Source organism: Panulirus ornatus, chromosome 23 (assembly GCF_036320965.1).
Source record: "Panulirus ornatus isolate Po-2019 chromosome 23, ASM3632096v1, whole genome shotgun sequence".
Classification (NCBI taxonomy): domain Eukaryota; kingdom Metazoa; phylum Arthropoda; class Malacostraca; order Decapoda; family Palinuridae; genus Panulirus; species Panulirus ornatus.
In genome coordinates this window covers 22,961,127-23,086,673 of record NC_092246.1, presented here as the reverse complement: position 1 = coordinate 23,086,673, position 125,547 = coordinate 22,961,127, and the positions used below count along the sequence as shown (strand labels likewise).

At 40.4% G+C, this 125,547-nt stretch overlaps 2 protein-coding genes across 2 annotated transcripts; one reads left to right on the top strand and one right to left on the bottom strand.

Moving 5' to 3' along the window:
• Positions 1 to 32,594: 32,594 nt before the first annotated feature.
• On the bottom strand, positions 32,595 to 42,248 carry Dpm1 (Dolichyl-phosphate mannosyltransferase subunit 1). Its single transcript, XM_071676847.1, has 6 exons — positions 42,053 to 42,248; positions 40,319 to 40,418; positions 39,035 to 39,145; positions 37,934 to 38,124; positions 37,360 to 37,474; positions 32,595 to 35,808 (listed from the first exon to the last, which is right to left on the bottom strand). Exons 1-6 carry the CDS (start codon positions 42,148 to 42,150, stop codon positions 35,704 to 35,706), a joined length of 720 nt encoding a protein of 239 aa, XP_071532948.1. The 5' UTR covers positions 42,151 to 42,248; the 3' UTR covers positions 32,595 to 35,703.
• Positions 42,249 to 43,041: 793 nt separating this feature from the next.
• Wdr33 (WD repeat domain 33) lies at positions 43,042 to 118,401 on the top strand. Its single transcript, XM_071676846.1, has 14 exons — positions 43,042 to 43,144; positions 45,296 to 45,681; positions 47,672 to 47,788; positions 60,302 to 60,453; positions 62,783 to 62,880; positions 99,902 to 100,028; positions 101,992 to 102,115; positions 102,439 to 102,548; positions 103,580 to 103,791; positions 104,341 to 104,479; positions 105,238 to 105,343; positions 108,270 to 108,435; positions 110,874 to 111,012; positions 113,806 to 118,401. Exons 2-14 carry the CDS (start codon positions 45,319 to 45,321, stop codon positions 114,752 to 114,754), a joined length of 2,802 nt encoding a protein of 933 aa, XP_071532947.1. The 5' UTR covers positions 43,042 to 43,144; positions 45,296 to 45,318; the 3' UTR covers positions 114,755 to 118,401.
• The last annotated feature ends 7,146 nt before the right edge of the window (positions 118,402 to 125,547 follow it).

The window sequence follows — 125,547 nt, the reverse complement described above, 5'->3', positions numbered from 1 at the left end:
GGGTTGCAGAGGGCTTCTAGAATAGTAGAAAACATACGAAGAGAACTAGTTAGGTGTTGAGGACTAGGAGAGGCCACACTCTGCCTTCTCTCACACCTGGTCGTTGGTGTAGCCCACAACCCTGGCCTTAGGCCCCACCCACTGCCCTAATGCTGGCTGGTGATTGGTGGATGGTTCGTGCAACACGCCGACCACCCGCTTCTTGCACACATTGATCACAAGGAAGACGACATAAAAAGCGCCAAGTTTTGCCTGACGTCACAGCGGCCCCTGGTCGTGTTGAGGGACGCGAGTTGAATCCACTCTATCTTCCGTTGAGCCATGACCTCTTGTAATGTGTGGTCACCTGATGATTTCTCTCGACATGTGCCCAACGCAGGGCATCATCTAAAATGCCACCATCTAAGAGCTAAATGTGACTCCTGAGTCACCCAGGATATGTGACCTAAAGCCACTCGAAGGTCTCTTGTAACATGTGGATGACACAGACTTGTGACCTGTGTTTCCAAAGGATTTCCTGCTTGTAGCTCCCACAGGACCTACCGTGACTTGTGACCCCTTAAGGTCACCTATAACCTATGGCTTCTTTTGGAACCCTATGACCTGTGACCATCCAAAGGCCTAATGTTACATGTGGCCATTCCAGGACCTGTAAACTAACACCTCATGTCGCCTCCATTTACATGATCACATCATAAAAGATGAACTTGATTAATCATAAACTTGCCCGTGTTGCTCTTCAACTGCACTACATCACAGGAATTTGTGGTAATGGAATGTCTTGCGTTAAGAGGCAGTATTCCAGAGGAAAAAAATCTTTCAATCTCATTCTTGTAAAAATCTATGAGAGTCAAAGTTTAGGTAAATCATGTTAGAACTAACTGCGTCAGCGTTGCATAAAAGCAGATGTCGTTATGGAGGACAGAACAACGCTACCATCACCACATCAGTGAAGGTCAGTTACCCAAGACCTTGGCTGTGTTGGTCTCACTGGTCCACACCACTTCTGCAGCTGGTGACGTGGTCGCCTCACTGGTCCACACCACTTCTACATCTGGTGACGTGGTCGCCTCACTGGTCGACACCACTTCTGCAGCTGGTGACGTGGTCGCCTCACTGGTCCACACCACTTCTACAGCTGGTGACGTGGTCGCCTCACTAGTCCACACCACTTCTGCAGCTGGTGACGTGGTCGCCTCACTGGTCAGAGAAGCTGATCACAATCCCAGGACGTTTTTGGGACCTCACTGATGGTCAGTGTTGTTGGCTGTTTGCCTGAAGAGCGGGAGGCTGGGGGAAGTACAAGGCATGACCCCTTGTGAAGCAGTGGCTGTTGTGAGGCTCATGAGCAGGACGGGATCTGTTGGTGTAGTGCAGGTGTTTGGATGACATTCACATGTATGTGTATATATGACAGAGAATAAGAAGAAAATGGGATATCGGAAGGAGAGTCAGGAGTGACAGTAACCAGTAACATCATCCACCATCAGCAGTGTCCAGCATCAAGGCCAGGAGCCAGGTCTTTGGCCCCGCCCATAGCGTTCTCAGGAGCTTATCATTGGTCGAGATGAGGCTGCAAGAAGACCGTATGAGAGCGGTGATTGGTCCAACTCTTAGCAACAGGCGAAGGCTGGGCTTCCCGGTCTGGTGACGAAGCCAGTTGCAGAAATTGATCAATTCAGGACGACATAAAAACTGGCCAACTTTGTTCTGACGTCACAACCTGGACGCTGCCGGAGTGGGTCTGGCATCTTATGAGGCATCTCGTCCTGCCAGGGATCACCGATGGTACCGCTGCACGAACTGTAGTGGTGCATAAGTTGTGGTGCTGCAGGACAGTGACAACTGAAGTAGAAGCAGTAACAACATATATGTCAATAACAGTTGCATCAGTAACAACAATAGGGACACCAGAGCAGCAGGAACAGTATTGAGGGGCAGTATCAACAGACCAGTTGCTCCAACAGTAAAACGATAGAACATTAAGAGTTATTACAACAGAACTGCCAACATAGGAACGGCAACATTGAGTGTCAACGGAACAACAGTAGCATTGTACACACATTATTCCTTCAAAACACACGACAAACTGGCTACGTTTTGATTTAGTAGCGAAGTGAAGTACGAGGATAGATGTTACTGCAATGATGTTTCAGGGTAATATACTTTTGATATACTTTAAATTTCGTGTATTCCCATACATACTGGCTAAGTACGGCAGGCAGTGGAAATATAGTCTTGACCAACTGGTCTTGTCGGAAACAGATGGAAATTTTTTACAGCAAAGGTCATGCATGTCGATGATGAGGCATCACTACTAGTTGGAGGATCTACCTGAGGTGATAATGATTGGAGGTGTTCTGGGAGGCAACAAACGTACACACTGTTGTGCCCAGTACTTCAAGGATACAAATGGTTGCTGGGCTTTGATATACGAGTATACTGGACGGAATTTGGCTATCGAACACCGCAGAGTTTGGGCCAGAAGGCTGGACGACGCGACGGTGGGGTGAAGCTGCGAACTGGTCACCGTGACATAGTGTCGTCCAGGTTCCATGGGGTCGTTGAGATGGTGTGGGCTTTTCAGTCAATGGTCATCTGGTCGTCGTTTGGCCATAAGGATGGGTAGATTTTGGCGACCAGATGTGGAAGATGCATGAAACAGGGTGTGACAGGTGAGTGAGCAGGAAGATTTGGATGTTTGGGAGCGAGTGACAAACGGAGATCAGTGAGTACGTTGGATAAAGTGGTTAAGTAGAGTAACACTTTTGTTTCTATAACTGAAGGATCTTCAAATTACAGTCTAAAGACATTACTAGGATATGACCAGGACTAAGAGAAATGTTAGATCAACGTGGGTCAAATAGGGAGACCTGGATGTTGTGACTCAAAAGCTGCCACCCTCTCCTCCCTCTCTACTGGCTGCTGATGTGGTCCTCAGCCCCCGCCACCACACACCAGGCCCCACCCATCTCCCCAGTGCTGGTCGCTGGTTGGTGGGTCACTCCTGCAACACGTGGCCACCCCCTTCCCAGGCCTGTTGCACACGTTGACCGTCCACAAAACAACATAAAAACTGCCAGGTTTTGCCTGACGTCACAGCGTACGCCCCACAGTAAGACAGGCTAAAACGAAGCGCAACCAGCGGATGGTAACGCGGTTCAGAAGGCTGTCGAATTAACTAGATTACCTAGTGTGTGTGTGTGAGATGGTCATATGCCGGTAAAATCCTGTACACCATCGTCAACGATTATCCAGACAAGCGGCAGGAAACCTTCTGCAGTTTATTCTTGAGATAATTCACTGTTAAGTTATCTCCAACATGTAATGTACACATGAGATTTGCCACAGTTGGACTGGGGTCCGATTACTGGGGTATTGTGGTAAATAGTTCACAAAAATACTTTAATTTCGCGATCACATCGTTCAACAGTAATACTTTATCCTATTTTACAATGTAGAAACATCTCTACAGATGGAATAGTACTCGAGACAGCCAGTTAAGCCTCAGCCATACCTTCACTCCCAGGAGCATCACGTCACCAGTCTGTTGCCTCTGGGCCAGTCTGGGGACGGCCACCGTTCCTTTTGTGACGTCAGACAAATCTTGGCAGTTTTTGCGTCGTCTTCCGTGTGATCAACGTGTGCAACAGGGCGGCTGGAGTCCCGGGGTGGTGGGCTGCACCAACGTGTTGCAGGAGTGACCCACCAATCCCCGGCCAGCGGTGGGACGGTGGGTGGGGCCTGCTGGGGTGTAGCGGACGGGACAGAGGATCAGCTGAGCCACCAGTTGGGCGGGAGAGCTGAGTCCAGCACAACTATCTCGTTCTCTCTTAAAATTTGTAAACACACACACATACCACCACGTCCACCACCATCTCTCTCTCTCTCTCTCTCTCTCTCTCTCTCCCAACCATGCCTTACCACAGCTGTCCCCCTACTTACGACAAAACGGAACCACGAGGGCTTGAACAGGTGGCACATATGGCTCCCTAACGTCACACACCTCTCACTACCAATCATGGTTAGCCACACAGGAAGGTAAACAACTCATATAGACATATAAGGGTAAGCCACTCATGAAGGTAAGCTACATATAAGGGAGCTCTCATAAAGGATGGCCTCTCATTAAGGCGAGCCACACACTAAGGTAAGCCAGTCATTAAGGTGATCCTGCAACACACAGACGCACACGACGGCCATCATGACACCTACGTCACAACGAAGACAAATTCACCTCCCAATCAACAGTTTATCTCTCGTCCTCCTGGACGAACACAACTCTACGGTCGTCTAGCGTCACCTTCCACGTGTATGATAATAATCCAAGACATACGATCATGACCACATGTATGATGAACCAAGATACCATACTCAGTCACCATGTGACACATGTATGATGAACCAAGATACCATACTCAGTCACCATGTGACACATGTATGACGAACCAAGATACCATACTCAGTCACCATGTGACACATGTATGATGAACCAAGATACCATACTCAGTCACCATGTGACACATGTATGACGAACCAAGATACCATACTCAGTCACCATGTGACACATGTATGACGAACCAAGATACCATACTCAGTCACCATGTGACACATGTATGACGAACCAAGATACCATACTCAGTCACCATGTGACACATGTATGATGAACCAAGATACCATACTCAGTCACCATGTGACACCAACACTAAAGCTTCGGATGTGATCCTGGGTATGAGCCGTGTAAGTCAGGTCCTGGTCCAGCCAAGAAAAAAGTTCCAGTGAAAAATAATGAATAACTTTTTCCTTCCATTTCTCCTGACGAAGAAGCTGTCCTCATGCTATCCCACCTTCACATAAAACCATGATCATTACAGTGGTACCAACTGTTTTCCTGCAGCACCACAACTTATGCAGCACTACAGTTCGTGCAGCGGTGCCATCGGTGATCCCTGGCAGGACGAGATGCCTCATAAGATGCCAGACCCACTCCAGCAGCGTCCAGGTTGTGACGTCAGAGCAAAGTTGGCCAGTTTTTATGTCGTCCTGAATTGATCAATTTCTGCAACTGGCTTTGTCACCAGACCGGGAAGCCCAGCCCTCGCCTGTTGCTAAGAGTTGGACCAATCACCGCTCTCAGACGGTCTTCTTGCAGCCTCATCTCGACCAATGATAAGCTCCTGAGAACGCTATGGGCGGGGCCAAAGACCTGGCTCCTGGCCTTGATGCTGGACACTGCTGATGGTGGATGATGTTACTGGTTACTGTCACTCCTGACTCTCCTTCCGATATCCCATTTTCTTCTTATTCTCTGTCATATATACACATACATGTGAATGTCAGCCAAACACCTGCACTATACCAACAGATCCTGTCCTGCTCATGAGCCTCACAACAGCCAATGCTTCACAAGGGGTCATGCCTTGTACTTCCCCCAGCCTCCCGCTCTTCAGGCAAACAGCCAACAACACTGACCATCACTTAGGTCCCAAAAACGTCCTGGGATTGTGATCAGCTTCTCTGACCAGTGAGGCGACCACGTCACCAGCTGCAGAAGTGGTGTGGACTAGTGAGGCGACCACGTCACCAGCTGTAGAAGTGGTGTGGACCAGTGAGACCAATACAGCCAAGGTCTTGGGTAACTGACCTTCGCTGATGTGGTGATGGTAACGTTGTTTTGTCTTCCATAACGACATCTGCTTTTATGTAACCTTGACGCAAACCTGATATTAGTAACCTCTGCTGCAGATGAATGATTTTGAGCTGAACTGTTACTCAAAAATTTAAGTAAGAGTTGGAATAAGTTTTTCGTCTTTGAAAGTCCGTGCTCGCGCCTCACTCAGATGAGGTGCCAAGTATACAAGCAGCAAGAGAGATTTTCTCCATCAACTTGTAAATAACAAGACCGTCGCTTGTGTGCTCACGGGATATGAGGTCAAATAGGTGTTGTTTGGACCCAGTTGGTAGGTCCAGATATGGCCAGGTAACTGGTCCTTTGGTGGCCACGGCTCGTAGGAGAGACTATAAAGGGGCCACAAGTCACAAGGGGTGTCAAGAGGGGCCAGAGGCCTCAGAGGTTTCTGGGCTGACCGCAGGTCACAAGATGGCATAAGTCGATCACAGTAAGTGCAAGTTCGAGTAGAGATCACGAGAGATCATAGTGAGGCCACAGGTTATAAGGATAACCGGGGCAGCAACAACCAGAGTGGGCTCACCTTCCCTCCCTCAGCCGGGGCAGCTGTGACGTCAGACAAAACTTGATGCTTTTTATGCCATCTTCCGTGTGATCAATATGTGCAAGAGGCGGGTGGCCGGCGTGTTGCACAAACCATCCACCAACCACCGGCCAGCGCTGGGGCAGTGGGAGGAGCATCTGCAGAAGGAACCTCACAACCAGTCTGCAACATTTCAGCCATGCATTGGACACCTAGGCTTGCACACTGCAGCACACAGCTGCTCTTGTTGCTGTTCTATGCGATCGATATCGCTACATATACAGCTGTCATCAGTATTACAGTTGGTTTGGCTGCTATAGCAGTGCAGGTATTATCATATATGGAGGGGGGAACCAGCCGAGCCTGTTACAAGAGGCCACCAGGCCCTGACCAAGAACCTGCCCAGCAACAGCTCCTGCTACAGCCAGTCCATCATAGTCTTCATGTGTTTGCTTCATCACACGACTTTGACGGGTATTTCATTTTGAATTGCTTCTCAAAAGACTGTTCTGTAGTGGCCGAATCAAGTAATGAGACCTTGAAGTAATCAACTCCTTTTGCTGGCCTATATGATGAACCTGATTTTGGACAAGGTCCAACTTCTCTATCAGAGGAACAATGATTATTCTAATTTTGACTCTGCTTGAGACGATCCTTGGTTTTAAGCATCTGAAGAAGCGGGACTGCCAGGTGGAGGCTCTTGAGAATGTGCCAAGACGTCTCCCTGGCTGAACGTGTGGCTAGAGGCAATGTGGACTCAAACTATGGAGGGAAAACAGTGTACAAACAGGAGTATTAAGTGAAGCGACAGCGGCGAAGGGAAAGACGTATCTGAGTGTGGTTACGGGAACATAAAACGAGTAAATTAGTAAAGGAGTTTGTACATTTGTCGAGATAGTTGTGGTATCGTAGGTTAATGGAACAGAAACGACCATGTAAGAGAATTAAAATTCTGATTTCAAGATGTGTGATAAACACTGAGTACGACTTTCTTGTGGAAAACAAAGTGAAAGACCCACAGATGGCAACACGAGCACAACTCGCCTGACTAATACACAAAACCAATCTTGTTTTTCCTGTGTTTGATCAACAGACGAATAACATCTTGATGTGAGACGACTGAGCAATATGGTAACGAGGTTACAGGCCGAGCCAGGGGAAAGACAACCGAAAGTCCTGGGTTCAGCATCTGTCGGGTTAAGAGTGTTTGACTGGCAACGTTGCATGATGCAACTTGCAACGCCACGTTGCTTTAATTATAAGTGAAACCTGTTGATGTGCCTCACTGTATATCATCTGTAATGTACCTAAGATAGGAAGCGCTGAGGAGTATCTATGTGCGTGGTATATAACGGGTTTGTCTACACGAAGTCTGGTCGGCCACAACCAAACTGGCTTCACCTCGCTGTGACGTCAGACAAATCTTGGCCGTTTTTATGTCGCTTTGTGTGTGATCAACATGTGCAAGAGGCGGGTAGTCGGTGTGTTGCACAGTGACCCACCAATCATCAGCCAACATTGAGGCAGTGGGCGGGGCCTGGAGATGTGTGGCTCAGTCTTCCGTTACTGGTCCTCCTCGACCACCCCAACCTGGGATGCTGTCACTTTCAGTAGCTTCACCTGGGATTCTGGTGAACATGACGTACCCCTGTTGGTGGGTACATTTTACTATGATGTTAAGAAAACATTGACGTTAACAGCTTGACTGAATCATTCATATGCGCCAAGGATAAACTATGGAGCTAAGGGGAGAAGGTTTGAAAATAGAAATTGTTGTGGGAAACACTGAGAATGTGATTTGTAGACCAACGTGTTGAGATGTGTTGGTAAATACGTCAGGAAACTGAAGAGATATATGATGGATTCGTAGATATCATGCGAGCATATGGTTTTATAAGTAAGATGAATTTATAGAACATGATGCTCTCATGTGACACGAATGAGGGTCACTAAATGACATGACGTCAAGGCGTTACTGCAGCACCTACAGGGGAAAAAAGATGATCTACGGGTGGCAACACTGAAGTGGAAGGCTGGAGATGTTGGTGGTTTTAGATTCCCCAGGTCTCCCTCCGCCTGGCGCGAATCTTGTCTCACTAACACCATGTTTTCCGTCGCTAGAGAGGGAATACGTAACCTCAGGTGCAGACTTTGCCAGCATACACAGCCACGAACTACTTCTGTCGTCGAAGACCAAGAGACCCTTTAGCAACACGGCACGACTCGTAGGTACGATGGCTGAGGCCACTCCATCATACACCAAGGGTCGTACCGTTGTGTTGAAGGGTCGTATGATCGTGCTCAAAATGTTACAGACGATGGCAACAAGGTCGAATCACCATGGTACTGCAGGTACCAGTACTGATGGTGGTCATTGTTAACTGTCGCAGGAACGCCACTGTGCATCCGATGATTAAATATTTCCTTCTTTATCGTACTTAATGTAGTAACTCCTGCACTGAAGTAATGAAGTCTCTGTAGGTGGGTTACATAAGGTCCTGTTGGTCGCCTTGAGCGAGTCTAGCCTCGCCTCGCTCACCGCCAGCCAGACCTGCTGTGACGTCAGACAAAACTTGGCAGTTTTTATTGTGTTTTCTGAACGATCAACGTGTGCAACAGGCGGGTGATGGGGGGGGGGGGGAATAGGGAGGCTGGTGTGTTGCAGGAGTGAGCCACCAATCACCGGGCTGCTAGCAGTAGGGCGGTGGGCAGGGCTGGTGGATGAGCCGTATGGTCTCTGGTTAAAAGATGGTCGGTTCCTGAACTATGGATTGAGCACTGTCGCTTTCTTTGTCTCTGCCTGGCCGTCTCATGTGTTATTGGCCTAATTTTGTCAGTTCTATCTGGGTGATTATGGAGGAAATAAAACGTTAACTAAAATGGATTTTCAAATCGCGATTATTCAAATTGTTACGTTGTGAGGGAATGGTCGATGCAGACGAGTGGAGACTGTGTGTGTGGAGGGTGTAGATTCACGTCCTGTGAGGTAGTTGTGGGGATCAAGGTAGTGTGGAATCTCTGGACTCTATATGCGTCAACTGTGGATGGAAATGTGGACAAAAGTTTAGGTGGGTGTTTCGTAAGAGGTGTGGGTAGATGTCTTGACATGTTTAGATGGATATGTTGATGATGCGTGACTAGAATTATGAATTATGTTGTATGGTTGCGAGGCGTGGGCTATGGATAGAGTTGTGCGCAGGAGGATGGATGTGCTGGAAGTGAGATGTTTGAGGACAATGTGTGGTGTGAGGTGGTTTGATCGAGTGAGTAACGTAAGGGTAAGAGAGATGTGTGGAAATAAAAAGAGCGTGGTTGAGAGAGCAGAAGAGGGTGTTTTGAAGTGGTTTGGGCACATGGAGAGAATGAGTGAGGGAAGATTGACCAAGAGGATATATGTGTCGGAGGTGGAGGGAACGAGGAGAAGAGGGAGACCAAATTGGAGGTGGAAAGATGGAGTGAAAAAGATTTTGTGTGATCGGGGCCTGAACATGCAGGAGGGTGAAAGGAGGGCAAGGAATAGAGTGAATTGGAGCGATGTGGTATACCGGGGTTGACGTGCTGTCAGCGGATTGAATCAAGGCATGTGAAGCGTCTGGGGTAAACCATGGAAAGCTGTGTAGGTATGTATATTTGCGTGTGTGGACGTATGTATATACATGTGTATGGGGTGGGGGGGGGGGTTGGGCCATTTCTTTCGTCTGTTTCCTTGCGCTACCTCGCAAACGCGGGAGACAGCGACAAAGTATAATAAATATAAATATAAATGACTTGTGTACATATAACTGCCCATTTATTTTTGTGCAGATGTGTAGATGAATGTGTTAGACGATTCATAGCAATGGACAGATGTGTAGCGAATGTGCAGATACGTGAGGACTGATGTTTACAGTTGTAAGCATTAGTATAGCGACTCTGGGACAGTGTTGATCACTGGGGAGCAAGACTATGAAGTGAAACGCTGAAGAATGTTCTTTGTTGTTGTTAGTTTCGCCACGTCACTGCACACTACATCCCCTTGTCATACTAACATCCAATTGTAAATAATTGCAGGAGTAACACTTAGCAGCAGTATAAAATGTAGAATATATCCTTCCCTTATTGTAGATAATCTAGTAAATATTTAGGTAAATTTCAGGGTCTACACGCTGACCTCCTGGAGCTGGATTACATAAGCTCCAGCTAGCTGGCAGGAGCAAGTCTCGCCTCACCTCGCTCTCCTCCGGCCGGAGCTGCTGTGACGTCAGACAAAACTTGGCAGTTTTTATGACGTTTTCTGAACGATCAACGTGTGCAACGTGCGGGGTGGCCGCATGTTGCACGAGCGATCCACCAATCACCGACCAGCACTAGGGTAGTGGGCAGGGCTTGTGGATGTGCTGTAAGGCCTCGTGCTATAAGGTCGTGGGTGTCTGAACCGTACACTGAGTACTGTCGCTTTCTTTGTCTGGCATTCCTATTTGTTGTTTGATTGATCGGATGAAGAGAAATGAATCGTTATGTTGTACATCTTACATTTAACCCCAGTTGAGTAGATAGTGATATTATTTGGATATAAACTACGAGGAAGATGTTGCTGGACTGTGTATATCGAATAATACGAGAAGCATGAGGAATATTGCCCTCTAGCTTGTACTTTTGCCAGTCTATATTGCTTTCAGAAGTGGAATTATGAAGTTCGATCGTTGAAGACGATGTTGGATAAGATAACAATACCATAAGAGTGTGCGCTACTTCTGACCTCGCATGCAAACCACTGCAATTAAGGGCGATATAGATTTTGTCGCAGTTCATCGTTCCATTCGCTCTATGGTGAGCGCTTTGACATAGGATACAAACAAAATCATATATTGACATTTCTTACATTTGTACGTTATAACTGAGTTATGTAAGGTCTGGTGGGCCTTCGTCAGATCACAGCTCCTCCATCTCACCTCGACCACTTCGAGCTACTGCCACGTCTGGCAGGTGGTAATGGACGTGTTCATGAAGCGGTTGACCAGCGTGTTGTAGGAGTGACCCACCAACTGACGGCGAGCAGTGGCGCGGTACATGTTGTCTGACCCGTTGTCCTATAGACTATCCGTCTGTATTAATGCATTGGTGAATCTCGTTGTGTGAATGCTTCGTTGGTTGGTTGGTTAGTAGGTTAGTTGGGCTATGAGCCTATGGACGACCATGATCAACTTCAAGTTATAACTTCCAACAGAAGAACCTGGAATACTTTCATCCAGTGTTGAGAGCAGTTAGGACTGTACACGCTCTCGCTGTATTAATAGCCCTTGTACATATTGCTAAATAATCCTGCTCTTGAAAATCCAACTTTGTTCGGTTCGGTTTTTTCATTTTGTGCCAAGATCTGCTGATCACTACTGACGCAACCACTGCTCGGTACAACACCAGGTGAAAACTTGTGCAGTCAATAAATAAGGGTCATATACGTTGTATTCCTGATCCATCATCGTCTCAGTTCTTGCGTTCGATTTCGTCAAACATTTTTTAATCTTTTTTTCATCATATTTGTTGTTGTCTTCAGCGGGGAAAAGTATACCTACAATGTTTAAAGTTCGGAACAAATAAGAAAATAATAAGAAAAAAGGTAGCGTTTCTATTCGTCTTTTCAAGTTTTCCAAAAGCTTCAGTCGTAATCTTGAGTGTATAGGTTGTTTTATATATATATATATATATATATATATATATATATATATATATATATATATATATGGTATATATATGGTATAGGTCAGTACAGAGTCTATACCTCATGACGCCGCTGTGCAGAAGGTGTTGTCAGCGGGCGGCCCGTGTTGAGCGGCGGGCGGCCGAGTTTTGGCTGCGCCTCGCACCGCCACCACCTGGCCCACCTATTCACAGTCACAGAATGAAAAATAAAATAAAAAATTACCTCGTCGTGACCCGCCTTTACCGAGCGAGATAAGCAAGGGAGGAAATTTTTACCCTTGCAATTTTTTTAGTTCTTGCAAATGAATACTGAAGAAACTGGGTCGTACAAATCACTTTCCTTTCACAGCCGTTTCGGAGCGATCCGCTTCAGGTAGTGCTGAGGCAACGGGAGTGAGCGAAAGTGAGCGAGGGTCAGAGAGCCTTTCTCCCTGCCCCCTCGACACAGGTAGCTGCCATCCGTAGAAATGAAGATAAATTTATCTGCGTCGTGGAGGGTTCCGGCCCGGCCGGAGACCCCGGCCCGCTCATTTAGGCTTCTGTTGCCTTCCTGACGCTTTTATACAACTGACGAGGTTTTTTCCCCTCTCTCCTTACTCGATGTACATTCGTCATGATCACTGAGAACTAAGCCAGAGATCTCATATAGGCCTTCCGACTGCTGTAACTCCTTCAGGAAGAATCTTAAGGCTTCTTGGGCAGGCCCTTGAAACTCTTGTGAGGAGGACATTGAAAGGGACCTCACAGGCTGCCGGTAGGGTCTTCAGACTCCCCTGATACCTCTTGAGAGTTACGGTCGACATCTCTCGGGGCCCAGACTGGTCTAAGGCCGCTGTGACTTCATCATAAACCTCTTGCAGCTCCCAGGGAAAGCTCCCGCCCCTCCAGAGTGAGGACAGACGCTACCAGGGAAGTGGAGGCGGGCACAATATACCCAGCCTGGACCCACCACAGACCGCCACCAACACCTCCACCGACCACACCCTCATGACCACCGGAAGACAGAGATTAGTAGTAGTGGACAGAAGGAAGAAAAAAAAAATGACAAGACAGAAATCATTACCGAAGATTATACGACACAAGGAGAAAGGAAGTAGTAAAGGACGAAGAGATATATCAAGAAATACCAGAAATTAGTAAAAAAACAGCAGACAACACAAAACAACAGACAACACAACAACAGACAACACAAAACAACAAAAAATAGCGTAACAGATGAACAAATTGAAAATAAAAGAATGACCACAACAGTTATCCAGGGTTATAACAAGGAACAAATACCTACGTCACCACATACAGATCTACCTCATTAACCACACAAGACTCCTCGTAAGCCAAGCGTCCCACGTCATGACTGTGGGCAACTACTACCCTGGCTACAGTAACTGCAGCAACAGCTGTTAAACAGCTTCACACAGCAGGAGCAGCGCCACAGCCAGGCTAGTCGGACCGCTGGTCAGGGTCGCACGTCTCCTGTTTTTTGCTGGGTCTGTTGACGACGACTCGGCAAGGAGGCGGTGGTGCAACGTTGCCCCACACGGCTCCCTCTCCCAGGCCTCTCACCAGTACGTGCTAACCCTGCCTCATGCAAAAGCTCGTCGTAGGTACTGGTAGGTAGGTAATCTCTCTCTCTCTCTCTCTCTCTCTCTCTCTCTCTCTCTCTCTCTCTCTCTCTCTCTCTCTCTCTCTCTCTCTCTCTCTCACCTGAGCTTCTCTTCCTATCTCACGTGAGCCCCCCCTCTCCCCTCCTCACCTGACCCTCTCCCTCCACCTCTCACACAGATGGCTAGCTATGCAAATTGACTGGCCAGAAAAAAAAAGAAAAGAATAATCAAAACTAAACCACCAGAAGTTCCGCCAGGTTGGAGGTGTCTAACATTAACACTGCAATGTTAACATAGCAAAAGAGGAGAGGGGACTAGGATAGCTTTGATGGGTTGTTAGAGAAACATTTTTGTTTCGTATGATTGAAATAATCAATGAGATAAATGATATGAATAATAAATAGGATGTATATTCAACTGGTTAAAGGGAAATCATAATGATTTCTCCTAAAATGTTTATACATTACTATATAAATCTATGTGGATGATGACGATGATGTTCATCATCCAACGTTATGATGACTGGTCGCTGAGCCACGAGGGGAGAGGAGGAAGGTGGGCTGAGGCACGAGTGGGGTGATAGACGAGTGGGGTGATGAACGAGTGGGGTGATGGAACTAGTGGGTGATGGACGGGTAGGGTGACGGACGAGTGGGCTGTGTGTTACGTATGGGTCAAGATAATGTTATTCATGGGGGTCAGATATGCCAGACATAAATATAGATATAAATTTTGTATTGTGTTGGCCTTGATTAAGGCTTCCATCCCTCGATGCACAATAAGTGTACAGGCTCCAGTGGGTGTACAAACCTTGTGTACGGCTGTACAACATCCTAAGGGCGGTGCCCATGGCACGGGGCCAGCTTGTCCAAAACTAGGATGAATATGTGCAAATATATGTCGTAAATATATATGTGTGTGTGTGTGTGTGAGTGTGTGTGTGTGTGTGTGTGTGTGTGTGCCTTCATGGTGGGAGTGGAAGCTGAGGACGATGCCTGGCCATTCAGCAGTGGGGAAGTTTTTACTGGCGTCGCCATTCACTGAAACACACATTCAAGATCGTAAAATGATTGTGTTTTTATTCCTTTGATTCCATTCACATTCCGGCCAGACGGTCAATGCCAAGGTAATTTATCATCGCCTAATGGCTGGGGAGCGGAGCCAGGGGAGGGTAGGTGGGCCAGGAAGTGTTGGGGGGTGCTGGCCCACCTGAGGCCCAGCCCCGGCAGACACACCTCAGAGAGCCACTTCACCAAACCTTCATTTGTCAGGATCAGATTTATGAGAGAGAGAGTTGCGTCGTGTCATAAAGATCTCGTCCGCTTTCACGATCTGCCATGTTGATCAAGATTGTGGACGACCGCACATACCCAACAGACGCTGCCAACCTTTCTTTTTTCTTTCTGTCCGTTTACGAATCTTCATCAAGGCAGAATTCATGGCTCGCTATAATTCGTTTCATTCCTTGATTATAATAGTGAACGTTGAGAGTGGCGGATGAGGAACGTACCTCGCTCACAACATCTTTACTACGAATTTTGGGCAATAGCAAGACTGGTCGCGGCCTCCCATACACTCAACCCTCTCACCAATATTTCCGTTTTTGCAACAAAAGGCAAGAAAGGACGCCCGGGCCAGGGGGGCGTTTTTGCGAGTCGCTCAATTGCCAATCTTGAAGCCTTACTTTTGCAACGGTAGGGTTGTTTTTTTGTGGAGTGGCCAGGGAGGGCCATCGGCACGGGTGGGGGTAGGAAGGAGGCAGAGAGGAGGGAAGGGAAGGACGGGGGTGAAAAGACGCAACCAAGATTGATGGGTGGACAGAGAAGATCGTTAGTCGGTCTGGATAAAGTTGCCGAGGAAGACTGAATGACACTGCACGGAGAGGACGAAGGAAAACTGAAGACGTTTATCAAGAAGAGATGATAGTCAGGATAACGTACACAGAAACACAATGCTGACCACAAGACATCCCATGCTATATAGAACTCTGCTTCTCTTCCTTCATACTTTACTACTATGTCCACATTGCCCACCGAATATATTACTATCAACATTGTTTTTCCACCATTACTACTTCCAACAACACTACAGTTATTCCAGACACTACTGATACACGCATCAACAGCACCCACGAGAGACAGGGGTGTTGGTCCAGCTTCCAACACCCTGGGGAGTCCGGCCCTCCCTCCTGACCCACGAGGACCCAGGCTGCTGGACGCCCTCTCTCTAGGGCTCCCTGGGTCATGCTACTGCAGGTGTAGCTTCTTGTGCTTCTAATTCGACTATCGTCATCGTCTTTACTACTACTTCTACTACTACTACTTCTACTACTACTACTACTACTACTACTACTACTACTACTACTATACTACTACTACTGGTACATTAAGGAAAACTGAATACCTACGAACATACGAGCACCTACGATAGCCAGCTAGCTGGTAGTGCTCACCGCTGTGAGTGTGTGTGTGTGTGAGAGAGAGAGAGAGAGAGAGAGAGAGAGAGAGAGAGAGAGAGAGAGAGAGAGAGAGAGAGAGAGAGAGAGAGAGGTTATGGCCCCCTGCAGCAGTAAGACAGTCGTTCCCATATTGTTTCACTTTATGGTTGTGGTGAACGGTAAGTGGGGAGCTGACCACAACATTGGGTAAGTCCCAACTTTTTCAGAAATGTCATCCACCTCCCCAGACGTGTCATCCACCTCCCCTGACGTGTCATCCACCTTCCCAGATGTGTCATCCACCTCCCCAGACGTATCATCCACCGCCCCGGACGAGTCATCCACCTCCCCAGAAGAGTCATCCACCTCCCTAGGAATAAAAGAATGAATCTATAACAAGTCCAGGTGGTGACCATGTTTCCATACATCATGTTCCATTGTGATCCAGACATTTTGCTCAGATGTAGCCTATGTGTCCCGTGTTTACATGAGCCGTGTGTACAATGTGCTGGAGAGTGTTACCGTTCTCCGTGTCCTCGTGCATGTTGCATGAATGTGTCTGTGTTCCATGAGATTTATGTCTCGATGGGTCATGATTATCACATTTTCCAAATGTCTTATCCTTTATCTCCGTCTGTCTTTCACGAACAACGACTTTGTTCAAGCAAATTGTCCCATTGATTGACGTCCACCTCGTCTGTCAGACGGTCTTGGCAGGAGGGTCGCTGGCTAGAGAGCTATAACAGCGGAGTGGAGATAGAGATCGCTGGTGATAAAGAGTTATGATGAGGGCTGGCGGGTTGATGGAGGAGCAGCGAGGGGGATGACTGAGGATGATGGCCAGCAAGGCTTGTGACGACGGAGATGATGACAAGCTTAACTATGATGGAAAAGCGCGACAGAAGCCTTGGTTACCTGCTGGGGCAAACCCAGCACAAAGGTACACAAGGATTCGTTCACCTTCGTTCGAACGCAATTCATGCCCTCGACGGACGTCCGAAGAGCCACGGGACTAAAAGAAATGAGCCGCGTTTTATGGGCCCGGAGATCTGACCACGCAGTATTGCAGGACGTAAAAAATTGCAACGGTGGAAATCGGCGAAGTTCTTATGAGGTGTGTGGGAAGGGCGCCGTTTTGCACGTGCACGGAGCAACGGTCACCGTGGCCTGGTGGCGGGCACACACCGCCGCCGCCGCCCACCAACATCCTCCGCCAGCCTCGCACCCATTGAACGACCTTTTGATTTCGCGAGGGTTTTTTTGCGACCCAAGGCTTTCAATTGCTCAGTTGCTGGCACAACGGACCCTGCAACAGCTCGCTTTTTGCAGCTTGTGAAGCGGCCGGCGCAGGATATGGTTCAGCCAGGCCTGGACGTGTGCTATAGAGCAGCGTCCGGTCATTGTGGAGTCTGTTTTGATCTGGTATGCCCTCACCTCGTCAACCATTGCAAGAAAAAATATCCCGCGGATGATGCCCAGCCTCTGATATCCCGCGGATGATGCCCAGCCTCTGATATCCCGCGGATGATGCCCAGTCTCTGATATCCCGCGGATGATGCCCAGTCTCTGATATCCCGCGGATGATGCCCAGCCTCTGATATCCCGTGGATGATGACCAGCCTCTGATATCCCGTGGATGATGACCAGCCTCTGATATCCCGTGGATGATGCCCAGCCTCTGATATCCCGTGGATGATGACCAGCCTCTGATATCCCACAGACGCAAAAGAAATTCCTTGACTCGGCGATACAAGACTGATGAGCAACAGGTTTTGAACTTCGTCCTAATGGTTACTGAGAGCTAATAATTTTAAATTAGTCTTATCAAACATTTATAAACGTATAGCATATGGAATAAATAAAGTACCGTGGTTCCAAGACTGCATATCATCTTTTGATGAAACTGTTTTGTGTCTGATAACTTTCCAGTGTTAATCCATCTTTCAATAACTGTTATAACTCAATCCTGTTTACATTTGCATTTGAAAGATTACTACGACGGCTAGTTCGTACTAAAGAGACGGCCTGACCTGCCTACCTGTGAGGATTCCAGTCTACATTTCTCTCACTCCTGTTACCTTCTTCCCTGACAGTACCTGCTTCCGAAGTAGTCTCACTCCCCTAATCATCTTTCAGCTACTCCCAGTCCAACAGTCTGTTCCCAGTCACAAACCATCGCAAAACTACTCCCGCAGTTATTCCTTACTTCCCAATGACTTCCTGCTCCCCACTACCCCAACAATCCCCACCACTCGCCAGTCATTCCTACTGCCCCATCCATCACCACTATTCCCCGACCATCCCCGACCACGAGTCCTGGACAACCTGTGTCTCAGGTTGATTCATCTCTCATTAAAGATGCTAAGCCTGGCCTCGGATGGGCAATCTCTAATGGCAGAGTAATCTCCCTCCCTCGACCTTTCTCTTAGCCTCACCCTCATTCCTTCTCATTCTTCTCCTCTCCCTCTCTTCCCTCCTTCCCGTCTCCCCCTAAGGACAAAAAATGTTGAGCTCCTGCAACAAAGAACAGGTCGAGAAAAAGGGGTTTGCGAAAATCAGCCGTGGAAAGAAACAGGAGGAAAAAATTGAGTGTCGCTGAGGAGGCTAGACGGGGAGGTGGGCCAAGAGGTTAGGAGGGTGCTGGGGAGGACAGGAGGGTGCTGGGGAGGACAGGAGGGTGCTGGGGAGGACAGGAGGGTGCTGGGGAGGGCAGGAGGGTGTTGGGAGGGCAGGAGGGTGCTGGGGAGGGCATGAGGGTGCTGGGGAGGGCAGGAGGGTGTTGGGAGGGCAGGAGGGTGCTGGGGAGGACAGGAGGGTGCTGGGGAGGACAGGAGGGTGCTGGGGAGGGCAGGAGGGTGATGGGGAGGGCAGGAGGGTGCTGGGGAGGACAGGAGGGTGCTGGGGAGGACAGGAGGGTGCTGGGGAGGACAGGAGGGTGCTGGGGAGGGCAGGAGGGTGCTGGGGAGGGCAGGAGGGTGTTGGGAGGGCAGGAGGGTGCTGGGGAGGGCAGGAGGATGGGGAGAAAGATAGTGAGGAGAATAAGAAAGAGGATGAGTGGGTGAGGAAGAGGACGAAGGCAGGAGGATCATCAGGTAGACCAGGATCATCCCTGACCTCCCACGGTCTCCAGACGGGGGCGATGACAGAGGATGCGAGACACGTGAGGAAGACACGAGAAGTGTACAACACACACACACACACACACACACACACACACACACACACACACACACACACACACACACACATACACACACACACACATCCAGGATGCAAACAATGATGTAACACATAAAAACAACAACACAACCAAACAACGCACCACACAAAGAACGCAATGCCCAAGGTACACAACACACAAACAAAGGACACAACACACAAACAAAGGACACAACACACAAACAAAGAACACAACACACAAACAAAGGATACAACACACAAACAAAGGACACAACACACAAACAAAGGACACAACACACAAACAAAGAACACAATACACAGAGGACGCAGTACACAAACAAAGGACGCAACACACAAAGAAGCCTGCGCCTCCTATCATGTTCCCGGTCATCGCGTGCAGCGAGGCCCCAGCGTGTGGGGTGTGGAGGATGTAGCGTCTGGATCACGTCACTAGATGAACACTTATATTGTTATTGATCACGTTCGTTAAGACCATGATCTTACTTACGTAAAAGGAAAAATAGATCTTATCATCCCTGTATTAAAGGATATATTTATTTCCGTATATGTTTGCTGAAACACGATCATCATCATTATGACTCTTTAACTCCCCCCCCCCTCTCTCTCTGTCTTCTTAATGACGACTGTGTGGTAAACCAGCACTGCAGTAGTTGTCAAGTTTCACTCCTTTGTGCTACTGCATTTTCCTCTGTGCCTCTCCCACACGTGGGCAGGTGGCTTGCGGTGCACAAACATACAATATCTCCACCTCACACACACACAACACGTTAATACCACACACGACTCATTCTGCGCTACCCTAGATTTTCCTGCGGTGAGCGCTACTCGCTAAACCCACCTACTGGCAGTAAATGTCCCGTCGTAAATACCCGTAAGTATTCTCAGTTAATGCCTCTGTATTTCAGTCATCTGTGTCCAGCCTTCACCACCTTCAGTTTGGTCGCCATGACTGACTGTACGACGGAACGACCCCAGCACGACCCAGGGTGCTGGTGTCATGCTGGGGTCGTACGCCCTGAAACCATGCAGGAGGAGGAGTCATACATGGGTCGTCCCAGCGGCCATGCAAGGGGTCGTCCCAGCGGCCAGACCCTCTCGGGAAAAATAACAAAATATCATCGGTAAATCTAGCTTCAATGGTCGACTCAGGCAAAAACTCCGGCTGAGGACCTGGACAGGAGGGGCAAAAACCCCAGTGGGGCAAGAGAGGAGGAGGAGGAGGAAGGCGATATAAGGAGAACGAGGACGGTGATATGAGGAGGAAGACGACAGAAGGACGAAGAAGTGGAGGCCAAGAATAGGAGGAGGAGGAAGAGACGAAAAGGAGGAGAAAGATAAAGACAGACGATGAAGAGGAAGATAACAAGAGAATGAGAGGAAAAATGAGGAAATGACGAGGGGCGGGGGAGGGGTAGAGAGGCGAACGAGGAGGAGGAGGAGGAGGAGGAAAATGAGAGAAAGGGAGAAAGTGATAATAGGAGAAGGAAAAACTAAATGTAGAGCAAGAAGGATGATGACTGAGAGAGAGAGAGAGAGAGAGAGAGAGAGAGAGAGAGAGAGAGAGAGAGAGAGAGAGAGAGAGAGAGAGAGAGAGAGAGAGAGAGAGAGAGAGGCATAACCAACATTATGGTATGGATGTTGAGGGAAGGAGGGGGGAATGGGGGGAACAGATGACGTCAGCTGTTCCTTGCAACGTGATGAGGGAGGATCATGAGGGAGGAAGAGGAAGGATGGGAAGATGATGAGGAAGGATCATGAGGGAGGAAGAGGAAGGATGGGAAGATGATGAGGAAGGATCATGAGGGAGGAAGAGGAAGGATGGGAAGATGATGAGGAAGGATCATGAGGGAGGAAGAGGAAGGATGGGAAGATGATGAGGAAGGATCATGAGAGGAGCAAGAGGAAGAAGGGAAGAAGAGGAGGAAATAAAACCGATACAAGACAACAAGTGAAAGATGGACTTCTAAATAAACGAAACAAATAGATGAAAGAGAAATGAAATCAAGAAAATGGGGAGTATAGTGGAAGACCAACAGGAGATTAAGACAATATAAATAAGACAGAAAGATACAGAGATGAGGCAGAGCCGGCACCCAGCCAGGCGGGACACACAGGGTGTGTAGGGAATCAGAGAAGCTCTGTATTATTTCTTTCTCAATTTTTTTCTTTCGTCACAGGAAGTGGTGGCAGGGAGGCCCCGCGGCCGGCACCCTGCACACTCCCTCCTGCAACGGTTCCTCCTCCAGGCAGGGGAGGACCTGTATGTCCTCCAGGCAGGTGAGGACCTGTATGTCCTCCAGGCAGGGGAGGACCTGTATGAGGGGAGGTTGCTGGAGGAAGGCAAGGGTCTATACAGGGTTGCATGGGTGGGTGCAGGGGGGAGGGGGAGGCTCTTTATGAGGGAGGTAGATTGAAGGAGGGGAAGCTCTGTGTTGATAAGGGGGAGGGACTACACACGGCAAGGCAGAGGAGGGTAAGACGGGACAACTAGAGACCATAACATGAAGTTATGAAAACGTAAGAAAAGATGCAAAGAAGTACTTTACTAGCAACAGAGCAATGGAAGAATGGAATAAGCCAAGTGATGACTTTATGAATACTGAGAGCATGGAGAAGATGAAAATGTTGCATGATGGAAGAGAAAGCTCCAGAGATGGAGCCACACGGGTACAGAACTCCCTCCACGTAGGAAACAGAAAGATGCAATAGTTATTCTCGTACTCACCAGTGGTTAGCATTACGAACACCGAACCTCATACGCCCGCAGTCAGCTCACAGCCAACCCGGCTGCTCATCCTTCATGCGTAAGCTCATACGCACACACCTAGAGAGAAAAAAAAAAATTCAGAGAACGACGTGACGTCAGAAAAAGTTTACTCGTTTTTCTGCTCATGTTGAGCTGATCAATTTCTGCAACTAGCCTGGCCACCAATCACAGAGCGGCCAGGTCCTCTTCCGTCACAGGTACTTCGACCAATGAGGAGAGAGATGACACCAACTTGCAGACACCTGGGAGCCAATGAGGAAGGCGACTGCCATGCCTGAGCCTGGGATACGGTCGGCCACTGTTGTGGAAGGGAGTCGAGGCTACTTCCCGGTCAGTTGGTGAAGGAACCCTACTGATGAAGCCTTCAGTATGTACGACTGTTGCCGTCCTGAGGTGTGACACTAAACACATGTTTCCTCTTCCTCACCCCAGTCGCCTGACACTGCTGGCCCCAGCCACTCTCTCATCAGTCTAACCTAATGGACCATTTCAATACCTGGGTCAGACTTCTCGGTGTCCCACATACATTGGCGTTTCCCCAGTGACTCATTTACTCTCCTCTACTTCCACTCTGGTTCTCATGTCATATATAATGAGTCCTTCACTCGCTGAAGTAATCCTCATTCTTTTCACATATTGTCATATGTGCAATTGTAAACAAGTGACCACTGCTTACGTTCATGTGGCAGGTAAATGCATTTGAAATCTTTTTTTAGAGTCCTGGGATATTGCCAGACATATGAGAACATTCTTCAGTTATTCAGGGTAGTTAATTACCTATTAGTGGTTGTAATCTAGACAGCAATTAGCTCTCGAAATCATGGAATTTGACTGTGGTAGTTGGCTAAGTTACCGGGGTTGAGCTAACCTAATCTGTTGGTCGGGCTTGTCGTGGCTGCTCGGTAACGAACTGTGCTGGTGGGTTCTGGTCTGGTCATGGCGGCTTGATCCACATCAAGATGTGTCCTCATCAGTGAGCAACGATGGCAGCAGTAACGTCAGCCAGAGAGCGATGACCAGTAGAGGAATGAACCTTTCGTTAACACTCAAGAGGTAAACAGACGCAAGCATACACGCATACATAAACTCTTACGTACACACACACACACACACACACACACACACACGCACGCACAACATTTCCCAGTCAGTCGTGACGTCAGAAAAAGTTGACCAGTTTTTCTGCTCATGTTGAGTTGATCAATTTCTGCAACCAGCTTCTCCGCCAATCACAGATCAACTAGTCCCCCCTGCGTTGCTTTTTTTGTTCGACCAATCACGATCGAGGTACAGCCAAGTTGCAGAGACCTGCGAGCCAATGAGAAAGGCGACAATGGGGTGTAAGGCGGGGCCACAGTTGGCCAGTGGTACAGAATGTTAGGCTAAGCAAGTAACCTACACAGTACAGGACACGACATCATACAGAACACACGAGTGTCTCTGATGTTTGGGTTGTGTAAATCAGCTGATAAAATGATGTTTGTTATTATGCACTTCCTCCTCCTTCTGATGGTTCTCTTTGTGTAGCAATATCCTCATACCAGACAACCCATTTCCGACAGATTCTAATCTCCACACTGACCCACCTACTGTACTGTTTTCAGTTTGCTGAGGGTTTCTTCATACTTTACCTCTCACGTCACCTATACACATCACTTGCTGGGGCAATTCCCAGTCTCTTCACATACATCCTTACTTCTTACCAAAGCAGAGGGTGACAGGCGGCATCTGTGTAACGTCTACTGCCACAAGTTTGGCTCCAGGTCGTCTGGCGTTGGTTGAGTGCAAGGTGGTGGGTATACAGTGTTATCGTGGCTTTTGGTTTGCTTAATAATGTTTGGTGGTTTAAGAGTGGGAGTAACTAGGCTCAAGTCAGGTATTTGTTTTGATAATGGTTGTTGGTTTAACGCTAAGGGACTTATTTGGGTTAGTTGACTTAGGTGTAGTAGTTAGACGAGTTAACTGATGTTAACTAGCCTAACAAGGGATTTTTGATGGCTTAAGCTCAATGGCTTTTCAGCTTAACTGTTCTTGTTAGTTGGATCGAAGTATAACGTTTACATAGAACTACCAGACTAAGTGAAAAAATAAGGATTGAACAACGATGACGTGAAAGTAGGTATGGGTCCTCCCTGAGACACATACCTCACATACACATACTGGTATACAGGTACATATAAACTCACATAAGCCCACGTAAAACAGTAGTACACAACAAACAACAAACGCGTTGGCAGAGAGAGAGAGAGAGAGAGAGAGAGAGAGAGAGAGAGAGAGAGAGAGAGAGAGAGAGAGAGAGAGAGAGAGAGAGATTCTCAGTCCGCTGTGACGTCAGAAAAAGTTGGCCAGTATTTCTATTCATGTTGAGCTGATCAATTTCTGCAAGCAGCTTCGCCAGTCACATGGCGGCTAGGCCTGCCTCTGTTGCTACCAGCTAGACCAATAAGGATCGAGACACAGAGAAGTTGCACAGCCAATGAGAGAGGCGACAGTGAGGTCTAAGGCGGGGCCACAGTCGACCAGTGGCACAAAGCAGAAGTCCAGACAAGTTACCACTCCTTCCAGGATGACGGGCACTACCACTGCTTCAGAAGCTTGGCCTCTGGTGAGGAGGTGATGGCATATATTTCTCATTATGGACTCCTTCCTCATGATGGGTCTGGCAACATCCTCACCCTAGGTAACGGAATGGTCCAACGCAACTCTGGACTCCACACTATGTACCTTCGTTCTCTCTGGGATCTCCCTCAAGGTGGTGGCCTAGGCACAAGAGTCTCCATAACGAGTTAACTCCACACTGATCTACGCACTGAATTTCAATTTGTTGACGTTTCAAGTTATTTATAGTTTACCTCTCATGTACCTTATCGCCTCACTCGATAGTGGCCATTCTTTCCTCGCACAACCTCACTAGTCGTGGTCTAACCAAAAGGTCATTGTTGTCACCTGCGTGACGTCAAAGTCTTTATGTTTACCAAGGTTTGTCCAGTGCGTCTGGTGTTGGTGGGGGTCCGAGGAGCACCAGGGTTGCTTGAATGCAACTGGCCAACTGGAGGTCACTTGGTTTAATTGCTGTAGTTGGTTTGACCTGTGGAAGTAACGAGGTTTAACTCTTAAAGTTGTTTTACTCGTGGTTATTGGTTGTTTTAATCGTAAATTGACATATAGTGATAGTTAACCGTGGTAGGTAGAGTTAGAAGTTACTGTTAATAAGCCTGACGACAGATGATTGGCTGAAGTGTCATAGCTTGTTAGCTGAACTGTGCTTGTTACATAGATCGATATATCAGATTTAGCGATGCTGGTTGGTAATTGCTAGAGTCATATGGACGTGTTTGAATCATCAAGAACAGAGTCAAAACAACGATGAAATATCTTGCATCACTTCCACGAAGGTATGGGATCTGCTCTCCAGATACAAGCAAACACATATACGGTAACACACGCGCACATACACACATCGTATTACACGTACGAGTAAACGAGCATAACACGCACATAACCTTATACTGCTGGCATATACACATAGAAATACACACACACACACACCATCTGCAGAGAGAGAGAGAGAGAGAGAGAGAGAGAGAGAGAGATTCTCATCCCATCGTGACGTCAGAAAAAGTTGGCCGGTATTTCCGCTCATGTTGAGCTGATCAATTTCTGCAACGGACTCTGCCATCAGTCTCAATGCGTCCAGGCCTTCCTCTCTTGCTGTAAGTTGAACCAATTAGGATCGAGATACCCCCTGGTTGCAGAGACCTGCCAGCCAATAAGAGAGGCGAAAGAGAGGTCTAAGGCGGGGTCCCCCCAGTCGGCCAATGGTACGGCAGAGACATCCAGGCTAGTCACTCCAGGACGACGCTCACTACAGGAGCACAGGAGTGCTCACAAACTTGGATCTTGTAAAAGAATTGATAAATCATATTTCACAAGATGAACGCCTCCCTACTCCTCATGGTTCTGCTTTTGTGGCAACATTCGCAGCCCGCCCATCCTATGTACTCGCTCTGTAATATAATCGACTTCACGATGACATATTTCATTTCTCATTTGTTGGCCTTCCCTACTTATACCTTATCTCATGGACATTATCTACGGTAATTTCTATTCGTTCCTCACACAACCTCACCTATCGTGGTCCAAGCAAGAGGCATCTGCTGGCAAAAGAGTAACATCAGAACCTACGAGTTTATATTCTGACGCCACTCCCTCCCTCCCTCTGGTGCTGGGTTCAGCCTCAACGCTGTGCAGGGTCACTGTAGAGGCTGATTATTGGGTTTACTTCTGGTAATTCATTTGCTTGCTAATGGTAGGTGTTTCACTTGTAATGACTCAGCTTTTTCAGTCGTGGTAGTTTGGTAGTTTAACTGTAAATATCAACTTATTTAAGTGTGTCAACAATGGTTCTTCGTTAACTGCTGTTAAATAGCCTAACAGTAAATGTTGCCTTAAGCGTCATACTCTGTTAACTGTGCATGTTTTCTGGATCAAAATGTAAGGTTTAGTGATAATCACTAGACTCTGTACAATGACGGGATAAGGGAAATACTTTACTAGTGAAAAGTACTCTCTGGAAGATATTTTCACACATACACACACACACACACACACACACACATGGAGAGATTATGTCCCGTGACGTCAGAAAATTCTGGCCAGTTTTTCTGCTCATGTTGAGCTGATCATTCTCTGCAACCAGCCTGAGTCACCGCAAGTAACAGTGCGTCAAGCCCTTCCCTGTTGCCACAGCGTCCGACCAATCCGGATTGAGAATCAAGCAAGCTGTAGAGACGTGAGAGCCAATGAGAGATGGCAATGTTCAGGGTGGGGCCACAGTTGGCCAGTGGGTCACAGATGAGAGTAAGGCATGTAACACACACTTCATGATGCAGCTCGGGAGGAAGTATTAATACATTCAAATTCGTTTGCAAAAGCGACTGCTATCTTCCCCAGCAACATTTACAATTAAAGCAACCACCAAGTAATCCTATGAACTAAGGCACTTGAAACAACTATTAAGCATACCAACACAATAGTTACCAATTAAATCATCACCTACAGCCAATCAGCGCTTCGGTGCAGCTTGGACCAGCAACTACACGAGACAAACTGGAGAAAGAATTCAATTTTGAGTACATACTATACCAGGAGTCGCCCCATGCTTGAACGACGAGAAGTGATGTGTAGAGAGAATAGTCACTGTCCCAGCGAGGAAAAAAGGGGTTCATGAGAGGCAAGGTATGAATAGTTAATCCCAACAAATCAGATTCGCATTATATGTAGGTAAGTGTGGACCAGTAGGAGAGCTACTGCTGAGGATGTTGCCAGACAAGAACCATCAGCAAAGCGAAGGATTTTATCACAGCAAATATTATTTTGTTCATCGTTACAACACACAAGTTTCTGAGGCACTCGTGTGTTCTCGCACCGAGAGTCATCCCAGGAGTGGTGGCCTCCCTGGACTTGTGTACACTACCTACTACCACTGGCCGGCCGACTGTGGCCCCGCCTTAAGATCCCATTACCGACTCTCATTGGCTCGTAGGTCTTTGCAACTTGGTTGTATCTCGGGCGTGATTGGCACAGATGGCAACAACAGAGAAGGGCCTGACCTTTTGTGATTGGCGGAAAAGCTGGTTGCAGAAATTGATCAGCTCAACATGAAGAGAAAAAGGGGTCAAGTTTTCCTGACGTCACGGCGATCTGGGAACTAATTTTGTGTGTGTGTGTGTGTGTGTGTGTGTGTGTGTGTGTGTGTACAGGACCTTAGGTATGTATGTATATATGTTTGAGTCGTTTCATCCTTTAACTGTGTAAACCTTGGTCTACATGTTTAAGACAAAGGTTCATCCGTTACGTGGTGTCGTTCTGTGTTTGATTCTGGGTATGACAGTGATGGAAACATTTCATTTAATGAATCGTGTCACTGATTAAACTAACGCCATGTCATCTTATAAACAAAATTCTTTTAACTAGTATACTTAAGTCAACTAACCTCAACAGTTAAGGTAACCAGAGATACAAGCAATGGCTGCTCACAGCCCAATACAGGTAGAAGCTACCATGACTGTCTCACTTTCTGCTCAGCACTAAACATACAAACAAGAACTTCAGGATATCACGTGGAAATTGAACTCGACTGTAATCAATTACTATACAGGATATGGTTTTTGTTATTATAGGGAAAAGCTCTCCTAACCTCAGGCAGTTGACATAAATGGGAGATGAGCTACACACTGCTGTGGTAGGAACCGGGACAATATTAGACGGTCATTTTGAAACATTAGAACGGAGTAGATACATCTGGCAGGTACAACGTGATCCTACCTACAGTAAGTCATGTGTTGTGGCGTTATCAGCACACCACACAACACTACATAAGAGAGTACCCCTTTATTATCACAGGCTTTACGGCCTCCTGGTCTCAGGTGAAACGAACTTTATAGATATTAACAGTGGATCACCAGAGGCACCTACTTAAATCCCTGACGAGGTCAGGCTTGAGGAAGGATGGAGGAATCAAAAGGAAAAAAAGAGGATACTTAATCCTTTTCACACATATTCTGTTCTCAACGTTGGAGGCAAATTATGTGATGGCCACACCTGTGCCACAGTTCCTCTCACGTAAGAGAATCTTCCTTGATTCTCTGCCGTCTCAAACAGTGATGTTTGGTTTGCTTTGAAGTGCTTTAAGAACTAACTCGTTTACTGATCAGTCTTGCCCAAGGAAGTCGGCTGGCTTCGTTGTGATAGGTGTTATGACCCAAGTAATTAGATGCTGGGGCCAGAACCGTGCTGGTTAGATAGTGTGACGGAGCGAATTAGGGCGATTTCTGTTCCATATCAAACTATCCTTTCTTCTGTCCCACCTCTAACCACCCTATTCAGAATGTGAAGCTTCATGTTTAACTGAGGTACAGGAACTTGTGACGCAATGAAGCGAGCGACAGCAAGGAACAGTGCGTAGCTGTTACAGTAGATCAGTGAGTGACCATTATGAGTATGCAGTATGCATGACGTCCTCTGAGTGATCACTAGAAATATTACATCATCCTTAAGGTGACATTTACCTACAAACAAGTAGGAAAGTCATTAGTTTGGGAATGAACATGAGGAAGGTTCCGTTGCTTAATGTACTCTCCCTCATCCTATACTACATCGAGATCCGTTTTGTGTCTCATAAATCTTTTGTTTCCCCGAGTCATCTCCCACCTCCCGACCCAGCCTCCCTCGCTCTCCCAGGAACTACTTCCCACCATGATTGTGGTCTAGCTGACGTAGGCCTATAGACCACCCAGGCCTACCTGAACAGCCTGAAAGTTGGAGCGGCCAGGTCCATAGGCCTACCGACATCTTATTTACATGTGAATGGCAGCGGTGGCGAAGTGGCCTCGAGGTATCATACTATTTACAGCCAATTTGTCAGTCAACTAAAGTGCTCAACGATCAGCCTCGCCCTGCCCTTCCCCGCCCTACTGGCGGCTGGGGACGGCCCATGGGAGACTTGCCACGCTAGATGGATGCAGCCTCGCAGAATGCTAATGCCTCGCTTGTCCAGGATACTTATCACTTTAATTCATTACAAATGTAAGACAATCAGGTCAGAATTAACGTATGAGAAGTCATAACAGTCCCAAGTGGTTCTGTGGCTACAGGGTCTCAGAAAAACATGAAAGTGCCCGAGACCGCCACACAAGGTGATAAGGTTGTTGTTATTGGGTTATAGTCACGTGACGTCGCTACACAACGTCCTCAGGAACATATGATTAGTTAAAGTACTGAGAAATTACAGGAACTTAAGCCTTAGCACAGTGTAACATAATACAAATTTACGTTCGTTAGGAGAGTGCTTGGTTACCCTATGTACACATAGTACAGTAAAGGTTTTCTTACCTTCTTTTGTATTGTCACCAGTGCCAGTATCGTTGCTTCTCTTCCACCACGTTTTCTGAGGTCCTATAAGGATTCTGTAGGTACTTAAGCCTATCTGTCATCATATTTGACTGTACCTTACATTCTATGCTTTGCTTTCACTTCCCTGCTTCGTGTCCCTTACCCATAACATCACAAACCACCCCCCCTTTTTTTTTTTTTTTTTTTTACAAACACGTAGTTTTTATATTCGATTTTCAACATGGGTTCCAACAAGGACCTAAGGATTCCACAAAATTCTTTACCAAAAAACTATGGAAACTGTAGTTCGAATTTAGTGAATGGTTGTCACAAAATTGCTAAAGTTGTATGATGGATGGAAAAAACTGGTTTCAGAAAATATCATCGACAAAGAATAGGTAGAAAAAGAGTCTAGTTAATAGAAAACCAGAGGACCCAATATCAGTTAACCTCTAGTTGGCAAACATCAAAACTAGGAAGGGGTTACATAACTCCGCCGCATAGTTAAAGGTCTTGAGGCTTTCTCATTGGTCTATATAAATATTCAAGATGACTCTGGGCTTCATTCTGGCTGATCTAGGTCCTGCAACAGACAACAGCCCATCCTCTCGGTCATCAGCATGAAAGTTAAGACCAAAAATGGACCAGCCCAACAAGATAGTTGTTCAGCACTGACGTCTCGAACAACGAGGAAGGGGAATACCCAAGCAAGTTATTAGGCATTAAGAAAGGTAATTGACACTGATGATATGGAGTCTTATTTCTTATTCAAAATACAATCCTGGATATATTTTCAAGCTTAGATCAAGAAAATATGCAGTATACTGCATGTACTGTGTTAACATAGACGTTACAAAAACGAGAAATACCGAAAAGTTGTTTGTTTGCCGCCTGTCGTGAGGGTATGCGAGGCAACATGACAGGTTAGTGAACCTACAGAATTAATATAAATATATCCAGATACTGCAATTCTTTTCTATACTTAGTCATTCTCATTCATTTATCAATGTCTCATTGTTATCGCATATCACAGGATTCGTAGTTAATTCAACTGAATATAAAACACTGGCTGTTTCTATTTGTCGAAAAACTTTTGCCATGGTGTCGAGAATATAACTGCATTTACTGAGAGAGAGAGAGAGAGGCAATACAAACAGTAATGTTACCCACCAGCATTCATGAGTGGGTTGTGCCATTAATCCCAAGCGGACGGTGTTTAAGCTCCGCCCAGAAACGTTTTTGGTGTATCACTGGTCGAGGGAAGGCTGTAGAGGACTATCCGTGAGGCAATTGGTCCAGATTTCAGTAACAAACTAAGGCTGGGGGTCCCAGTGACTGGTGGCAAAGTCAGCTGCAGTAACTGATCAGTTTAGGAAAACATAAAAACCGGCCTACTTTGTTCTGACGTCACAGATCCCTGGCAGTGGGGGTCCCGAATTTTGCAACACATTCAAAATCTTCTGCCTACCTTAAATGTAGGATTTTACATACCACAGTACTACTAGTCTGCAAGTATTATAAATGGAATTTACATCACAATACAAAGAAAGCTGGAATTTTTACGAATTATGAAAACGAAAAAAAAAATGTCAATGAAAAAATCAGTACATGAAGGCAAATAAAATAAAAAAAAAAAGCCTAGAATGTTTTGTAAGGAAGAGGAAGGTAAATTTATGGATTTGTAGTAGGACAATATTAGAGTGGAATTTGTTCAGCTTCACAAGTGATGACAGCTTCGATTTGTGGAGGTTTTGAGAGCAGTGGATTTACCGTCCTTTTAAAGATTTAATAAATTAAACGTTGTTATTTTACAAATATGTTGGAGCTTACGAGTTATCATGAGGTATTCTATCTAACATTCGTTGACAAAGACCGAGTTGGAGCCTTATGGTAGCACTTCAAGACAAAGACCGTGTTGGATGAGCCCTTATAACCACACTTAATGAGACCGGGTTAAAAACTTATGGTAGCATTTACTGAGACCATGTCGGAGACACAAAGACTCAGAGATGGGATGGAAACTTATGATAACACTTAATGACACAAAGATGGATTGGAGACTTGTGGCAACACCTAATAACACAAACCAACCAGGTCAGAGAATTATGGCAGCATTTATAGCACACAGACCAGGTCGGAGACTTAAGGCAGCATTTAATCAGATTGCAAGGAATTATAATTCATTTGAAAATCACTGGTTGCTTGTGAATAGAGCCTGTAAACGTCACATACCTTTCTCTAAAGTATGTAGTATCATGATCAACGACTTTTTCCTGGAGAGCAGCAAGCAGGAATGGTTCTTTAATCAGGAGAGTCAGACAGATCTGTTGACTAAGTTAACTTCGTATTGATCAACGAACATATCCTATGTGTAATTACCCATTTGTAATCAACTAATATAGTATGTGAAGGGAGTTCTCCACTGGTGGGGTCCCATCTCTTGTACTATTGTGTAGGGTTCAACACAGAAAAATTGAGAAAAAGGAGACGTAGGAGTTATGTTTTGCAGAGTGTGATATTCAAGATGAGAGTGTGTTTGTGGGCTGAATGCCAGCAACCCATGTGTATGTGAAGTAAAGCCACACTTGCAACGAAGTCTATCATTTTGCCAACGATAACTATATTCACTGCCTGCTCTAAAAAAATAAACTTTGAATTTTCAATTGCTATTTTCATTCACTTTATCTTTTCTTAGCTTATTCTGCATGTCTTCCTGTAGCTTCATACAATTAATCAAGGTGTATCTTTTATACCTGCCATGCTAGTATATGTTTTGGGCGACTGCATCAGTTATAAGCAAATTAGTATATGCACAATTTTATTACGAATATCACCACCTACAAAATGTGTATACAAAATAGTAAACTCACATATACAGTATATGCATTAATGCTATAACACTCAAAAGAAGCAATGGAACAAACAAGTAAACTCGTCTTTAATACCAATACTTCATTAAAAAAAAGCTATGCTACAACATCCAATGAGACAAAGATTATTAATCAACAAAAATAATAATGCAGCACTTCAGATTTTCCTCTGTTGTAAAATACTGATGTACAAAATACGCCGATACTTAAATACATCCTGGAATCAACTGATTGAATTAATTAACTGATTGAATATTATGTTGTCAACCAAAACCAGCTGATTTCTCTATACCAAAATGCTTTTTCTGCGAAGGCAGTTTAGCATCAGAGCAAACAAATCATGGCTTCATTTGCATACATTTAATTTCTAGTTGTCATGTACATTAAATACAAGTTACATGATGAATATTGCACTCTGTTAAAGTTCGTATGAAGATTATAAATTAGCAGTGGCAACATACACCAGTGGCTGCCAATTCTGTAACACAAAGTTGTACAGTATTTTCTATGTAATATAACTATACATATTCTTCATTTAACCCCAGAACCCCTTTTATAAAATGCCAGCAGCTTTAAGGCTGTATTCCATGTAGGAGCAAGTAAATGATGGACTCCTTTGGAGCAAAAAGGCCCTAGACATGACTTATTCATTTTGTCCAATATCGGTGATACAGCCTTACCTTATTCAAAGTGTAACCACAAGCAGGTACATTCCAGCTATATAAGAAAAGGCAACCATGTATGAAAAACATTCATATATCTATTTATAATTTTCATGATATCACCTCTCTCAGATATGATCATTATGTTACCCACGGCCTCTTTCCAGAAGCTCCTGTAGCTCCAACACTGCACTAATTACAGTAGCAAGGAAATGATGGATCCTGTGGAATGAAAGGTTTTTGATGAGATTGTGCTCTCAATGATAGATCCTTGCAAAATGTGACTTTTCATTTGCAGTGTAACCTTCTGCAGGTGGAGTTCAGTAACACATTTTAATTCATCTAAAACCAGGACCTCATTCCAGATGATCCTACAGCCTAAGGCTGTGCTATACCCAGAAGCAGGGAACTGTGGACTGCTTAGGAGAGATGAGTTCTTTGATGAGACCAAACTCCAAATGATACAGCCTCAAGAAAGGTGACATTTCTCGCGTGGTGCAACCTCATGATAGCAGAGTTCAGTAATATTTTTATACATTTTCATATGTATGCATATTTTCATAAATATTTGCCATTTCCTGCATTTAAGTAAAAAACAGATGACTGAGCCTTAGAGGGAAAAATCTTCATTTGGCCCCTTTCTCTGTTCCTTCTCTTGACAGCATGTCCACCCCAGTATACCACATTGTTCCAATTCACTCTATTCCTTGCACACCTTTCACCCTCCTGTATGTTAAGGCCCCAATCGCTCAAAATCTTTTTCACTCCATCCTTCCAGCTTCAATTTGATCTCCCACTTCTCCTTGTTCCCTCCAAATGTACATATTCATACTTGCTACCTTTATCCATTCCTGTCGCCACCCCGCCACACATGAAACAGCATCACCCCCTCCCCCGCACGAGGTAGTGCTAAGAAAAGACAACAAAGGCCTCATTCGTTCACACTCAGAGTTGCTACCTACCTGTTAAAGGTGAGGCATAAAGACTAAGAAGTGGAAATAGAGTACGGTCTGTTAAAGGTGAGGCACTAAAGGCTAAGAAGTGGAAATAGAGTAAAAAGGAGTTCCCAAAGGGAACAGCTGTAAGAGATGGAGATAAAAAGATAGATATGTATGAGCTGTGGTTGTGACCAGTGGACATAGTCAACTTCCTAAGTGCTGCAGGACAAAAGGACCTGGGGAAGAAGGTTAGGTAAGGTATGGAAAAAAAAAAAAATATATATTTTCTTTTGTGCCTTTTTGCTGTTTCCATGGTAATAAACTAGCCTCAAGAACAGCTGAAGTGGCCTTAGAAGCAATACTCTCACTCGATTCATTCCTCTGTTCCTTATTTTGGAATGCAATAACAAAAGAGGGAAGGATTTCATACCTCCTGCTCATACCCTTACTTTGAAAATGAGCAACTGTCTTTAGCAAAACATGCCTACAGTTAACAGAGCATCACATACTTGCTGATATGTTTGAAATCCTACTTTCAGTCTAAAGTAATAAATACTGTATGGAAAACTGAGTGAAAACTAATATATTCCTGTTGAAGTTTTTACCATCAAAGAACAAATGCCAAAAACAAAAAAAAATATGATAATGTTATTTTCACAATATTAGAAAGCAAATCTATTTAAGTATAAAGTGCAACATGTCTTAGATTTTACAGCTAATATCTAAACATGTCTTCCATTCTACAGGTAACATTCAATTTCCATTTTCATAAAATGGTGGCTCAAAAATCAAAGTAGATGGGGTAAGGCACAATATGAATATCAAGTATTCAAGGACTAAAATTCATGACCTGTCCTACCTTGAGAAACTAAAGAATTCCCTAATTCACTACTTACTCTCAAAAACAAAATAAACTGTTTAGTGTAGTCATTAAATAGAATGGTATCCATACAAACCTACTTGTAGTTTTCATTTGTAGGGAAAAAGGACAATGATTTAAAACATAATCTAAAACTGAAATCTATATAACTGGCATTAATTAAAAAAAAATCAATTAAAAAATCCTTTCATTCTTACAATGAGACATTAAAGTCAATATATTAAAAATGATGGATAAATGCCAACCATCTGGAAAAAATAAATGTACAAAATGATACATTAGCAACTTCAAGAATTTTATAACGTCTGAGAGCTTCATGACTCATTTCAGTTAAGTGTGGTAAGTCATTTTACATGATGTGCTTTCAAGTCAGAAAAATTGCAAATCATTTCGATAAGACAAAAAACATACAGACAATGACAAGATAAGATTATTATACTTTTCAATCTTAATAAAGTTTTGCAAACACTGTGCTCAAAAAACAATGCATTTCATGGGTCCTCAAAAGCAGTAACACCTTTATAATTCTGCTTTCATGGGAGCACTTAACAACTTCATCTTCATGTTGAAGCAAATAGATAAAGAAGACCCTTAGCAAACCCAATAATTTCTGATCCACCTAACTTACTCTCTCCATATACACGGTCTACGAAGCTAATTGGAACCTGAAAGATGATGCAATGCATGAGTAACAAACTTTATATTAGATAAAAGCACTGCTTTATTTGTACAATACATCACAAGTTAAGATGAAGTACTGCTACAATACCTGTTGTCTGTCATTTAATCAATCATAGTTCAGAGGGAGAGCATACACTAGTCAAATTTTTAAATTTCACTAGTGATGACAGCATAAATCAAGAATACTTTAATAAACTATGAGGCTGTATGCACTTAATCTACCTAAAATAAATGGAAACAGAGAAATATAATGGAAAACATAACTAAATCATTGACACCAAGATGAAAAGAGGCAGGTGGTATGTTTGAGGGAAGGAACCTGGATGTTCTAGCTCCACTTTCTTTTGAACATCTTTAAGCCATTTGCATTCCTTCCCTATAAGTAAAACCCATCCCTCCATTCATTATCATTTCTCACATCGCTCCCTCCCACCTTCCGTATGGCACACATTTCTATAATTTTTCAGACACATGTTACTCGCAAAGCACATGAATATATCATCTTGTAACTATGTCAATATCTAACATCATTATCATAAACATAACTGAATGTAATATTGCTCATTGTGGCAAATCTCAGGAAACATATCCATCAGACACAGTTCCATCTAACACTACTTTGAATTTTCTTTGAAAGACTCTGATCCACCTTCCATGTTTTATATTTTGCTATGGTAAAAATTCATAGTGACCTTTGAAGATATGGTCTTTCTTTGTTGGGTGTTCCAGTGTGAGCTGCTTAATCACTCCTCAAAATACTTGTCAAGAGTACTGGTCTTTACTGATTTGGTAGAAGCTTACATCCTACTTTCTATGCTGATACTGTATCACCCATTTTGTGAATTTCTGCTATGCTGCTTTCAGTGAGGTTCTATCTTAATACTAACGCTGCTGATTTTGCTATTACCATATTTGTTTTTCTATGGAAAATAACTGGAATCACATTTGGTCCTGGTGTTGAATTCTCTTTTGAGGTTTTAATGTTTACTTATGCTGTCCTCTGTTACTTCAGCATCTATAATGGCATTATTTGTCAAACAAGATTACATATTACATTGTCTGACTTTTATCTACAGATTAATTTTGGAGTGAATACCAAATTAAAATCTTTGATATTCTCTTCAGATCATCTTCACACCTTTCTCCATCTTAAGAAATCCCCAATCTCAAGATGTTTGTTCTTTGCTTTGTTCATATATGAGAATATCATTCTTGGATTCTGTTCCCAGCAATCTATTACTTTCTCTTCAATTTTTCTTTTCTTATAAAGGATTCCTTTATTTCTTAATCAACTTTTTTTTTTCAAGCTTTTATCCTGTACTTGCTTGTTTCTACTCAATCTTAAATATATGAACTAAGAGTCACCCTTTTATGAAGAAGGACAAAGAGCATAATTGTTCAGGAAGGGAGGAAGAATAGGTGGATAATATGTGATGTACAGTACCCATGGTATTTGGTAGAGGTTTACCACAAGCTTTTTTTCCATACATCATACCATACAGGACTCAAAAAGAAAGAACAAAGAAAAAACCTACCTCCCCAATGGTAAAACCATATTGTCTGGCACGGATTATAATTTCCATCTGGAAGACATAGCCTTTGCTGACACATGATTCCACCAACTTTTGCAAAACCTCTTTTCGATACAGTCTGTACAAGATGAGCAAAGTATGAATAAAAACTTTTGCACGTTACAATCATGCTGAAAAATATATAATCCCTACTACCTGTTGACTGGCTGCATTAATGAAAAATTACAATTTGACTCAAAATCTTGTTCATATACTCATAAACAACACAATATCTTGACCCTTTACCAAACATTCTATTCCAACATGCAAAAAATTCATCAACTCTCAAATCTGATTCATTATGTCCCTAAAAAACTGAAGACTTCTTTGTTAATTTAGCTATTACACAGGTTCAGTAAAGCATACAAAAATCATGGTGGCCTAAAGGGTGTACAAGCAATAATACATTACACAGCTTGTGAAACATCTCTATTGATCTATCTATCTACATCTCAATTGCTTGTTCCCACCTGGAACTCCCCCAGAGGGAGCTAGTGAACTCAATTGGTAATGACTGAACGCAAAATTAACCACATACCTGAATGAACCTGTGAGGTCAGAAGCTCCTGGTCTGAGAAGTATCTGGGTTAGGTAGTTAGCACTTCGGCTGATCACTTTACGTTTCAGATCCCATCCATATACACCTCCATTGCCACTGTAACGAGTTCCAGAAACTACATCGTAGTTGCCTTCCTGCTGTTTCTTGATAAATTCAGGAATAAACTTGGGCTGAAAGAGTTTGCAGAACTGAATATTGATAAGGAATTCTTTTTCAGATGAAAATGCTGGAAGAATGATTGGGGATCAAATGTAATGGAAGAATTCTTTTAATAGAGATGGTGTGAATGGAGATATTAGTCTCTCTTGATGAAGAAACTCACTCAATAAAGTGAACCTCTTGGGCATGACTAGGCATTTTCATGTGGTGTTCCTATATCTAATTCAGCCCATAAAACTAGGAAACAATAACAATGATAGACAGATAGGTTTCCCTTATCACTACTATAAATGCTTAAAGGTAAGAGATGTGTTATCATAAAAAGAGTGGTTGAGAGAGCAGAGACGGTGTGCTGAAATGGTTTGGACATATGGTGGAAATGAGAGAGGAAAGGCTGACAAAGAGGATATATGTCTCAGAAGGGGAGGGAACAAGGAGAGTGGAAAGACCAAAGTGCTCCAAGATGGAAAGATGAAGTAAAAAAGATTTTGAGCAATCAGGTCCTGAACATGCAGAAGAGTGAAATGTGTGCATGGGATAGAGTGAACAGGAATGATATGGTATACCTGGGTTGATGTGGTCAATGGACTGAACCAGAGCATGTGAAGCATTTGGGGTAAACCATGGAAAGTTCTGTGGGGTCCAGTTGTAGATAGGGAGCTATGGTTTTGGTGAATTATCCATGACAGCTAGAGAATGGATGTGAGTGGATGTGGCCTTTCTTTGTTTGTTCCTGGTGCTATCATGTGAATGTACGAAACAGTGATCAAGTATGAAAAAATTGAGGATTCATATAATTACATATAGTTCCTAAGAAAATATATCATTACATATAATCATTGAGGATTTACATAATTTCATATAATTACAGCTTTGTATCACCTTCATGAACTGAACTGGTGATATTGTCAAATGACTTACATGATGAGATAAATCAGCATCCATGATGATGACAAAGTTTCCAGTTGCATGCTTTATACCATGAATGTATGCAGTCCCCAAACCAAGTTTCTTTGCTCTTGGACGTAAAACCTGAAAAGTTTGAATTCCGTTTTACATACAAGATATATTTTCCCCTTTGTATGAATAAAAGTACACCGTATTTACATGTAGTGACCTTTAAATAATCCTTGTACTGCAATGCTTTTCAATACCACTTTGCCACTTACATATTGATTTGGAAAGGATAACTGTCATCAGCTGACCTCTGAAAAACCATGTGGTTTCTAATATCTACATAACTGTTTCAGTTTATCATTTCTAGCTATCCACTAATTCTTTCATTTCACTTATTCACTAGAGAATTACAGACTGCACAGTAAGACTACATGTATGTAATATGCACATCTACTGTTTATCTAATCACTTTGGGATGAGGTAGTACTCTTTTCTGATCTAAAGTTAAAGAACTGTTAGAAGAAATTGAATCATGCGGGAATATATTTGGTGATGATGCCCAACTTATGAATGAAAAGCATAACCATAAAGATTGCAATATGCTACATAGAGGAGTATATTGTGAATTAAAGAGCATCTAATCTCGGTATGAGACTCAGAGTGCAGCATTACTGAAGATGAGAAAGAATGTGTGGAACTATAAGTTTTAATGTGTTTACCGTGAAGAATACTGTAATCTGAACATTACTGAGATGGGATGGGGAAGAGGTCATGGAAAGCATTAAAATTGTTAGAAAACACTTAAGTACATTATAAAGGACCTTTATACAAATAAGGTGTAGGGGCATGATAAAGTCTCTCAATAGGCATTTAAGTGCTGCACAGAAACACTTGATGGGTTGCTTGAAACATTGTGCAAGTAATTCTTGGAAGAAGGTTTAGTGCCAACACAGTGCACATGAACAAATGTCATGCTAATCTTCAGAAAAATTGCAGCAGACTACAAACCAGTAACTCTGATAAGAGTGGTCTGTAAAATGCTGGAAAATGATAAAGCTAATGGATAATTACTTGCATAGGAGAAACTAAGTGAAAGCCAACAATGGCATAAAGTAATTTTTAACAAATCTTTCAGACTCCTATGACACATTTACATAAACTAACGTAATTCATCTATTTTTACTTATCATTTCGTTATTTCCTCTTATTTCAGGTAGCTTCTTGGCAACTCAGTGTGCCATCTAGTCCCAATCATTTATTACTATTGTCTTTTAAGACAAACTAAAAACTAAGATTTATAATACTTACTATTCTGTTATCTCCATATATATCCTGCAACTTCTTGGCAACTTCAAGTGTGCCATCTGGTGATCCATCATCTATTACTATTATCTCATAGTCAAAGCCACTATAAGGAAATTGCAAAAACATTTTGTTAGCACTTATCAGGTTTATGGTAGTTGGTATCTAAATCTAAATTGTACTGAGAAAACATCAAAAAGGCAGTCATGTAACTTCTTGACTAACAAATAAGCACAAAATTCAAAATATATATATAATCATTGCTCTATTCCTAATATAAATGGAGAGGTCAGGTATGTATAGCCTGCAAACATCATTCAAACACATGCCTAAACTAAAACCATGTCCAGTGCAATACAGTAAATTGGACTTCTAAACTTATACATATGTATCTTACACACTAAGCAGATTTGTCAAGAGAGGCCAGAGTCTCTATTCATGCTACTTCCACACGCAAAAACTTTCCAAAGCATTTAATCCCAAATCAGTTCTCTAGCCAAATCATCTGAAAAATTTTAACCTTAAGCAATTAATTATCTTACTGCATTTATCCATCTCTTCTGTGGTCTAGGTTGCTTACTTGTAATCTTATGTTTATCTTCTAACATCAGCAATACATTTTATACGATCAAATCATATAGAATGTTATTTAGTTAGTAGCTCAACCTTTAATATGATTTACATTGATTTTACAGGAACTGCTATACTTTCAAGAACTACTTTTTCTTGTGTGCCAGCACTAAGTCCAAGATTTTTGACATAATACTGGCTGTTGATTCTCAGTTTGTGAAGAGACCTTTCTTTTCCTGAACAGTGAAGCTGAGCAGTTCTCTTCTTTAGTCTTTACTCCTTCATAAAATCCTCCCATCTCTGAGACTCAGGTCTAAAAATACCAGCAGATCCTGAACTAATCCAGTTAAAATTCTTCTTCAACTCTTCATAGTTTCTTTAATCCAAGATGACTATGACTGGTATAAGATTTTGCCCTTGCATCAGTCACTATTAACTATACAATTCCTGCCCTTCATCATTTAAGATAATCAGTGGTGGGAGTTCATAGCATATCCAAAATCTGTTTTTTTCCCAAAAGAGTATCCCTTGTGACAAAAATGAGTGCGGGACAATGTGTTCTACATGAGTGATGTAGCTTCAATATGAATGCTTTTCTTTGGAAAACCTGAGATGAATTTTCTATTGTTGCCCTATAAATAACTCAATAATGAGCACTTATTTTAGGGCAAGCTAAATAAAACCTATGTTAGGCTAGTCTCTTAGTTTGTAATATTCATATAGTGTTATAAATGACTCCACTGTTTTGTTGATCTTCAAAGTCCTCCCCATTTTGTGAAACTTATGACTGAACCAAGGGTAGAGGAAAGGGGTGCGTCGACTGAATGCAAAATTCATTTTTCCCTCACTGAAATCCCTTTTACAGCACCAAATTGTCCTGTTAAATAATTTTTTGAAAAAATACCTATTAATATCATGGCTTAAGGAAAAATTGCAATAATACATTTTTACTACAAGGGCCTTAGCTACTGTCCCGTGCTGCTGCAGCTGTTATATGATAAAGGATGAGCAGCAGCTGAAGAACTTTCATCCTAATCATATTGGCACACCTTCAATGTATATGTATGAATTTCGTGTTGAGAGATATGAATAAACATACATCTGCAATGTTTACTAGGAATACACGATTTTACATCTTTTCATTTTCAGCTGTACCCTACTCCAATTTACCTTTCATCAAAATATTTACAGAGAAGCCAAATGATGATGGGCAGATTGTCTTTTTCGTTATACGTAGGGAGTAGTATGGAATACTTGTCTCCTGCCATGACGTAGAGGCGATGTATATGTCAATTGGTTCCTTTACCTCCACGACAACAGACAAGACTTTTCCCTTCAGCCCTCAGGCACCGCTGTGTTGTCATCTGACGTCATGGCTACGTCACAATCCAAACAAGAATTCTCCAGCATAAATTTGATATACCTATTTTTGAATTCTGAATTCCATTTTGAAAATTCTATTTTTCTTTGATCAATTATAAGCTGTTTCATTGGATTGATTGGAGAATTAATATTACTTACACATTGTTGATGGAAAATAGATACTTGAATAATGCGAGTGATATGCATGTAACGAGTAGTTTTAACAATGGATAATTAAATGCATTGTCAAACAATATTGATCATAAGATTTTGGTAATATGTGACTTCATACATGAAGAAATGAAAGTAGCGTTACTCAAACATGATTACGATACTCACAAAGCTATGTAAATAACAATTACATTTCAATTTCCTTAGATTATTTATGTGTTAGCATAGCATAATGTATATAAATGTATATACATTTTGAATTGTTGAGCTTATTTTGATTTCAGATAATGGATATCGGCACATTTGTGGTATATAATATTTCCTTACTTTTGTGGCATATTGTTTTCAGATAATTATATACTTTACAAATTTATCAGCTACTAAAATCACTCAACTGAAAATGTATATTTATCATCGCTCGCTTTCATTTGATATAATTTAGTTCATTACTTCTCTATGATTAGCCTTCCTTTCAACAATATCTAATAATTTACTTTAATTTGGATAAAGCCAGAAAATCATAGGAAGTATTCTGTACTTTTTTTTAGTATATTTTCTATTTATCATATCTTGAGAATTTCATTTTTCCTGAAAAATGAGATGAAAAGAAAGTACAAATATCATGTAGGAACCCTGATAATGATGGCGGTTGTTGGCAAGACGTGAAGAAAGCTCGTGTGATCTTTGTATTTTGTTAAATTGCTTGGAATCCTTTATTAAAGAGTATTGGTAAGACACCTTATTATATAGCTGGTATTATGAATGTAACTTTGCATTGGCATTAAAACCAAGCAAAGGTGTAAGAGTCTTATGGAGACGTACAGATGGCATGTTTCCCAATCTTGCTGCAAGACCTAAGAGGGCATAACCCCACTGTAAGGTATAGATTAACGGGAATGAAATATACTAATCATTAACCTTGAAAAATTAAAATCACTTCAAGTAATACATACGTTTCAAATTCGATACTATACTGAAATTTCGGATGTGTTGTTTGGGACGGGTTGAAGTAGGTTAGTAGATTATGGTGCGTGTTACATCCATTTGTTAACGAATTTTATATCAAATGATTTATTGAATCTGTGCAGTAGATTCATAATCACTATACGCAATATGTTGTTGTGTTTTATTATTGAATTTGCTCTTTTTAGAGAATGCCTGAAACAACTAGTACATCTGTGTTAGGGGTACAAGGAAGCTTCTGCGAAATAATCAGTGTGTGGTTTAAGTCTTGTGTAGGTGCACAATTATACTCTATGCCACATTTTTAAATGGTGATGTGTCTGTTTAAGAGCAAATTGAAACTAAATTTGTAATTTTATTAACTCCTTTTATGGGGGCACATAGAAATTAAGAATAGTGTTGATTCTGTTTTATAGTGTAATCTTATTGGAAAGCATAATAATATTGGCATAAAGCATAATAACATCTAGATCATGATTATTATGTTTTATGATATGAGTTGATACTGGGGAAGGCTATGAAGGTCAGTGGAAATGTGATGCCAATCAACATGATGAAATTTATAAAGTTCATCATAGCCTCTAAAAATCTCATGCATTTTGTTTTGAACAAATGACTTTGTACCTTATTTTGATGATTGTTTTATCATGTATTATGTGTATCTCAGAACATCAAAGTTGCGATATGCACAGAAATGAAAGACTTTAAACATCCGGGGACTGACACTTCAACATCTGTCCTGCAACCATCAGAAACTGAATGGGATGCACAGTGAAAATCAACTATTCAGTGGACAAATATTACAAAGAATATGAGACAAGACAGGTTGTGGAGAGTATGTGGGCTTGCAGGCTGTGGCCTCCAAGAGCTTGATCATCACTGATCCAACTTGGAAACCTGGGCTCAGATAGGCTTGCGGCGGTAGAAGTTCCCTTAAGACTTCATTATGTTTTGTGTTTATATCTATTTGCTGGGAGGTTTTTGTCCTGTGTGAGTTTTTTAAAATCTTTAATTTTAATCAGATTTTCAATCAGACTGGTTCCAGCAGACATACTTATCATGTGGCCAAAAGTAAGAGATTGCAAAATTGTAGTTATATTGTAACATGTTAGGAAAAAATTCTCAGAAAATCAGAATTGCTCCATATTAGACGCGCTGAACAAGACTGGATTATGTCAATACACAGACTATTGATTTGGCTCCATTAGCCTAATAGGTATGAAGGGCCTTGAGTAGGTCTACTTTGAAATATAAACATATTAGGTTATGCTAATGGTCCAATTCAGGCTTCCTGCTTAAAGATGTCAAGTACTCTATGAAAAGTGTATGTTATTTTAGAGATATTTGCTCTTGTTTTATTGATAATCATGTAGAATTATTTTTTTCACTTAGCTGAATTTATTAATATATGCATTTGAATAAGGAGTACTTTTTCTACTCGGTTGGGTTTGTATGGAGAAAGGAAAACAACTTGACTTAGGAATAAAGGGCTCCAGATGGAAATGCAATTGTTCTATGTGTTTTGGAGATTGAGGTGTGTTCCATTTGTGGTTTGAGGAAAAGTGGATGCCTATGTATGTATATGTATGTTCCTCTTTAGTGAAGGATCTGGTTTTAAAGGTTGTAGTTGTAGTGTTGGTTTATATGATCTAGTAAAAAGAGGTGGCTTTTGTCTGGTCTAATTTACATGTACTTTGTGTTTTCCCTCTGCACAAGCAAATCTAGGTTGTGAGGAAGTAAGCACTTGCTGCATATTTTATGTCAGAATTGACATTTGATAACTGGAGATGATTTATATGCTGTTGGGAAACGAGGGACCTAGAACAGTGCCTTATGGGACACCACAGTTAATAAATTGAGTCTTGCAAGAGAAATATGTAATTATTATTAAGCCTTATTCATTGGTTCTGTTTACAGATTGGTGTGAAAACAAGACCAAGATGATTCAGGTGGGGATGTTTAGCATGCCCCCACCTCCCATACCCCAGGGGAAGCCCCCACTTCCACAGGGAGGGGGACCTCAACAATTCCAACCATTATCCTTCAAGCCCTTCAAAGCTCCAGATGGTGAATTTGATGGCAAGAGACTTAGGAAAAGTGTCATGCGGAAAACTGTAGATTATAACTGTTCTGTTGTTAACATGTTAGAGAATCGTGTGTGGCAAAGGGATGAACGTGATCGTAGCACACTCCAGGCTGATGTGTGCTATGCTTCGGAAATGCTTCCTCCCACTGCATATCCTGTGAATCCAATTAATGCAGTTGTTACGAAGTTTGTACGCACCTCTACAAATAAAGCCAAGGTACAGTATAAAATCAGTATGGATCTTATAATGAGTTTCTGATGTACTGGTTGAATGATAAGTATCATGCTATTTTTAGGTACTTAGTCTATTCTTCAAACAGTTTTAATGGTATGGCTCCGAATTACCCTTCAGGGGCTGCAAATAAAGAACAAGTGTGTGGTCACTTCTGTGTTGAATAAGTACCATGAAACTGTAGTAAGTCTGAATCATGAAAGATGGCCTGTGTTGACCATTAAGGTCAGGCTCTGAATCATGAAAGATGGCCTGTGTTGACCATTACGGTCAGGCTCTGGTACCATTTTATCCTGCCACTGATACTGAGGGACTTTCATCATAATTTATGGCTGCTGTGTTGCCATTTTTCAATGACTTTAGCAAACTAGATTTGAGGTTGAGGTGGTCACAGTGGCATCACCTTCAAAGTCATCATGCCATATCCTAAAACCATGCCCCAATTCTAGAGTACCTGTGCTCAAAACCTGTGGTGTCTTGTTGCTAAAAGAAGAGATAGGAAGCCTAAACCTTAAGAGGTGGTCATTACTTGCCTTTTATTGTCAGGCTCTGGTAACCTTGGATTCAGCCTTTGATCCTTAGATATTTTCATCATAGTCTGAGGCTGAAAGGGTGCCTGTTTTGAATGAGTGTGGTGAACTAGGAATACGTGATTGCTGCTTCCTGCATCAGTGAAGGAAGGCCACAACCACTCACACTCATTCTTTAGCTGTCATGTTTAATGCACTGAAATCACAGCTGTCTATCCAGATCCAGGCACCACAGACATTATAGGGGAGAAAGAATACTTCCCATGTATTCCCTATATGTCATAGAAGGCAACTAAAAGGGGAGGGAGCGGGGGAGCTGGAAGTCTTCCTTTCCCGTTTATGATTTTCCAAAAGAAGGAACTGAGAAAGGGGCCAAGGGAGGATATTTCCTCTTAAGGTTCAGTCCTCTGTTCTTAATGCTACCTTGCTAACGTGGGAAGTGGTGAATATGTATGAAAAAGAAATATTATTATTATTTTTTCATACATATTTGCCAGTTCCTGCGTTAGTGAGGTAGCGTTCCAGAACATATGATCGAGCCTTATTATTATTATTATTATTATTATTATTATTATTATTATTATTATTGTTAGCCTAGGAAACCTTTTTGAAGGCCGTGCACCACCAGACTGCTTTGGAGTGAGAAGTTCTGTGACAAAACTCTACTGCTAATAGTACAGCCTCACCAAAGTTGACCACTCGCAGTGTAGCCTAGTAATGGCGGAGTCTGGCAACACCTACTGTATATATTCAGTGTCTGCAACAAAGTTACACCTCTGTAGTATGAATGTTTACTTTTGTTCTTCCTTGGCTTTATACAGTGGCATTATATGGGCATTCCATCAGTCCTTGTACCCTCATCTTAAGCCATACATACACCGAAAATCCTTATGCTCCAATAAACAATGTATATGTTAATATCTGCAGTGCAAATGTTTTTGGTATGTATGTGAACTGTGTGACATCATGTTTTGACATTTTCTGCTGTAAAGACATGGTAATGTGCTTGATGTTTTTAAATGAAATGTCGTATATGTCATCATTGTGGAAAAGGTGTTGGCCAGTGCAGGTTGTGATGATTTTTATCCACCATTATGTAGTGTGTATTATATATATATATATATATATATATATATATATATATATATATGACTCGCATTAGATAAAGATATTTGGTTTTCAGGCTAATTGCAAGTGAGTGTTTTTATACAGTTAATTAGGAGTCAGTACTTTTGATTTTTAAGCTTGCTATGGTATTTATGGGCCAAAAGTAATATAGGCTAAACTTGGGAGCTGCTGTACCCTCATTTTGGTCTGATTTTAGAAATGACCTGTTTGTTCAGAAATGTTTAAAATGTTGGGTTATTGGCTACAAAAACTACATGAGTATAAGCAGGGAAAGATTTCCATAAGTAGAATTTTACTTAAAAGGTCTTTATTTTCAGTGCCCCATCTTTTGTCTTGCCTGGACACCAGAAGGACGTCGTTTGGTTACAGGAGCTTCTTCAGGGGAGTTTACTCTGTGGAATGGTCTTACCTTCAACTTTGAAACCATTTTACAGGTTAGATTATTTGTTGAAACCATTTCATAGGTTAGATTATTTGTTTAAGTAAAGGATGTATTTTGTTGTAACAACAATAGTGTTAATTGCTTTTTAGATTATTGTGAAGGTCAGGGGTCTCTGTTAAACAAGACTTAAGTTTTCAATTTTTCTTATGGCATTGGTATTTGAGGGATGGATTTGTATGTAGCATTTATGAATCTGGAAAAGGCATGTAATAGGGTTGATAGAGATGCTTTGTGAAGATCATAAGAGTATATGGTGTGGTAGGTAAGTTACTAGAAGCCATGAAAAGTTTTTACCAAGGATGTAAGGCATTTGTACGAATAGGAAGAGAGGAGAGTGACTGGTTTCCAATGAATGTTGGTCTGCGCCAGGGGTGTGTGATGTCCCCATGTTTGTTTAATTTGTTTATGGATGGGGTGGTTAGGGAGGTAAATGCAAGTCTTGGAGAGAGGGGCAAGTATGCATTCTGTTGGGGATGAGAGGGCCTGGGAAGTGAGTCATTTGTTTGCCGATGATACAGCTCTGTTGGCTGATTCAAGTGAGACACTGCAGACGTTGGTGGTAATTTGGAAAAGTGTATTAAAGGAAAAAGTTGAGAGTAAATGTGAATAAGAGCAAGGTTATTAGGTTTAGTAGGGTTGAGGAGGGGCAAGTTAATTGGGATGTTAGTTTTAATGGAGAAAAATTAGAGGAAGTGAAGTGTTTTAGATATCTGGGAGTGGACTTAACAGCAAATGGAACCATGAAAGAGGAAGTGAGCCACAGGGTGGGGGAGGGGGCGAAGGTTCCGAGAGCGATGAAGAATGCGTGGAAGGAGAGAACATTATCTCGAAGAGCAAAAAATGGGTATGTTTGAAGGAATAGTAGTGCCAACAATACTATATTGTTATGGGGCATGGGATATAGATAGGGTTGTATGGAGGGTGGTGAATGTGTTGGAAGTGAGATGTTTGAAGACAATATGTGGTGTGAGGTGGTTTGAGCAAATAAGTAATGAAAGGGTAAGAGAGATTCGTGGAAATAAAATGATTGTGGTTTAGAGAGCATAAGAGGGTGTGTTAAAATGGTTTGGACATATGGAGAGGATGAGTGAGGAAAGATTGACAAAGCGCATATATGTCAAAGGTGGAGTGAACAAGGAGCAGGAGAGATGTTGAACTAACTCTTGTCACCACTCTGATAAGGTACAAATTTGGCCCAAACCTATTCACTTAGTGTTTAGATATCATGCCCACAAGCATTCAGTAACATATAAACACAAGACTTTGTGGTTGTCAATTTTGACACAACAGCACCAAGACTTATCACTTAGCCCATAATGTGCGACTACAATACACTGTATGCATAAAAATTTGTTGAAGAAGAAGCTTGAGAACATATTCTTATAGAGTTGAGCATGTGTGTGCAAAAGTATGAAATTGAAAATTTAATTCTACCTACCTTTGTTTTACCATGTAACATTAAAGCTCATGAATGCTACATTAGGTGTGTAAATAAACTCTTGGAACATATTACACTTTCATAATATTTTAAGTTTGCATTCTTAAGTATGAAAGATATATATATATATGCATTCTGAAGTATGAAAAATTGAAAAAATAAAGATAAAACTATATCTCCCTTTGTTTTGCCATGGTGCTCAAGTTCATAGATACATTCATGAATGCTACACTTGTTGCATGATTTAAAACAGTTGTGTGGTAAACTTTCTCAGTGATGTATGTTGCATTTCATCATAAAACAAAAAATGATGTATGTCACAGTTTATTTTTATTAATTTATGAATAACAATGTTATTGTATAAAGTCAGGGGGAACAAAGGTGAGTGTTTAAACTGCTAGGTTTTAAGTTTGTTAATTATATCTTCTAAGTTGCTTGTTTGGGAATGGAGAGGGTGAAGACATGTACAGAGTATCAGTTTGGGGCAGAATATGTGGTGTCAGGTGTGTTAGATGATGTGTGGATCAGGTGTTTTCTATGAAAAAATGTGGGAAATACTTAGAGAAACAGAAGGATTTGTATGTGAAATTTATGGTTCTGGAGAACGCATATAATAGCTTTGATAGAGTTGCCGTATGGAAGCTCATATGAGTATATGTTATCAGAGGAAAGCTATTAGAAGGTGTGAGAAGTTTTCAGCTAGAGTGTAAGGTGTGTGTGTATGTAGGTAGAGAGAAGAGCAAGTGGTCTAAGGTGAAGGTTGGTCTGTAGCAGGGATATGTATAATGTCACCTTGATTGTATATTTTGTGTATGGATAAGGTGGTGAGGGAGGTAAATGTGAGGGTCTGGGAGAGTGGGGGAATATAGGTGATGAGTCAGGGCCTACAAAGTGAGTCAATGGTTTACTCTTGACACAGCACTGGGAGCAGATTCGAGAGAGGAAATGCAGAAGTTGGTGTCTGAGTTTGGGATTGTGTGTGAAAGGATGATGATGAAAGTAAATGTGAATAGAAGGAAGGTTATTAGGTTTAATGGGGCAGAGGTACAAGTTAGTTGGGATGTGAGTTTGGATGGAGAAAATTTTGAGGAAGTGAAGTGTTTTAAGATACCTAGGAATGGATATGGCCGTGAATGGATCCATAGAAGCAGAAGTATAGGGTGGGTGAAGGTGCAAAGATTCTTGGAGCAGTGAGGAATGTGTGGAGAGAAAGGTCATTATCTGTTTGGGCAAAAATCAGTATGTTTGAAGGGAAAGCAGTTCTTTCGGTTTTGTATGGATGCCAAGTATGGGCTATAGATGAGGATTTGTGGAAGAGTTGGAAATGAAATGTTTGAGGACTATGCAATGTGAGGTGGTTTGATTGAATAAGTAAGAAAAGGGAGAGTGAGAGATATGGTTATGAGAAATTTTGTTGAAAGAGCTTAAGAGGGTGCTGAAATGGTTTAGACATATGGAGAAAATGAGAGAAGAGGCATTGATAGAGAGGATATGTGTGTCAGAAGTGGAAGGGAGAAGGACAAGCAGATCATGTTGGAGATGGAAGGATGGAGTGAAAAATATTTTGAATGCTTAGGGCCTGAACATGCAGGAGGGTGAAAGGTATGCATGGGATAGAGTGGATTAGAGAAATTTGGGATACAGGGGCGACATGCTGTCCGAGGACTGAACCAAAGGCATATAAAATAATGGGGAAATCATGGAAAGATTTGTAAGGCCAGGTTGTGGATAGGAGGCTTTGGCTTTGGTGCATTACACATGTTGGCTAGAGAGTAGATGTTAGTGAATGAGGCCTTTCGTTCTCTTTTCCTGGTGCTGCCTCACTAATGTGGGAAAGAGTGATTGAATAAAGAGAATATTTTTAATGTATTAGATAATCTTGTCACCATGTTTTTCAGTCACTCTGTTAAATATCTTGTTCGTTAACTGACATTGGAACAGTTGGGTACTGTACATAACCTTAGTGCCGTATCCTTTCCCTTCTAGCAACCCCAACCCACTCCAGCAGCATCAGGAATATAATACCTTCATAATTTGAGGCCCTAAGTGTATCAGGTTGCTGTAAAATGAAAAGTGATGATATAATTTATCCTTTTTCTTGAATGTGAAAGAATGTGGCCTTTTTTTGTCTATTTTCCTGGCACTACCTTGCTGACAATGGGGTGGTGATGCTGTTTCCTGTGGGGCAGGGTGGTGCCAGGAATGGATGAAGGCAAGCATGTGTATATATGTATGTGTATGTATATGTGTATATGTTGATATATATATGTAGGTTTGGATGGTATTGCAGTGGAATTTATTAAAAAAGGGGGTGACTGTATTGTTGACTGGTTGGTAAGGTTATTTAATGTATGTATGACTCATGGTGAGGTGCCTGAGGATTGGCGGAATGCGTGCATAGTGCCATTGTACAAAGGCAAAGGGGATAAGAGTGAGTGCTCAAATTACAGAGGTATAAGTTTGTTGAGTATTCCTGGTAAATTATATGGGAGGGTATTGATTGAGAGGGTGAAGGCATGTACAGAGCATCAGATTGGGGAAGAGCAGTGTGGTTTCAGAAGTGGTAGAGGATGTGTGGATCAGGTGTTTGCTTTGAAGAATGTATGTGAGAAATACTTAAAAAAGCAAATGGATTTGTATGTAGCATTTATGGATCTGGAGAAGGCATATGATAGAGTTGATAGAGATGCTCTGTGGAAGGTATTAAGAATATATGGTGTGGGAGGAAAGTTGTTAGAAGCAGTGAAAAGTTTTTATCGAGGATGTAAGGCATGTGTACGTGTAGGAAGAGAGGAAAGTGATTGGTTCTCAGTGAATGTAGGTTTGCGGCAGGGATGTGTGATGTCTCCATGGTTGTTTAATTTGTTTATGGATGGGGTTGTTAGGGAGGTAAATGCAAGAGTTTTGGAAAGAGGGGCAAGTATGAAGTCTGTTGGGGATGAGAGAGCTTGGGAAGTGAGTCAGTTGTTGTTCGCTGATGATACAGCGCTGGTGGCTGATTCATGTGAGAAACTGCAGAAGCTGGTGACTGAGTTTGGTAAAGTGTGTGGAAGAAGAAAGTTAAGAGTAAATGTGAATAAGAGCAAGGTTATTAGGTACAGTAGGGTTGAGGGTCAGGTCAATTGGGAGGTGAGTTTGAATGGAGAAAAACTGGAGGAAGTGAAGTGTTTTAGATATCTGGGAGTGGATCTGGCAGCGGATGGAACCATGGAAGCGGAAGTGGATCATAGGGTGGGGGAGGGGGCGAAAATTCTGGGAGCCTTGAAGAATGTGTGGAAGTCGAGAACATTATCTCGGAAAGCAAAAATGGGTATGTTTGAAGGAATAGTGGTTCCAACAATGTTGTATGGTTGCGAGGCGTGGGCTATGGATAGAGTTGTGCGCAGGAGGATGGATGTGCTGGAGGTGAGATGTTTGAGGACAATGTGTGGTGTGAGGTGGTTTGATCGAGTGAGTAACGTAAGGGTAAGAGAGATGTGTGGAAATAAAAAGAGCGTGGTTGAGAGAGCAGAAGAGGGTGTTTTGAAGTGGTTTGGGCACATGGAGAGGATGAGTGAGGAAAGATTGACCAAGAGGATATATGTGTTGGAGGTGGAGGGAACAAGGAGAAGAGGGAGACCAAATTGGAGGTGGAAAGATGGAGTGAAAAAGATTTTGTGTGATCGGGGCCTGAACATGCAGGAGGGTGAAAGGAGGGCAAGGAATAGAGTGAATTGGAGCGATGTGGTATACCGGGGTTGACGTGCTGTCAGTGGATTGAATCAAGGCATGTGAAGCGTCTGGGGTAAGCCATGGAAAGCTGTGTAGGTATGTATATTTGCGTGTGTGGACGTATGTATATACATGTGTATGGGGGGGGTTGCCATTTCTTTCGTCTGTTTCCTTGCGCTACCTCGCAAACGCGGGAGACAGCGACAAAGTATTAAAAAAAAAAAAAATATATGTAGGTGTGTTTTTTTTCTTTCTTTCATACTGTTTGCCATTTCCCGCATTAGCGAGGTAGCGTTAAGAACAGAGGATTGGGCCTTTGGGGGAATATCCTCACCTGGCCCCCTTCTCTGTTCCTTCCATTGGAAAATTAAAAAAAAAAAAAAAAAGAGTGGGGAGGATTTCCTGCCACCCGCTCCCTCCCCTTTTAGTCGCCTTCTATGACACACAGGGAATACGTGGGAAGTATTCTTTCTCCTCTATTCCCAGGGATATATATATATTTTTATTTTATATTTATTTATTTTGCTTTGTCGCTGTCTCCCGCATTTGCGAGGTAGCACAAGGAAACAGACGAAAGAAATGGCCCAACCCACCCCCATACACATGTATATACATACACGTCCACACACGCAAATATACATACCTATACATCTCAATGTACACATATATATACACACACAGACACATACATATATACCCATGCACACAATTCACACTGTCTGCCTTTATTCATTCCCATCGCCACCTCGCCACACATGGAATACCATCCCCCTCCCCCCTCATGTGTGCGAGGTAGCGCTAGGAAAAGACAACAAAGGCCCCATTCGTTCACACTCAGTCTCTAGCTGTCATGCAATAATGCCCGAAACCACAGCTCCCTTTCCACATCCAGGCCCCACACAACTTTCCATGGTTTACCCCAGACGCTTCACATGCCCTGATTCAATCCACTGACAGCACGTCAACCCCGGTATACCACGTCGATCCAGTTCACCCTATTCCTTGCCTTCCTTTCACCCTCCTGCATGCTCAGGCCCCAATCACTCAAAATCTTTTTCACTCCATCTTTCCACCTCCAATTTGGTCTCCCACTTCTCGTTCCCTGCACCTCCGACACATATATCCTCTTGGTCAATCTCTCTTCACTCATTCTCTCCATGTGCCCAAACCATTTCAAAACACCCTCGTCTGCTCTCTTAACCACGCTCTTTTTATTTCCACACATCTCTCTTACCCTTACATTACTTACTCAAACCACCTCACACCACATATTGTCCCCAAACATCTCATATATATATATATATATATATATATATATATATATATATATATATATATATATATATATATATTCATACTATTCGCCATTTCCCGCGATAGCGAGGTAGCGTTAAGAACAGAGGACTGGGCCTTTTTTGGAATATCCTCACCTGGCCCCCTCTGTTCCTTCTTTTGGAAAATTAAAAAAAAAAAAGAGAGATAAGGATTTCCAGCCCCCCCCGCTCCATATATATATATATATATATATATATATATATATATATATATATATATATATATATATATATTTAAGTTTTTATCGAGGATGTAAGGCATGTGTACGTGTAGGAAGAGAGGAAAGTGATTGGTTCTCAGTGAATGTAGGTTTGTGGCAGGGGTGTGTGATGTCTCCATGGTTGTTTAATTTGTTTATGGATGGGGTTGTTAGGGAGGTGAATGCAAGAGTTTTGGAAAGAGGGGCAAGTATGAAGTCTGTTGGGGATGAGAGAGCTTGGGAAGTGAGTCAGTTGTTGTTCGCTGATGATACAGCGCTGGTGGCTGATTCATGTGAGAAACTGCAGAAGCTGGTGACTGAGTTTGGTAAAGTGTGTGGAAGAAGAAAGTTAAGAGTAAATGTGAATAAGAGCAAGGTAATTAGGTACAGTAGGGTTGAGGGTCAAGTCAATTGGGAGGTAAGTTTGAATGGAGAAAAACTGGAGGAAGTAAAGTGTTTTAGATATCTGGGAGTGGATCTGGCAGCGGATGGAACCATGGAAGCGGAAGTGGATCATAGGGTGGGGGAGGGGGCGAAAATCCTGGGAGCCTTGAAGAATGTGTGGAAGTCGAGAACATTATCTCGGAAAGCAAAAATGGGTATGTTTGAAGGAACAATGGTTCCAACAATGTTGTATGGTTGCGAGGCGTGGGCTATGGATAGAGTTGTGCGCAGGAGGATGGATGTGCTGGAAATGAGGTGTTTGAGGACAATGTGTGGTGTGAGGTGGTTTGATCGAGTAAGTAACGTAAGGGTAAGAGAGATGTGTGGAAGTAAAAAGAGCGTGGTTGAGAGAGCAGAAGAGGGTGTTTTGAAATGGTTTGGGCACATGGAGAGAATGAGTGAGGAAAGATTGACCAAGAGGATATATGTGTCGGAGGTGGAGGGAACGAGGAGAAGTGGGAGACCAAATTGGAGGTGGAAAGATGGAGTGAAAAAGATTTTGTGTGATCGGGGCCTGAACATGCAGGAGGGTGAAAGGAGGGCAAGGAATAGAGTGAATTGGATTGATGTGGTATACCGGGGTTGACGTGCTGTCAGTGGATTGAATCAGGGCATGTGAAGTGTCTGGGGTAAACCATGGAAAGCTGTGTAGGTATGTATATTTGCGTGTGTGGACGTATGTATATACATGTGTATGGGGGTGGGTTGGGCCATTTCTTTCGTCTGTTTCCTTGCGCTACCTCGCAAACGCGGGAGACAGCGACAAAGCAAAAAAAAAAAAAATATATATGTAGGGTGTGTTTTTTTTCTTTCTTTCATACTGTTTGCCATTTCCCGCATTAGCGAGGTAGCGTTAAGAACAGAGGATTGGGCCTTTGGGGGAATATCCTCACCTGGCCCCCTTCTCTGTTCCTTCCATTGGAAAATTAAAAAAAAAAAAAAAAAGAGTGGGGAGGATTTCCTGCCACCCGCTCCCTCCCCTTTTAGTCGCCTTCTATGACACACAGGGAATACGTGGGAAGTATTCTTTCTCCTCTATTCCCAGGGATATATATATATTTTTATTTTATATTTATTTATTTTGCTTTGTCGCTGTCTCCCGCATTTGCGAGGTAGCACAAGGAAACAGACGAAAGAAATGGCCCAACCCACCCCCATACACATGTATATACATACACGTCCACACACGCAAATATACATACCTATACATCTCAATGTACACATATATATACACACACAGACACATACATATATACCCATGCACACAATTCACACTGTCTGCCTTTATTCATTCCCATCGCCACCTCGCCACACATGGAATACCATCCCCCTCCCCCCTCATGTGTGCGAGGGTAGCGCTAGGAAAAGACAACAAAGGCCCCATTCGTTCACACTCAGTCTCTAGCTGTCATGCAATAATGCCCGAAACCACAGCTCCCTTTCCACATCCAGGCCCCACACAACTTTCCATGGTTTACCCCAGACGCTTCACATGCCCTGATTCAATCCACTGACAGCACGTCAACCCCGGTATACCACGTCGATCCAGTTCACCCTATTCCTTGCCTTCCTTTCACCCTCCTGCATGCTCAGGCCCCAATCACTCAAAATCTTTTTCACTCCATCTTTCCACCTCCAATTTGGTCTCCCACTTCTCGTTCCCTGCACCTCCGACACATATATCCTCTTGGTCAATCTCTCTTCACTCATTCTCTCCATGTGCCCAAACCATTTCAAAACACCCTCGTCTGCTCTCTTAACCACGCTCTTTTTATTTCCACACATCTCTCTTACCCTTACATTACTTACTCAAACCACCTCACACCACATATTGTCCCCAAACATCTCATATATATATATATATATATATATATATATATATATATATATATATATATATATATATATATATATATATTTTCATACTATTCGCCATTTCCCGCGATAGCGAGGTAGCGTTAAGAACAGAGGACTGGGCCTTTTTTGGAATATCCTCACCTGGCCCCCTCTGTTCCTTCTTTTGGAAAATTAAAAAAAAAAAAGAGAGATAAGGATTTCCAGCCCCCCCCGCTCCATATATATATATATATATATATATATATATATATATATATATATATATATATATATATATATATATATTTAAGTTTTTATCGAGGATGTAAGGCATGTGTACGTGTAGGAAGAGAGGAAAGTGATTGGTTCTCAGTGAATGTAGGTTTGTGGCAGGGGTGTGTGATGTCTCCATGGTTGTTTAATTTGTTTATGGATGGGGTTGTTAGGGAGGTGAATGCAAGAGTTTTGGAAAGAGGGGCAAGTATGAAGTCTGTTGGGGATGAGAGAGCTTGGGAAGTGAGTCAGTTGTTGTTCGCTGATGATACAGCGCTGGTGGCTGATTCATGTGAGAAACTGCAGAAGCTGGTGACTGAGTTTGGTAAAGTGTGTGGAAGAAGAAAGTTAAGAGTAAATGTGAATAAGAGCAAGGTAATTAGGTACAGTAGGGTTGAGGGTCAAGTCAATTGGGAGGTAAGTTTGAATGGAGAAAAACTGGAGGAAGTAAAGTGTTTTAGATATCTGGGAGTGGATCTGGCAGCGGATGGAACCATGGAAGCGGAAGTGGATCATAGGGTGGGGGAGGGGGCGAAAATCCTGGGAGCCTTGAAGAATGTGTGGAAGTCGAGAACATTATCTCGGAAAGCAAAAATGGGTATGTTTGAAGGAACAATGGTTCCAACAATGTTGTATGGTTGCGAGGCGTGGGCTATGGATAGAGTTGTGCGCAGGAGGATGGATGTGCTGGAAATGAGGTGTTTGAGGACAATGTGTGGTGTGAGGTGGTTTGATCGAGTAAGTAACGTAAGGGTAAGAGAGATGTGTGGAAGTAAAAAGAGCGTGGTTGAGAGAGCAGAAGAGGGTGTTTTGAAATGGTTTGGGCACATGGAGAGAATGAGTGAGGAAAGATTGACCAAGAGGATATATGTGTCGGAGGTGGAGGGAACGAGGAGAAGTGGGAGACCAAATTGGAGGTGGAAAGATGGAGTGAAAAAGATTTTGTGTGATTGGGGCCTGAACATGCAGGAGGGTGAAAGGAGGGCAAGGAATAGAGTGAATTGGATTGATGTGGTATACCGGGGTTGACGTGCTGTCAGTGGATTGAATCAGGGCATGTGAAGTGTCTGGGGTAAACCATGGAAAGCTGTGTAGGTATGTATATTTGCGTGTGTGGACGTATGTATATACATGTGTATGGGGGTGGGTTGGGCCATTTCTTTCGTCTGTTTCCTTGCGCTACCTCGCAAACGCGGGAGACAGCGACAAAGCAAAAAAAATATATATATATATATATATATATATATATATATATATATATATATATATATTTATTTATTTATTTATTTTGCTTTGTCGCTGTCTCCCGCGTTAGCGAGGTAGCGCAAGGAAACAGACGAAAGAATGGCCCAACCCACCCACATACACATGTATATACATACACGTCCACACGCAAATATACATACCAATACATCTCAACGTATACATATATATACATACACTCACAGACATATACATATATACACATGTACATAATTCATACTGTCTGCCTTTATTCATTCCCATTGCCACCTAGCCACACATGAAATAACAACCCCTTCCCTCCTCATGTGTGCGAGGTAGCGCTAGGAAAAGACAACAAAGGCCCCATTCGTTCACACTCAGTCTCTAGCTGTCATGTAATAATGCACCGAAACCACAGCTATATATATATATCTTATATTTATTTATTATACTTAGTCGCTGCCTCCCGCATCAGCGAGATAGCGCAAGGAAACAGATGAGAGAACAGTCCAACCCACCCACATACACATGTAGATACATAAACGCCCACATATACATACATACCTATACATTTCAATGTATACATACACGGACATATACACATGTACACATTTCTCCTGTTATGTCTATTGTCCCAGAAAGCACAAGGCACTCATGCATGCTCCCTTAACTACCTCCGTATCAAAATGAAGCCTTGAAATTATGGCAGAAATTCTCAAAATAAAGGTCTTCATTTGTGGACATTAATCATATGGCGAACATGCAGTAACAATTGTTACAACTGGTGTCCATGCTTCTATTACAATGCATGCATCATAGTGATGTGCATTCCAAACAGCAGTGATCAGCAGACATCGTGACCAATAAGCCAGATTGTAGGTGTATGTATATATGTATGTATGTATGTGTATATGTGTATATGAGTGGTTGGGCCATTCTTCGTCTATTTCCTTGTGCTACCTCACTGATGAGGGAAACAGCGATTAAGTATAATGAATATATAATGGATAAATATATATAAACATATATGTCATTTTTTTTCATACATATTCTCTCCTTCCCACATTAGCATCAAGAACAGAGGACTGAGCCTTAGAGGGAAAAATCCTCATTTGACCTCCTTCTCTTTCTTCATTAGGAAAGGTAAACACTGGAGGGTAGGATTTCCAGCCCCTCCCGCTCCCATCCCTCTTAGTTACCTTCTATGACATGCAGGGAATACTTGGGCAGCATTATTTCAACATATGCATACATATACATACACAGACATATACATACACATGTACATATTCATACTTGCTGCCTTCATCCATTCCCGTTGCTGCCCCGCCACATGAAATAGCATCTCTCTTTCCCCCGGGATATGTCTGTGTATGTATGTATATGTGTATATGTTGATATGTATGTGTATGTATATGTACGTGTCTCTGCATGGATGTATATATGTGTGTATATGAGTGGATGGGTCTTTCTTCATCTGTTTCCTGGCACTACCTACTGGCATGGATGAGTATAATGATAATGAAATATTTTTTATAATACTTGATCACCGTTTCCCGCCTCAGCGAGGTAGCGCCAGGAAACAGACGAAGAAAGACCCATCCACTCATATGCATATATTATCCCAAGGGATAGGGGAGAAAGAAACTGCCCACTGGAAATCCTCCTTTCGTATATTAATTCCCAAAAGAAGGAGCATTGTGAGGAGCCAAGTGAGGAATATTCCCTCTAAGGCTCTGTCATCTGTTCTTCATGCTACCTTGCTTGCCTAAGAAATGGCTTGCATGTATGAAAAAAAAAATATATGTATAGAGTGAATTATGGTGGAATGGAAACACAGAATGAACCTGGATTTTATTCTGTTGATTTGGCTAGTATGCTGAGTATATATTAAAACTCTTGTGTTCAAAGATTACATGCATAAAATTCATATTCTTTTGCTGTTTGAGGTTTATATGTAATAACTGTTTTGTGGATGCTGAGTTCCCTGAGGGAATGGGCATCAGAGATATAGATAGATAGTTTCATAGAATATCTTCTAACAGGCCCACGACAGTAGTGTGCGGACGATGGTATGGTCTCACAACGACCAGTGGATGGTGACTGGTGACACTGGTGGTTTTGTAAAATACTGGCAGACGAACATGAACAATGTGAAGCTCTTCCAGGCTCATAAGGATCCTGTGCGCGGCCTCAGGTACTCCCTGTCCATATCCTTACATCACCGTCCCTTTCCCATGATAATCTGTTCTAGTTGTCCAATCAATTCATTCAAAAATCTTCTTTACAAAAGATCTTTTATTATTAGGTGTAGTTGTTCCTTTTCACACACCCAGGTCAGTGCCTTTAGTCAGTCTTCAACACACTTGGCCTTCAGGAATTTTCCCAATTTGATACAATGCCATATAGGTATTTGGTTTTTCTTCGTGTTCACTTTATGTTATGGTTGGGATGAGTTACCACTTGATTTAATATTTTACAATATTCTCTCTTTAAAAGTATATGAGAACCTTCATTTGATCATAAGTATATTCCACACTAGCTTTCTTACCACTCTAAAATACATATTATCCTTGGCTTGGGTCATACACCAGTCTTTATATTTTCACTTGTATGGGTGCTTATTTCTGTTTTACATATTATATTTTATGTGTCGTGTAGTTTATTCTTTGTTTATCACCTGTTTAAACAGTAATTATTTATTGTTTTGTGTACTTAATTTCTCTAATTTGTCTATTCTTTGGGAATGTGTGTAAGGAACATTTAAGAATTTAATTATCATCGATAACTAGTACCTGTTAAGAACATAAGACAGTAAAGAAGACGAAAATTGTAACAGTAAAGAATTATCCTATTTTTATAATCTGAAGTTCGTATGATTCTGCACCCTTTAAATCATCCTTTTCATGATTTACTTCCCTTTTTTGGTTAGCCAAAGGTAACTTAGTTCATCATACCTCAGATCTGCTAAAAAGTTGATAGGACACCGGCTAGGCATAATGATAAAAGTATTTACAATTGATTTTAAGTACTTATAAGAATTGTAGTCTGCATAGCCATCTGTATTCAGCATCTCTTGTAATATATGGATACTTTGAAAAAAGCCAATAAAGATTTACCTTTATCCTCTTGATGTAGAATGAAATTTTTCAGAGTTTATACTGCTAGTGATTAAATAAAGAATAACCTACTTTCCTCGATGACACATAGTAGTACTTCCGGTTTTTGGAATGTTGGTGATTGGTACATATATTCCACAAACTATTTACACCATTTCATTGTTTGTAGCATATCACAGAATTCATTGTGCAGGACTCAGTAAAGTGTGATGTAACTTTGTATAATGCAATAAAAGCAAATATATATTCACCCTACCTTTAAGAGAGTATTACCAGTATATTTTGTTAAGTTATGTAGAAGACTTCTGCAGACCAAGAAATGTTCCTTTTGTAATATTTTCATCGGCATAACCCAATAAAGTTCATCCATCCTTTGTCCACCGCATAAGCCATCAACCAACTGTGATCAGTTTTGTGATTGCTGTTATTGTAAATTCCTTGTAAACATAATGACTTCTCAATAAAATAGGTGAACATGCCCTATAGGCTCACCTGGGTTGTGGCAGGTGGACCTATCATTGGTCAGTCTGTCACCCCCAGAGGCCTTTTTTATTCACCTATGATTCATTAGTATTGCGCTAAATTACCTCGTAAATCACAGACAAATGCAGCAAAGTATATAAGAGAAGATGTCCAATACAAAGAGGAAGAAGTCTTGACCAGTAGTTTATGAAAATAATCAATGGATGCACAGAAAACTGGGAATCTTTAAACATAACTTAGTGAAGTTTCCAATTAGATATAGAGCTGACGGTTTCTTAAATACCATTAAAATCTGTCTTTGAACATACAATATAGAATAAAGTCTTGGAAATGTGTATTTAGATAGTGTTAAAGTACATTATTTTCTTGTCTGCATGTGCAACCCTGCTTGAAATGTGGGAAGAGAATATGATGGAAGTATATAGTTAATAAATGTAAAACTACATTTTAATGCCAAAACCTAAAATCAAGTTAATATACAGTTTATGAGCATATTATATCAGTTACAAATATCAGAAATATTCATGCTTGCTCTGGAATACCTAAATATCAGTTAAAGTCAAGTCAATTACTTAAGGGACTTGATATATGAAGTAAAATTTCTTTTCATATCTGTCTCATGCGTTTTGAAGCATTCAGTAACACAGATGTTGTTGGAACCAAGCTTAAGAACTATTCCCTTTTTTATCTACAGTACTAACATTATAAGCAGTGAAATATGAATAGCTTAAAGCTACAAGAAATTCAGGTAATCATATGCCCATGGCATTGTAGTTATGCAGTATATTTAATTGCCTAATCTGAATTGGTTTTCAGTAGATATTTTATCTTGACAAATACCATGCAGACCATACTCCTACTCCATCACCAACACAAACACATTTTGTGCATAAGTGTATCGTTTCCACAAATGTCTTTTCACAGTTTTTCCTCAAGTGACCAGAAGTTTGCAACTGGCTCAGACGATGGAACAGTTAGGATATGGGACTTTTACCGCTGTTACGAAGAAAAGGTTCTCAGAGGTAAGGAAAAAGATGCACCACTGTTTTGAAAACAGGGATGTGCTGTTCTGTGGATATTATATATAATGTAGATGGTAGAATAATGTGATTAGTATTTCTTTATAAGGGAAGATATGTTGAACTGTGTACAGTGAAAGTGATTCAAAATTCATACTTCATGTTATGCCTCAGCTTTTAGTGTATATGACCATCAAGGCACAAGGTAATTTTTTTCAAGAAAATTCAGAAACATAATTGGGGAACAGTATTGAAATTATGTTCCTACTGAAACTAAACTTTTTTAATGAGACATTAGTAATAAAAAAATTGGAACTTTTGTATACATGCATTTATGTGTGAGAATGTGTGAAAGTTTAAGATTGTATAGGAAGTTTACGTCTGAGTCCCCTAGTCCTGTGTTGGTGAATTTGAGTAGGAAAGATAAAGTGGGGAACTCCTAGATTACATATGCTCTTGCATATTTAACACTTAGGGGAATCTAGCTGTACATGTTTGGCTGATGATATCAGGACTCTACCTGTTCTTGGACAGGTTGCCTCTTCCCGCCCCTGTTTAAATTGGAAGGTGCACTTTATTTATATGTCGAGGGGCCATATGTCTGAAGCAACTGGGAAAAAAAGCCAGTGTGTCAGTTAACCATATGACATGATGGGGGTTGTGCAGTTGATGGTGTCGGGGTTCTAGACATACCAGCCTCTGCTTTCTTTTGAATGGGAAGGTGCATATTATTGGTATATATACATGCCTTTTGTCACAAGCAAAATCAGTTAGCATTGGGAAAGAATCCCATGTAACTGATGCCTGTTTCCTCACTCAAGGGGGTAGCCATGGTAGAAGGGTCTTCATAACTGGGGAACTCCATTGCCACTTCTAAGCCTTTAATGCATAACCTTAACAGGCCACTGGCAGAGAGCAACTCTAGCCCAGTGTTTTCACAGGCTCCTATCTAATGTTGCTACTGACTTCTACCTTATGTGTCGACCCAAAATGTTCCTGCTAAATGCTTCAACCTATTACTTCTACCTAATGCTCCATCCTGATGTTCCTACCCACTACTTCTGCCTAATGTTTTTGCTAATTCACCTGCCTAATGTTCGTACGTAGTACTTCTATCTATGGTTCCTACCATTTTGCCAAAAGGCAGGGTTAGTGCATAGCGTACTTCATAGGGAAATTGAGAGTTATGAAGAATGAGTTGTGTTAGTTAAGTGTTGTACGGTGTTATATGTGACAATGAGAGATTATATGTTTGTGGACAGAATGCCAGCAGTGTGCTTTACCCATTTAAGACAATGGGGAAGGTATGACCCTGGCACATGTGGTAAGTATGCCCCAAGCAAATAGGTCTTCGGGACATTAATGATAGTGATGATTTGGTGGATGTTGAATTTGTAACGCTGGGAAAACATTTCTGCATATCAGATATCAATTGATGATGGCAGAGAAGAAACAAAGTTGGAATTGAACAACAGAATTTCAGCAAGCTAAACTTTGTGCAGTATGCCAAGTTTGAATGTCTGAATAGAGAAAATAAGCTTGATTTACCAATGTTTCCTTTTTTTTAACTACTTGATATTTCCTCTTGACTGATTATGTACTTATTTTTAAGATTTTTTGATAATCGTCTATCCAGGGAACCTTTCAATACTTCTTTGGCTCTGTCCTTTAAGGGATGAGTTGTCAGATTTTGTCTCATATTTTTGAGATTTTTTTCTCTCTGGTATGGTTCAAATAGATTTAAAAGTTGGTGATATTTAATAGCAGAGGTTACTTTATATGCTGTGTTAGCAATAGCATATTCCCTGTGATCTCTTACACTAACCAGCTTGGAGTAATTTTTGAAGTTTGCATGAAAAATGTTTATAATTTTTTGTCATTATTATTGTTTCATCGTCTACCTTTCTGAACATTTCCTTTATTCTTCTCATTTGTGATTACCGTTTTGATTACTGATTTGTAATTATGTATTTGTACGTTATGAGGAGAGAGCTTTACACCATGGGGCCGTTTCTTGTTCTTTCTATACCATCAAGAAAACTTAAATCTTTGTTGCCAGCATTCACAATTCCCTTGCACCCCACAGTATTCATATATTTACATTCAAGCAAATAGCTGTGGTTTAACTGCTGTAATAAATCTATTACGTTGCTTTCTTTTGGAAATAATTTGTGAGTTGGTGAGTCACTGATGCTGAACTCTGTAGGAATAGTTACGTTAACAGGTTTGCTGTATACAGAGTGAATAAAATATTACAGTTTTTTCAGATATTTATGTAGTTAGAGTAGAATGTATAATAGGCCCAGGGTAATGTGCATTTTAGGCATGTTATCATCTGATATACCTGAAACATGCAATATCTGGAAAGTTCCCTGATTCTTGGAAAAAAAAATCAGTTTCAGTGCAGCTGTTGAGTCTAATTTTGGAAGTTCAGCATTGTTAGTTGGTAGCTTCTAAAGTGTTTAAGGGAGACCAAGTAATTTCTTTTCATGTATGATTGTGGGAGTCTTTATTATATAGAAGGGCAGAAAAATATTACACCATGAATTTTGTGTTTGTGGATATTCTTTTCGTTGAAATGCAAGGGACAATTGGCTTTACATAATCTGGGCTGCACATGTACATGATTCTCAGTTGTCTATGAAGTGGAAGCAAACATTAGCCACAAATTTGTCTCATATGTAGAACAAAAAGGAAACTCACATATGTTTCTTATGGTGTGGATCATTAAATTCCCCAGAATGATATATTGCCAACATTCAATTGTTGTTTGTATGCCATTTTATTATTGTGTGTATGCTGACTATTGCAAATAAATGCATATGGAATTAGTAAATAACTTAAAGTTCAAACTGCACATATTTGATACTTGTTCATGTGGTTTAGATGATTAAATATCATCAATATAAGTGGAATATACTCCTAAGGAAAGGATCCTCTTTTATCAAAAAAATTTCATTTGTTCCTGATAACTATAAGTGTTATCTTATATTTTGTATAATATATAAGAATATGCTCTTTCGTTGCTCAGAAGAACTTGCTATGATGTTTATCATGGTGTTTTTCATTTCATACACTAATGTATTCAAAATTAGCTCTTCATTATTATTAGTTTATTATTTGAGTAATGTTAAGATGCAAAGGAATTCAAATAACAGCACATCTTTTGCTGTATACAGTGCAGTAGTATGCTTTTTTGCAAATACACAGTTTACCTTTTTCACCTCCTATTCCCTGGCTCAACCCAGTGATGTCACAACATTCCCTTATACCACACTGATGAAACTCATTTGATCCAGTGCATGTTTCTTGCCTTCTTGACTTTTCAGACCACAGTTCCCAAAGCCTTCTTCTTTCCATCCTTCCATTATCACCTAAGTCTCCCATATCCCATGCTCCCTCCACTTTTGGCAAGTCTGCACATTCCTCCTCTCCATATGTCAGAACTGTTTAAGCATACTCTGGTTGCCGTTCTCCGTGTTCACTACCTCTCTCTGACAGTCATTTCTTACTTGATCAACCACTTGATCAGCATATCTACCCACTTCCTTGGATTTGCAGGCAATCCCTGCAGAATGACAGATCACAGAGTGATGTTTCATGTTAATTAGTGACATCCAAGAATTAAGTTGCCCCCCGCCAGTGGCACTGGAGTTCACTGGTTTTAGAGACTGTTGCTGTAGTTCCTGTTTGGAATAGGTGTCCAAGATATGGATAGACAGATAATTGTTAAATACGTCAACAGACATAAGTATTATGCACTGAAATGGATAAATATACTTTGAAAGGCTTGGCAAACCATTCACTCTATTCCCATTCCATTCCACCACCACTTACTAAATCCCTTATCACCAGCATTCTCAGTAAGAATTGTCTGGCTTACCTTTGAAATGGCAGCTGTTGCTGAATCAATGAGACTAATTTATGGTAAGCTAGGATCTTTTGGGTAATGGCCATACGTGAAAACTAGATTAGGGGATTTTTGGAACATAATCTCCTAATAACATGGATTTCAGCTACTCATATGATAACATTCCTCAATAAGGACAGATCACCAGGAATATAACCTTGTCATTCTGCAAGGACCCTATGTTGCACCAGAAACTTGCATATGTACGACACCATTGGGACTATATACCTTCAAACGTACCAGTCTTTGCAGCTTACAGACACTGACCTTTCTTTTCATATGCTTCTTTAACACACTGATGACCTTAACCCTCTCTTCCACCTTGTGACTTATTTTAACCCATTTTGTTCCATCCCTGCCATGTTGGCTATTGGGACCCTAAAGCGCTCCAGTTCCTCCATGTCCAGTGCACGTGTTCTCACACTTAAACCATTGTCTTGCTGCACCCCAGTGAGTTGTTCTTTTTCAATTTACCTTCAATTCTCCCATTTTTACATACACTTCCATACTCTATACCAGCAGTTTCTGTAGTTTTTAGAGTCTGCCTTAAGAGCCTTGTCATCTGTAAACTCCAAATGATTCACCTGTTGCTTCCTCTCCTTTGTCTTACAGCAGTCTTGCCACTTGCTCCAAAACCTTGATATACCTTGATAACTGCTTTATTCATGAACACTTTAAACTTCCATGTGACATCACACATCCTTAATACAGATCCTTCTTAATTAAAGAAACTTCATAGCTTCCTTTTAAACTATGCCTCACCTGCATGGTCTTCTTAAAAGCAAACATAACAAAGCTGCAAACCACACAAAATATTGCACTCAGAACTATCATTAGCAGCCTAGTGTCCACCCATATACCGAAATAGATATCCTGCCTCTACAGTCTCACCTCAACATGCTCAGCACTCAATTCTCTGCAGCAGTGCTAGACCCTTCCTATCCAGAGCACTCTATATCTAAATACTAATCCCCAAGTGGAAATAAAATCTTACCCCTTCCTTACATGTAAGTAACCTATACTCACAGATTTTCCCTCATTTCCATCAAACGTAACATTGACAAAACACATACACAGTGAAATAACCTGACAGGTGTTACTGGACTCCACCTGAATGAGGTTTCATTGTGAGTTAAAAGTCCTCTGGTGAAGCTCCATTAGAGGGAATGCAGTCTCATCAAAGACCTTCTCATTGCAAAGGAGTCTACATTTTCCTGCTCCTGGAAATAGCACAACCTTGGGCTGCAGGAGCCTTTAGAATGGACCTGGGTAATGCCAGGATTCTTTCATAGAAATTGGTCTTTGGGTAATTACAAATAACATGACAAGCACTAAATCCAACCTCCTAACTCAGTCTTGAACTCTAACTTACTAGACATAAGCCCACTAAAACAACACTTCTCTGACAAACATGAGTCTCCCTCACTTGTCTAATCTCTGGACATTTCATGCACATGATGCAAGTATCATAGTGAAGACATTGAGCACTTATTACTTGGTTGCCATGCACTTTCTGTGTATATATGTGCACACAACATCACAACACCTCATTGCCTTTGGTCCCAACCATTGAACATAGCCAGCTTTCTGACTGCTGCATGTAGAAGGGACTCCGGGGGTAGGAAGAAAGTAAGTATGCTTTCTCCAAATTCTTGAATGCTACATACAACTCACCCCCTTTCTCCAGGTATTTGTTACAAGTTCTTCAGAGTTAACATTTGGTCTACACACCCTCTGCCACTCTAGAAGCTGCATTGCTCCTCCTTTGTCACCTGTTCAGTGCATGACTTCAACCTTTTAATCATGGATATCCCACCCACCATTTGATGTCCATTGATTTTAATCAAGAATCATTTTTACTTGTTCATCATGATATACATTTTGGATGTACAGTAACCCATTGTTATTTGGAGAGGTGTTGCTTAAAAATGCTTCTTAACCAAAACACCTTAACCTTATAGCATCTATCTGTTTATCTGTCTTTAATTAGGATGACCAAAACAACCCACGACACCAGATAGGGACACATGAATGAGCCATAGAGTGTAAGGATAATACTATTAGACAAATTCGAAAGAGGTACCCATTTCACCATAGGATTAATTGGGATAATGATGGATTATGTTCCCAGGGTGGATTTCCCTACCGAATTTCTTCTAAAAGATATGATTCTTTAATGCAAGAAAAGAAAAGTGGTGGACATTGAAATGAAATGCCTAATGATGATACATGGAGTGATGAGGTGGGTTGACTGGTTAAGGAATGACTGTGTAAGAAAGAGGTTTGGCATTAAGTGTAGTCTGATTGGGACTTGACTATTGTGTGCTCATATTGTTCAGACATATGAAGAGAATGAGTGGAGAAAGATTTACTTAGAAGATGTAAGTGTCAGAAGTGGAGAGAGCAAGGGAGAGGGGGGGACAGAGAAAGAGATGAAAGGACGGAATGAAGAAGGCTTTGGGATATTGAGGCCTGAATATTCTGATGGGCAAGAGACATGCACGGGATAAAATTGATTGGATTGATTTTTCTTTTTTTGGGGGGGAGGTGTATTACGTTGTCTTGGTGGGGTGAACTAAGGCATATAAAGAAGCCAAGGAAAACTGCGGACAATACTTGCTGGTTTTGTTACATCACAAGGAGGTGAATTTTTGCATATTTAGCCATTGTTTGTTTCTATCTGATGTAACCAATATGAAGTTGGATAGGCAATCAGGAGAAAAAGAAAAGATTATACAGTTTCAGACTCCTACATGTATGTAACTCTTACATTGAGTTTCAAATTGATCTGCAAAAGGAATATTTTTTGACTTTCCTTCCAGACCTTTCATTGTGAACTGTTATCTCTCTCACCAACCATTTATAAAACATGCAAAAATTTAATCCAGCTTTAGCTTTAGCTGATTTACTTGAGTTTACTATTTATTCAAACGCATTCTATTGCCTCTTTATTGGAGCTGTTCAGTCGATGGTAGCCCACACCCTTCTAGGCGTAGAAAAGAGTCCATGTTGATTCTACATTCAACCTTTCTTATTTTCATAATCGTAGTAAGCTATCCTTTTTCAGCATTCCTGTGATTTATATTGTTTTAGATATGATCTGATCAACACAATTAGTGACTTAAGTAACTTTTAATTCATCTCTTGCTGCATCAGTTTTGTGGTTGTCTTTCTGTTTTATTACAATGGGCACACAATGTGTATCTTATACTTTCACTTCATAGCCTTAAAACACATCTGTTTCATTTATTTGGTACATATTGTTATGAGGTACTATAAAACTTTTTTCCCATTTTTGCTTGTTGAGCAATATTGGAATTACATTTTGATGTTAATAACTAAAAATCTACATCAGGAAATACATGCCCTGTGAATTCAGATTTTGGCTGCATGCCTTCAGCCATTAGCGACAGCATTGGCAGACTGTGTGTTCTAACCACCAGTGACAAGAAGATTGACAGATTGATATGGCTGAGTGGAATATTAGATGAATGAATGAAGAACAGTAGTGTATAGAAACTGCTAATATTTTTAGAAAGGATAATGCAGTATGTGAAACAAAACCATAAGGTATGTTTGAAAGGGAATGAAAATGTGAAATCAGGTTGAAGGTGAGTGTAGGTGATTATATGAAAGGTGAAATTTCTGCAGATAGATGATGTGTGATTGTAAATACATCATTTCTAAGCTGGTAGCTTCAAAATACATGTACAATTTTTTTAGCATAATAGTTAATTATAAATGTCACATTTTCAGATTTAAGTCATAATTGCACTATGGTAAGAAGTTGAAAGGATGACAGAAGTAGAATAAAGAGAGAAGTTCATAACTGTAGTTGATATGAATGGTTGGGTAGAATGTTAAAGAGCAAAGTTTTTTATTTTAAAGAAAATGATAGTGGTGAAAGGATATTTGAAACACATGCACCAGTGAGTTTACTAATACTTACTGTCAGCCTAAGTTTGTAGAGAAATATATGTTTTACAAGTACTGAGAAGTCATAGCAGAAGAGTTTTATTGACCTTTTGGTAAGAAATAACGCTAAAAGTAATGTTCATAATTTAAGATTTGTAAAGATTTTTGATGAAGGCCATCAGATCATGTTTTTGTAATATGCAGGTAGGCATTATGTTTAGATCGTCTGTAACTAGATGTATGAGTAAGGAGTGTGAATGAAAATTGAGAAAGCTGAAGGAAGAGCTGATGATACTCAGGGGAAGTTAAGTGTATAGATGAGTGATTTTAAAAAAGTTTTGCAAAATGAGTTTGAAACGGTTTGGAGTTATTATAAGGTGCTTTAATAGAGGCAGCATTTAGTTTGGAAAGAGAGAAATAGCATCATAGAATGATATTAGATAGTTTTATGTTAGTTTGGAAAGAAAGAAATAGCATCATAGAACGATATTAGGTAGTTTTATGTTGACAGGGAGAGACTTTAGAAGAAGTTGAATCCTTCATAGTGTTACATTGAAAGCATAGTGATTTTTTTTATTAGACATAAAGGTAAAAGATAACAGATATAAGTAAAAGTGGTCTTTTTAGAAAAACGGAATGAAATCCTTAAGTGAATGTGTGCAGGAATGAGGTCTGAGAAATAGATTATTAGAAAAGGAAGGGAGGTAGCTAATGAGAGTTAATGTCAGGTAAGTTACAGTATTTCAAGGAACTAATGGGGAATATTATTGAAGAGCTGTAAGTATTAGTTCGGTGCAGTTTGATGTAGGGAGAACAAACAGCATGCTATTTTAGAGAAGTTATTGCATCTTTTAAAGAAGAGCAGTATGTAATATTACAAAGAAGAGCATAAAGTATGAATAGGAAGGTGAGAGACAAAGAATATCAGTGAAATAACAATGTCTTAGGTCAAGAATATAGGTATGGCAGCATATAATTACAGGCATGTACTAGATATTTGGATGAAGACAAGGCTTGTGCCTGAATACAAAGACAGATTTGATTAAGAAACTGCAGAGGAATAATTCTTTAACATGATTAGTAAGAATATCTAGGGATATACATTGGTATTTTTTGATCTGCATTTTAGAGAGAAAAATAGACAAGTGCTTGAAAGGAAAATTTCAAATTCCAGCTTGCAAAAGAGTATGTGTGTTGTTAAGACAGGTACACCAATTTTCTAGCACTCTTGGTTCCAAAGCCCTACCGGATTAATCATTTTCCCAGACCAACTGTGGTCACGTAATAATAATTCATCAACTCACCTCTAACCCACTAATTATACATCTCCCATGTGTCTAAAGTATACCATGGACTGCTAGAAATTTAAATTAAACAAATGTTAAATGTTTGAGCACCCTAAGATAGTAAGTCCGTCCTTAGATTGTTTGAATCCTGTGGAGTCTTCTTCGTCTTCTGTTGTTAGTGTTTTCCTAGGTGTGCATTGCCAGAATAATACAGTTTTGTCTGCATTATACACTTGCTCATGACTGAGGTGCTCATCAGCTACAAGTTTCACAAGTTTGTCCACATACTCGGCAGCTCCTTCGTGGTTTGCAGGCTGCTTTCCTCTGCATACTTTATTCATGGAAATTCCATGAGGCTTCTTGAATCTTTGAAGCCATTTTTCACTATGGTCACACTCATGTAATTTAAGTTCTTTATGGAACAACTTATCCCGGTCCATTATTATGCTACCGACGCTGTCGAAACCATTCCATCATCACTCAATCATGCTCGGTACTCTTACCATCTTTCATAGTTTTTCTAATCGTCATTTGCTTCTTGGAATTGTTGTCCACATAGAAATTCAATATTTTCTCCCTTTGCTTCTTTATATCATAAACAGTTGAAGCTAATACTGTAGATGTCACAGCTTATGCACTGAAACACCACGGTCCATTTTTTTCAACAGTTCTGCTTTATCTTGGACCAATATGGACTGGTGTTTGCGTTTGACACCATGACTGACACTCTCATGTTTTAGAAGCCATAACTAAATTGAAGCAAAATAAGCTAAGAATCTCACAGAATTGCGGTATCAACACCAACAAGGGCAGTGTAAAGAATGTAAATATGCGCGCCTTACACACAATGCCATCTGTGGCTGCCCAGTAAATTAGTCTAGTGGCTGCGTTAATTTCAAGTTCCCTCACATAATTTTGTCCAGACCAAAGGAGGTGCCGAACCATCAGTTGCTGGAAATTTGGTGGTGAACCTGTACTACTGAAATTGTTGCTAGAATGTAATTACATAAGTACAAAGTTGATGTAAAAGTAATGAAATGCTGGCAATAGTGTTTGGAAAATACATAGCTGAGGACATAGTGATTCCCTTCTGCAAAATCCATTTAACAGTGATATCCTCATTGTCTCTGTGTGTTTGAGAAAGCTGAAGAGGATGTGCTGAAATTATTTGGACATATGCAGAAAATGGATGAGGAGAGGTTGCTAAAGAGGATATATATATTAGAAGTGGAGGGGACAAGGAGAAGGGGGAGATGAAATTGGAGATGGAAAGATGCGAGTCAAAAAAATGTTGAGAGATTGGTGCCTGAATATGCAGGAGGGTGCTAGGCAAGCATGGGATACAGTGATTTGGCACAATATGGTATATGGGGGATGACATGCTGTTATTAGATTGAACAATTATTGTGTCCTGGTTCAGTCCATTGATGGAACATTGACCCCAGTAAACCACATCATTTCAGTTCACTCTATTCTGTGCACGCCTTCTGCATGTTCAGACCCCAATCGCTCAAAATCTTTTTCGCTCTATACTTCCACCTCCAATTTGGTCTCCCACTTCTTGTTCCCTCCACCTCTGACACATATATCCTCTTTGTCAACCTTTCCTCACTCATTCTCTCCTTATGTCCAAACCATTTCGACATACTCTTCTGCTCTCTCAACCACACTCTTTTTATTATCATGCATCTCACTTACCCTTTCATTACTCACTTGATCACACCACCTTACACCACATATTGTCCTCAAACATTTATTTCCAAAATGTCCACTGTCTTTCATACAACCCTATATATAGCCCATGCCTCCTGACCATATAGTATTGTAGGAACTACTATTCCTTGAAACATACTCATTTTTGCACAGAGATAGTGTTCTCTCTTTCCACACATTCTTCATTACCTTCCAGAACCGTCACCTTCTTCCCCATCCTATGACTTGTTGCCACTTCCATGGTTCCATTCGCTGCTAAGTCCACACTCAGATATTTAAAACACTTATTCCAGTTTTTGTCTATTAAAACATATCCCAGCTAACTTGTCCCTCAACCCTGCTGAACCTAATAACATTGCTCTTATTCACATTTACTCTCGACTTCCTCCTTTCACACACTTTTCCAAACTCAGGCACCAGCTTCTGTAGTTTCTCACTCAAATCAGCCACCAGTGCTGTATTATTGGCGAACAACAATTGACTTGCTTCCCAGGCCCTAGCATACCCAACAGACTGCATACTCACCCCTCTCTCCAAAACTCTTGCATGTACCTCCCTAAACATCCTATCCATAAGCAAATCAACGACCATGGTGACATCACACACCCCTAACGTAGACCGACCTTCAGCAGGAACCACTCACTCTCCTCTCTTCCTATTCATCACATACCTTACACTCTTGATAAAAGCTTTTCACTGCTTCTAACAGCATACTCCCCACACCATACATTCTTAAAACCTTACACAAAGCATCTCTGTCAACTCTATTATATGCCTTCTTCAGATCCATAAATGCCGCTTACAAATCTATATATTTTTCAAAGTATTTCTCACATACATGCATCAAAGTAACACCTGATCCACACATCCTCTACCACCTCAGAAACCACACTGCTCCTCCCTAATCTGATGCTGTGTACATGCCTTTGCCCTCAGTCAATTCTCTCCCATACAATTTCCAAGGGATACTCAACAAACATACCTTTGTAGTTTGAACACTCACCTAATTTATTCCCTTTGCCTTTGTACACTGGCACTAAACATGTATTCCGCCAATCCTCAGGCATTTCATCATTATCCATATATATATATATATATATATATATATATATATATATATATATATATATATATATATATATATATATATATTATCCCTGGGGATAGGGGAGAAAGAATACTTCCCACGTATTCCCTGTGTGTCATAGAAGGTGACTAAAAGAGGTGGGAGCGGGTGGCTGGAAATCCTCCCCACCAGTTTTTACTTTTCCTAAAGTGCTTGTGTAAGGAAGTTTCTTAGATCAACATTTCACCAGAAAGACATTTGAGAATTAAGGTCCATTAAGTTTCATTTAGAATGATATCTTTCTTGAATGCTTCTTATTCATTAAATGACATGCTCCTTTGCACAGAATAGCATAGCTCTCCTCAGTCTGAGTTTGGAAAGATCTTCATATGTTTTTAAGTTTTTAAGTGTTTCCCACACTTCTACTTTGACCAACCAGTCAGTGTAACCCTTCCCACTCTTGTTTTATATAAGGTTTTCAAAGGTCCTTTTGATTTTTAAAATCATTTCAGTTACTTTTACAATACTGTACAACCTCTCAGGTCAGCATATCCCTCCCCGTTACTAAACATAAATTAGTTAAGGTTTTCATGAGGTATAAATTTTTGGTCAGGAATCTAACCCCCCTTATGAAATGGGTTTTACTGGCTCATGAAAAAATTGTTGGAATAATAGTTCTCCAAAAACGTAACATCATCCTTATACAAGGAACCCTGGTATATTTACTTATTTGCCTATCATCCCAGGATCAATTTCTATGAAAGAATCCAGTTGTTAACCAGGACCTTTCTAAAGGGTCATGTAGCCCAAGGCTGTACTACTCCCATGATGCACTATTTCAGGTAGCAGGGAGATGTACCTCCTTTGGAATAAGAATTTCTGTGACGATACTTTACTCTTTGCCAAAGATCTGTTCACTTGCATTGTAACCTCATTGTCCTGAAATATTTAATTGCCAATAGAGCTACCAACTTATAAGGATGAGGTTATGTTTCTGGACATCTGTCATTCTAGCAGAATGTTGTTTTATGAGCCAGTGAAACTCATTTCATAAGGGAAGGTTACATTCCTGACCAAAAGCTTACCCCTCATGTAAACCTTACCTAACTTATGCCCATAAGTGGAAAGGGTTATGCTGACCTTGGGGATGTATGGTATTTATGGAGTATTGTAAAAGTAACAGAAACAATTCTAGAAATTAAAAGAACCTTTGAAAACCTTACCTGAAACGGTAGTAGGGAGGTTTATGCTGACCTGTTTGGCACTGCACAAGTGGGGGTAAATACTTAAAACCTTAAGAAAGTATGAAAATGTTACCAGAATTCTGAATTGGTTTTGACATATAGGGAGAATGAGTGAGGAAAGGTTGACGAAGAGTATGTATATGTGTTGGAGAAACAAGGAGAATGGGGAGACCATATTGGCGATGGAAGGATGGAGTGAAAAAGCTTTTGAAGGATCAGGGTCTGAATATGCAGGAGGGTGAAGAGTGTAAATGGGATTGAGTGAGTTGGAATGAGAAAGTTTACTGGGGTTGACCTACTGCCAGTGAACTGAACCGGGGCACATGAAGCATCTGGAGTGAACCATGGAAAGGTCTGTTAGGCCTGGTTGTGGATAGGGAGATGTAGTTTTGATGCATTACACATGAGAACTAGAGAATGGATGTCTATTCCTGGTGCTATCTCAGTAATGCGGGTAATGGTGATCAAGTACGATAGAAAAAGGAATAGAGTGAATTGGAACTATGTAGTATACTGGGGTCAATGTGCTGTCGATGGACTGAACCAGGGCATGTGAAGTGTCTGGGATAAACTATGGAAAGGTCTGTGGGGTCTACATGTGGATAGGGAGCTGTGGTTTCGGGAATAGGGGACTGAGCCTTTGAGGGAAAAGCCCTCACATGGACCCATTCTCTGTTCCTTCATTTGGAAAAGTAAAACTGTAGGGGAGGATTTCCAGTCCCCCCTATCCCACCCCTTTTATTCACCTTCTATGACATGTAAGGCATACAAGGGCAGTATTCTTTCTCCCCTAGCCCCAGGAAGTAGCGACGCTGTTCCTTGTGGGGCAGGGTAGCAACAGGAATGGATGAAGGCAAGCATGAATATGTACATGTGTATATATGTATATATCTGTGTCTGTGAGTCAGTTGTTGTTCGTTGATGATACAGCACTGGTGGCTGATTCATGTGAGAAACTGCAGAAGCTGGTGACTGAGTTTGGTAAAGTGTGTGAAAGAAGAAAGTTAAGAGTAAATGTGAATAAGAGCAAGGTTATTAGGTACAGTAGGGTTGAGGGTCAAGTCAATTGGGAGGTAAGTTTGAATGGAGAAAAACTGGAGGAAGTAAAGTGTTTTAGATATCTGGGAGTGGATCTGGCAGCGGATGGAACCATGGAAGCGGAAGTGAATCATAGGGTTGGGGAGGGGGTGAAAATTCTGGGAGCCTTAAAGAATGTGTGGAAGTCGAGAACATTATCTCGGAAAGCAAAAATGGGTATGTTTGAAGGAATAGTGGTTCCAACAATGTTGTATGGTTGCGAGGCGTGGGCTATGGATAGAGTTGTGCGCAGGAGGGTGGATGTGCTGGAAATGAGATGTTTGAGGACAATATGTGGTGTGAGGTGGTTTGATCGAGTAAGTAATGTAAGGGTAAGAGAGATGTGTGGAAATAAAAAGAGCATGGTTGAGAGAGCAGGAAAGGGTGTTTTGAAATGGTTTGCGCACATGGAGAGAATGAGTGAGGAAAGATTGACCAAGAGGATATATGTGTCGGAGGTGGAGGGAACGAGAAGAAGTGGGAGACCAAATTGGAGGTAGAAAGATGGAGTGAAAAAGATTTTGAGTGATCGGGGCCTAAACATGCAGGAGGGTAAAAGGTGGGCAAGGAATAGAGTGAACTGGATCGATGTGGTATACCGGGGTCGACATGCTGTCAATGGATTGAATCAGGGCATGTGAAGCGTCTGGGGTAAACCATGGAAAGTTGTGTGGGGCCTGGATGTGGAAAGGGAGGTGTGGTTTCGGACATTATTGCATGACAGCTAGAGACTGAGTGTGAACGAATGGGGCCTTTGTTGTCTTTTCCTAGTGCTACCTCGCACACATGAGGGGGGAGGGGGATGTTATTCCATGTGTGGTGAGGTGGCGATGGGAATGAATAAAGGCAGACAGTGTGAATTGTGTGGATGTGTATGTATGTATGTATGTGTCTGTGTGTGTATATATATGTGTACATTGAGATGTATGGGTATGTATATTTGCGTGTGTGGACGTGTATGTATATACATGTGTATGGGGGTGGGTTGGGCCATTTCTTTCGTCTGTTTCCTTGCGCTACCTCGCAAACACGGGAGACAGCGACAAAGCAAAATAAATATAAATAAATAAATAAATATATATATATATATATATATATATATATATATATATATATATATATATATATATATATATATATGTAGGTTTGCGGCAGGGGTTTGTGATGTCTCCATGGTTGTTTAATTTGTTTATGGATGGGGTTGTTAGGGAGGTGAATGCAAGAGTTTTGGAAAGAGGGGCAAGAATGAAGTCTGTTGTGGATGAGAGAGCTTGGGAAGTGAGTCAGTTGTTGTTCGCTGATGATACAGCACTGGTGGCTGATTCATGTGAGAAACTGCAGAAGCTGGTGACTGAGTTTGGTAAAGTGTGTGAAAGAAGAAAGTTAAGAGTAAATGTGAATAAGAGCAAGGTTATTAGGTACAGTAGGGTTGAGGGTCAAGTCAATTGGGAGGTAAGTTTGAATGGAGAAAAACTGGAGGAAGTAAAGTGTTTTAGATATCTGGGAGTGGATCTGGCAGCGGATGGAACCATGGAAGCGGAGGTGAATCATAGGGTGGGGGAGGGGGCGAAAATTCTGGGAGCCTTAAAGAATGTGTGGAAGTCGAGAACATTATCTCGGAAAGCAAAAATGGGTATGTTTGAAGGAATAGTGGTTCCAACAATGTTGTATGGTTGCGAGGTGTGGGCTATGGATAGAGTTGTGCGCAGGAGGGTGGATGTGCTGGAAATGAGATGTTTGAGGACAATATGTGGTGTGAGGTGGTTTGATCGAGTAAGTAATGTAAGGGTAAGAGAGATGTGTGGAAATAAAAAGAGCGTGGTTGAGAGAGCAGAAGAGGGTGTTTTGAAATGGTTTGGGCACATGGAGAGAATGAGTGAGGAAAGATTGACCAAGAGGATATATGTGTCAGAGGTGGAGGGAACGAGAAGAAGTGGGAGACCAAATTGGAGGTGGAAAGATGGAGTGAAAAAGATTTTGAGTGATTGGGGCCTGAACATGCAGGAGGGTGAAAGGCGGGCAAGGAATAGAGTGAATTGGATCGATGTGGTATACCGGGGTTGACGTGCTGGCAGTGGAGTGAATCAGGGCATGTGAAGCGTCTGGGGTAAACTATGGAAAGCTGTGTGGGGCCTGGATGTGGAAAGGGAGGTGTGGTTTCGGGCATTATTGCATGATAGCTAGAGACTGAGTGCGAACGAATGAGGCCTTTGTTGTCTTTTCCTAGCGCTACCCCGCACACATGAGGGGGGAGGGGGATGGTATTCCATGTGTGGCGAGGTGGTGATGGGTATGAATAAAGGCAGACAGTGTGAATTGTGTGCATGGGTATATATGTATGTGTCTGTGTGTGTATATATATGTGTACATTGAGATGTATAGGTATGTATATTTGCGTGTGTGGACGTGTTTGTATATACATGTGTATGGGGGTGGGTTGGGCCATTTCTTTCGTCTGTTTCCTTGCGCTACCTCGCAAACGCGGGAGACAGCGACAAAGCAAAATAAAAAAAAAAAAATAATATATATATATATATATATATATATATATATATATATATATATATATATATATATATATATATATATATATATATTATTTTATATTTTATTATACTTTGTCGCTGTCTCCCGCGTTTGCGAGGTAGCGCAAGGAAACAGACGAAAGAAATGGCCCAACACCCCCCCCCCCCCCATACACATGTATATACATACGTCCACACACGTCCACATATATATATATATATATATATATATATATATATATATATATATATATATATATATATATATATATATATATATTTTTTTTTTCATACTATTCGCCGTTTCCCGCGATAGCGAGGTAGCGTTAAGAACAGAGGATTGGGCCTTTTTTGGAATATCCTCACCTGGCGCCCTCTGTTCCTTCTTTTGGAAAATTAAAAAAAAAAAAAGAGAGGGGAGGATTTCCAGCCCCCCGCTCCCTCCCCTTTCAGTCGCCTTCTACGACACGCAGGGAATACGTGGGAAGTATTCTTAATCCCCTATCCCCAGGGATATATATATATATATATATATATATATATATATATATATATATATATATATATAGAGAGAGAGAGAGAGAGAGAGAGAGAGAGAGAGAGAGAGATGTATAGGTATGTATATTTGTGTGTGTGGACGTGTATGTATATACATGTGTATGTGGGTGGGTTAGGCCATTTCTTTTGTCTGTTTCCTTGCGCTACCTCGCAAACGCGGGAGACAGCAACAAAGCAAAATCCTCCCCTCTTGTTTTTTTTAATTTTCCAAAAGAAGGAACAGAGAAGGGTGCCAGGTGAGGATATTCCCTCAAAGGCCCAGTCCTCTGTTCTTAACACTACCTCGCTGATGCGGGAAATGGCGAATAGTATGAAAGAAAGATATATATATATATATATATATATATATATATATATATATATATATATATATATATATATATATCTTTTGTAAACTTATGAAATGAATAAATGTTCAGGCTTCAACACTGCCAGATGCATAATGTACCCCATCTCACAGTATAGTACATACATATATCAATAGAAAATCTTGTAATTTCGAAGAATACGTGATTCACTATTGATATACATTCATACGTATTCATATAGATCTATATAAATTTATATTTTTTTGAACCTTGGGATTGCAAAAATTATTTACTATTCTGGGCATTTGTATGGGTACCGACCAGCTAAATAGAAAAAATACAGTGTGAGCAAATGATAATGAAACATTGTTTGAGTTTTCAGTCATTGTTTCCTTACTCAGTACTCACCATTTACCATGCTTGAAATTTTTAACCCTTAGAGGGCAGTTAACCTCATATCAGGCCAACATGTTGGGAGCAGTTAACCTCAGATAATAACCAGTGAAATGGCTGCCTATTCCTCCTGGGAAAATATGCAGCCATTGATACTTGTAGTGACACCCATGCATTGTTTGTAGCATTGTAGGCCTAAACTTTTTCCATAGACTTATCAGTATATATGGAGTTGCTAAGGACACATATGTGAGATCTCTGACATAACAATTTTTGTTGCTCTCTCCGTTTTACAAGATAAGTGTTATTACTAATGAAAACCATTAGTAATCAGATTGTTTATGACAAAAACCTTTGAAAATTTCACACAACTCACTTGGTGTATGCCTGAAAATACTCATAAAGCACCTCAAATGCTTGGCAGTGGTGAAGCACAAGTTATGGAGCATCACTTATGAAGAATGTCCTTCCAAGTTGAGTTGTATATAATTTTTATAGAAAATTGCACCTTTGTTAATCATAAGAGCAAACTTAAGAAGATATATTTTTTGATAGAAATTATTGCAGTTGGCTCACTGAAGTGTTAAAGGATCTAGCCCCTGTACTGCAAACTCACAGTCAACTGCTAGAGGTTTCCCATATTGTATGTGGTACATCAGTAGTCAGAATGTTAAGAAGTGAAGAAGAAAATGTAATAAGAAGAGTACTAAAGATGCCACTGCACGGTTGGACTAGTAAGATAAGAATGGTTATGGAGTTAATATATATGATTTTTCTCATTAAAATCATGCCCATTGACATGGGATGTTTTAAGTACTTATAATGATAGGGGAGATAGAATACTAACCATGGATCTGTGTGTATGAAAATGTGTCTAAGATGGGTGGGAGCAAGGGAATGGAAATCCTCCCCTTCTGTAATACTTTTCAGAAGGAACAGAGGAAGAAGCCAAGTAAGGATATTTTTTTTTTCCCTCTGAGGCTTCATCATCTGTCTTTAATGCTACTTCACTGATGCAGAAAATAGCAGATGTATGAAAGAAGGAAAGAAAGAAGGCATGTACAATTTTTTAATGAGAACTGATTTTGGATAGGGATAAGTAGAGACTCTGTTGCTGTTACCACCCCCTTCATAGAAATTCCCAGGAGCTTAGGCATCAGATATATATATATATATATATATATATATATATATATATATATATATATATATATATATATATATATATATATATATATTTTTTTTTATTTATTATACTTTGTCGCTGTCTCCTGCGTTTGCGAGGTAGTAGAAGAATTTTTTGAGGCTTAGATCTATGCATATTATCAGCTCATGCACAAATATAGGAACAAAGATTTGAATTATAGCAGTTCTTGTAATGATCATGAAAAAGCTTTTGAAAAAATTGATTCAGTTCATATCAGAATCTGTAAAAATATCTTTGAAATGGACTGTAGATTCTAGATGAGAAATGATAATAAACAACTGAAAATTAGACTAAGTATGAAAGGAAAATATTTTTCATGTGTATATATAGGTACTTAGCTTCAATCTCAGGAGTTCCTTTTATCTGTATGAGGCTCCTACAGCATTCAGGCTGCATCCACTGGTTGGAACTGTAGGTCATAAAGTGTTGTGATGTTGTGTGTGTGTCAGTATGTAGAGAATGCAAGGCAATTAAGTAGTGATTGCTCATTTTTTTTTATGGTAGCTGCATTGTTGGCATGAAGGGTCTTGGGATATGTTTAAATGGTGTTTGTATTAATGAAGTGATGGATAGAGAGCTTAGACTAGAAAGTTTGATGTGTTTAGCTGGGAGTTTAGTTTTTGAAAGGTTTATGTCTGGTGGGTGGGAGTTTAAGGCTGAGTTGGGAAGTTGTTTCTTTGGTGCTTGTCAAGTTCAGTGTGTATGTGTTTTGTTAGCGTTATTTTTTTTTTTTTGTGAGGGGGGGATCTGTGATTAGAGGCTACTGAATTGTGTAGCAGAAGTTAACTTTTTATTTCTACTTAGGGGATGGTGGTTAGAGTGATGTGGATAGGAGGAGTCTGGTGCCGTTACATAGAATTGAGTGTTGAGCATGTTAAGGTAAGACTGAATTGGAGGATCTTTTCCTGGTTGTGAAGATGTATGTTTATGGTTGCTAGGCAGCTTGTGATTGTTTTGAGTGCATTTTTTGGTGTAGTTTGCAGCTTTCTGTAATTGCCTTTGAGAGGGGTAAGATCATGCAGGTGAGGCAGAGTTTAGTATGGTGTGAGATGGGTTGATTGAATAAGTAATGATAGATAAGAGAGAGGTGTTGATAAGAAAGTATGGCTGACAGAGCTGAACTCGGTTTGCTGAAATGGTTTAGACAAATGGAAAGAATGAGTGAGGAGAGGTTGACAAAGAAGATATATGTGTCAGAGGTGGAGGGGACAAGGAGGAGGAGGAGAGTGAAATGGAGATGGAAGGATGGGGTGAATAAGTAAATTGGAGTGATGTAGTATACAGGAGGTGACATGCTGTTAATGGATTGAACCAGGGCATATAATACACTTGGGGGAAACATTGAAAGATTTATGGGACCTGGTTGTGGATAGGGAGCTGTGGTTTTGGTGCATAACACATGGCAGCTAGAGAATGGATCTTATTGAATGAGATCTTTCTTCGTCTCTTCCTGGCACCAGGTTACTAACATGTATGAAAAAAAAAAATATCGCCCTTTCCTATGCTATAAAAAAGCAGTAAATGGGATGCAAAAGAAAAGGCTAGTTCATGAGTGATTTTTATTACCCCAAAAGTGACCACAGTGGAGTGAGAAACCCATAGACATAGCTATATCTATAAGCTTGTCAGCATCAAACCTCCTGAGCATCTAAGATTTTCATGTAGAGTGATTGCCATGCATCCTGCATTCCCCTGAGTACCATTACAATTCTTAACAGACATATTGAAATGGCTACACTTCCTTTGAAGGCAGGCAATATAGTTAAAAGCAAACATGTTGTGGTGAGAGTTAGTGTTGGCTGAAAGATAGCTTTGTGTACAGGCTGACTGCCAGTGGGTGAGATGTGAATTACAAATTATTTTGCTGTGACATCATAGAATCTATGATGATTAGGAAAACAAATCTTGAAATGTTTTGAAGTATTTCATTTGTCAAGGAGAGAAGTATTTGACAGTAAAAGAATAAAAGAATCAAATCCATTTGATGTTACATGAATTTGTTTCCTGATTCTAAGATGTCGTAAATGTGAAATGTCGCTCCATACTGTGTTGTTATACTTAGGGATAGCTTTTTATGTTTTAACAGATGTAACATATTATATCAGACTAGAAGTGGAGTATTGAAGACAATGCTTGGCAAGCTGCTGCATCACATAGTTATTGTGTAGCCATCAGCAACTCATGGTTGGGTTGTTTTGACAACTGCCTCTTTCCCTATATGTTGAAGCTTTGGAACTTTACCTGGCACATTTCAAAAGACATGTTTTTAACTTTCAAAAATCCATAAATAGTTTCCCTTGTCTTTTTTTCTGTTTAATGATTCTCTCTATATTTCAAGTAGGGCCCAGCCGTAATATGGACTTTTGTCTGTGACTGGAGCCTTAAACATAAGAAAAAAAAAATGTGCAGTTCAAAGCCTTGCAGCTGCAAGGGTGTTTTGCAACCATGTAGGTCCCATTGAAGCATTGCCTCTCAACTCCAGTGTAGGCAAGGACAGTCCTTAAAATTCTTTAGGTCTTGTATCTTCAGTGCTTGATGAACAGTTACCTCTTTTTTAATAACATATGTTTTCATGCCTGTTAACTCATCCCATAAAGGATTGAGACAGACTGTAAATATAGTAGGGTTAAAGACTGCAATTTATGAACACTTTAATGTGGGAAATAGTCAATCACCATATTACTCCATTATACATCACTTTTTCTATGTTGATACATCATAAACAAATATCTGATTATTGTATAGCAGTCTAAATTATCCTTGAGCAGCTCTTTTATACAGTTTTGACTGTTCCTTTTTATTAAGTTTCTTAGAAGCATTAAACAATTTTCAATAGACCTTGTAGTCAGGAAACTACATAGTGATGTTCTTATACAGAGGAATGACTTGGCTCAGACTCATTGAGGATGTGCTTGTAGTATCATTCCAGAAGGTCTGACTATATTGCCTTCTACAACAGCAGAGTTGTATACACCACAGGACCTAGTTCACAATTGTAGAAGATAGCCATCTGCCATTTTTGAACAACCTAATGCTCAGGACAAACAACAGACCAAGATACTTGGTATATCTATACAGAAAATCCACCAGCACTATCTATCAGCACATAGTGAGAGGAACAAGTCCGGGGTAGTTATTGGATTTTTTTCTGTGGGCCCTTGGAGTATGTGTCCCAGAATTTCTGAAGGATGTAGCATGAATCTCTTATGTAATTGGGTTGCTCTAAAGACCTTTTGATTAAACTCAAAGGAAAGGCACAGGATTATGATTAGAAGATCTGGTGATTAACAAAGTAACAATGGGAGTTACAGATGCTTGATGCTACCTAACTCATAACAATGGCAAGCAAAAACTTTCCATGGTTTACCCCAGATGCTTCACATGCCCTGGTTCAATCCATTGACAGCACGTCGACCCTGATATACCACATCGTTCCAATTCACTCTATTCTTTGCACGCCTTTCACCCTCCTGCATGTTCAGGCCCCGATCACTCAAAATCTTTTTCACTCCATCTTTCCACCTTCAATTTGGTCTTCCACTTCTCCTCGTTCCCTCCACCTCTGACGCATATATCCTCTTGATCAATCTTTCCTCACTCATATATCCTCTTGGTCAATCTTTCCTCACTCATTCTCTCCATGTGACCAAACCATTTCAAAACACCCTCTTCTGCTCTCTCTACCACACTCTTTTTATTACCACACATCTCTCTTACCCTATTATTACTTACTCGATCAAACCACCTCACACCATATGTTGTCCGCAAACATCTCATTTCCAGCACATCCACCCTCCTCCGCACAACTCTATAGCTCACACTACATGTATATATATATATATATATAGGTTATTAGGTACAGTAGGGTTGAGGGTCAAGTCAATTGGGAGGTGAGTTTGAATGGAGAAAAACTGGAGGAAGTAAAGTGTTTTAGATATCTGGGAGTGGATCTGGCAGCCGATGGAACCATGGAAGCGGAAGTGGATCATAGGGTGGGGGAGGGGGCGAAAATTCTGGGGGCCTTGAAGAATGTGTGGAAGTCGAGAACATTATCTCGGAAAGCAAAAATGGGTATCTTTGAAGGAATAGTGGTTCCAACAATGTTGTATGGTTGCGAGGCGTGGGCTATGGATAGAGTTGTGTGCAGGAGGATGTGTGGATGTGCTGGAAATGAGATGTTTGAGGACAATGTGAGGTGGTTTGATCGAGTAAATAATGTAAGGGTAAGAGAGATGTGTGGAAATAAAAAGAGCGTGGTTGAGAGAGCAGAAGAGGGTGTTTTGAAGTGGTTTGGGCACATGGAGAGAATGAGTGAGGAAAGATTGACCAAGAGGATATATGTGTCGGAGGTGGAGGGAACGAGGAGAAGAGGGAGACCAAATTGGAGGTGGAAAGCTGGAGTGAAAAAGATTGTGTGTGATCGGGGCCTGAACATGCAGGAGGGTGAAAGGCGGGCAAGGAATAGAGTGAATTGGAGCGATGTGGTATACCGGGGTTGATGTGCTGTCAGTGGATTGAATCAAGGCATGTGAAGCATCTGGGGTAAACCATGGAAAGCTGTGTAGGTATGTATATTTGCGTGTGTGGACGTATGTATATGCATGTGTATGGGGGGGGTTGGGCCATTTCTTTCGTCTGTTTCCTTACGCTACCTCGCAAACGCGGGAGACAGCGACAAAGTATAATAAAAAAAAAAAAATATATTTTTTTTTTTTTTTTTTTTTTATATATGGTGTGGGAGGCAAGTTGTTAGAAGCAGTGAAAAGTTTTTATCGAGGATGTAAGGCATGTGTACGTGTAGGAAGAGAGGAAAGTGATTGGTTCTCAGTGAATGTAGGTTTGCGGCAGGGGTGTGTGATGTCTCCATGGTTGTTTAATTTGTTTATGGATGGGGTTGTTAGGGAGGTAAATGCAAGAGTCCTGGAAAGAGGGGCAAGTATGAAGTCTGTTGGGGATGAGAGAGCTTGGGAAGTGAGTCAGTTGTTGTTCGCTGATGATACAGCGCTGGTGGCTGATTCATGTGAGAAACTGCAGAAGCTGGTGACTGAGTTTGGTAAAGTGTGTGGAAGAAGAAAGTTAAGAGTAAATGTGAATAAGAGCAAGGTTATTAGGTACAGTAGGGTTGAGGGTCAAGTCAATTGGGAGGTGAGTTTGAATGGAGAAAAACTGGAGGAAGTGAAGTGTTTTAGATATCTGGGAGTGGGTAAAACTGAAAGTTGATGGAGAGAGGTGGGTGATTATTGGTGCATATGCACCTGGGCATGAGAAGAAAGATCAAGAGAGGCAAGTGTTTTGGGAGCAGCTGAATGAGTGTGTTAGTGGTTTTGATGCACGAGACTGGGTCATAGTGATGGGTGATTTGAATGCAAAGGTGAGTAATGTGGCAGTTGAGGCAATAATTGGTATACATGGGGTGTTCAGTGTTGTAAATGGAAATGGTGAAGAGCTTGTAGATTTATGTGCTGAAAAAGGACTGATGATTGGGAATACCTGGTTTAAAAAGTGAGATATACATAAGTATACTTATGTAAGTAGGAGAGATGGCCAGAGAGCGTTATTGGATTACGTGTTAATTGACAGGCGTGCGAAAGAGCGACTTTTGGATGTTAATGTGCTGAGAGGTGCAACTGGAGGGATGTCTGATCATTATCTTGTGGAGGCTAAGGTGAAGATTTGTATGGGTTTTCAGAAAAGAAGAGTGAATGTTGGGGTGAAGAGGGTGGTGAGAGTAAGTGAGCTTGAGAAGGAGACCTGTGTGAGGAAGTACCAGGAGAGACTGAGTACAGAATGGAAAAAGGTGAGAACAATGGAAGTAAGGGGAGTGGGGGAGGAATGGGATGTATTTAGGGAATCAGTGATGGATTGCGCAAAAGATGCTTGTGGCATGAGAAGAGTGGGAGGTGGGTTGATTAGAAAGGGTAGTGAGTGGTGGGATGAAGAAGTAAGAGTATTAGTGAAAGAGAAGAGAGAGGCATTTGGACGATTTTTGCAGGGAAAAAATGCAATTGAGTGGGAGATGTATAAAAGAAAGAGACAGGAGGTCAAGAGAAAGGTGCAAGAGGTGAAAAAAAGGGCAAATGAGAGTTGGGGTGAGAGAGTATCATTAAATTTTAGGGAGAATAAAAAGATGTTCTGAAAGGAGATAAATAAAGTGCGTAAGACAAGGGAGCAAATGGGAACTTCAGTGAAGGGCGCAAATGGGGAGGTGATAACAAGTAGTGGTGATGTGAGAAGGAGATGGAGTGAGTATTTTGAAGGTTTGTTGAATGTGTTTGATGATAGAGTGGTAGATATAGGGTGTTTTGGTTGAGGTGGTGTGCAAAGTGAGAGGGTTAGGGAAAATGATTTGGTAAACAGAGAAGAGGTAGTGAAAGCTTTGCGGAAGATGAAAGCCGGCAAGGCAGCAGGTTTGGATGGTATTGCAGTGGAATTTATTAAAAAAGGGGGTGACTGTATTGTTGACTGGTTGATAAGGTTATTTAATGTATGTATGACTCATGGTGAGGTGCCTGAGGATTGGCAGAATGCGTGCGTAGTGCCATTGTACAAAGGCAAAGGGGATAAGAGTGAGTGCTCAAATTACAGAGGTATAAGTTTGTTGAGTATTCCTGGTAAATTATATGGGAGGGTATTGATTGAGAGGGTGAAGGCATGTACAGAGCATCAGATTGGGGAAGAGCAGTGTGGTTTCAGAAGTGGTAGAGGATGTGTGGATCAGGTGTTTGCTTTGAAGAATGTATGTGAGAAATACTTAGAAAAGCAAATGGATTTGTATGTAGCATTTATGGATCTGGAGAAGGCATATGATAGAGTTGATAGAGATGCTCTGTGGAAGGTATTAAGAATATATGGTGTGGGAGGCAAGTTGTTAGAAGCAGTGAAAAGTTTTTATCGAGGATGTAAGGCATGTGTACGTGTAGGAAGAGAGGAAAGTGATTGGTTCTCAGTGAATGTAGGTTTGCGGCAGGGGTGTGTGATGTCTCCATGGTTGTTTAATTTGTTTATGGATGGGGTTGTTAGGGAGGTAAATGCAAGAGTTTTGGAAAGAGGGGCAAGTATGAAGTCTGTTGGGGATGAGAGAGCTTGGGAAGTGAGTCAGTTGTTGTTCGCTGATGATACAGCGCTGGTGGCTGATTCATGTGAGAAACTGCAGAAGCTGGTGACTGAGTTTGGAAAAGTGTGTGGAAGAAGAAAGTTAAGAGTAAATGTGAATAAGAGCAAGGTTATTAGGTACAGTAGGGTTGAGGGTCAAGTCAATTGGGAGGTGAGTTTGAATGGAGAAAAACTGGAGGAAGTGAAGTGTTTTAGATATCTGGGAGTGGATCTGGCAGCGGATGGAACCATGGAAGCGGAAGTGGATCATAGGGTGGGGGAGGGGGCGAAAATCCTGGGGGCCTTGAAGAATGTGTGGAAGTCGAGAACATTATCTCGGAAAGCAAAAATGGGTATGTTTGAAGGAATAGTGGTTCCAACAATGCTGTATGGTTGCGAGGTGTGGGCTATGGATAGAGTTGTGCGCAGGAGGATGGATGTGCTGGAAATGAGATGTTTGAGGACAATGTGTGGTGTGAGGTGGTTTGATCGCGTGAGTAACGTAAGGGTAAGAGAGATGTGTGGAAATAAAAAAAGCGTGGTTGTGAGAGCAGAAAAGGGTGTTTTGAAGTGGTTTGGGCACATGGAGAGGATGAGTGAGGAAAGATTGACCAAGAGGATATATGTGTCGGAGGTGGAGGGAACAAGGAGAAGAGGGAGACCAAATTGGAGGTGGAAAGATGGAGTGAAAAAGATTTTGTGTGATCGGGGCCTGAACATGCAGGAGGGTGAAAGGAGGGCAAGGAATAGAGTGAATTGGAGCGATGTGGTATACCGGGGTTGACGTGCTGTCAGTGGATTGAATCAAGGCATGTGAAGCGTCTGGGGTAAATCATGGAAAGCTGTGTAGGTATGTATATTTGCGTGTGTGGACGTATGTATATACATGTGTATGGGGGGGGGGGGTTGGGCCATTTCTTTCGTCTGTTTCCTTGCACTACCTCGCAAACACGGGAGACAGCGACAAAGTATAATAAAATAAATATAAAATATATATGTAGTGATCATGAGAGGCAAGTGTTTTGGGAGCAGCTGAATGAGTGTGTTAGTGGTTTTGATGCACAAGACCGGGTTATAGTGATGGGTGATTTGAATGCAAAGGTAAGTAATGTGGCAGTTGAGGGAATAATTGGTATACATGGGGTGTTCAGTGTTGTAAATGGAAATGGTGAAGAGCTTGTAGATTTATGTGCTGAAAAAGGACTGGTGATTGGGAATACCTGGTTTAAAAAGCGAGATATACATAAGTATACGTATGTAAGTAGGAGAGATGGCCAGAGAGTGTTATTGGATTACGTGTTAATTGACAGGTGCGCGAAAGAGAGACTCTTGGATGTTAATGTGCTGAGAGGTGCAACTGGAGGGATGTCTGATCATTATCTTGTGGAGGCTAAGGTGAAGATCTGTATGGGTTTTCAGAAAAGAAGAGTGAATGTTGGGGTGAAGAGGGTGGTGAGAGTAAGTGAGCTTGGGAAGGAGACTTGTGTGAGGAAGTACCAGGAGAGACTGAGTACAGAATGGAAAAATGTAAGAACAATGGAAGTAAGGGGAGTGGGGGAGGAATGGGATGTATTTAGGGAATCAGTGGTGGACTGCGCAAAAGATGCTTGTGGCATGAGAAGAGTGGGAGGTGGGTTGATTAGATAGGGTAGTGAGTGGTGGGATGAAGAAGTAAGAGTATTAGTGAAAGAGAAGAGAGAGGCATTTGGACGATTTTTGCAGGGAAAAAATGCAATTGAGTGGGAGATGTATAAAAGAAAGAGACAGGAGGTCAAGAGAAAGGTGCAAGAGGTGAAAAAGAGGGCAAATGAGAGTTGGGGTGAGAGAGTATCATAAAATTTTAGGGAGAATAAAAAGATGTTCTGAAAGGAGGTAAATAAAGTGCGTAAGACAAGGGAGCAAATAGGAACTTCAGTGAAGGGCGCAAATGGGGAGGTGATAATAAGTAGTGGTGATGTGAGAAGGAGATTGAGTGAGTATTTTGAAGGCTTGTTGAATGTGTTTTATGATAGAGTGGCAGATATAGGGTGTTTTGGTCGAGGTGGTGTGCAAAGTGAGAGGGTTAGGGAAAATGATTTGGTAAACAGAGAAGAGGTAGTAAAAGCTTTGTGGAGGATGAAAGCCGGCAAGGCAGCAGGTTTGGATGGTATTGCAGTGGAATTTATTAAAAAAGGGGGTGACTGTATTGTTGACTGGTTGATAAGGTTATTTAATGTATGTATGACTCATGGTGAGGTGCCTGAGGATTGGCGGAATGCGTGCATAGTGCCATTGTACAAAGGCAAAGGGGATAAGAGTGAGTGCTCAAATTACAGAGGTATAAGTTTGTTGAGTATTCCTGGTAAATTATATGGGAGGGTATTGATTGAGAGGGTGAAGGCATGTACAGAGCATCAGATTGGGGAAGAGCAGTGTGGTTTCAGAAGTGGTAGAGGATGTGTGGATCAGGTGTTTGCTTTGAAGAATGTATGTGAGAAATACTTAGAAAAGCAAATGGATTTGTATGTAGCATTTATGGATCTGGAGAAGGCATATGATAGAGTTGATAGAGATGCTCTGTGGAAGGTATTAAGAATATATGGTGTGGGAGGCAAGTTGTTAGAAGCAGTGAAAAGTTTTTATCGAGGATGTAAGGCATGTGTACGTGTAGGAAGAGAGGAAAGTGATTGGTTCTCAGTGAATGTAGGTTTGCGGCAGGGGTGTGTGATGTCTCCATGGTTGTTTAATTTGTTTATGGATGGGGTTGTTAGGGAGGTGAATGCAAGAGTTTTGGAAAGAGGGGCAAGTATGAAGTCTGTTGTGGATGAGAGAGCTTGGGAAGTGAGTCAGTTGTTGTTCGCTGATGATACAGCACTGGTGGCTGATTCATGTGAGAAACTGCAGAAGCTGGTGACTGAGTTTGGTAAAGTGTGTGAAAGAAGAAAGTTAAGAGTAAATGTGAATAAGAGCAAGGTTATTAGGTACAGTAGGGTTGAGGGTCAAGTCAATTGGGAGGTTAGTTTGAATGAAGAAAAACTGGAGGAAGTAAAGTGTTTTAGATATCTGGGAGTGGATCTGGCAGCCGATGGAACCATGGAAGCGGAAGTGAATCATAGGGTGGGGGAGGGGGCAAAAATCCTGGGAGCCTTGAAGAATGTGTGGAAGTCGAGAACATTATCTTGGAAAGCAAAAATGGGTATGTTTGAAGGAATAGTGGTTCCAACAATGTTGTATGGTTGCGAGGCGTGGGCTATGGATAGAGTTGTGTGCAGGAGGATGTGTGGATGTGCTGGAAATGAGATGTTTGAGGACAATGTGTGGTGTGAGGTGGTTTGATCGAGTAAATAATGTAAGGGTAAGAGAGATGTGTGGAAATAAAAAGAGCGTGGTTGAGAGAGCAGAAGAGGGTGTTTTGAAATGGTTTGGGCACAAGGAGAGAATGAGTGAGGAAAGATTGACCAAGAGGATATATGTGTCGGAGGTGGAGGGAACGGGGAGAAGTGGGAGACCAAATTGGAGGTGGAAAGATGGAGTGAAAAAGATTTTGTGTGATCGGGGCCTGAACATGCAGGAGGGTGAAAGGAGGGCAAGGAATAGAGTGAATTGGATCGATGTGGTATACCGGGGTTGACGTGCTGTCAGTGGATTGAATCAGGGCATATGAAGCGCCTGGGGTAAACCATGGAAAGTTGTGTGGGGCCTGGATGTGGAAAGGGAGCTGTGGTTTCGGGCATTATTGCATGACAGCTAGAGACTGAGTGTGAACGAATGGGGCCTTTGTTTTTTTTTCCTAGTGCTACCTCGCACACATGAGGGGGGAGGGGGTTGGTATTCCATGTGTGGCGAGGTGGCAATGGGAGTGAATGGGGGCAGACAGTGTGAATTGTGTGCATGGGTATATATGTATGTGTCTGTGTATGTATATATATGTGTACATTGAGATGTATAGGTATGTATATTTGCGTGTGTGGACGTGTGTGTATATACATGTGTATGGGGGTGGGTTGGGCCATTTCTTTCTTCTGTTTCCTTGCGCTACCTCGCAAATGCGGAAGACAGCGACAAAGCAAATATATAAAATAAATATATATTCCTGGGGATAGGGGAGAAAGAATACTTTCCACGTATTTCCTGCGTGTTGTAGAAGGTGACTGAAAGGGGAGGGAGCAGGAGGCTGGAAATCCTCCCCTCTCGCTTTTGTTTTTTGTTTTTTTTTCAAAAAAAAGGAACAGAGAAGGGGGCCGGGTGAGGATATTCCTTCTAAGAGTGTGGTTGAGAGAACAGAAGAAGGTGTTTTGAAATGGTTTGGTCACATGGAGAGAATGAGTGAGGAAAGATTGACCAAGAGGATATATGTGTCAGAGGTGGAGAAGTGGGAAACCAAATTGGAGGTGGAAAGATGGAGTGAAAAAGATTTTGAGTGATCGGGGCCTGAACATGCAGGAGGGTGAAAGGCTTGCAAGGAATAGAGTGAACTGGAACGATGTGGTATACCGGGGTCGACGTGCTGTCAATGGATTGAACCAGGGCATGTGAAGCGTCTGGGGTAAACCATGGAAAGTTCTGTGGGGCCTGGATGTGGAAAGGGAGCTGTGGTTTCGGTGCATTATTACATGACAGCTAGAGACTGAGTGTGAACGAATGGGGCCTTTGTTGTCTTTTCCTAGTGCTACCTCGCACACATGAGGGGGGGAGGGGGTTGTTATTCCATGTGTGGCGAGGTGGCGATGGGAATAAATAAAGGCAGACTATGAATTGTGTACATGTGTATATATGTATATGTCTGTGTGTGTATATATATGTGTACATTGAGATGTATAGGTATGTATATTTGCGTGTGTGGACGTGTATGTACATACATGTGTATGTGGGTGGGTTGGGCCATTCTTTCGTCTGTTTCTTTGCGCTACCTCGCTAACGCGGGAGACAGTGACAAAGCAAAACATATGTGTGTGTGTAATATGAGCGGATGGGTCTTTTTTCTTTTGTTTCCTGGCGCTACCCTGCCAACATGGGAAACGGTGATCAAGTATAATAATAATGACGATATTGATTTTATTGAAAAAGCATCAGACACATCAGGGGAATCACAGATTAAACACACTTCAAGGACATTATCATGTTTTAAAGGAAAGTTATCAAATAAGGTTTAACTTCGAGGTACCTTAACCAAACTACTGCCTTGGACTGCAAGGGCATGGCATGTTAGCTGAGCTCTTTCTTAATGATGATGTCAAATTCACCTAGCCTTATTATCAGACTGTCCTTTTTATGAAGAATCTTGATTCTTAAATTCTGGATGCATTTATGATTTGCACATCCAGTAACTGTGACCCATGAAGATGTAGTATATCTCAGATTTAGCTGAATTACTAGAGAGCCAAAGTAAGATTTTACTCTTGTTAATGCATGCCTTTGCAGGATGTTAGCATTTGTGAAACACTGCAGCAAGGGAAAAGCATTGTAGTGACTGATAGGGTAAATAACACTTTCACAGCCCTGGATAGATCCCACTGGTCACAGGATGTAATGAGAAAGCTTAGTCCTTGATCTTTTAATTGAGATTGTCGCATAGTTTGATTCTTTTATAATCTGATTTGCATTTGGATAGAGAGAATCTGTGACCATATGATGTGTATATGACATGAGAGACACAGAGCAAGAGAAGAGAGGATCTGCTCCATGAGTTTGAGACTTATAGTTTTACAAAGTGAAGTTGCATATCACATAAAATCTGTCAAGAAATAATGGGACTACTTTTTTAACTTTGGACGAATTATACACTACAGCAATTGAATTATTATTGTACAGCTTTGGATACCTTTACTGGCCTCCTGCAGCTTCTAGACAGCATTCTATGCAGGAATGAGGAAATGATGGACTCCTTTAGAAAGAAGTCTTCCCAAAGAAGTCTTCCATGGGACTGTACTCTTTTTCATCCTTTGATGATGGTATAGCCTTGCTAAAGACTCCTCACTCATAATGTAACCACTTGTAGGCAGAATCTGATTACATTCCATCTGTTGTATGTTTTTTTTATAAATTTGTCTTATTTGTTCTTTCATGTTTTACCTAATAATTCACTGTACTGTAATGTATTAGGAGTAATTCTCAAATGTTTGTAAGCATTTAGATGGGATTGGAAAATTCTTTGTTTACTTGATTTACACATATAAACTGTATTCGTTATCTTGGAAACTACCTTGAAGTTCACTTTTGTCAGTTATGGGATAATTACTATAATTTTTTCAAGAAAGAATTTATGTTAAAGATATTAATGGCCTAGAGCATTAACTGTGTGGTTTATATTCTGCTAATGAGTGTTCAGAATATATGTCTTGGGGAAGAATTTTTGTGCAATGATAGTCAGTAATTTTTAGTTTGTCTTCACGAAGTAAAAGGATGAGCAATTCTTATATCCTCAACATCCAAGATTTATCCTTGTTTACTGTGCATCCACACCTTAAGTAAGTTTTATGTTTGAGTTCAGTTCTTAGCCACTGCTTGATGTGCAAACATGTAACTTTATATGCTTATGAATATTGATGAGCAATTCAGTATCCCACCAAAAGTAGGTTTCCCAGACCAATATTTCATATCTCAGTAACTCTGGTTAAGTGTCATGTCTGAGTTCAGTTCTCAGCCAGTATTTGATGTTTGTTTTCGTAACTTCATATGCAGATACTTATTGATGAATGTTTCAGCATCTCACCAAAAGTAGATTGCTCTTATGCATAATCTTATGCCTGCATGACTCTGGTAAAGTTTTACATCTGAGCCACTTTGATGTACAAGCCATGTACCTTCATGTGCAGTTGCAAATATGGTGAGCATTTCAGCATCACATTAAGAGTAGGTCACCCAGTTCTGCATTTTCCACCCCAGTGACTCTGGTTAAGTTTTATGTTTGCATTCAGTTCTCACCTACCATTTGATGTTTAGTCAAGTGCCTTCATATGCAGATGCATGTTGATGAGTGCTTCAGCATTTCACCAAAAGTAGGTCACTAAGACTATGTTTCATATCTCAAAGGCAAACTTGGGAATTGGAGTTGCCCTCTGTTATTTTATGAAATCATATAAGTAATATGTTAATATTTAAGAAAGTAGTTTCTGTTTAAATTTTGCAAAATCTTTTGAATTATAAGGCTATCTATGTTAACTACTCCAAGAATGTATTTTGAAAGTGATGGTGATTTTTAAAAAAAGATTAACATTATACTGAGGTAACCAGACTTCAGTGAACTAAGGTTTGCATTAAGTAAGGCTACAACTTCCCTTCAAAAATTCCTTTAAATATATTCTATGAATAAACACATGTGTAATGAACTATTAAAGCTACATTCACGTTAAGGCAAAAGCCCTTGATAACATAGCCTTTTATAATACTTTAACACTGAATAGTTGAATTTTTTTTTTTTGTTATTTTAAGGCTCAAGTCATGGGCAGAATGCCACACTGAGGCTAGGCCTTAACTGAAACGAAAAAATGGGATAAAGAGAGGGAGAAGTAAGAAGAGAAGAGAGAAAGCATTGAAAGAGTTTTGGAGGATGTGGAAAATCTGCCTTATATGAAGGGGCAGGTTGTAGTTAACAGAAAAGGCATAAGGAGGTAAAGAGATCCAAAGCCTTTCAGTGAAGGGAAAACAGATATCACAGTACCTACCCATGAATTACCAATGACCAAATACTAATCATGTAATACAATTGGCTGCTGGTTATTACATGGTCTGTATAGTGGTTGCACACAAGCAGCCAGTTCTCATAAGCAGAACCCAAAGTAATGTCTGTGGAAGAGGGGAAGTGAACCAACTCTGTAGTATGAAGCAAATATGTCTAGTTTCTATGTCAGACTGGGCTAATTGATTATTCAAATTGTTTTGGCCTTGGCTCAGAACCAGAACATCCTCAGATAGGAGGACAGTACTTTATGTAAAGACTGATCAGTATGTATGATCAAAGCAACTTTTCTAAAAGAAAAATAGATGTACTGGATCTGAACAGGACTTCCAGTTTTTTTAAGGCAGACATGACCATTTTTGACATAGGTTGCTTGTATAGTTTTTAAAGATCGAATTGATTTGGGAATTATTTTTTCTAGGATATACAGTTGCATACTTGCTTATTATATAATTTGAGGTATAATTTTTGCCAAAAGATTGATGATAAAATGGCAAATAATATTTTTTACAGTTCTCAGAGACTATGACTATTTCTGCTTAATATGATTTTGCAGAGTGATGTGACAGGGTTACTGGGAGGGAGAGGCAGTAGGATCACATGCTTAATCCTCTTAGTCATCATTTTGTTTTGTCAACACTGTAGCTAGATCTTCAGTGGTTAACACTCTAGGATAGATTGAAGATTTGTGTGAGTGATGTTCTACATTATTACAGTGGGAATAGAGTACAATAATGTAATGATAATGCTTCAGCTTATTGGGCTAATAATCACTGTTATCATTCTCCATCTTTAGCCTCAGCCTTCTGTTCTTGACACTACCCAAGTAAAGTGAGAAATGGTGAAGAGGTATGGAAGAAAGATTACTAATTAAATGAGATTTGAAAGATTTTCTTTTAACTTTTAGATGGATGGACAAATTAGAACTTAGAGATTCAAAATTCTGTTATGTGAAGTTTTAGTCTTTCTGTAGTTGAGTTATTACCCAAATTTGTAAGTGCTGTTATAGCAGAAATCCTGTAAATTAGTTGCTTTAAGTGAGGATAACTGTATATGAGATAACCAAACTTTAACTAGACAACTTACCCCTAAAAACAGTGTTGATTAAAGCTTTAATTCATTTAACTGAAAGACATGCAGGAAAAAGCATAAGATGCCATCAGGATTTCATATGTATAGGAATACCATATAAACTGACAATATTTTATTTGATTGACATTGCTAACTTAACATTTGCATGAAATGAGTAGTACACCGTACACAGAGCTGTATATGATATTGAAGTGAGTGGTAGACTATACACACAGAGTAGTGTATGATGCTGGAGCTGATCTGTTACATTGTTAGATAATTCCATGATTTACTCTTTAGAATTCTTTTTCTATATTGTTTGGAGATGAAGAGTACTAAACATCTTTATGAATTACTATGAAAACTTATGTTGAAAATGAAAGAAGAGAAGGATCCTGGAGATATTATCAGGACTTAAAAAAAGTACAAAAGTACAAAAAAAGCACAAAATAATTCAATCTCTAAAAGCCTATTGTATGAAGAGAAGCTGAAAATATTACATTTCTTTTCACTTAAGAAGCATGGACTTCCTAGGGGCTTCATAAAAGTTTTCAAAATTCTGAATGAATTTGACAATGTATATCATCAAGATCCTTTTGAAATACAAGGCAAAACTGTACAGTCTCTGGAACAAGTGGAGTGAATTGTAAGGCTAAAAGACTTAATACTAACATGGGAAAAGTTTCTTGCCAAATAGAACTGTTGAACGTCAGAACAAGTTACTGTAAAATGATGCTTATGCAAAGACAATAAGTACCTCCAAAAACTTGGGTATTTACTAAAAGACAGTGATAAAAACATATAGTATATGCATATATACTATGTTTTCTTTTGTACCTGGGTCTAGAGAGGTGACACCCTTTTGTTAAAATGTGATGGATTAGTGCGAATAGATAGTACAGATATTACAAAAAAAGTTTCCTTTATATTTTTTCTTGTAAGATTTTAATCTTATTTTACTTCAGCAATGCATGGTTCTTCTTTTCTTTTTCTTGCTGGTTGTTGTTTTCAGAGAGAGAGAGGAGAGAGACCTTGTTTACTATTCTGTCCAGTCATCATTTATTTGAAACTTATTTTAAGGTAGTATTAGTATATGAATTACGGCTTACCTTGTCGTAGGCAGTGGGCATTTAGTTTTGTTTTTCTAATGTACTCCTATTTGGTCTGTTTTTCGAATGAGGATTAAGTTGATACAGAAATTTTCCTTATGCACTTTTGAAGAATGGAATGTTTTTTTATCTAAATACTGCCTGGTATTATAAACCATGATGAAGATGAAATTTTAAGAATTTTAAAGGATACCAAGACTAGTTTAAATATTTGCAGTTTTTGAACAATTGAAATCAGTTTTGTGTTTATTGGGGATGTACCTGGATGAACTCATGGATCTAAAACCAAAGTTTGAATGCTGGAAGATACTGGCTTGGCATATGCATTCACACTTAAACTTTGTGAAATATTTTCAATATTTTCAACAGAAAAAATCAGTATTACCTTGAGTCTAGGCCAAACCTCATCATTTCAAAGATTTTAATTGTTTTTGTAAATTTGAGAAATACATTTATAAAAAAGACTGCATATGTATGTTCAAAGTACGAAAAATAATTTATAGGTGATTTGTTGTTGTTTCGGAGTAGTCCATGACAGCTGAAGTACAGTACTCCAGAATCATTTTGGTAGTCCTATCACTGAACAAGGGATGTTCAAACGGTTCATGGCACAGATTTCATATGTGTGATTAGTATCTTTCAAAAGGTGGTGCATATGGTAGCAAAGATAACCAAAAGCATGTTAAACTCTGGAATCCCTTAATTGAAGATGTAAGTGCAGCGTAAATTATAAGGTGTACAAGCAGAATGGTGTAGTACACCTTAATTTATATGTATATTGTGCAAAGTATAGCTATCAGGTACATGTTACTGTTTAGGAAGTGTCCTTGACAGCTGAAGTACTTCAAAGCCCTTTGGCAGTCATATCACTGAAAAAAGGAATGTTCAAACAGGTCATGGTGCAGATGTCAAATGTGTGGATTGGCATCCTTCAAAAAGTTTGCTAGCATCCGGTAGCAAAGATAACCAACAACCTATAAAACTTTGGGATCCTCGTTCTGGTCAGCCGCTAGCAAAACTGTAAGTATATTCTTAATGAAGATATTTTTTTGTAAATAATAAGAACAAACATTTTTGTAGTATTTTCTTAAAAAAGCAGTAGAGACAGACTGGCATAGTGTAGCTGGAATTAGGAGAGATACTCAAAAGAATGAATTTTTGAGAGGGATATGTAGTGTGAGGATTTGATTAAAAAGGCTTAAGGATGAAAGTATAACAAATGACAGTTGTTGTATGATTGGTTTAGAACAGTGGTTCCTAACCTTTGTGAAGCTGTACCTCCTTATGGCCAACCTTGAATCTATGGTGGCCCCCATGATCCATGAAAAACCAAATTTTTCAACAGTTCCAGTTTCACAGACTCTAATGCCTTTCTCAATGGATAAATAAACAAACAAACACACTTACAAAAAATCATATATTCATGAGAAAATTAAATAATATTTACAGTTTTTCATTAAGTTTTCCCTGCCTGAATCTGTCATGCCTATTAATAAATTACTTTTGTAATTCATTGAGAAAATAGTTTTAGTCAGATATGTTGACCACTTCGTGGCCCCCAGGTTAAGAACCACTTGTTTATAAGGTATATAACATTACTATTTGTAGGCATTACACACTAATGATACTCATACAACATTCACTGCCTCACTTATAACATTAATACAAAAGCACCACACAAACTAAATGCCTGTAGAACATTGACTTGCACTAAATTTAGACAGGAAAATGAATCCCTCAAAATCCACTACAAGCTATTCATCTGCTCCACTTAAACTACACCCCACCTGCCAGGTTGTTTATTCTCTCAAAACCAAATTTAACTGTGTTGTCTGTCTCAAGGGGGTGGCCATGATAAAAGAATCTCCATAACTGTTGAACTACAGTGCTGCTTCTTAGCCTTTAGTACCTTACCCTCGACAGGTCACTGGCAGAGGATAACTCGAGCACAGTGTTTCCAGAGGCTTCTACCTAGTGTTCCTACTTACTACTTCTACCAAATGTGTCTACCTTATGTTCCTCCAAATGTTCCAACCTAGTTCTTATAGCCAGTGCTCCCTCCTGAATGTTCCCACCTACTACTTCTACTGAATGTTTCTACCTAATGCTCCTGCCTAATGTTCCCTACCTACTTTTTTCTATTGCTCCTACCATTTTACCAAAAGGCGGGTCTAGCACATAACTCTCTGCAGGAAATTGTAGAGGTATGAAGAATGAATTGTGTGAAATAAGTGTTGTCAGGTGTTGTGTGTGACAAGGAGAGATTGCATGTTTTGGGGGATAGAACACCACCAGTCCAGGTGTGGCTAAAGTAGAAAAAAAAAGATAGGTACCCAAGTCAGAGGAGTGCAACTTGACAACCAAAATGTTTAAGTTAACAAAGATGAAAATTGCACAAAGTAATGTATTTAAAACAATCACTAGATGTGTAGCAAACACAACACCTACACAATGAAACAAGATCCTACCATGAACATGTTCAGCACTCTATTCTAAAGCCATCCATAACAAATCACCAGCTCTCAAATAGAAATGAAAAGCTTACCCTTGCCTCACTCTAAAGCACCCTTTCCTGATGGATCCCCTGACCTGCAGCAATATAATATTGACAAACCACACACATACGGAAATATTCTGAAGAGCACTAAACATCTTGCTTTCCAACTTAATCTTAAAACTCCTCATCTTCAGCTTTTACTTTTTTGTATGTCCAAGTAATGTCTCCTTGGCTATATGTACACTTAGCTTTAGACTTGTATGTACAATGTATACACATCATTGGACTTTAATCGAATAATAGGTTTATTGTTTACTTTGTATGAAGATTTTTTTCATATATTGATAGCACTATAAGTAACATTAGCCTATACACAGTTGCTTTAAATGTAGATACTATTTTTCTTTGATGTAATGAAAGGAAAAGTGATTTTAAGATGTAATTGCTATGTGAAGACTAAATATTGCATTTATCAAACCACTCAAGACATGCACACAAAAGCACGGTAATGGATTTGAAGTGGAATACGAATGGCAATTGGCTGTGCTCAGCATCCAGGGATCATCTTCTTAAACTTTTTGATATCCGCAACTTGTCTACAGAGTTCCAGGTTAGTAAAGACTGTATCTATTGATATACATAAGCTCCCTGGTTTGCAGACTGAAATTTGATATCAGGGTACTAGATCCATATGGTCAAGGAATTTCACTGCTCTTTTCATTTGATCCAGATATGATTGAATATTAGATTGATTGGGAAGGTGAAGAACAGACCCTAATTCACACATAGTGTTTATCCAGGCCATATGGATTTTATTGAGTGTGGATGAAGTGTATTTGTCCCATTGTTTATAAATATTTACAAGGATAATTAGTTTAGATTTTTGGCAAATGTAAAGTGTAATTCCCCATAATATAAATATTTTTATTACAGGTTTTCCGAGGTCACAAAAAGGAAGCTTCATGTATTGCATGGCATCCCCATCATGAAGGTCTCTTTGCTAGCGGAGGCTCTGATGGATCCATACTCTTCTGGCATGTTGGGTATGTATTTTTAATGATTTTCTGTGTGGTATAAAGATGAGAATAGTGGTGGTGGATAACATATGTGGCATATTACGAATAAGAGCAGTGGAGAGAATAAAGAACTGATAAGAAAACGATACATGGTTCGGAGAAATTACCATAAAAGTGTCTGAATGAAAGCTATTAAGATTTAAAATACATGGCATATGGTAGGTTAAGGAAAAGGATATATGATTTGGTAAGACATGTAAAGAGATAAACCTTAATAGAATTGGGCTGATGCAATGAATGAATTATTAAAGGTTAAATGTATTTCAGATGAAGATGCTGGAGATGTGATTGTTGACTATGATCATTGAAAGAATTTTGCATGAGAGTTGAACTGTGAATGAGGCAATGTTCATGTGGGATGACATGTATACAAAGTGAATAATTAAGAAGCTTTGTAGTAATTATGGCAGATTCTGTTTTATTAGCCCACCAACTGTGAATTAAGGGTATGTAGCAGTGAGCTGAGAGGCTACCCACACTTGCACTGCATTTTGTATATGTGCATGGAGTTAAATGTTTACATCAGTGGCATTTCAAACATGATGACAAGTTAGTGTTTAGTCCTCACATTATATATAATTTGAGCATTCATTGATAAATTTACCAGCCTTTTGAACTCTTCCTTGCTTTATTACACATGAATACACTAACCTCAAAAGCTTTACATATTGATTAGGGAATTGAGTTCATTATATGCTATACCTGGTGTTTGAGTGTTTTATAAGAACATGTCACATCTGCCAAATAATCTGTATAACATAAGTGTTCTGATGACTGGAGATGTACATGAGATCTGACTAGTTACCTGAGTGTCTGAAGTGAGTGATTTTGAAGCACTGATAATGGTGAAAAATTTATGCATTTCATAATGTTGGACATGAATGAGCAGGTGAGTATGTATGTGCACGATCCAGTTGTAATCATTAGGAATTAAATAAGTAGTGTATAACTCACTAGCAGTGTTGTGCATTATAACAAGAATGCTTTCTTATCATCAGGAATGATAAAGAAGTTGGAGCAATTGAATCAGCCCATGATGGCATTATCTGGGATCTGGCATGGCATCCCCTTGGCCATATTCTTTGCTCTGGTTCTAATGATCACACTTCAAAATTCTGGACAAGAAATAGGCCTGGTGACAAAATGAGAGACAAGTACAACTTGAATACATTACCTGCTGGTGTACTTGCTGATGACTCAATGGATATTGGTAGGATACTGCTTATTATCTGTTAACTAGCATCTGCAGTAAAGCTAAGAATCATGTGTTGCTTTTCATTTATAAAAGTTTTTTGTCTCATTACTTCACAGGTTTGATATTAAAATTTGGTTTGCGGAAAACAGTTTAATTCAGCTCTTTTATCCCATAACAAACTATTTGTAAAAAGGTCATGCTTGTCTTTTACATGGTAACAGGATATAGTTCAAGTCTTTGTTAGATGAGACGTCATCTTGTAGGTGAGAGTAGGTGTGTTCTAGAACTTTAATATTTAGTAGCTGTGCCTTAATGATTGTATTCTTGCCTATAGCTAAAGTTTTACAACGTAACTATATAGGAATGGCTAATTGTAAAATACAAAGCAAAACAACGTGGTCAGTGATTTTATATCAAACTCATAGCCCCTTAATAGGTATGGAGTTGGACTTGCAGAAATCAATGGCTGTTAAACCAGTACTTAAAGACGTGACAAAATATTGAAGCTAGAGTGACTTAGAAATTAGAGTGGAAAATAAATCTGACTGAAGTTCATTTTTTCAGATGACATTCCCCTCAGCTCCAGCTTGACATCACAAGGAGTTATCCCTGGCATGGGACCAGAAGATAAGGTAGAGGAGGCAGAATCCACTGGCCCTGAAACTATTCCAGGCCTGGACTTTGATAGTGTTACATTTGATAGGTAAGTTGAAATGTAGTGGTTTTTGTTGTATATCTCTGTGTAAAATTTGTCATACAGATAAATGAATAGTCTTAGAGTTGCTGGTAATAGTTTTGCTTAAAAATTACTGTTAGAGCAACTGTTTTCATATTCATAATCTAATATTTGTGGTGTTTCCCTTATTGATGGTTACCTTTAAACGCCACATTTATGTTGCGGTTCTAACCAAGGGTCTTTAACATTTGTTCAAATCAGAACTCATAAACATTGCCATTTCATTTTCCATTTATTTTATATCCTTGCACAAAATGCCATTTCAATTTCTTTTTATTTTATAATATCCTTGCACAAATTTATATAAGTAGGTTTTTAGATAATGTCTTTCAAAACAAACATCACATTTGGCACTCATATAAGATGGATAATCATGTTTGGTAAAACAGAGGTGTGCTCTTTGAAAAAAGTATAGTAGGCATTGTCGCAGAATGTGATTGCCTTTATGTCATGTATGTTTTGCTTTATCATGAATATTTAGAAATGGCCAATTTTTCGGTATCTTTGTATGCTTCTTGTTACATGTATTCATTTGTACCTTTTCTACCTTTAAATCTGTGCTGAAGGGAAACTGTGCTTGATATGAAAAACTTCTGGTATGGCCTTGATAACTAACATGTAACCCACTTAAGCATATTCCTGCTTCTCCTTTATTCTTCCTCCATCATTAGCCAACAAGTTTAATTAATTTATTTTCTAGAATTTTTATATCTGTGCTTTTTCAGATTTTCCAAGAAAACTCCATATGCAAAACCCATACCAAAGACTTTCCAGGCAGCTTGGAATGCTGCTGGGGGACTGGATGAAGAAATGGAGGAGGAAAATAGTGCGGTGTGTTTACTATCCTTGATTATTTTTTAAATTTTTATTAATAGTTTGTTTCTTCTCAGATTTTTTCTTATGATTTTTGTATGGATAAATGGGACTTACAGGGGAAGAAAAGTGTGATAGGTAAGCATGGGTGTCAGGGAAAAGTGGCTTTAGGATATTAAGGCATGAATATTCAGGAGAATGAGAGGCATGCAAGAGTGATGTAGTGTATGAGGAGAGGATGAAGTATATTGTTAGTGGGTGTAACCATGGCATATAAAGTTATGAAAGGTAAACTATAGAGTAGTTTTGTTTTAGTTGAGGATGATTGCCTATGGTTTTGATATACTAAACCTAATAGGAAGAGATTGGATGTGTGCAGTTGAAGACATTACTCACTTTTTCATGATGCTACTTAATGAGATCTTGAAAGGAAATTAGATATATTTTTCTTTCATAAGTGTTCAGTATTTCTTGCATGAGCAAGGAAGCATCAGAAACAGATGAGTGAGTCTTTGAAGAAAAAATCATTGCTTGTCTACCTCTTTTGTTCCTTTCATTTGGAAGGAGGGAGGGATTTCCAGCCCCCTGGTCCCTCCCCTCTTAATTGCCTTTAACAACGTTCAGTAGATACATAGGCAGTATGTTTATGTTGTCATTATTATACAGCCTTAGGATCCTATTCATGGGGCTTCTGCAGCCTCAAGGATGGTTACAATGTAGGAGCAAGAAAAAGATGAACATTGTCTAAGTGACAAGTCACCATCAGTGAGATTGTATCATTGTCAGTAGATGAAAAGGTGTGCAGTTTCATTAAAGATCTTTTTGTTCCAAAGCAATCCATCATTTCCCTGCTCTTGCATGGAGTGTAGACAGAGGCATAAGTCCGTTGAGTATATCTGTTAAGGTGCATGGGAGAGTGATAATTGAGAGGATTGTGCCATCTACAGAGCATCTGACTGGGGAGGAGCAATGTGGCTTCAAGACTCATGGAGGATGTGTTGACTTGATGTTTGCTTTGAAGAATTTGTGTGAGAAATACACAGACAAAAAGAAGTATTTTTATGTTGGATTCCTGTGAGTTTGAGTGAGTAGAACCTGGAGGAAGCAGAGTGCTTTAGGTATCTAAGAATGAACATGACATTGGTCATAGGTTGGGGATACCAAGAACTGAGGTGTATTGAGTGTGTGGAAAGAGAGGCAATTGTCTGCTAAGGCAAAATTAATATGTTTAAAGGTATGATAGTCCTGAAGGTGTTGTGCATGTGTGAGTCTCAGGCTCTGAATAAAAAAGAATGGAAGAGGGTGGATGTTTTGGAAATGAAATGCCCAAGCACAATATGTGATGCATGGCCATTTGACTTTATAAGGAATGATGTAAGAGCAAAGTGTGATAGTTAGTGCAGTCATATTGAGAAAGCATACAAGGGTGTCCTGAAAGAGTTTGGTTACTTGGGGAGGATGAACAAGGAAGGACTGACTTAAACAGCAACTGTTTGTCAGAAGTGGAGGGAGCAAGGGAATGGAGGGGCCAAGTAAGAAACATGAGGATGGAATGAAAGAGGCTTTGGTTGTATTGTGGCCTGCATTCAGGAGGATGAGAGGCATGCAGGGGAAGGAATGAATTGAACTTATGTGTTATCTAGGTGTGTAATTACCCACAATTTCCACAAAAAACCATGTCCACCTCCCCGTACATTTTCAAAGGTGATGTCATGCTTACTTTCTGTTGCCTTGTCATCTCTTCCTTGGCCATGGTTACCATTTGCAGATGTCTCAGCATAGAATTGGCAAGTTTCTTGAGATATTCTAGGTCTTTCTTTTGGGTCCACAGGATCTTGATCTCCTGAATGAGGCAAGGCAAAAATGAAGAGCTGCAGGAAGAAGCTGCCTGTTGATGAGTTCTGAGTGCCCAGTGCACCTAGAAATTTCATGTTTATCCACATTTTCTTGCTTCTAGGCAAGAACTGGGGCTTTCTCCTTCTTAGAAAGGTAAAGGCCAACCATCTTGAAGCACAGGTGGAAGAATTACAGTGCCTAGAGGCATATCCCCAAACGAAGAGGCAGCCTGGAAGAATAAAGAACCTTATTCTCTGAAGATAGCCTGAGGCACACTGAGATGAGTTGCTAGTGCTCACACCATTAGAAACACTAGTCTCAGCAACCAGATGTATGATGATATCACCCTGAGAGTGCCATATGCTTGAACCCACAGTAAACCTAAACTTTGAATCGCCTTTGAACATATTTAGGGGGTGGACATGGCTTTTTGCAGACACTGTATTTGTAATTATCTCTGTATTTTACAAGGAGGTATTATTTGCATTCAAGGACTTTTTCAAGACAGGAATGAATAGAAGAATCCTTATGATAAGCAAAATTCTAAAGCACAGGAATAGAACTTAGAATGGAGCCCTGATGTAGTGGGTAGATTTATCATTTGGCTTAAGAAGTTGAGGGTTCTCGATTAAAAGTTTTTCAGGGAGACTTAAAAGTTGAAAAATTCTCTGTCAGTATGTTGTATATCTTAGTTTCAGTAGATTTCTTTCCTTTTTCATGCAACCATTGGAGGAAAAATTATTTAGAGAAGGAAAATATGAAATAATCATGCAAGAAATTAGAGGTTTTGCATCTTTTGATCTAGGATTGTTTAAAGTGTGCCATTATTCGGATGGAAGCTTCAAGTATTTTAAACTTTCTCCATGACATTTGTTATACGAGAACTGCAAAATCATTTCTAGCATACTACTGTGACCAAATATCTAAATCTTCATTATTGAAAATAATAGAAATGATAAGAATTCTAATAGAAATGACTGGGACCATCATTTGTACCATGCTTTCTTGTCAGTGATGTAGTATATTTGTGTGCTTCATTAATGTATACCCATTAATAGGAAAAATATAATTATTATTTAATGATTTTGTCTACATATTTTTACAACAGACAAGCTGGGTTGTTACTGACAGTGCTGGATTGTTTAGCTTACCAGCAAACATTGAAGGAGAAATGGTCTACACAGAAGAGGGAGACGAGCTACCCCCTGGATCCATCCCTCTTACCACCATTAAAGCAAATTCCATTCTCTATTGTGGTTTCCTAATTCCACTTGGTGAGTAATTTTATTCATTTTTCAAAGTGAACTGATGTTGACCAAGTGTTGAACCAGTCTAATGTATATTACACGATATTCACATTTTGTTTGAAATATTTTTGATAAAGCCATCAGCTACATAATTTCCCATTTTTTAAAGATCTTATTTTTGAAATGAGGTGAAAACCATCACCCTCACTTCCTCATCATTACATGATACACAATGTGCATTTTGCTTTCATAATATAAGAACTTCTTCCTTGTAAATTCTTGTAAATATTTAATTAAGTGGGTAGTGAGGTTTGCTCCAGGACCCATGATGGCTCTTGGCAACCCAAATTGAACAAAAAATTGTTCTAAAGATGTAACCTAAAGTGCCTTTCCATTAGCAACAGTCCTCCCAAGTTATGCATAGGTGCTTTCATCACTGTACCACAAGACTCTGAGAGAGTCACTGACAACATGATCATGCACACTGCTCCAGGATTAGACTCTAAGGAGATTGTCTTTTTAAAGAAATGCAAGATTCTGGCAGCATGTGCACTAAAAATTCTGAAAATAGCCTAAACTCAGGTAGAATCTTGGAAAGTATAAAGATATCCCATATAGCCTCACTCAATAAAATAGGAAGTATAGCATTTCCATGAAATTACTGATCACTATAATTATCACACTGTTAAAATTTTCAAGAGAGTCCTGAGATGTAAATTGACTGACTTTGTGGAGTCAGACATTCCATTTAACTGTGGGCAACTTGATTTCAGAGCAGGAAAATCATCCTTCTCCATGTCACATGCTCACTACAGTGGAGTTGAAGGGGCACTGGATGACAAACATAACTCTAATATGATATACACTGGCTTTGCAAAAACTGTTGAGAAATGTAACCATGGTGCCATAACTCAAAAATGCATAATGCACAAGATAGGAATAAATGGAAAAGTGGGAAGTTAGATGTGCAACTTTTTTACCAGCAGATCACAACTTGTTGGAAATTAGGTCATTTCCAATGTCTCCATGGGAAAAAGCTCTGTTCCCTGAGGAAGTGCACTTGCACCTATTCTGTTTTCCATCCTATATTTTCTTGCACTGAGTACTATGGGCTAGACCTGCCTTTTGGCAAAATGGTAGGAGCAGTAGATAGAAATAGTAGGTAGGAACATTTAGGAAGGAACATTAGGTAGAAACATTAAGTAGAAGTGGTATGTTGGAACATTAGATAGAAGTAGTCTGTTAGAACATTAGGTAGGAGCCTCTGCAAACACTACACTAAAGTTGCACTCTGTCACTGGCCTGTTAAGGGTGAGGCACTAAAGGATAAGAAGTGGCCCAGGAGCTCACTAGTTATGGAGACTCTGTTGCCATGGCCACCCTCTTGAGGGAGTTGCAGTGGGAACAGACATCAAAGATATAGATAGATAGATATACATGGATGCAAATATAAACCAATGTCAATTCATCCTTTGCAGACTATACTAGAAAATGTATAGAAATCTCATCAGTAGAAGATACTGAAAAAGTATAGACACAAATGATGTCTTCCCATGGGTCGCTAATGATAATATGCTTTTTAATGGTAAAGAGTTGCAACTACTCCATTATGGGAAAATGGAAAAAAAGAATTTAAAGTACTGGATATAAATGAATGCCTTAATATTTCAGAAGAGTAATGTAAGAGATCGTGGAGTAGTGATCCTTGATGATCTTAAAAATCAGTAAACATAACACAACACTTCCTCAAAGAATAAGCTTTTAGACTGAATTGTACAAACCAGTGATGATATTTTTTAGGCATAATTACTCTGCCAGATAGAATACTGCTCTCTGCTAACATCACCTTACTGGATGGGTGAAATTACAGTTGAAAACCTGATTACTGGACATGACTGAAAATGCAGAGGCTGTTCTGATGAAAGCATAGGGGAAAGATATATCATGATATATTATTTTGATGGCATGCTCTTTTGGTGCATTATACCTGAAAGCTAGAGATTGGATTTGTGTAAATGAGGCCATTTTTTGTTTGTTCATAATGCTACTTGTTTCAGGTGGGAAAAGTGGTTTAGTATTTGAAAAATTACTATTATTTGGAAGAGTGTGTGAAAGGAGAAAGTTGAGCATAAGTGTAAACAAGATTAAGATAATGAAGCACAACAAAGGGAGGTACAATATGCTGTGAATGTAAATGTGAATGGGAAGGACTTGGAGGAAATAGTGTACTTAGGTAGATGGAAGTGGACGTAGTAGATGAAGCCATAGGGGCTGAAGTGAGTCAAAGTGTGGAAGACTGGGCTCTTGTCCTAGGTGTCTTAAGAGGCAAGTGGAAAGTGAGGTCAATGTCTATTGGAGCAAAGAAGGGTATGTTGGAGGGCATAGTTCTCCTGGAAACATATTGCTCATCCCTAGTCAGCTGCTTTGAATCACGACTGTAAAATATGTATTTAATTATATTGCAGACAAAGTGTCAGGAGATGTAATCCAAAATGCCTTTGCTACCATGGAGGAGGAAGAGGCCATTGCAGAAATCACTAGTGACTATGAATTTGCTAGAAAACTTATAAAAGAGAAGAATCAGTTGCTTAATCCCAATGCAGGGTAAGTAGTTTGAAGTAGTTAAATCATATTTCCTGTGAAAATGTCTTTTGAAAGAGAATCTTAAAATATGGTATTTACACATGAATTTTATTCAACATGAATAATGCACTCTGGATTTCACAACAGTTGTTTGTAATTGAATCTTTATTAACAAATTTATTAATAGTGCCATACTATTGCATCATTATACATGCTTTTAGTTAGAATCTTATGTCATACTGTCAGTCAAATTGTGATGTAGTGGAGATGCTGCTTGACTGTTGTTTTTATGCCCTGCTGCTATATTTTGTGTTATGTGGGACAGTATATTGCAACCCCTGTGGACACAGTTTTTTAAGCAAAATAACTGAAGAAGAGTTCATGGTACAAACTTCTAATATTCACCATCAGGACCTCCTATAGAGGTGATGAACTTCTCATATATTGCCTTGTGTCATTAAAGTGTTGCTATCTCGTAAAGGTAGAGAGGAGCTGCCTGATTGGTTTCACACATTGCCATTATGTCATTGGTGTCAGAAAAGTACAGCATGACAAGTTTTTGACTCTTAGTTTCAGTTCTTTTCAGGGAAGAACCACCTAAATAGAGCTCTTACCTTAAGTTGTAATTTTCTTTCAGGTGTCACAAAAGATGTGCCTTACAAGCTCTTATCAGTTTCATTATATTGTAGGAATCACTGAAAGTTGTGACTTGCTCATGTGCCTTACCATGTCAGTTAGTCTAGGCAATATTCACAATATCAGAATGTATGAGATTTGCTTTGGTATTTAATTCTACTCTTTAAAGAGACTACTTACTGTCCTGTCCATACTTAAATACTCTTGATGGCTGTCATAACAGAGTTCATTGAAACACTGCTAAGTGTTGTGTGAAAAGAAAAGTACTAAACCCATATTGAGAAAAACAAGGATTTTCGGTTTGGCAGTTTCAGACCATCTCATAAATATATCTTCGAGGAAACTGGTGTGATGTGATATACAGGGGTGATGTGCAGTCATTGAACTAAACCACAGCATATGAAGCAGTCAGGGGAAACCATGGAAAGGTCTGTTTGGCTTGTGTCTTCATAAATGGCTCTGATTTTGATTCATTATTCATGACACAGTGGATGTGAGTGAATGAAGCTGTTCTGTTCCTGGCACAAATTTGCTTCATGGGAAACGATGAAGAAACTTGCAAAAAGACTAAAGATAGGGAAAAGGAAAAGGAATGAGGCAAGGCATAGTAAGATAAGCATGTAATAGCACTGCACAGAAAATCTTGGAAAATTGTATAGAATCAGGACAGATGATCATCACTTCAGCATATGGTGCTGTGGATATGGTTTCCATATGAACATTCTTAGCTTTTGGAGATGGAAGGATGGAGTGAAAAATATTTTGAGTGATTGGAGTCAGAACATGCTGGAAAGCAAAAGACATGCTTGGGCTAGAGTGAATTAGAATGTAGTATTCAGTGATCTATGTGCTGTAAATGAATTGAACCAGGGCATGTGAAGCAGACAGGGGAAACCATGGAATGGTCTGTGGAGTCTGATTGTGGATAGGGGGCTATGGTTTTGGCAGATTCCACATAACAGCTAGAAAATGGATATGAGTGATTGTGGCACTTCTTCATCTGTTCCTGGTAGTACCTTGCCAATGCAGGGAAATGTGATCAAGTAAGAAGAAAAAACAAAGAAATAAACTTGTAAAGTTGGGCCGAATGTTATGAATGCAGTTGAAAACTGGATTGAAATTTAGATTTGCTCTATGGGATGTTTTAGCAGCCTTTTCAGATAAACAATTTGACAGATATCTTTGATTATAAATTTTCCTGTCTGCATAATGATGTGCTTCATAGAAAACAACTCTCTTGATTGTTACCATTAAATTTTTTTTCATACTATTAGCTATTTCCCGCAATAGCGAGGTAGCATTAAGAACAGAGGACTGAACCTTTGAGGGAATATCCTCACCTGGCCCCCTTCTCTGTTCCTTCTTTTGGAAAATCAAAAAAATGAGAGGGGAGGATTTCCAGCCCCCTGCTCCCTCCCCTTTTAGTTGCCTTCTACAACATGCAGGGAATATGTGGGAAGTATTCTTTCTTCCCTATCCCCAGGGATAAACTTATGTTTTATGCTATCAAATACCATGTAATACTGAAAATCGTTGCTGGTTTCATAATAAACTTACTTATGTACAACAGCTATATTCAAGTGTATGAAAAGTTGATAATATCATTGATTTAATTCAGCAAATAATTCAAAAAGTGCTAATTTCTTATGTAATACAATGTGTTATTCCATAACAGTTTATTTAGTTTTTCATCTCTTGAAAAGTTCATAATTGGCTCCACTCTGGACTAAATTGGGGATAAAGGTAAACTATTTTCCTTGTTTAGAATAGGAAAGTCTTTAGCAAAACATGAGGTAGCTGGATAAGAATAAAAAATATGAGTTAGGTTTGTTAAGAGGGGAGACTTGTTATTCATTTAAGAATGTTATTCATGAATTTCTATTTATATTATACTTTGTCGCTGTCTCCTGTGTTAGCGAGGTAATGCAAGGAAACAGATGAAAGAATGGCCCAATCCACCCACATACACATGTATATACATACACGTCCACACACGCACATATACATAACATATGTTATAATAATTGCGAAGGCTACCTCAGGAAAATATCCACTGTATTGCACCTTTGGTGGACCTCCACATTTCATGCTTAATACACACTTCACATGATTTTACTTGTATCTTCATTTATATACACTGTGTAGGAAAAAGATAATGTTTCCAATTTTCATTTACAGTGTTGAGGAGCCTGCAGAGAAAAAAGGTGGAGGATTCCAGCAAGGCCAATTTGGTGAACAGAACTCTCAGAACTTCACAAGTACAACAAACAACAATAATAACACTACCAGTAGCTTTCAAAGCAGTCAGTCCAACTTTGGTGGTCCTCCTGGTCCTACTGGTCCTCGCAACTATGGTGCTTCAAGAGGAAATTTCCGAGGCCATTCTGATGGAGGCTTTGGCCGTGGGGGACAGCGTGGGAATTGGTCAAGCAGAGGAGGCTCTAGAGGTGGTCATGGCCCTGGAATGGGTGGACCAAGGTTCTCTAATGAGCATAGTGACCAAGGTTATGAAAATGATTGGGATTATGAAAATATGAATAATGGTGAGAATATTAATAATGGTGAAGGGGAAAGAGTCAGCAATGATGATAGAGGACAAAACTGGAGTAGAGGTCGTGGACGTGGAAGAGGTCGGGGAGGTTACAAAGATTACAATAATTATGATGAGGGGGAACAAGGAACTTGGAGTAGACCCAACCACTGGCAAGGTAGAGGAGGAATGCAAGGAGGAGGACAAGATGATGGTCTAGGAGGTAGAGGAGGAGGAGGAGGAGGAGGAGGAGGAGGAAGAGACCACGGTGGTGGTGGGGATCGAGGTGGTGGTGAATGGCATTTTGATACTTCATGGAGTGGTAAAAGTGGAAACTACAGTAATAACAAAGATGGAGGTTGGGACAACGATGAAGGCAATTATGGTAGCTATGGTGGACGAGGAAGTCCCTGGAGAGGAAGGGGAAGAGGGTACAGGGGAGCAGGGGATTTTCAGCAGAGGGGAAGGGGTGGAAGGGGAGATTATCAAAGAGGAAGGGGTAGAGGAGGTGATTTCCAACGAGGAAGGGGTAGGGGAGGACCACCACGGGGGAGAGGAAGGGGTATTGAAGGTGGGGGTGGGTGGGACAGCTTCTAGTAATTTATATTTTAATAGATTGGCTGTTTGATTCACTGGTTCATATGAGGAATTTTGGTGTTCAGGTTTGTTGATACCTTGGTTATTGCTTGGGTGCAGTCTGTTTTTCCTTGTTTATTAAGTAAAGTACTGAATAATAGGAAGGTCACTGTGAATACTGCTGTGCTGGGGAAGACTTGAAACTGTGCATATTTAATTAATATTGCATTTTATTTTTTATGTAATGATACAGTGTTTGCTTAGTTTCTGTGTTAGACTGTCATGAGCTAGAAAGACTGCATGCCTCAACTGGCCTAAGCAAGGCTCTTCTCAATATCAGAAACTCATAAGTTATCCAGAGTGACCACTATATTGTTGAATAGCTGGGTTTAGGAAATTCAAACATTTTCAGTCATCTCATCTCATCTCTGGAAAAGGTGCCACCCACTGTCTTCATTTGTGATGACCTTCCAATGTACCACTCTGAAGTCTTTATGTTGATTCTCTGTCTTACTTTATTTTATTCTGGAGGTAATGTATTTCTTAGTGACAGATTTTCTTAATGGGTAGTAGTATAAAAAGTGTTTTCTAAGGCTGATTCACATACATATATATATTATTCCTAGAAAAGCATCAGCAAACGTGTTCTTATTATGTGATGTAACTTCTGAGCAACAGACAACTCTGTCTGCTGGTGTGCTTGTGAGGTAAGAATTAGTTTCTGCCATTCCTGTGACTCCAGTATCTGTTCAGTATTTTTAAAAAAGCAAGAACTTCAGCTTACTACAAATGATGGTTGATTTAATACCTACATTTGCAAATAGTTGCTATCATTTACAATTTGAGATCTGTTTTGAATCATTATTAACTTATATGATTTGAAAATTGTTTTGAATCTACACAGGAATTGTTTGCCTGTTAGACTTTCCCTTAGTTTAATATTTTCAAACTCTTTTCCCAGAATATTTTAGGCAATTTTTATTTTCTGCTCGTGATACTTCATGGAACTTACTGTGGTATGGATTTCACTTGGCGTCATACTTTATATCATATAGTTCTACTTCTCTTTCCTGTGAATTCATCAATATACAAATCATACACTGTATACGTGTTACTGGACTTGGCTGCATAAGGATGCATCACAAGTGAAAGGTGAGGCTGTATCATTGGAAGTAGTTTTGTCAAAGAACTTCTCACAACAAAGCAGACCATTATTTTTTTTTGAAATAGTGCAGCCTTGGAACTGCTGGAGCTCTTGGAATAGTGTTCTGGGAATGACTCAGAAACCCTTTCGAGAAAGGGGCCCTAAGATACTTATAAACAAATACATATAATGTACAGGAACTTTATTTTCCAGTACCATGTCGCTTTCATTTACGGTATTGCTTTGAATTGTGTAGAATCAGATTTATCTCTTATTCTTTCTGTATTCCTCACTAGTTTCTGGGAAGTATTCCTATTTTCCAGCTTTCTTTCTAAAGGGACAACCTTAAATCAAAACTTTCCCATTGTTCTGTTTCTGATTGTTATTTGGTCTGCATTTTCTCTTACTTTGAATTTTTATTTGCTATTAATAGATCATAGGCAGCGTGCATCATTTTAACTTCACTGAAAATTTCTATTCTGGTCAGTAGTCAGTGTGGAAGCATGATCCATGGTTATAAAACAGTCAACTTTTTATTTGGAATATTTTATTGTTCCCTTTGTCAGATACTTTATGTCATGATTATTATGTGTTTGACTTCAGGAATGGACTTGAAAAGTAAAACATGCATTCCTGATTGCAGCTTCAGTGCCATCTTTTGTTGTAATAGAAAATGTACATGATAAATACATTACGTATGTTAATTCTTTACAGAGAGATTGTAGCACAGTGATGTCCAACACCATTTACAATAACTTATTCAACTGATTTGCTTCATTTGACAAATTAGCAGTACTGTTAGTGATGAATGATTGTCTCTCTTTGGATCATGCATTCATCTGAGTGAATTCTCATTTTCATGGTAAAGTTATTTCTATGTTGTAATTGTAAATTAGCAAGAAAGTCTGGTATGTATCTCCCATCTATCCAGTCTTTCTTTACTTGGACTGCATTATTGAAACGGTCAACAGAGAGATCAGTGGGTTGTACATTCAGTAGGGGTTGAAGTGGTGGTTTAAAATGTAATAAGCCTTTAATTTGCTAGGGTTTATTGTTTGATGGTCATTCTGTATCTAATATGTAGGTTCCTCTTGGTTATATATGTACAATGAATTCTTGCATGTAGTCAGTAGCATGCATGCAGCCCTTCTAGTTCATACACTGTCTCAGTGCAGATTCTTTACATGATTACTTTTTTGAGAAAAATTTTAAATGTTTAATTCTAGATAGTTTTGTGCATGAGTTTGAATTATTGTTGAACTGTATTTAATATTAAGAAGAGTTATTTAAAGGAAAATTATTTTGTCACAAAAGAAACAACATTCCTGCATCACCAGTGAGATTCTTTCATTTGAATGTATCTGTTTTATCATCATCATCACAGGAGATATGTACAAATTTCTACTCATCCATCATGTTTCAGACTTGTCCAAATGATCATACCATTCATTATCCTATAGGTTTTAGCACTTCAGAACATCATCAATCTCAAATTTATATATATATATTTCATTGGATGACAGCAGTCACCATTACCTGTACTGGGAAAACTTGCTGTCTGTGACCAGAGTGCTGGAGCATTAGATAAATGTTTTGAACATGGCCTCAGATGAACAATGGTTGATGATGCAGACTTCCAGAAGTACTAGTGTTTAGGATTCTTGTATAAATGCTGCATGTGTTCAGGAAGAATTCTTTTGTGGATATAAAAAAATAAACCTCTCTAATTTTTCTCTCAGCCATCAAGCCAATATACACAAAATATGTATGCAGTTATGAAGTACAATGACCCAGCTCTTCACATCAGTAGACCTTTAAATTTTATGGTATATGGCTTGGTTGCATATGAGAAAGTTTTCATATGATTTAATATGTAGTTAGGTGTAGGATGTAGAAAAAAATTATCAGGAGTCTTTTTAATCAGATTTTTATTGAATGTATAAAAAAATAAGTTAAAAACTGGGTGTGGGTACTTTCAGTTAATTTAGTTTTTAAATCTTAATGCCTGATGTATATATATATAGAGGAGAGTGTGAAAAAATTGTGAATAATAATAATATGTTGTCCACATGCTCTGGATTCATGGCAATTTGACAAAGCTGAGTTGTATGTAAATTTAATAGAACCAGATTTCTTGTGAACATGATAAAACTGAGACACTTTCATCGAGGAATTCTACAATAATGTGCTGACTTTATGCTTGTGTGTTTGAATGCCATGAGAGATCACACACTTAGGTTTATGCCAACCACAGATTATAAAGGAAGGTGTCCCAGTGTTTTGTTGTGTTTCTAACTTTTAATGCTACTTTTGTTTTGATATAAAACCATGATTAAGGCAGCCATTATATTTGGTTTATGTGGCATTCTAGATACTAAAGTTGTCTTTTGAGAAGTATAAGCATCAACAGCCAAAAAGGGAAAAATGTGTCAAAATTTTTTCAGCATTCTGGCCAATTATATTTGCAGTTTATATGATTTGCATTATCTGAAATTATTTCTTTAATAATGAATACTTGTCATGCTCTTTTGCATTATTTATTTCCATATGATATGCATGATCCAATTATTTTCTCATAGGGATGTAAATCACTGCTATTCAGAGGATAAGAAAAAAAAAAATACAGGGCAAAGCATTTTTGGATGAGGTGAAAAGAGCAATCATCAAGAAATAAGAGGTTTCTTCTTTCAAACTATTTGCCATTTCCCGCATTAGCGAGGTAGCGTTAAGAACAGAGGACTGGGCCTTTGAGGGAATACCCTCACCTGGCCCAATTCTCTGTTCCTTCTTTTGGAAAATTAAAAAAAAACGAGAGGGGAGGATTTCCAGCCCCCCGCTCCCTCCCCTTTTAGTCGCCTTCTACGACACGCAGGGAATACGTGGGAAGTATTCTTTCTCCCCTATCCCCAGGGAATAAGAGGTATATCAGGCAATTTCTTTTTTTTAGTGATTAGTGATATGGCTAAAAAGCAAAATAAATCTGATATACAACAGCAAAGAAGAAAATGCTGTACAGATCAGTAAAACATGGGTAGATGAGGAACTTGGGAAAAAAGTAGAGTATTAAATGTAGTACAGATATAGGAATATGTTGTAATGTGTAGACTGGATTGATGATAAAGCAAGGGAGGAAAGTATAAGTCGTAGATGATAGGTTTTGGTAGATACCAGAATGTTTGTGTACAGGTGGAAGACTATTTAAAAAGTTAAATTTTATAGGTTCAGGGCTACTCTAAATTTAAGATTAGGTTTTAAGGAAATTCGATATAATCATAAATTAGGATTAAAAGTCCTGAGGAGAATGATACTGATGATCAATTAAAGGTGACTTGACACAAGCTGGGAAGTAGAAAAGAATCTTGATTTTATAAAATGGAGAGAATGAGGAAGTGCACCAGGTAAATCATGTGATATGGTCTGAAATGGTGGTAATGTGTTATATGACTAGATGGCTATGGTAAAGGCAAAAGGTTTTAGGAGTATAAGAATTAATTAATTGAGTTACAGTTTGTATAATAAGAAATGAATGAGGTGGGGTTATGAAGGGGTGCATTTGTATTTATCAGATGAGTACCATGACAATGATCATCAAGAATTCGTTAGAAAGATGAAAAAGCGGACGCTTCTTTTCAGACTATTTATATTTATAATTCAGTGATGAGAAGTGAACATGTTGGATTTATGGAGGAAAGCATTTGTATATATTAATTTACTTTTACAATGACTATAGAGAGAAAGTTAGAAAGATGAAAGAGTCGGTTACTTTTTGTTGACATTTTTTTCTCCACTATTCTCACAGTTGGTAAAACTATCAGGTTTGTTGCAGCAGAAGTGTTGAGGTAATTGTGAGTTATCCAGAGTTATGGTGGAGTTACTCTGTGTAGGCAGCACCAATAAATCTCAAAGTATGTTGCTTGCTGGAAAATTTGCTGCCATGCAAAAACTCAAGGATAAAACTCACCAATGTCTGATTTGGGATGCAGAAGTCAAAGTTTCCAACAAGGAGATATGACTGAAATAAATCACACCCCTTATAATTTTTTTTATGGTAGCTAATAGTGTGGGCAAAGGTACACATTACTTGTAGCCATCTTTTTTAAATGGTAAATTAGTAAATTAATGAGTACACAAAAAGAAAAATTACAACTGGGATTATTATGAATTCCACAGGTGTTTGGTGACTTGACCCTTGAAGGGGGAAAGGTTACATGTAGAGAGAGAGAGAGAGAGAGAGAGAGAGAGAGAGAATGAAAGTGGGAGGAAATTCCCCAGCTCTGCTGTGTCAGGAAAGGAAAAGGTACAATAATAGCTGTTGTGGCTTCTTTCCATAAAGAAAATATGGGAAGCAGAACCTAGGTGTCTTCTGCAATTGTAGGCATATGGGGCTGGGAAACATGTAAACAGCTCATGACAACAGTGATACCATGGCTGTAAAAATAGAGAAAGGATGGTTGAACAGAGGTGATAGGAGGAGAATTGATGACAGAAGGCCTTTGATTTTACTATGACTAAAAGCGAGGGCAAGTTTAGTGCAGTGTTTGTAGAGGCTCTTTTTTTATGTTCCTACTGACTACTACTACCTAATGCTACCGCCTAACATTCCTACAGCTTCTTCTACCTACAGCTCCTACCTAAATGTTCCAACCTACTACTTTTATCTATTGATCTACCATTTTGTCAAAGGGCAGGGCTTTCACTCACCACAGGAAAATTCAGTTAAGAATGAGCTGTGTGAGTTAAGTGTTGTCAAATGTTATGTATGACAAGGAGTGATTGTATGTTTGTGGACAGATGCCAGTACTCCACATGTAGGCGAAGCAGAAAGAAAAGACAGCTACCTGGGTCAGAGGAGTGAAATTTGACAACCACTGAAGTGTTGGTTCACTACACAGCCATCACTAACCAAACAGATATCCAGATAGGCAGCACTGGTATAGTACTGGTAATATGCCTTCCTGGTTGTTGGCTGCCTATCAACTAGTATGTACTGGCTAATATGTTTGTTATTGCTCACTTGAAGTGTAGGGCTCTGAAATTTTCAATGCAAAATGAGTCAGATTTAGAAAGAGATATGGGTAAATACTGCATTTTTACATGAGATTAACCAAGTTACTGCTATCTCCTGATAATCTGCATCTATATGACTTCCTTTGAAGCCACAAACTCTGTCATTAGCTTCTTATGGAGCTATTGATCTGAACAGCACAAGAATCGTACTACAAACAAACTAATGAGGAAATATAGAATGTTTGTTTTCCATCACTGCTTACAACCAAATTAATATATTAAGAAAGGAATATATTTTATCCTAGCTTTATGCTTAACTGGGTTTGAAGTGATCTTTACCCTGTTATCATGCTTGCTCACAGACCATTAACTCAGGGGGAAGAGTAACTGTGTGCACTCTTCTCAGTCACTATTTGTAATTCATTGTTCCTGACTATATAAAGTTGGAAGTAAAGCACCATGTATCTACTGTATTCTAGTGTGGCAAAGAGGTCACCCTCTTCCCTGTGGCAAAGATGGGTATACCTGAAGGTACAGCTGTCCTATCGATTCTGTATGGATGTGAGGCATGAACCCTAGACAAAAATGTAAAGGATAGGGTGAATATGTTGCTAATGGAATGTCTGAGGACAATATGTGGTGTAAGGAGGGTTGATCAAATAATGAATGACAGGGTAAGAAAAAATGCACTAGGTAAAAAAGTATGTTTGAGATAGCTGAAGAGGGTGTGCTAAAATGGTTGGAACATATGAAGAGAATGAGTAAAGAAAGGATGACGAAGAGGGTATGTGTACATGTCAAAAGTGGAAGGGACAAAAAAAAGGGAAAACCAAAGAGGAGGTAGAAGGATGGAGTGAAAGATGCTCTGAAGGCTTGGGGCTGAGTGAGCAGGAGGATGCAAGGGATAGAGTGAAATGGAGCGATGTGGTTCACAGGGGATGATGTGCTGTCAGTGGGCTTAACCAGGGTATGAAAAGGGGCAAGGGAAAGTACGGAAAAGTCTGTGGGGCCTGGTCGTACATAGGGGGCTCTGGCTATGGTGAATATGCCTCTTCACCAATGTTTCCACTTGTTCTCTTGTTACTCTGACACTATTAACCTTCCTGAACATTTTCTAATTCTCTCTGAAGTTTGTTGAAACTTGCTCACCCTAACTCTCATTTGCTCATTTTTTTCAGCTCCTGCACCTTCCTCTTGACCTCCTACTGCTTGCACTCCTTTCTTGTTAGTAATGTACATACAATCATCTCTCTTTTCTTTTTCATGAGCAACTTCATCCCACCACTCGCTACCCTCTCACACCTGCCCACGTTCTGCAGATTCAACATGGCACAAGACCTGTCAGGCCCAAGATGCAGCTTTTATGCTGAGGACACTGAACACACTCTTAAACTATCTTCCACTCACCCCACACAGACATACAATCATATCACCACATATCTTCATCTGTGGTCCTGCCTGGTGGATGTAGCCAGAAGCTACATGGAAGGGGTTCATGGGGCAGGAAAGTAATTATTTAAATTTATCCATAATATTTGATTGCTGTTCCTGCATTATTGAGGTACAACCAGGAAATAGATGAAGAATGGAGAGTCCACTCATACACACACACACACATATATATATTTTCATTATCATTAATATACTTAGTGGCTGTCTTCTGCATCAGCGAGGTAGCGCAAGGAAACAAAAAGGAAAGGCCCAACCCACCCACATATACATGTACATACATAAACTCCCACACATGCACATATACATACATACCTATACATTTCAATGTATACATACATATACATACATATACACATGTACATATTCATACTTGCTTCCTTCATCTATTCCCGTCGCCACCATGCCACACATGAAATAGCACACACACACACCCACACACAACCAAGGTAGTGCTAGGAAGAGACAAAAAGGCCACATTCATTGGCACTCAGTCTCTAGCTGTCATGTGTGATGAACCAAAACCACAGTTCCCTTTCCACATCCAGGCCCCACAAAACTTTCTATGGTTTACCTCAGATGTTTCACACGCCCTGGTTCAATCCATTGACAGCACATCAACCCTGGTATACCACATCGTTCCAATTCACTCTATTCCTTGCACGCCTTTCGCCCTCTTGTATGTTCAGGCCCCGATCGCTCAAAATCTTTTTCACTCCTTCCTTCCACCTCCAATTTGGTCTCCCGCTTCTCCTCGTTTCCTCTACCTCTGACACATATATCCTCTTTCTCAATCTTTCTTCTCATTCTCTCCATGTGGCCAAACCATTTCAACACCCCCTCTTCTGCTCTCTCAACCACACTCTTTTTATTTCCACACATCTCTCTTACCCTTTCATTTCTTACTTGATCAAATCACCTCACACCACATATTGTTCTCAAACACTTAATTTCCAACACATCCACCCTCCTCCATACAACCCTATCTATAGCCCTTGCCTCACAACCATATAATGTTGTTAGAACTGCTATTCCTTCAACCATACTCATTTTTGCTCTCCAAGATAACATTCTCTCCTTCCACATTCTTCAATGCTCCCACAACCTTTGCCCCCTCCCCCACCCTGTGATTCACTTCTGCTTCCATGGTTCCATTGCTGCTAAGTCCACTCCCAGATATCTACATATCTAAAACACTTCACATTCTCCAATTTTTCTCCACTGAAACTTACATCATAACTAACTTGTCCCTCAACCCTACTGAACCTAATAAACGTGCTCTTATTCACACATTTACTCTCAACTTTCTCCTTTCACACACTTTTCCAAACTCAGTCACCAACTTCTGCAGTTCCTCACTTGAATCAGCCTCCAGAGCTGTATCATCGGTGAACAATAACTGACTCACTTCCAAGGCCCTCTCATCCCCAACAGACTGTATACTAGCTCCTTTCTCCAAAACTCTTGCATTTACCTCCCTTACCACCCCATCCATAAACAAATTAAGCCATGGGGACATCACACATCTTTGCTGCAGACCAACCTTCACTGGGAACCAATCACTCTCCTTTCTTCCTACTCGTAGACATGCCTTACATCCTTGGTAAAAACTTTGCTTCTAGCAGCTTACCTCCCACACCATATAGTCTTAAGACCTTCCACAATGCATCTCTATCAACCCTATCATATGCCTTCTCCAGATCCATAAATGCTACATACAAATCCATCTGTTTTTCTAAATATTTCTCACAAACATTCTCCAGAACAAACACCTGATCCACACATCCTCTACCACTTCTGAAATTACAATGCTCTTCCCTAATCAGATGCTCTGTGCATGCCTTCACCCTCTCAATCGATATCCTCCCATACATATCCCTGGGACTGGGGAGAGAGAATTCTTCCCATGTATTCCCTGTGTGTCGTAGATGGTGACTATAAAGGGTGGGAGTAGGGGGTTGAAATCCTTCCCTCCATTTTTACTTTTCCAAAAGAAGGAACAGAGAAGAGGCCAAGTGAGGATTTTTCTATCTAAGGCTATTCATCTGTTCTTTACACTACCTCGCTGACGCGGTTAATAACGAATATATGTATTATCCCAGGGGAGTCTTGGTTGCGAACCCGAGTCCTTGCTCACACCTGACATATACCGCTATCACCAGGCAGCCATCTTGACGTTCTTCCGACCTTCTCAGCGGCTTAGATAAGATATTATGTGAAAAAAACCCACCGAGACTAAAACATCGCTTGATCAAATGAAGCTAAAGCGTTTCACGATCACATTTGGTCTGAAGAATCATATGATTCGATTAAAACGAAACCTTAAGTATTTCAGTTCATTTGAAACACTGCATGATTCATTGGAAACGAAACATTGTATGACCCAAATACTTCGAAACTTTGCGAACATATTTAAGTTTAAACGAAAACATCACTGCTCAATTAAAACATACGTTCCTTGAACCATTCAAGACAAAACATCACATAACCCAGCTAAAGAGGAACGAATTAAGGTCAAACTGGGCTAGTACATGACATCAATCAAGTGAGCTCAAGGTAAACCCGAATATCACATGGTTCAGGTGGACTAGAAATTATAATAACCTGTGTGAAGTGATGATCACATGAGTCATGTGAACTGGATCCCGTATGATCTTGCAGGAGCTATGGCAACGACAGTTTGCAGTTCGAAAATGAACCCAACAGTGCGGGATCCGACTGCAATGAACTCTGCCACATCCAATTGAACCTAAAAGGTTTCCCCGGACGTCCAGTAAACATCAGCAGTTAATTTGTTGAGCCTGTTACCGCCACAGAGCCTGTGGTGGGGAGGGAGGGAGAATGGCCGAGGGGATGGGAGTGTGTGTGGGGAGAGGTGGAGTGGGAGAATGTAGGGAGAAGTGGAGTGAGAGGACGCGGGGATAAGAGAGTCCATATGGTAGGGGGTCAGGCGTGAGACAATACACATTATCTCATACAAACACTTATGTCTTCCCCTAGATAAAACCAGCCATGTGCGACTCACACTCAGGTCCCAGGACACTCAGGTCCTGGGGCACTCACACCCTGGGATATTCAAATCTTGGGACACTCATATCCTTGGACACCTAGATCCTGGGACAAGCAGGTCCTTGGACATTCAGATGTTTGGGCCAAGTAAGGACCAGCCACTCAGACAATCAGAGAAATTAGGTCATTCAGACGATGAAACTCT

Coding starts and splice junctions, on each gene's coding strand:
- Wdr33 (XM_071676846.1), top strand. CDS start 45,319: ATGATTCAGGTGGGGATGTTTAGCATGCCCCCACCTCCCATACCCCAG. Junction 104,480..105,237: donor GATAGTGTTACATTTGATAG/GTAAGTTGAAAT, acceptor GTGCTTTTTCAG/ATTTTCCAAGAAAACTCCAT. Junction 108,436..110,873: donor TGGTTTCCTAATTCCACTTG/GTGAGTAATTTT, acceptor ATTATATTGCAG/ACAAAGTGTCAGGAGATGTA.
- Dpm1 (XM_071676847.1), bottom strand. CDS start 42,150: ATGGCAGGAGACAAGTATTCCATACTACTCCCTACGTATAACGAAAAA. Junction 40,419..42,052: donor TGTAAATATTTTGATGAAAG/GTAAATTGGAGT, acceptor ATTTCCTTATAG/TGGCTTTGACTATGAGATAA. Junction 35,809..37,359: donor ATGGTTTTACCATTGGGGAG/GTAGGTTTTTTC, acceptor ATCATCTTTCAG/GTTCCAATTAGCTTCGTAGA.